Source organism: Cnephaeus nilssonii, assembly GCF_951640355.1.
Source record: "Cnephaeus nilssonii genome assembly, chromosome: 13".
In the NCBI taxonomy this organism is placed as follows: domain Eukaryota; kingdom Metazoa; phylum Chordata; class Mammalia; order Chiroptera; family Vespertilionidae; genus Cnephaeus; species Cnephaeus nilssonii.
The window spans coordinates 2988879-3126072 of NC_137084.1; the positions used below are offsets into that span (position 1 = coordinate 2988879).

General features: G+C 63.2%; 5 protein-coding genes across 10 annotated transcripts; 2 read left to right on the forward strand and 3 right to left on the reverse strand.

Annotated features, from left to right (window-relative positions):
* Positions 1–2814: 2814 nt before the first annotated feature.
* FADS2 (fatty acid desaturase 2) lies at positions 2815–32396 on the forward strand. Its single transcript, XM_079787493.1, has 12 exons — positions 2815–3110; positions 10471–10581; positions 12021–12218; positions 12334–12435; positions 17963–18088; positions 24622–24682; positions 25751–25827; positions 28998–29095; positions 29258–29354; positions 29624–29703; positions 30527–30652; positions 31143–32396. The coding sequence occupies exons 1-12, from the start codon at positions 2904–2906 to the stop codon at positions 31192–31194; spliced, it is 1335 nt and encodes a 444-aa protein (XP_079643619.1). The 5' UTR covers positions 2815–2903; the 3' UTR covers positions 31195–32396.
* A 4835-nt stretch (positions 32397–37231) lies between these two features.
* Positions 37232–53919, reverse strand: LOC307109293 (fatty acid desaturase 3-like; the record flags this gene model as incomplete). Its single annotated transcript, XM_079787986.1, is given in 15 exon segments — positions 37232–37506; positions 38672–38797; positions 38949–39028; positions 39185–39281; positions 39617–39714; positions 39984–40060; positions 40595–40655; positions 40919–41041; positions 41153–41254; positions 42000–42197; positions 42643–42753; positions 51778–51801; positions 51803–51823; positions 51825–52487; positions 53833–53919. Coding segments are annotated over 15 exon segments (1920 nt in total). The 3' UTR covers positions 37232–37454.
* A 5687-nt stretch (positions 53920–59606) lies between these two features.
* Positions 59607–79820, reverse strand: RAB3IL1 (RAB3A interacting protein like 1; the record flags this gene model as incomplete). Of its 6 annotated transcripts, XM_079787499.1 has the most annotated exons (11): positions 59607–61422; positions 62300–62366; positions 64775–64874; positions 66313–66428; positions 66510–66638; positions 67035–67181; positions 68023–68241; positions 68758–68835; positions 68910–69005; positions 69316–69556; positions 79669–79820. In XM_079787499.1, the coding sequence occupies 11 exons, from the start codon at positions 79818–79820 to the stop codon at positions 61340–61342; spliced, it is 1428 nt and encodes a 475-aa protein (XP_079643625.1). In that variant the 3' UTR covers positions 59607–61339. The 6 variants fall into 6 exon arrangements, with proteins under 6 accessions (XP_079643625.1, XP_079643621.1, XP_079643620.1 ...); XM_079787495.1 differs by lacking the exon at positions 67035–67181 and having other exon boundaries at positions 59609–61419; XM_079787494.1 differs by lacking the exon at positions 67035–67181 and having other exon boundaries at positions 60045–61422.
* Positions 79821–94878: 15058 nt separating this feature from the next.
* Positions 94879–105998, forward strand: BEST1 (bestrophin 1; the record flags this gene model as incomplete). The annotated part of the gene is made up of 10 exons (XM_079789276.1): positions 94879–95030; positions 96852–96946; positions 97349–97582; positions 98487–98641; positions 98973–99050; positions 99374–99526; positions 101828–101908; positions 102198–102349; positions 103888–104523; positions 105518–105998. The coding sequence occupies 10 exons, from the start codon at positions 94879–94881 to the stop codon at positions 105540–105542; spliced, it is 1761 nt and encodes a 586-aa protein (XP_079645402.1). The 3' UTR covers positions 105543–105998.
* Positions 105993–108451, reverse strand: FTH1 (ferritin heavy chain 1). Its single transcript, XM_079789277.1, has 4 exons — positions 108128–108451; positions 106757–106903; positions 106395–106520; positions 105993–106306 (listed from the first exon to the last, which is right to left on the reverse strand). The coding sequence occupies exons 1-4, from the start codon at positions 108242–108244 to the stop codon at positions 106145–106147; spliced, it is 552 nt and encodes a 183-aa protein (XP_079645403.1). The 5' UTR covers positions 108245–108451; the 3' UTR covers positions 105993–106144.
* Positions 108452–137194: the final 28743 nt, after the last annotated feature.

Here is a 137194-nt window from a genome sequence, read left to right on the forward strand (position 1 = left end):
GGGCGAGGCACAGGGTCTGCTGTGGGCTCCAGCCTTCAGTTCTCTCGTAGTTCAGGCCCCTCTTCCTCTCTCGCCGGAGCGAGCGCTGCAGTGGCCCCTGGACTGATGCTGGTGTCTCCGGGGTCTCTGCCCTACGTCCCCTCCCCCTCCCCCAGCCTGCCTCCCGAGATCTGCCCACACCATGGGCCTCCTCGTCCTAGCACATCCCTGCTTTATGCATCCCCCCTCCTCCAGGCTCAAGTCCTCCATCCCTACCAAAGCACGCAAGGCTTTTCCTAATTTGTACCCCGCTCCCAGCTCTCTCAGAACCCCCCTCCGAGCCATTCCTCGCTGTCTTTTCATTCATTCATTCATTCATTCATTCGTGTCTTCAGCCATGGTTTTTCAGGGCCTACTCTGGGTAGTACTGTGCTAGGCTCTGCTGGGAACCCCTCACCCTGGCCCATTCCTACTTCTTGTCCACCCCAAACACCCTGGCTGCCTCTCAGGGCCTGGGGCCTTCTCACACACCCTCTTCTCAGCCTGCGAGCCCCTCCAGGAGCTAGTCCCTGGGTCTCCCTTTCATTTTTAAAAATATATATTTTTTGCCGAAGCCGGTTTGGCTCAGTGGATAGAGCGTCAGCCTGCGGACTGAAGGGTCCCGGGTTCGATTCCGGTCAAGGGCATGTACCTTGGTTGCGGGCACAACCCCAGTGGGGGGTGTGCAGGAGGCAGCTGATCCATGTTTCTCTCTCGTTGATGTTTCTAACTCTCTATCCCTCTCTCTTCCTCTCTGTAAAAAAATCAATAAAATATATTTAAAAAATATATATATTTTTTTATTGATTTTAGAGAGGAAAGAAGAGGGAGAGATAGAAACACCAACGATGAGAGAGAATCATTGGTCAGCTGCCTCCTGCACGCCCCACACTGGGGATCCAGCCGGCAACCCAGGCATGTGGCCTGACCGGGAATCAAACTGTGACCTCCCGGTTCATAGGTCGATGCTCAGCCCCTGAGCCCCGCCGGCCGGGCCCCGCGTCTCCCTTCCAGATCGCATATTTTCCTCTGAGCTCCATGGCCTTCGACTTCTTTTCTTCATTAAAGTTATCTATGTTTTGTGCTGATCCTCCTCCCGCAAAAATGGCAGTCTTGGTTACTGTTTCAGTAAGGAGGCACGGAAGTCAGTGTCCCCCGCACTTGCTTCATCTTCTCATCTTGTGAGCGAGAGGCCTGCCTCTTCCTGCCCGGAGTTTGGGGCTGAAGGAAGGACTCTGGGGACGGAGACCAGCATGACATGACAGGGCGACAGAGGAGGCCAGCCCCTGCGGGAATGGCACGGCAGGGTCCGAGTGGCCCCCCACTGCCCTGTCCCTCACCAGTGGGCCAGAGTGCGTTTCCCTACATCACCCCTGCATCAGGGTGCAACCCAACCAAGTTTGTGCAATGGTTCCTTTCCACTGAGCGTGTTAGGAGTGTGTGTGTGTGGGGGGGGCAGTGTGAGTGATGTCTGGACCCCGCCCAGCTGGCCCTCGGGTATCTAGCCATGTCATCTCTCCTAGGCCTGCCCCTCGGTGTTTGCCTAGAACAAGACGGCCTGGTCACCTCCGAGGGCTGGAGTGAGTGTGCCACCCCCCAGGCACCTGGAAACCATCCCATTGAAATCTGAGGGCCCCTCATTAACTCCGGATTCCCAAGGCCTTACACACACACACACACACACACACCCCTCCCTCCCTTCACCCCGACTTCCCCCTCGTCCTCAGCCAGCCTTCTGCGTCCAGGGCTCCTTGCCAGCCCTTTCCTGGGGGCACTGCGCTAAGCAGCTCCATCTGGCGGGGGGCCGGGGCCCGGCGCTCCACCTTCAGCGCCCCCATCTTTATTTCCTGGCGCCCGGACCGAGCACTACCCAGTGAGCCGCGGGTGGTCCCGTAATGAGTCCGTCTCCCGAGGAGGCTGTGCGCTTCCCGAGCCCAGAGCAAGGACCCTGTCCTGTTCACGGCCGCGTCCCGCTGCCCCGAGGCTGAGCAGCGGTGCCGCGCTCCCTGACTACGGCCGCAGATGACGGGGTTCAGGGTTGTGCTCGCGCCCTCCCGGGAGGCTGGAGGCTGCGGGAAGGCGCCAGTGGGAAGCGCAGACAACGGTGGGAATCCCGATTCCAGGCGCGGGGAGGGGAGTCCCCAGCCGAGCCAGCCCCCGGTGCAGCTCGCCAGCCGGAGGCTCCGCGCTACCAGCCCGGCCGCCCCCCGCCCCTCCCAGGACGGAGCCGTCTTTGTGCAGCATCAGGTGCGAACCGTGCGAGCACGCGCCGTGCGCGCGCGCGCGCGCCCCCTCCCTCCCTCCGCCCCCCAAGCCTGGCTGCGCTCCCGCTCGCCCGCCCGTCCCCTCCGGCAACTCCTCCGGCGCCCCGGGCGAGGGCAGGGGAGGGGGGAGGGGGGACACGTAGCCCGCCTGCGGCAGGGCGGCCCCGGCGGGGCGGGCGGGGGAGCGGGACCGCCGCTGGCCTTCGAAAGATCCTCCTGGGCCAATGGCAGGCGGGGCGGCGCGCGCGGATTGGTGCAGGCGCTCTGCTGATCACTGTGGAAACCGGCGGCGGGGAACGCGGGAGGATGCGGAGCCCGGGGCGGGGGGGACCCCGGGGGCGGGCGGCGGAGGCGGCGAGGCCCTGAGCGCCGGGAGTTTTCACTGGTGGCAAAAGTCCAGCGCGGGCTGGCGGGCGGGGGCCCCGGGGCGCCAGGGATCTTCCGAGGGACACTGGGCAGCGCGCTCCCCGGCAACGTCGAGGAAGTGGGGGGAGGGGCGCGGGGGCGGAGGAGGAGGAGGAGGAGAAGACAAAAGCCGAAGGCGCGGAGGGCCGGGCCGCACTCTCGGGCAGCGGGCGCCGGGAGGCCGCTGGGCGCGGGGCATTCGGGTCTGCAGGCACCATGGGGAAGGGGGGGAACCAGGGCGAGGGGGCCCCCGAGCGCGAGGCGCCCATGCCCACCTTCCGTTGGGAGGAGATTCAGAAGCACAACCTGCGCACCGACAAGTGGCTCGTCATCGACCGCAAGGTCTACAACATCACCCAGTGGTCCAGCCGGCACCCGGGCGGGCACCGGGTCATCGGGCACTACGCGGGGGAGGACGCCACGGTAAGGGTCGGGGCGCTCCCGCCGCCGTTCTCGGCGGGAGCCGGGAGCCATGGTTCCCAGGGCGCCAAACTCCACGGCTGTTGGAGCTTGGGGCGCCCCGGCGGGGGGGGGACGGGGGGAGAAAGTGTGTCCCCGGCGCTCACCTCCTGCTCCGAATCTTTGTCCCGCGGGGCAGAGGGGCCCCCTGCGGTGGGGTCGGATGGGGGGGCCCCGGGCGGGAGGCAGCGCCGCGGGGGGACCGGAGCGGGGAGGACCGTGCAGGATCTGCCTGGCGCACGGGCACCCACGCGCCCGCTTCTTGCGCGGGGTTCGCGGGCACCAGGGGCGCCCCAAAGAGGGCGCTCCAGCGTGGAAGATGGCCGCCCGGCGCCGCGGAGAGGAGCCGGGAAGGAGCCAGGTGGCGGCCCGGGAGCCGTCCTCACTCTCCGGCCGGCCGCGGGGGAGGAGAGCCGGCCTGGCCCGCTGCTGCCTGGAGTCTGGCCCGAGGAGGCCGCCCGGAGCCCTGTGCCCACGCTCAGCCTCCCAGGGCCCGCCTCGCCCCCAGGACCCGCCTTCTTGGGGGGCCAGGGGGGGCTTGGTGAGAAGGAGAGGGACTGCAGTTTGCAGAGCTCAGGTGGAGAGGCCGAGAGCGCGTGGATTCGGCAGCTCCAGGCCGGCTTGGCAACAGGTCCGCCGGCCTCGGGGTTACTCGGGGGCGTTCAACTCAATGGCCCTCTGTTTCCCGGCCGCCAGGGGTGCCCTGCGCTCTGCGCTCGCACAGTCCCTGCCCCAGGAGCTTCCTTCCGTCTACGATCGGACTCGCAGGGCATGAGACGTGAAATGTACTAACTGGGGGTGCAGTTGAATAATGTGACGTGACCAACTGGAGAGTCATTCATTCCCCCCCTCTCCCGCCCTCCACCCCCCCCCCAACATGGGAAGAATGGGAAGGGGACTTGAAGAGGTTAGAAACTGGCTTGGGGTCCGAGGGTTTTGTTTTGAGGCTGTTGAGCAGGTGCTTTGCCCCTTGGGGCATGGACTGGCAGGGTTTGGGGAGCCCCAGGGTTTGGGGAGCGCAGTATTACGGGCCATGCGAGTTTGGGGGGGAACCGACCAGCAGAGAGAGGTCGCACCCCTGCAGCCCTGGATGCACTGTTAGGAGTCCAGCAGGACTCAGGTCCTCAGGAGGCTGAAAGTCACGGGAGTGGGGAGGGGTGTGGGCTGGGAATGGGGGGGATGAGGACAAATATGTGATACCTTAATCAATAAAGAAATTTAAAAAAAAGAAAGTCACGGGAACTTCGGGGACATTCAGGTTCTCAATGGGGCGTTTCCCTGCTTCCGAAGAAGGGACGACCTCAGGGCTCAGCACCTCCTCTTCCGCAGAAAGATGACCCAGAGCAGGGCCGGGCCGAGGGCATCGGGGCCTCCTGCAGGCGTTAGAACGCCCCGGCCCTTCAGAATAGTCAGAATAACAGCTGCTTCGCTGTTACAGCTTACACACCACATTCCTGCCCACCGCCTTCCTGGGATCAGCCCTGTACGCACCTCTGATTTAAAAACCTGCCCAAGCTCCGGTCAGGGAACCCAGCCGGGGTCGCTCCGTTGTTTAGAGCGGTGGTCGCCAAACTCATTAGTCAACAGAGCGGCAAACCGCGGCTCGGGAGCCGCATGTGGCTCGCGAGCCGCAGTTTGCCGACCACTGGGTTAGAGTGTCATCCCAATACACCAAGGTTTTGGGTTCGGTTCCCCAGCCCCTGGGCCTAAACTCGGGACCTGCCATCACTGAGTTCTCCCTCCCTCCCTCCCTCCCTCCCTCCCTCCCTCCCTCCCTCCCTCCCTCCCTTATTTCACCTCGGCTCTCTCTCGCTCTGGTCCTCTGGCACTCTCTGCTCTTCACAAATATATATATTTGATTTCAGAAAGGAAGGGAGAGGGAGAGAGAGAGAGAGAGAGAGAGAGAGAGAGAGAAACATCAATGATGAGAGAGAATCATGGATCGGCTGCCTCCTGCATGCCCCACACTGGGGATCGAGCCCACAACCCGGGCAAGTGCCCTGACCGGGAATCGAACTATATGACCTGGTTTACAGGTGGATGCTCAGCCACTGAGCCACACCCCGACTGGGCTCTGCTCTAGGCTTTGCTGTGGGCAAAAGGAACCCTCATCCGTGCCCCAACGGAGTCTGTTCTGTTCATGCGTAGTCCCACCTCTGCGGAGCTCTCTGCACTGGGGACTTTCGTCACACCTTCACTAAGTGTCTCCAAGGCTCAGAGCTGGGTCCCGGGCGAAGGGTGACTAACGGAGGAATCCACTTTCCCTCCTTCCTCTCCAGCGGGCACTGGAATGGGCATTCTCTGCCTCTCATCCCAGCTCCCTCCACCCCCCTCTTGTCCAGCAAGTTCCTGCCCTGCCCCCTCTTAGAACCCAGAGAGGGAGAGAAGGTGTCAGGACTCGTTCTGCCTCTAACCTGCTCCTATGCTGTCCTCCTGAAGAGGCCGCAGATGGAAAGCGGGCGGCTCTCGCCCTCCTTGCGACAGGGCGACCGGGCGGGAGGTCACAGGAGAGGACACCTCGGTGTGAATTCCTGGGCGGACGCCGCCCTCCCGGGTCTGTGACGCGGGACGGTCATCATCAGGCGCGAGTGGGCTGTGCGTGAGGTCATTGCTCAGACTTGTGAACGCTCAGCGGGTGTGAAGGATCGTTACTGTGTACGTGTTCCCGGCACACACGGAGGGGGGCTCAGGACATAGGAGAAGGGGTGTGAAGAAGGGGTACCCAAGTGTCCCCACTTTTGCCGAAGGAGACACATTTACCGAAATAGAAATTCTCCGGGTTGTGCCTGGAGGGCAGCTCAGCTCCCTCAACTAGGTCCGGGGAGGAGGGGAGACCCCAGGCCCAGCCCAGGGTTCCCCGTCTCTCAGGCAGATTCCCCGTCCTGGTCCCCGCTGTGCCCCATCAGCCCCAGGCTGCCGGTGGGGGGGGCGGGGGGGGTGTGTACTGCTTCCTGGGTAGCCCTGCCCTTCCCAACCCGCAGTGCGTGCCTGTGCCCAGAGCCCGCAGGGACACAGCACTGCCCCCAGCCTCCGCTGCTGGACCCGCCCCGCCTGCACCTCTCTGCTTGGGAAGGAAGTCGGCTCCCTGCCTCCAGCTGGGAACCCGGGGTCCCCCCTCGGCTTCCCTCTCACCACGTGTCCCAGGTCCCGGTTCCCAGGGCCGCTGCCCGCAGCACTGTCTGCCAGGAGGTGGCTCCTCCCGCACTTCTGAGTCCCACGCTCCCCGTGCCCGCTCGGTGCCCCGGGTGCGAAGCTGGATTAGGGACCAGCGTGCCCTACAGAGGAGGGGACCCAGCAGAGACAGCATGGCGGGGTGCCGGGGGCGGGGAGGGGCGGGGAGCTGGCCTGTCCTGCAGGAGTTGGCTGGCCTTGCAGCGGCCATGGCAGAGGCAGGAACTGCCGGCCGGGACGAGTGGCGCGCACATGCCTTCCATTTGGGAGTCGGAGCTCTGGGTCTGGCCTCCTGCAGCCTGGCCTCCTTACCCCTGACATGCCCTCCGGGGGCGGGGGCTGCTGCCCTGTCAGCCTGTGGCTGCTCCTCTCTCCGCTGGGCCCGGCTCTCCCTGGGAGGTCTGTGGCTTCTCCCTGCCGGAGCCTGGTTCCCAAACCCACTTCGGGCGTCCCCGTCTTGCCCGCCGCCGCCTGCTTTGCACCAGCCGGCCCTTCTGTGACGGAGCGGCTGTGGGGAGCCTGCAGTGTGAGCCGCACGGGCGACACTTCGAGGGGAGGCACAGGGAGGGCCCTTCCTCGGGGAGGAGGAAGCTCAGTCTGACCGAGGCCTTCGTGTGACCCGGGGAGGCCTCTCGGCACCGCGGATGGGGCCGGGCCGGGGCCGGGAGCGCGTCTCCCGTCTCTTCTCACCTCTGAAACGGGGCCTGTCCCAGCGTTCGGGAAAGATCGGTGGCTAGCCCCCCACAGCCACCCGTGAGGAAGGGGGAGGGCAGCGTTCCGGGAACACCCGCCGGGCTGTGCGGAACGGCGGGGGAGTCTGAACACGATTGCAGAGTGGGGAGGGCTCCTGGGGCTAGGGGAGCGCGGTGTGGGGTCCTGGGTCCCCATGCTTGCTTGTGGGCCCTCCGGTGAGGCTCTGTGGTAGGCCCTGGGGCTGCCGCAGTGAAGGAGGCAGGCGTGGCCCTCCTGGCGCCGCTGTATCCTGGCGGGAGACGGTAAGAAGTGAGCGCAGACGGCCCACGACGTACGATGGTTTGACGGGATTCTTCCTTCCCGATGCTGCGAACGTGATTGCCTAAGCTGCGTGAGGTGCTCGACACGTTATTATCAGAGAGGCTTTGTGGTGGTGGTTTTGCCCAAAGGTGGGCTCGTGTGTGCTCTGAGCATGAGGAGGGTGGGCCGGGCGGAGCTCCGACCGGTGGGCTCAGTGCAGTGAACGCACTTTCTGCTTTGGGACGTAAGCCTATTGGAGGTCGGGGAGCATCTCTTCAGAACAGAGCCTGTGGTTTTTTAAAAATATATATTTTTATTGATGTCAGGGAGGAAGGGAGAGGGAGGGAGGGAGAGAAACATCCATGATGAGAGAGAATCCTGGATCGGCTGCCTCCTGCACGCCCCCCACTGGGGATCGAGCCTGCAACCCGGGCCTGTGCCCTGACTGGGAATCGAACCGTGACCTCCTTGTTCCTTGGTCGATGCTCAGCCACTGAGCCAGGCCGGCCGGGCTAGAGCCTCGGACCCTGATGGCTGCCCGGGGAAGGTAAGCACGTCTCAGGGAAAGTGTGGGCTGGTGGGTGGCGACGCAGGTGGCGGCTGGGAACAGCCTCTTTGAGGTGCAGCCCAAATGGAGCCGGCCCGGGACACGTGGGCGCAGGACTCCGCAGCGGGGAACAGCCATGCCGAGGCCCTGGTGTGGGACCGAGCTTGCCGGGCTCAATGGCAGTTCCCGCCAGGGACAGCGAGACAGCCCGACCGCGCTCAGCTTACTCAGCTGGCGGGCGGCGTCCGGGGTGTGGGGAGGCACCCCGTGGCAGGGGAACTGGGTTCCATCCTGGCTCTGCCCTGGGGGGCACGGGAGGCCACTGGCCTGAGCTCCGGGGTCTTCGTTGTCAACTGCGCTCTGGCTCCTGCCTGCCACCGCCCCCCTCCCCGGGAGGTGAGGCCCCTGAGCGCATCAGGTCCCCAGGCCAGGCAAGGAGGGCCTGGAGCCACGGCCTGGCCCGGACCTGGTGGGGCGGGGGGAGCTGGGTGGTGGGGGGCACTTGCGGACAGACCCCTGTGCCGAGTCCCTCCTCTGTGGACAGCAGAGGCACCGTTAGCTGTGAGACGAGGCAGGGCCCAGGAGCCGCCTTGTGGTGAGGCCTCCCTGGTCACGTCTCGGAAGCCGTGGTCTGGCGTGCGGGGGACAGTGACGGCGGGGATGGGCCCTGACGGGGAGGCAGCTCTGCTCGCACGCCGCCGCCACCATCGCCTCCGTGGCACCACCCCCGCACCCCGCACCCCGCACCGTGGGGCCTTTCCGGGGCCGGGCACCCGCCGCTGGGAGGGCCCCCCTTTGCAGAGGAGGCTGAGGCTAGGGGGACGGCTGGCCCTGAGTGGGCACGGCTGGTCCGGACCGACCGCAGCCCCTCGCCGCCTGCCGGGGCCCCTGGACGAGCACCGGGCTCCCCTCTGAACATGGACGTCAGGGCCCTGCCGCCTCCCGTGCCGCTCGCAGGGCGAGCTCAGGCCTTTTCACAGGCTCCGCGGCTCCCTCTGCGCCGGCCGCTCTGTGAGTCTGTTCCCGACACAAATAGAACGAAGACCAGGCCGCAGGGCCCGGCAGGGGAGCGGGGGGATGGGAGGAGACTGGCCATGACCCCGGGGACACTGCTGGGGGGTCGGCGAGGGGAAACATTGTCCTGTCTGTCGGCATTTTCCCCGTTTCTCCCGTTTCCCTTGGTTGGAAAAGGTCTGAGCCTGCAGGGGAGTTGGGGGACTGAGTGAACAGGAGGTTCGCGGTGTAGCTTTCGGGAGTGGCTTTCCTTTGGCCGAATCCCAGGAGAGGGAGCTGTGTCGCGCGCCCGTCACCGTCTTTAAGAACGGACCGCCTCGAGCACACCCGCAATGCCCGGGCCAGATGTGGGGAAGCTAATAATTCTGCATGTGACCCGGTGTCCCGTCCGATTCGTGGTTTCTCATTCAGCCCGAAAGCGGCTTGTGAACTGCTGGGTCCTCCCCTCTCCCGCTTCAAATAGAGTCTCAAGTCAAACATTGCAGTTTTTTTAAATTATTATTTTTTAATTGATTTTTAGAGAGAGGGAGGGAGAAACATCAATTTGTTGTTCCACTTACTGATGCATTTGTTGGTTGCTTCTTATATGCGCCAGCCGAGCTACCCAGCCCGGGCAGGCATGCAGTTTTCTGTTATCTCGTTATCACCTCTTTTTGAGTCTCTCTTCATCGAGGCACCCACCGCCGCCGCCCACGCACCGACAGACACACCGCCTCTCGCTCTTTCCTCGCGGCGCTCATTTCCCGCGTGCTTCTCGTGGTGCCGTCGGACGTGGCGCCGGGCGGGTGGAGGTTGTTACCACTGGGACTTCGCGCTGCAGCCCATCGGGGGCCCCGGGGGCGCTCCTCCACGGCGGCTGCCATGTTGGTTGGGAGCTAACCTGTGAACTTACGTGATGTGTGTAGAAAACCCTGGAAGGAAGCATGCTAGCGTACCAGCCACAGTGGCCACCCACTGGGTGGCGTTTTCCTCTTCGTTCTGTCCTTTTTCTAAATTTGGCAAAATTGTGCACATTATTACCTTCTAAGGGGGAAAAGCATTAGAATGCGTAACCTGTGCTCGGTTGTAAAAGCTCCATGGTGGGAAGTAGTGGCAGTAAAGCTCGCCGTGATGCCGCCGCGTCCGTGAACACCCTTCTCACGAGTACGCGTGCTTCTTCAGATGGTGAGAAAGCTCTGTCGGCCGCGCTCGGACCCGAGTCCGCGCTGGTTTCCGGTTTCCCATCGTCTCCCGGCACCTCTTCTCCCGTGTCCTCGCCAGAGGCCGCGTGCGGGGTGTGGGTGGCCCACCCAGCAGAGGAGCCCAAGGCCACGTCCTTCCCGGCCCTGCCCAGCCCGGGGACCGCTCCCTGCATGTCCCGGGGGGGGGCCCTGCCCGGGGGGCGTCCTCGGCGAGCTCAGCGGCCCCTCATCCAGGCAGAGGCCCTGGCGGCCCCTCGGGGGAGCCGGGCGCTGAGGGATCGGCCCTGCCTGGGGCCTGAGGGAGCATTGGGGCCGGTTCGGGGGAGGCACACAGGTTTGCTGGTGAGTCCTGCCCTCCCAAGTAGGGGTGCAGCCTGAGGTTGGGGTCCCCACTCACCGCTCACCCCCTGCTCCCCAGGATGCCTTCCGCGCCTTCCACCGTGACCTTGATTTTGTGCGCAAGTTCATGAAGCCCCTGCTGATCGGCGAGCTGGCGCCCGAGGAGCCCAGCCAGGACCGCGGCAAGAACGTGAGTCGGACAGACCACGGGAGGAGGGGGGTTTGGGGGAGACGAGGACCCCACCCCAGGTGAAGGGTGCTGGTGTGGGGCAGGGAAGCCTTGTGCCAGCCCAGGGGGAGCCACCGCCCAGCCCTGGGGCCATGGAGGACTCGGAGCCCCTGCAGGACCCCTCCCCGCCCAGCCTTGCTGCCAGCCTGGCTGACCCCCCACGTGGAGGAATTCGTTCCCAGCCTCTACCCCCGGGCAGCGGGCCCAGGCTGGGCAGAGGGTGGTCCCCTCCCGTCCGTGTGTCCTCTGGTCAGCCCCACCTCCCTCGAGGCCGCCCTCCTCTCCGACTGACCTCCACGTCCACTGGGCTCCCACCCGGCCATTCCACAGGCCCCCTTCCCGACCCTGCTTCTCTGGCTCCTGCCCTTCCCCCTTCCACTGCTGCGGACGTGGTCGCCAGGATACTCTTCCGAGTCTTCACTTACCTCGCAGGCGCCCAGATCTGGCCTCCCCCCCGGCCCCCCTCCCGTCTGCCTGTCCCAGGCCCTGGGCGAGTCCCTGTGGATACCTCTGCACCTGCTCTCCCCTGCCTCCCTCCCCAGCCCTGGGGGGCAGGGACTTGGTCATGTGTCTCCCCCACCTCCACCTCCACCCCCTCAAGGCCCCACGGGGTACCCAGGCCAAGTGCGCCGTGTCCGGGAGCAGAGACTGCAAGCTTGTGGGGGCGGGGCCAAGCGGACAGAAGATGGAGTGCCCGTGGTCACCTTTCCCGGGGTGCAGGCCAGGGGTTCGGAGCCCACGCGCACTGTGTTCACCCCGCACCGCACCCCCCCTCCCCCAGCGTGGCCGGCACTGCTCTCCCTCTGGCCGGGCACCTCGGGAGCGGGGCCACCGGGGGCGTGTCCGTTAGTGTTGGGTTTAATCGCACTGAGCCCAGCGTCTGACGTGTGAAGATTCCCTTCTTTTTAAAAAAAGATTTTTACTGATTTCAGAGGAAGGGAGAGGGAGAGAGAGAGGAACACCAGTGATGAGAGAGGACCATCGATCGGCCGCCTCCTGCTCGCCCCCCCACCCCCCGGGCATGCATGTGCCCTGACCAGGAATTGAACGGTGACCTCCTGGTTCACAGGTCAACGCTCAACCACTGAGCCGCCCCGCTGGGCCTTCCTTTTTAAGGCGGAAGAGCATTCTGTTGGACGGATGGGCTCGGCTCGTTCAGCCATTCATCCGCCGACGTGTCTGCTCTGTCTGCGCCGTCTGCCCGTTGTGAATGCTGTGCTGGGCGGGGTGGGCACGGGGCGAGCTGTGGAGTTGACGCCTTTCTCTGCCCCTTGGCCGGCTGGGGACGAACGCACGGCCCAGGGCTGGCCCGGCCCGGCAGGTGGTGGCGAGGGTGTGCCCATGCGGCAGGGAGCGCTGACCCCTCCGGTGGCTGAGCGTCCCGTGCCCTCGCTCCGCAGTCCCAGATCACCGAGGACTTCCGAGCGCTGAGGAAGACGGCCGAGGACATGAACCTGTTCAAGAGCAACCACCTCTTCTTCCTCCTCCTCCTGGCCCACATCATCGTCATGGAGAGCCTCGCCTGGTTCACCGTCTTCTACTTCGGCAACGGCTGGATCCCCACCGTCATCACGGCCTTTGTCCTGGCCACCTCGCAGGTGAGGCGTGACCCCCCCCCCCCGCCCCCCGGCGCTGCAGGCCTGGCCCCAGCCCGCGGAGGCCCCCACGTGCCCGCACGCCCCGCTGGGAAAGCACCCGTGGCTCTCCCCGCAGGCCCAGGCCGGCTGGCTGCAGCACGATTACGGCCACCTCTCCGTCTACAAGAAGTCCACGTGGAACCACATCGTCCACAAGTTCATCATCGGTCACTTGAAGGTAAAGGCCGTGGCCCGGTGCAGCCCCGCCGTGCGCTGCCGCTCTGAGACCAGGCCCAGCTGTGAGCGTTCCCCCCCCGACCCCCCGGGACCAGGCCCAGCTGTGAGCGTTCCCCCCCCACCCCCCGGGACCAGGCCCAGCTGTGAGCCTCCCTCCTCCCCCGGGACCAGGCCCAGCTGTGAGCCTCCCCCCTCCCCCCGGGACCAGGCCCAGCTGTGAGCCTCCCCCCTCCCCCCGGGACCAGGCCCAGCTGTGAGCCTCCCCCCTCCCCCCGGGACCAGGCCCAGCTGTGAGCCTCCCCCCTCCCCCCGGGACCAGGCCCAGCTGTGAGCCTCCCCCCTCCCCCCGGGACCAGGCCCAGCTGTGAGCCTCCCCCCTCCCCCCGGGACCAGGCCCAGCTGTGAGCCTCCCCCCACCCCCCGCCCGGACCAGGCCCAGCTGTGAGGCTCCCACCCTCCCCGCTCCGCCCTCCGGAGCCCGACTCCCTATCTCCTTAGAGCCACCAGCCCCGCTGGTTCTGAAGACAGACCTGGCCTCTTGGTCTGTGACTCAGCGACTGGACTGCTCCTTATCTGAGCTGCCCCGTCGCTGTGGGGCGGGTAGAGAAACCGTTTCTCTTGATGAACTGGAGCAATGTGAGCCGTTTACCACATGGAGTTCCTTCTCCTTCTTCCTCCTCCTCTTCCTCCTCCTCCTCCTCCTTCTTTTGTGAAATGTGTCCTCCCTCCCCTGAGGCGTCCTTTGGGTCATTTACCGCCTTTTAGTCATTTTGTTATGAGGAGTCCTGGGTCATGAGCCGTCTCGACGGTCTTGGGGTCAGAAAAGGGGTCTGCAGACAAGGGGGTGTCACGCAGCACGAGGCGCAGCCGAGCCAGCGAGCAGAGCTGTTCACAGCCCAGGAGGCCAGGCGGCTCAGGGCCCTCCAGACTAGGCAGCTCTCAGAGCCCCTCCAGACCAGGCGGCTCAGGGCCCCTCCAGACCAGGCGGCTCAGGGCCCTCCAGACCAGGCGGCTCTCAGAGCCCCTCCAGACCAGGCGGCTCAGGGCCCTCCAGACCAGGCGGCTCAGGGCCCTCCAGACCAGGCGGCTCAGGGCCCCTCCAGACCAGGCGGCCGGCAGTGGCCAGCGTGTGAAACCCCAGCAGGACGTGCCAGGGCCTGTGCTGATTTGATAGCGTTATCTCCTTGGCTTCAGAAATCCGTCCTTGCCGGCTCTCCCCCTGACACACCACCCTCCCCGCCCAGCTGCTCCCTAGGCAAGGCTGTGTCCTGAAGACTCCCACCTCCCCACCCGACACCCTCCCCACCCCGAACCTCCCCACCCCCCACACCCGCACCCTCCCCACCTCCCCTCCCCGCACCCTGGCTTGGGAAGAGCCACATGTCGGGGTTAAGTCTTCCCACTGTGACCCACACGCATCGGGCCCTGCTGCAGGCTCAGGTCTGGCTGGGGGTGAACCACATGGAATTGGTCACCGGTTCTGCAGCGAGCGGCTGGCCTGGCCCTGACCCTGCAGCCGCCGGAGAGCCGTGGTTCCCCAGGGTCTCGGGCGAGGGGGGGTGTGCACAGTGGAGCGCTTTGTCTCATTTGTGCTTTCTGGTGGATACGACGCCCTGGCACGAAAGCAGCGTTTCACGCCCGGCCATGCGGTCCCCACGCGCTCAGCGACGGCGGGCTGTGTCCTGCGGGGCCCCGGGGGCCGCCTGGGTCAGGGAAGACGAGGCCAGGGCGGGCGGCCTGCACGGAGCCCGTCTCAGGAGATGGGATCCTGGATGGCGGGAGGCGGGCCGGCTCGCAGGAGAGGAAGCCAGGTTCTGGCTGCGGGAGCCCGTCCTGCGCGGCCGGGGGGGGGGGGGGGTGTTCCGTGTGGTTCCGTGTGGTGTCCACGCCCCGTGCCCTCTCCCGCAGCCCGTGCCCCCCCCCCCCCCCCCGCGGCCTCTCCCGGAGGCGCTCTGTGGAGACTGTGCCGCAGTCGCACCTGCCAGAGCCCCGGGGTGTCCGGTCGCTCAGGCTGCCGGCAGCGGCAGGCCCGGCCATCCCGCGGCCCCTGGAGCTGGCCGCCCGGCCCCCGTGGCGCAGGCCCTTCCCGGGCCACCGGGGCCAGGACTAGGGTGAGGCCAGTGAGGGAGGCTTTGCTAGGGTGCAAAGTTTAAGGGAACCCCCCAAAATACTCGTCATCGAGGTAACGTTTTAATGCAATCTTTTCTTGAAAAAGCAAAAATAACGCAGAAGAAATTCACAATGAACAAAATGCCAACTTAAAACATTTTTTTAATGTATTGAGAGAGAGAGAGGAGAGAGATGGATTAGTTGTTTCACTTATTGAAGCATTCGCTGGTTTTTGTACGTGCCCTGTCTGGGGATCGAACCTGCAACCTTGGCATATCGGGGCGACCCTCTAACCAACTGAGCGGCCCAGCCGGGCCTCAAAATATCAACATTTTAAAAAATGAAGACCAGGACTGGGCGGAGCCATTGGAACCGGAGGCTGGTCCCCTGGACACACATCCGTCTGCTCTCTCCTCGGCGGTTGATTTCCCCCCTCGGGGCATTAGAATCGTTGACAGATACTTTAGAATTGGGAAGTCTGTGTATTAAAAGCCCCTGCATTAAGTTTAACTATGTTATTTTTTAAAGATATATTTTATTGATTTTTTACAGGGAGGAAGGGAGAGTTAGAAATATCGATCAGCTGCCTCCTGCACACCTCCCACTGGGGATGTGCCCGCAACCAAGGTACATGCCCTTGACTGGAATCGAACCTGGGACCCTTGAGTCCGCAGGCCGACGCTCTATCCACTGAGCCAAACCGGTCAGGGCAACTGTGTTATTTAAACCAAAACAGAATTTACTGTTTCGTGTCGGTTCATTGAAGATCACTGAACATGGTCACGTGGTTGAAGCGTCACACGTGGCGTTTCTCCCGATGGAGACGGATGAGCGGAGGGAGTAGGTTTGGAAAACCTGCTGATGAGGTGGCGTCTGCCAACACCAGGGGCTCATGTGCCCTTTCCCTGGGCCCTGCGATGGCCCGGCCAGCACGGCTGGCTGCGGCCGGGGGGGGGGGGGGGGGCTTCCTGTGGCTTCTGGAACGGCCCACAGTCCCCTCCCCCACCCCACGGCCCCCCCCCCAGGCTCTCCCTCTGTCAGGCCTGGCCCCTCCCCCGCCCCCAGCCTGCAGACCCAGCGCGGTCCTGAGCAGCCTGAGACTTGTCCGGCCCATCGGCCCCATCGGTGTGATGCCCGACACTAGACAAGGGCGCCTCTCCTTCCCCACCTCATCCCGGGCGGCCACTTCTGAACACGGCTGGGCCGCTGTCCCGGGCAGGCAGGGCCTCCTGCGGGGAGGGGGGTGGAGGATAACGAGGGAGGATCGCAGCAAAGGCGCGGCGTGATCCGAAGGTCTCGTCATTGCACCCGAAGCGCGTGCGGGACGGCCCCACCCGGGCCGTGGGCACAGCCCATCTTGCCAGCCTCCCCCGGTGCCCATGCAGCCGGCATCGTGCTCGCTCAGGACCTGCCTGGCGTCTTCATTTCTCTGTCCCAGAGGTTTTCCTTTTCGTTCTTACTGGGAATTTGGTTCCTTTTGTCTGGAGAGACGAATGTGTCCTCGGATCCTTCATCCTCCAAGCGCTCACTCGCTGACTCTGCTCTGATCTGGGGGGCTCAGGCACCTGCGTGTAGCGGCCTGAGGTCCCGCCAAGCCCACCGCCGCTCCTGGCTGGTCCTGCCCACGGAGTCCACAGCATCTCCCTGGCGACACGTGTCCATAGTGACTAGGCCTTTGTAGGCGGCCGGCCCCTGGGCCCAAGCATCGCTGGGCATGGAGCTCACCCTCGGAGTCTGAGTGACGGCTCAGAGCCTGTGGGTCTCGGGGCCGCTGTGGAGGGACGTGCCCTCGGGATGCGTCAGGGGCTTGAGCGGGGAGACGCTCCGTGGCCGGGAAAGAAGTGCGCGTGTGATGCCTCATCTGGACGCTTCGTGTTGGAGCGGGGGCTCCTGCCTGCGCGTGTTCGCGGGAGCCAGTCCGCCCTGCAGCGCCCGGGCCCGGGCCGCCCCCCTCGGGCATAGCGTGTCGGCTGTCGGCGGTCTCCGGCCCACGGCTTCAGGTCCTTGTTTGTTTAAAACCCTTCATTATGATACAATTCACATACGGTCCCCTTCGCCCATTTTAAGTGCACAAGCCAATGGCCCAGCCGGCGTGGCTCAGTGGTTGAGCGTCGACCTCTGAACCAGAAGGTCAGGGTTCGATTTCTGGTCAGGGCACATGCCAGGCTGCGGGTTCCATCCCCGGTGTGGGGTGTGCAGAGGCAGCCGACCCATGATTCCCTCTCATTGATGTTTCTCTCTCTCCCTCCTCTCCCTTCCTCTCTGACATCAATTAAAAATACATATAAAAAGTGACTTAACCATTGACTTAACCATCATCATAGTCAATTTTGGAGGCTCTTCATCACCCCCAAAAGAAACCCCTGCCTCTGAGCCAGCACCTCCCATCTCTCATCTCGTGCACCCAACCCCAGCCCTGGGCAACCACTCTTTCTGTCTCTAGGTTTCTCTCTTCCGGGCATTTCGTAGACATGGGGTCATCCGTGTGGTCCTGTGGGACTGGCATGACGCGTTTCCAAGGGCCGTCCATGCGGTGACGCGTGTTGTTCCTTGTAAGGCCCGGCCGAGCCCATTCCATTGTATGATCGACCACGTCTTACCCACCCACTTGTCGGCTGGTGGATATCCATCCGATGGGCTGTTTCCGCTCCGGGCTCTTGTGAAGAATGCCGCGGGAGCATCCCTGGACACGGCTCTCTGTGGCCACGTGGTTTTTTTGTTTGTTTTGTTTTGTTTTGTTTTGTTTTTAAACATTTTGATTGATGAGAAACATCGCTTTGTTGTTTCATTTATGCATTCATTGGTTGATTCTTTTTTTTTTTAGTATATTTTTTTTATTGATTTCAGAGAGGAAGGGAGAGGGCGAGAGAGGGAGAGAGCTAGAAACATCAATGATGAAATCATTGATTGGCTGCCTGCTGCATGCCCCCTCCTACTGGGGATGGAGCCCACAAGGCACATGCCCTTGACTGGAATCGAACCCGGGGCCCTTCATTCCGCAGGCCGACGCTCCACCCACTGAGCCACACCAGCCAGGGCTGTGGCCATGTTTTCATTCTCGGGTTCCCACCAAGACCACTTCCTGCCCCTGAGACCCCTTCTCCTCACGCCAGGGGCACGGAGCCCCGCAGGGGGTGAGGGCGCGGAGGGCACACCTGGCGGAGGCGTGCGGAGGCCTCGCCATGAGGTGCTGCGCCGCCGTCCTCACCTCCTCGCCACCTTCCTGTTGGGGGACGGGCCTGGGGGTGGGGTGGCTGGACGCCCGCCTTCTTGACTCGGCACTGGCAGGGCGTGTGTAACGGGGAAGTGGGCCCTGAGCCCCGAGGTGCTGGTCCCAGGACCTGGTCCTGAGCAGGGCCCGTGGCCAGCGAGCCCAGCCCCTCCGGCGGACGGCACCCCTCACCCCACCTCCCCCACAGGGTGCCTCCGCCAACTGGTGGAACCATCGCCACTTCCAGCATCACGCCAAGCCCAACATCTTCCAGAAGGACCCGGACGTGAACATGCTGCACGTGTTCGTGCTGGGAGAGTGGCAGCCCATTGAGGTAGGACAGGCGGCCGTGTGGACGGGGCAGGGGGAGAGCGGGAGGCAGCGTGGACGGGTGTGTGTGTGTGTGTGTGTGTATGGGGGGGCGGACGGAGGCACAGTGTGGGTGGGGGCATGTGAACGGGGGGCAGGAAGACACATCCAGGGCTCGAGCTCGGTCCCCAGGGCCCGCTCCGGGAAGGCTGGCGTGGAGTCCCAGGCCTGGGCGCGGAGGGCCTGGGCGGGCGCTGTCCCCCTGTGCCAGCCGCGGGAGGGGCGGATCAGGTCACACGGGGAGTGGAGGTGAGGCCCAGGCCTGACAGCGCCCCCTTTCCCCCGCTCTGCCTCACGGCCTCGTTTGAACATCAGTGCAGTTTTTATTATAAACGTAGGACATGCCCACTATAAGCATTTAAGTGGCACAAAAATATACAAAACGGAAAAGCGCGTCTCCTATTGTCTCCACCGCCCTCTTCCCCAAACGCCATGCGCTGGGGTGGCCCGTGACCGCATGCCGTGTGTCCTCTGTGTGTGAGCGCGCACGCCTGCTCGTATGTCCTCAGTGTGTGAGCACGCACGCCTGCTCGTATGTCCTCTGTGTGTGAGCGCGCACGCCTGCTCGTATGTCCTCAGTGTGTGAGCGCGCACGCCTGCTTGTATGTCCTCTGTGTGTGAGCGCGCACGCCTGCTCGTATGCCCTCTGTGTGTGAGCGCACACGCCTGCTTTTCAGAAGCAAACACCGAGCCGGAGGCTTTGTCTGCAGCTCGCGCCTCGCCCAGCCGGCCTCCGGGAGTCCCAGCCCAGCGGCCCCGCCCGGGGCTGTCCCGGGCTCTGCTCCGTCCCTCTTCCATGATTACTGCCCCCCCTGCTGTTACAATTTTCTTTTAACAAAACCCCCCAATTTATTTAAGCAACGTCCTCTTTTTTTAAAAAAATATATTTTATTGATTTTTTTACAAAAGAGGAAGGGAGAGGGATAGAGAGTTAGAAACACCGATGAGAGAGAAACATCGATCAGCTGCCTCCTGCACACCTCCCACTGGGGATGTGCCTGCAACCAAGGTACATGCCCTTGACCGGAATCGAACCTGGGACCCTTGAGTCCGCAGGCCGACGCTCTATCCACTGAGCCACATCGGTCAGGGCAGCAACGTCCTCCTTTAAGGCATTTTTTAAGAAAGCAAACCCCTCTGTGACGGCCTGTGTTAGGGTTCAGTTTCCCCCCAGAAAGGAAATCGACACCCACTTCGATTGGGGGAAGCCCACCGCTCACGTCAAAGACGGGTCATCCTTGGCTCCGCGAGGTCCCGGGGCGGGTGGGCCTCGCAGCAGAGCCTGGAGCTCCGGGCTGTGCCCCGCGGCGCGGCACCCTCGCTGCCACCGGGAGGAGCGGCCTCCGTCTCCCGGCCGCCACGGCGGATGCCTGCGGCCCGGTCAGCGCAGAGGAAATGAGCCCAAACCCCGTGCTTCCAAGGGGGGTCCCCGGGCCAAAGCCCGCGCTCGAGCGTGTCTTCCAGAAGCGCCCGCTGCTCTGGAGGGTTAGATCGCGGCCTGACTGGCTGGGCCTCCGGGGACAGGGGCCGCCCTTGCTGAGGGGCCTGCCTGTTGTGGAGCCGCCGGCCGTGCTGACAGCGCTGGGCCCCCAACGAGACCCACGTCCCCAGCAGTGCTGGCAGGGAGGGCTTTCCCCCCGCCCGGCGGCCGTCAGACCTCTTCGGCGGCTCCTCCTTGCAGACACCTCTCCAGGGCCGCTGGTGGGCAGGGCGGGCGGAGGTTTGGGGGTCGGGGAGCCCAGGGCCACCGGTAGGCAGGGCGGGCGGAGGTTTGGGGTCGGGGAGCCCAGGGCCACCGGTGGGCAGGGCGGGCGGAGGTTTGGGGTCGGGGAGCCCAGTTGCCGGTAGCATTTGAACAGCCACGTGCTCCGTGCAATCCTCCCCTCTCACGTGTGGGGGACAGGGCGGCTGTGTCTGGGTTCCTGGCTGAGCTGTGCCCTGGAAAGGACTCGGGGCCTGATAGGTTGTCCTCTGCCAGACCCACCCCCACCCCAGGCCGCCCTTATCTCCAGGCCATAAACCAGCCGGCCAGCCGGCGCTCCAAAGGGCCGCCCGCAGGCAGCAGGCGCCTTCCTGCCTTCTGGTCTTTATGACTTCCAGGAGAACGTTTTTGGTTGATTTTCGCAAGACCCCCCCCCGCCCGCCCCCCCCAAGGTCCTTTCATTTCTTTGATGTGTAGACCGCTCTTCAGACATCCTGCTTCCAGGGGTTGCAGTTTCGCTTCTGGATGTTTCGCTTCTGCCCAATGGGTTTGGGCTGAGTTGATGTCCTGCCTTCACATCTCTCCCCAGCTCCCCGCAGTGGGGTGCACTGCTCGGCCCGTCCCTGCAGCACGGGGCGCTCCTGAGCCCGGCGCCGGGCTGGGCAGTCTGTCCTTGCGCGGACCCCGTCTGGGTGACTGGGCACCCAGTAACTCACTGGAGGGGGCCGCCTTCCCTCTTCTAGAAAGAATCTGTACTTTTATTTAAAAAAAAAATATATTTTATTGATTTTTTACAGAGAGGAAGGGAGAGGGAGAGTTAGAAACATCGACCAGCTGCCTCCTGCACACCCCCCACTGGGGATGTGCCCGCAACCAAGGTACATGCCCTTGACCGGAATCGAACCCGGGACCCCTGAGTCCGCAGGCCGACGCTCTATCCACTGAGCCAAACCGGTTTCGGCAGAATCTACTTTTAGCCCTTGCTGGTTTTCTCAGTGGATAGAGCGTCGGCCTACAGACTGAAGGGTCCCGGGTTCGATTCCGGTCAAGGGCACATGCCCAGGTTGCGGGCTTGATCCCCAGGGTGGGGCGTGCAGGAGGCAGCCGATCCATGATTCTCCCTCATCATTGATGTTTCTCTCTCCCTCTCCCTTCCTCTCTGAAATCAGTAAAAACATTTATTTTATTTTCTAAAGAAAGAAAAGAGTGAAAACGCAGCCCCGTCCTTTCTACTGGCTCCCGCTCTGTGTTTGCGTTGGGTTTATGAGCTCCTGAGCGCCCAGAGCAGAATGAAACAGCCGTGATCTCCGGCGGCCTGACGTTGCTCATCCTCGTTCTGGGCCACGTCCGCGGGGCCATTGTTTCCGCCTCCCTGCCCAGACCCTCCTCCACCCGCCTGGGCGCCCCCCGCCCCCCACTGACCCTCGCTTCCTGGGTCAGGCAGCCCCTGGTGCGGCCAGTCCTCCCTGGGAGTGGCCGGGGCCTCCTGTGGGGCCACAGCTGGGGTTTGGGGTCTTGCTGCTCTGCGCATGCCCAGGGGGGGGGGCTGTTGCTCATTCTCTGTGGGAGTTCGCAGGTTCCCAGAGGCGGGTGCTGGACTTTGCAACAGCTCCCCTCCCCCACTCCTGGGCAGACAAGGAAGGCCCTTGTCCTCCTCAGACATTTTGTTCCGACGCTGAAAAGTCCCCTGTACATGCCCCTGGCACCCGAGCCTGGCCTCGTGGTCCGCGGAGAGGCTGGGCGCGGGAGGGCCAGCGGCCGGGCAAAGGGCGGAGGAACTCCGGGAAGCCAGGCCACCCGCGGGCAGTGCCCCCTCCCCGTGCCCCTGGCCCGCGTCCCCGGTCAGCCTCCGCCTGGGAATGCGGCAGAGAGAGCCCTGTGCGCCACCATCTCCTTCCTGGGGTCTGGACACGGGGCGGGGGGGGGGGGCACCCGTACCTCCCTGGGTGAAAGCACCCTCTGTCCCCCTGCGTCTCCCCTCCGACGGCCCCACCCCCCGAAGCCCTCTCCCTGTGCGGTGAGGGCTGTCCTGGAGGAGAGGGGTGTGGGGGCCCAGTGGGGAGGGCGGCGTGCCCACCGAGCAAGTCCAGGGCCCGGCCCTGAGCGGAGCGCAGCGTGCAGGTCATCACTTCATCCTTGCTTAACCCTGAGGCAGGAGCGCTCCACAAACCCATTTTATAGGTGGAACAACGAAGGCTAGAGATGGAGTAACTCGCGCCAGGTCACAGCTAGAAAAAGCGCCAGCAACCAAACACATGCGTCTGCTCTACGCCAGGGCTCTGGGTCCCGCGGGGCCTTGCCCGGGGCCACCACCTAGTGGACATGAAGGGAAATGTGTTTGCTGGATCACCCCAGCTTTCGTGTGTGTGTGTGTGTGTGTGTGTGTGTGTGTGTGTGTGTGTGTGTGTTTAATGTATTATTTGATTTCAGAGAGGAAGGGAGAGGGGGAGGGAGAGAGAGAGAGAGAGATTGACGATGAGAGAGAATCCCTGATCAGCTGCCTCCTGCACGCCCCCCACTGGGGACCGAGCCTGTTCTGTGGGTCCTATGCCTCCCAGGCCCCTGGGCAGCTGCATGTCCCCCTTCCTTGAATGGCCAGGTGCGGGCCCCTCCACCCACCTCTGAGACCTCCCTGGCCTGAATGACAGTGTTGGAGCAAATGGGCACGCCTTCTGGGTGTGAGGGGGGCCCTGTGGGAGCCCAGGAGGCCACACGGAGCCGAGGGGCTGACGCGCCCCGGGCGCTGGGACACGGCCCTGGCGCCAGGAGGCGAGGCCTGGGACAGCCGGGCTCTGTTCCCGTCGGGGCCCTCCGTGCAGGAGCCCACAGACTCCCTGTGGTTTTGAGAGTCACTGTCCTCTGTCCTCACCTGGGAGCCAGGGGCGTTGGCCTGACAGCACCCGGCGTCTCTCCCCGCCCCCCCCCCGCCCCCCGGTGCTCTGATGTCCCGCAGGAAGTGGGAATGGACTCATTGGAGAGGCGGCTCGGGCCCTCGGGCCCAGGGGAGGGTTGCCCAGGAGCAGTGTCCCGGGGCCAGCACCTGGCACATCGGTGTGAGAGCGAGACATCGACGGGCTGCCCCCTGCACCGCCCCTCCCAGGGGTCCAGCCTGCAGCCAGGCATGTGTCCTGACGGGGAATTGAACCAGCGACATTTTTAATCCTCATCCGAGGATATTTTCCCATTAATTTTTAGGGAGAGTGGAAGAGAGAGGGAGAGACAGAGAAACATTGATGTGAGAGAAACACATCGACTGGTTGCCTCCTGCACGACCCCAATCAGGGCCCAGGCCGGGGAGGAGCCTGCAACCGAGGTACATGCCCTTGACCGGAATCGAACCCGGGACCCGCTGGTCCCCAGGCCGACGCTCTACCCACGGAGCCACACTGTCTAGGGCTGAATCAGCACCATTTGGTGCCTGGGACAACTCTCAACCAACTGAGCCACCCTGACCAGGGCTCATTGGCTTTTACTTTTTTAATATATTTTTATTGACTTCAGAGAGGAAGGGAGAGAGAGAGAGAGAAGCATCAATGATGAGAGAGAATCGTGGATCGGCTGCCTCCTGCACGCCCCACACTGGGGATTGAACCCGCAACCCGGGCATGTGCCCTGACCGGGAGTCAAACTGGTGCCTCCTGGTTCCTAGGTCGACCTTCAACCCCTAAGCCACACCGGCCAGGCTCATTGGTTTGTTTTTTAACCACCAGTGATATGGATGCTAAATGGGGCTCGGGCTGAGTGACCTGGGAGGGTCTCGCCCTGGCCTGGCTCCCCCCACAGACCCAGCCTGACAGGCAGAGCAGGTGCACTCTGCACGCAGCACCTGCGGTCTCGGCCTCCACGCAGCAGGGTGGCTGGTGCCCAGGGGCCGAGCTTTAGGATTAAAGGGCCGCGGGGACCCTGTGGGGCCGTGGCTCTCCCACTGGCTGGCGCTCAGAGGGGCCCGAGCAGCTTTGTGCAGCGAGGATGCCCAGCCCTCCTCCAGGGGCGGGCTCCCGTGGGGACGGCGCTGGGCCTGGGAGCAGTGCTTGGCTTTGAAATTGCGGGAGGCTTTCTCATCAATGTCTCTAACTCTCTATCCCTCTCCCTTCCTCTCTGTAAAAAATCAATAAAATATATTTTAAAAAAACGAAATTGCGGGAGGCTCCGAGGAGGCGGATGCTCCCAGCCCCACGGGGAAATCCCCAGGCCCCGCCTGGTTCCAGCAGCCGCTCACCTGGCCCCGGGGAGCTCCCAGGAGGGCTGGCGCGTTCTCCCTCCCAGCGGGTGGAGCCCGGGACGCCCTGTGGGGCTGTGCCTGTGCGCTGTGGGGTGTGCATTCACCACCCACAGCTCCTTAGTGACTGTCTCGGGGCGCCGAGTCAGCGCTCTCAGTGCGGATCCCTGCGGCCCACCCCCTGTGGCCGTGGGCAGGGACCCGACCCTGAGCCTCCGCTTGGGAAGGGCCGGCTCCCGGCTCCCAGCTCCCGGCTCCCGGCTCCCGGGCTGGCGTGGAGCGGGAGCTGAGGCTGCGCGCAGGGGACGCACTGAGCCGGCTGAGGACGTGCTGGCGCGGTTAGCCCAGGGTCAGGCGAGCAGCTGGAGGGGCAGAGTGACAGGCGAGGGACAGGGGCCCCTGAGCCGGAGGGACAGTGGTGGCTGCAGAGCGGGTGGGGAGGGGCACGGGAGGCGGGGCCCCGGGTGCGGGTGCCGGCACTCACGGCCTCTCCTCTGTCTCCCTCTCTCTCTCCTCTGTCTCTCTCCTCTCTCTCTCTGTCTCTCTCCTCTGTCTCTGTCTCCCTCTCTCTCCTCAGTACGGCAAGAAGAAGCTGAAATACCTGCCCTACAACCACCAGCACGAGTACTTCTTCCTGAGTGAGTGCGGGCGCCGTAGCCTCACCCCCTACCCCTCACCCCTCACCCCTCACCCCTCACCCTCTGTCCTTCTCCCACCGACAGCCTTTGCAGACTCAGAAAGTGACGCTGACCCCGTAGGAAAGGGCCCACAGCAGCCGCCCCTGAGAGCCCTCCTGGGCCCTCGGACAGACGGCCCCAAGGCCAGCAGGGCCCTTGCTCCTGATCCCGGGTGGGGGTGGAGGTGCTGTCTGCTCCCGGCCGCCTCAGCGTGAGCTGCAGGCCTGTGTGCTGGCCGCGCCCCTCCTGCTCTTCCAGCCGGGACAGGGGACAGGACGGGGGCAGGATGGGGACAGGGCAGGTCAGGGGACAGGACAGGACGGGGGCGGGACGGGGGGCAGGACGGGGGCAGGGCGGGACGGGGGACAGGACAGGACGGGGACAGGATAGGACGGGGGACAGGACAGGACGGGGACAGGATAGGACGGGGACAGGACGGGGGCAGGGCGGCCCTGGAGGGACAGGACGGGATGGAGGCAGGATGGGACAGGAACAGGACGGGGGCAGGGCGGGGGGCAGGACGGGACGGGGACAGGACGGGACGGGGGCAGGACGGGACGGGGGCAGGACAGGGGCAGGACGGGACGGGGACAGGATGGAGGCAGGACGGGATGGGGACCAAATGGGACGGGGGACAGGACGGGACGGGGGCAGGGCGGGACAGGGACAGGATGGAGACAGGGCGGCCCAGGAGGGACAGGACGGGGACAGGACGGGATGGGGACAGGACGGGATGGGGACCAAATGGGGCGGGGGCAGGACGGGACGGGGACAGGACGGGGGCAGGACGGGATGGGGGACAGGACGGGACAGGGGCAGGACGGGATGGGGACAGGACGGGACAGGGGCAGGACGGGATGGGGGACAGGACAGGGGCAGGACGGGATGGGGACAGGACAGGGGCAGGACGGGACGGGGACAGGATGGAGGCAGGGCGGGATGGGGACCAAATGGGGCGGGGACAGGGCGGGGGCAGGGCGGCCCAGGAGGGACAGGACGCTCTGAGCACCTCTGTGCCCCTCCCCGCAGTCGGGCCGCCGCTGCTCATCCCCATGTACTTCCAATACCAGATCATCATGACCATGATCGTCCGCAAAGACTGGGTGGTGAGTCGAAGGGCGTCGTGAGCCGGGGCGCGCGGAGGGGGTCTGGGCGGTGGACCCGGGGCCTGCCCTGTGCCCTCCTGCCTCTGTGGGCCCAGGCGGTTCCCCTCGGGCGCTGCCTCATTGCTCGCGAAAGGACCTGCTCTGGGGCTGCCCTGCACCCACCCGAAGGGCCCCACGCACAGGGGAGCCCCTGGGAGCCAGCGCCCGGCAGAGCCCTCAGCGGGGCCTGTGTCCGCGGGTCCCTGAGGCCCACGAGCGGTCACACGTTGGGCGGGGCGAGCGGGCGCTGGCTCCCGCGGAGGCGCAGGTGTGCGGGTTGCCGGGCTGCGTGGGGCAGCGCCAGGGGCTGCGTGGCAGGCCTGTTAGCAGCAGGACCGTGTTCTCACGCCCCGGGCCGTGGCCGGGGCGGTCCTGAGGCGGCGAGGAAGGGGCTGGGCGGGCCGCTCTCCGTGGCTCGTGGCCGGCGCCCCCTTCTCCGCGCGCCCCCTCACTTCGTCTGCCCCGTGCGTGGTCTGCATCTGTGCCCAATGCCCCCTCAGAAGGGCACCGCCCGTGGGGCACCCGGGCCTCCCACCAGCCCGGCTTTGTGTAGACCTGAGGGCACCGTGCCCGCGGCGGCATGACCTGGACGGAGCGGTCGGCACGGGCAGAGCGGGGCGCAGGGGGTCAGGGACGGGGCCCCGCTCTCCCAGTCCCTGGTGCAGGGACCGCCGGTCTCTCTTCACTTTTTCTCACTCGGTTTCATGAATGAAGAGGGTGAGACTCGGAGTTCGGGACTTTCCCGAAGTGACACCAAGGGGTGGGGGGCTCTAGAACCCAGGCCTGGCCAACGCCGCGTCCGAGGCCCCCCCCAACCCGCCACAGCCTCTGAGCGACAGGGCCGAGTCGGTATCGCATCTGAAGGCCGCAAAGCACTTCGCCTTACATCCTCTCCTGGAAGTACCGGTCGGCCCGTGGCTGTTGGTTCCTGTTTCTTGGTGTTTTTTTGTGTGTGATATATTTTTATTGATGTCAGAGAGAAAGGGAGAGGGAGTGAGAGAAACATCAATGGTGAGAGAGAATCATGGGTCTGCTGCCTCCTGCACGCCCCCTACTGGGGATTGAGCCCGCAACCCGGGCACGTGCCCTGACCGGGAATTGAACCATGACCTCCGGGTTCAACCACTGAGCCGCATTGGCCTGCCCGTGGCTGTTGGTTCTGCTAAGAGAGCCGGACTAGACGGACTGGACTCCGGAGACGGGTGGTGGCTGGGGAGGAGGTGACTCTGCACGCGTCCGCCAGGCCCGCGCTGGTAGAACCTGCCCCGCTCACCTCCAAGACGCGCTCTTTTCCCCAAAGCGAGCGTTTCGTCAGGACTGACGCTGTTCCAGAACAGTCCGGCTCTGACCCCTACGTTGTGTTGTTTAACCCGGTCTGCCAGCGAGGCCGGAGGGGCAGGAGGAATGGAATTTCTGGATCAGTAAGCGATGGGAACTTGACCCCGGCCTGAGCCTACGTGACCGCTGTCTGCCCCGGGCTCCCTGGGCCCGTGGCCGCGGCCGAGAAGCAACGTGAGCCGCGGCGCTGGGCCGGCCATGCTGCCGGGTATTCTAATCTGCTTCACGCAGGTGATAGGAATACTTCATCTTTTTTTTTTTTTTTACTGTTTGTTCCCTAAGGAACAAAGCCATTAAATAGGGGCGGCAGGAAAGCCGATCCGACGGAGCACCTGAACGGGCTCAGAGGGCAGGGCCCGGAACCCGATCGGCCTCGGCCTCTGCAGGGCCTGCCCTCGCTCTGCCGGGAAATAGGGTGCCGCCGGGCGGGAGGGCTGGGCCTCCTACCGCTCCCAGACTCGGTGCTGAGACTCACGGGGACCGTGCTCAGGCCCCCCTCCTGTGGAGGCTCCTAAATGCCAGGGAGGCCCCGGGACCCGGGTCTCGATCCCCCGGGACCACCAGCCCCCTTCCATGGGGTATTGAAGGTTCCTCTCTGAGCCTGTCCTTGGAGGCCCGGGCTCCGAATGACCTTTGCCCCCAGCACCCCACTTAGCCTCGGACACGGAGAAGCCCTCGCTGGATGTTGTGGAGCTGAGCGAACAGAGCTCCTTGCAGGGCGAGCTGCTGGGCAGATAGGGAGGCAGCCGCCGCCGGTGGACGCGGCCTGGACACGGCACGTCCTGCCAGGCCCTCGCACGTGGGCCGGGAGATGGGCTGCAGGGCAGGCAGGGCCGGGGCCAGGCGTGGGAAGGGCTCGTGGGTCCTGCCCGGAGGCTGGACCTGACCCGTGGGCCCCGGCAGGGAACGAGGCCGCGGTGGCTCGGAGCGTGGCGGTGCGTGACCGGGTGCGCGGGAGGGAGACCTCTGGGCGGCCACGTGGTGCGGGGGCGGGCCGAGTGGGCAGAGCTCAGATGCGGCTACGCCCCCTTCAGCAGTCACGCCCTGCGGAGCCCCCGGGAGGTTCTCCCCGTCCTTTGGGGGGGGGGGTGAGGCACAGCTGAGGGCGCCCCCACAGCCACAGGAAGCGGGCGGTGGCGCTGGAATCAGCTCCTCTGGGGAGGAGAGTGAGGGGGACCCGGCTCCGCACCCCCATTCCAGGCAGAGGCCCTGAGGTGGCTGAGGAGCGGGGCACCTGCTCCCCCGTGACACTGGGCTCCTCTGGGCGGGGGAGGGTGCAGGGAGAGACGGGGTGCTTGGTGTTGGGAGGGCCACCGCGCCACCTGCACGAGGGAGAGCCGGAGCCCCCCGAGGCTCCGCTGTGGACACGGGAGGCCGAGTGCCTGCCTGCGAGGCCCCGAGGCGGGCGGGCCGTGACTCTGTCCTCTGCGCCCTCCCCCCCCCCCCGGGTGCTGGGTGAGCGCGGAGGAAGGGGTTCCCAGGTGCCCATGAGTCCGGACAGGACCCCAGGGCTGTTCCTGAGCCTGCCGGGTGGGGGTGCACGGTCAGACGCCCCGGCCCACGAGAGGGCTGCTGACCTCTGGCCCCTCCCTGTGGGTGCCCCGCGCTTGTCCCCGGTCCCCATCCCTGTTTCTGTCCCTGAGAGCAGACCGCGCAGCTCCCCTCCTGCGGCCGAGACTCAGCGTTTCCCTGGAAACGAGACCCCCCTTCCGAGCCGCCCGTGGGGCTCTCGGGACGCCTTTGCCGGCGGCGGGGTGCGCGCCCCCCGCGTCTCATCGCGCTTCTCTCGGCAGGACCTGGCCTGGGCCATCAGCTACTACGCCCGCTTCTTCGTCACCTACATCCCCTTCTACGGCGTCCTGGGCGCCATCCTCTTCCTCAACTTCATCAGGTGCCGGCTCCCCGCTCCCTGGGCCTCACGTCCTGGCACCCCAACTTACCCCCTTCGCCCGCCTGGGCCGCCTGGGGTGCGGGGAGGAGCTGTTCCCCCCGTGGCCGGGCCGGGAGAGCAGGCAGGGCTCCGGCGCTGAGCACCCCCCCCCCCCCCCCCCAGGTTCCTGGAGAGCCACTGGTTCGTGTGGGTCACCCAGATGAACCACATCGTCATGGAGATCGACCGGGAGCCGTACCGGGACTGGTTCAGCAGCCAGGTGGGTCCCCGGACCTTGGCCCACGGCCGGGCCGCCTGTCCCGCTGCTGGCCTGGGGCGGCGCCGGAAAGGGTGGCGGCTGGTTGGGAGGGGCCCACGGGGACTCGGCGCGATGAGGGCTCCGGGCAGAACAGTATGACACGGGGGGGGGCGGGGGGGCGGGGGGGCGGCCCTGGGTCCTGGGCGAGGCTGGGCCTTGAGCGAAGGAGACGAGGCCCCTCATTCCTCACCCCTGGCCTCCCCCCTCCCCTCCCCTCCCCTCCCCTCCAGCTGGCGGCCACCTGCAACGTGGAGCAGTCCTTCTTCAACGACTGGTTCAGCGGGCACCTCAACTTCCAGATCGAGCACCAGTGAGTGAGGCGCGGGGGGCGGGCCACATGCAGTGGGAGGGCGTGGCCACCAGCCCCACCTGGGCAGAGGGCAGTATTGGGGGCCTCCCTCTCTCCCCCACTTGGGGAGATCCCCACCTCCCAGCCCTCGAGCATGCTCCTCCGCCAGCCCCCCTGAGGCCGGGAGGGGCGCCCTGTGCTCCCGTCGGGGGGACAGCCGCCCGTGTGGCTGGAGCGTCCACCTGGGCCTCCCCTGGTCTGTGCGCCTGGCGGGCGGGCAGGGCGTCTGTCCCCTTCATTGACAGGGAAACTGAGGCCCAGCTTGCCCGGAGCTGAGATGCCAAGGGGCTTCCCCCCGAGGCCCCATCCCTGCTGCCCCTCATCCTCGTCTCCCGCCACCTCCTTTTCCTCTCACCCCTCCAGTTCACTCGTTTCCTTTTTATTTTTTTACTTTTAAAATATATTTTTATTGATTTCAATTTTTTAAAAATAGATTTTTGTTGATTTCAGAGAGGAAGGGAAGGAGAGAGAGACATCAATGACGAAGAAGAATCATTGACCTGCTGCCTCCCGCATGCCCCCTACTGGGGACTGAGCCCACCCCCTGGGCGCGTGCCCTGATGGGAATGGAACCTTGACCCCCTCGTCCATAGGTCGGTGCTCAGCCCCTGAGCCGCACCGGCCGGGCGCTGGTTCCCTTTTTAGAAAAGCTCGGTGTTGTCTCCAGCACCACATACACAGCCGTCCACGAACAGCCCGCCACGTGCCCGCCGCCGGGGGGCGCACAGGGCGAGCGCAGGGGTCTCCCTGGGCCGCAGCCTCACCCTCCGCCCCCCCCCCCCAGCCTCTTCCCCACCATGCCGCGGCACAACTTCCACAAGGTGGCCCCGCTGGTGCGGTCCCTCTGCGCCAAGCACGGCATCCGGTACCAGGAGAAGCCGCTGCTGCGGGCCCTGCAGGACATCGTCCGGTGAGGGGGCCCCGGGGGACCGGGCTCCCGCAGAGGAGGGAGGGACCTTCCCATTGTCTTCCTCGGGGCCCCGGAGAGCCCTGCGCTGCAGCCCCTGGCTGAGAGCTGAGGAAGCACCTGCACCCCAGCGAGGCCGCCCCAGCCCGCCCTCTCCCGGGGCTCCCCGTCCTCTCCCGGGGCTCCCCGCCCTCTCCCTCAGCCTCCCTGTCCTCTCCCGGGGCTCCCTGTCCTCTCCTGGGGCTCCCCGCCCTCTCCCGGGGCTCCCCGTCCTCTCCCGGGGCTCCCCGCCCTCTCCCTCAGCCTCCCTGTCCTCTCCCGGGGCTCCCTGTCCTCTCCTGGGGCTCCCCGCCCTCTCCCGGGGCTCCCCGTCCTCTCCCAGGCCTCCCCGCCCTCTCCCTCAGCCTCCCCGTCCTCTCCCGGGGCTCCCCGTCCTCTCCCGGGGCTCCCCGCCCTCTCCTGACCCCTGACCGCCCCACCCCCTTCTTCCCAGGTCCCTGAAGAAGTCTGGGGAGCTGTGGCTGGACGCCTACCTCCACAAATGACACCACAGCCGGCGGGGCCGTGGGAGGGGGAGCGGGTGGGGTGGCGGCCGCAGGGGTGGGGTTTTGTTCTGAGGGGGGTCCCTGAGCCCCGATGTTTGGTCCTGCTCCTGGCTTCCTCTCCCGGTTCCCTTCCCTGCGCCCTCAGCACCCTCCCCGGGGGCCGCCCTCCGTCTGTCCCGGAGCAGAGAGGTGGCCCAGGCCTGCCTCCTCCCTCCGCCCCGCACGTCTGCTGACCAGAGGCCCCTGCCCGGCCCCTGCAGCCCGGCACCCCCCCTCCCTCCTCTGCCCCTCAGCACACCCCCCCCCCCTGCTGCTTTCTGTCCCGGGAGCTCCCCGACCCTGCGGCTGGGCTCCCTCTGCGGCCCACGGTCTGCCTTTGTGTAGGGGAGGCTGGCTCTGACCAGGCTGAGCACTTCCGTCTGACCCCCCCTTCCAGCCTCCTCCCTCCTCCAGAGCCTGTGACCTGGGCCCAGGGGGCAGCCCCACCCCCACCCTGCCAGACGTTTGTCCTAGTTGGGCCGCCTTAGATTCTGGAGCATTCGAACCGTCTCCTCGGGCTCTGTCTTCCCCTAGCTCGCACCTTCTGCTGTTTAACCTTTGCTGCCCGGGGCCCTGGGGCTGGTGTGGTGACAATCTGCCCCTGGCCACCTGCCCCTCGGCCAGTGGGCTGAGCGGGCTCACTCCCCGAGGCACTGTCGGGGCCACCACTGTGTGTGTGTGTGTAGGGGGGGGAGGGGGCAGAGGAGGAGGGAGCCCAGGAGGTGATAGGAGGTGGCACAGAGGAGCTGGGGGTTGGGAGGGCCTGATGAGGGCCAGGTGGAGGTACGAGTGGGAGGAGTTTGGGGCTGGAGGCCAGGAGCTGAGGGACAGGAGTGAGGGGTGGGAGGGGGAGGGGAGCCCACCCCTCCCACCCCCTGGGGGGACCCAGAGCCGCTGCATCTGGAAACCTAACCCACTAACCGATGTTTAGCTGCGGGGCAGGGTCAGCGCAGCGGGGGAGTGCCCAGCCCCCGCCCGGAGGGACCAGTATGTGGTGCGACAGGCCTCCCGTTGCCGCCCTCGGCCCTGCTGCTGAGAACAGGCCGGAGGAGCTGCTGTCGCTCCGCGGCCAATGGATCCATGGGGAACTGGTCTTCATTTTTATCCTGTTGCTCCCCGCCCTACACTTTTTGGAAATAAAGAGGTAATTTTATTCTCACTTCCCTGAGGCGCTCAATCAATGCCCGCCGTGCTGGGGGTGGGGGAGGGCGGCAGCCGGAGCCGGGCCTCGGGCAGCCCTTCTGTCCCCTGGGCCCCTGCGGCCCCGACCGCCCCTCCGCCTCCCCGACCTGAGCTTCGGGCCAAGGACCCAAAGAAAGGGGCGCCTCCCTCCTGGGCCCTCGGCAAACCCCGCTCCCACCCCGGAGCCCCGGGGCCCCGGAAGGTGTTCGGAGGCAGCGAGGAGGGCTGGTGCGGGCTGCCGCCCTGATGCCATCCCCATCCCCTCACCCCGGACCCGCTGTGCGCCCACAGCTCCCCGCCCCCCCCCCTCCCCGCCCGCCTCCTGTCCACACAGTCCCGGGGCAGAGAGCATCTCCGGGCTGAGGAAACAAGTCCCCGGAGACCCTGTGTCAGCTCCTGGGGGCCCCACACCCTGGGAGGTCCCAGCCTCGCCTGGCTCCCCAGCTCGGGCAGCGTCATGGAGACGGGTCCAGGGGGCAGTCCCGCAGGTGGACTCCAGCCCGAGCCTGGGAGGAGCCCAAGGGAATGCGCTGACCCCCCGCTGACCCCCCACTGGCCCCCACGCTGCTCCGTGACCACCTGCCTCTGGGCTGGCTCAGGGGCAAGTCCAGCTGGACAAGCCAGGGGAGGGCCAGAGGGTCAGGGCAGTCCACCTAGGGGCGCCCCCCGGCCTTGCCTGCCCCCCAATCTCCACAGTAGACCCTCATCCCCGGCTTGTGTGGCCTGTGACCTCAGTACAGCCGGCAGGGTCGGCCGGGTGACGGGGAGGGTGTGTGTGGTCCCCCGTGGGCGCAGGCTCAGGCCGGACCGAGGAGCAGAAGCAGCCTGCCTGCGCTGGGGGCAGAGACCGCCCTGGCTCAGTGGGTGGCTTTGGGCCAGTCCTTTGCCCTCCTTGACCCTCTGGGCTCCAGGCTCCAGGATGTCTCAGCCACGGGTCCCGGGGAACTGAGGCCAGGTGGACGCCCGGCCGTGAGGGCCCCGGGGATCGGTGACTCTCCCCCCGGCCTGGCCCTGAGGTCTCACCTTTGGGTCACGAAGCTGGGACGCCCATACCTGCTGTCCCCAGACTTCCCGGAGGCTCTTGGTGAGCACAGGATCGTGGGTTTCTGACCCCCAAGCCCTGTCAAAGCTGTGCCACCTTAACACGCCAGGCCCCGAGGGAGCCCAAGACCCGAAGCTCCATCCTCCGGAGGCCGAGACCCAGCGTTTGGCTCCCCCCCCCCCTCCTTCACTTCCCACAAGGGAAGCGCTGTTTCCCGCCCATCCCCCCCCCCACCCCGTCAAACGTCAGCTCTCCCAGGAGGCCCAGGGGCTGGGCCAGACGGCGTGGAGCCTGGAGGAGACCAGCGCTCACCCACAGGGAACTGAGGGTGCTGCCCCCATAAAAGGGCGTCACTTGGCGGGGGGGGGGCATGGGCAGGGTGCCAGGCGCAGAGGAGGGGCTGGCAGGGCAGCCTGGGCGGGTGGCGTGTGACCTGGCGTCCCCGAGGCGGCCAGTGGCCCGGCGGTTCCTCGGCGTCAGCGGAACTCGGAGGAGGCCTGCGAGAAGGGGCAGGATGGAAGGGCTGCCCTAGGAGTGACCGCCACGCTCCGGTGACAGCCTCGCGCCAGTCCAGACCCCTCAGCTGTCCCAGGTGCACCGCCCCGTCCAGGCCCGCCCCTCCGGACAGGAAGCTGTGGGTCCCGGAGGGGGCGGGGGAGACGGCGGCCGTCAGGAGCTCGGAGCTCTTGTGCCTGGACTTGGTCTCTCTTTGTTGTCGTTGATGTTTCGGGAATTGGTCTTGTTTCTAACCAATCTGGCCGCCCCTAAGCAGAACGAGTGGCCCCAGCATGCTTGTCCTCCGCCATCGTGAACATTTATTTTTTAAATTATTTTTAATTAGTTAATTTTTTAAATTGATTTCAGATAGAGGAAGGGAGAGGGAGAGGGAGATAGAAACAGCCATGATGAGAGAGAATCATCCATCGGCTGCTTCCTGCACGCCCCGGACCAGGGATCCGGGATCCAGCCCACAACCCAGGCATGTGCCCTGACCAAGCATCGAACCCTGACCTTCTGGTTCACGGGTTGACGCTCAACCACGGAGCCACACTGGCAGGGCGTGAATGTGGCCGTTTTGAAGGCATTTAGGAGCAAGTGTCCTGGAGGGTTGGTGACAGGCCCACGGGGACCTGGGCAGCCCAGTGCCCCAGGACATGTTCGGGCGAGGGTTGTGGGAAGACCAAGGAGAGCCAGGACCTGTCCCCACAGAGCTTGCCACCCCTCCCAGCCCCTCGGGACACGACCCACAGGGACCGGTTCTGTTCTGTGACTCCTGCCACCACCGGCCGGGCAGCCCACAGCGGGCTCTTACAGTCACAGCTTCCCTCCGTCGTGTTGCGTTTCTTCGGGGCCCAAGGCTCTGTGCGCACCACTAAGCAGGGACACGGGGTTCCTTAGAGGCCCCCCCCCCCTTTCACAAGCCCCGCACAGGCTCCCAAATGCTCGCTCCGCAGCTGCCTAAGAGAAGGGAGCGCTCCGCTCACAGAAGGCGGTGCCCTGTCCCCAGGGGCTCCCGCAGGGGGAACAGTGGGAGGAGGGAGATGACCGATGACCTGCCCCCGGAGGATCCCAGACCATAAGGGGGGGGCGGGGTTCCCCAGGGGCCTGTAAGCGAGTTCCCAGGCAACCACCCATCTGCTGCTGAGGGCGCGCTCCCCATGGCTACCACCAGGGGCCGCAGGGAGCGTGGCCTGCCGACGATGGTGCAGTTACTCCGGGCGCCGCTGGGTGGCGCTGCAGGCTCAGCGTCCGCGCTGGGTGAGGCCATGCCCTGTTGTTTTTAAGTACCACTGCTTTTTTTTTTTTTTTAAATTAAGATTTTTAAAAATTGGTTTTTAGGGAGAGAGAGAGAACATCGATGTGATAGGGAAACATCAGTGGGCTAGCCTCCTGCACACTCCTCACTGGGGATCGAACCCACAACCCAGGCATGTGCCCTGACCGGGCATCAAGCCGGCAACCTTCCGGTGCACAGGACGCCCAACCAACTGAGCCACGCCAGCCAGGCCAGGGTGTTTGTTAGTATCTCCCCATAAAGGCATCAGAGCCACCGCAGGAAACGCCCAGGCCCGGCTGCCCAGGCAGGAGACGGGGGGGGGGGGGGGGGTGCCATCCATGGGCACCCTTGGCACCAGGAGCCAGCAGGGCTTCCACGGGGAAGCCCCGCAGGAAGGGGACTCCGGGCAGAGGAAATGGCCTATGCAGGGGCCCTGAGTGTGGGCCTGGCCCTAGACAGAAGGAATTTGCCTTGGAGGCAGAATACCTTTCAAGGAGTAAACAGGCTCAGAGATAACCGGGGCCAGGTCCCAGTCAGAGTAGGCGGTGGCCCTAAGGCGTTGAATCACAGGCACAAAACTTGTAAATAAACTTCTCAGCTCAGTTGCTGGGCCCTATGCCAAGAGCCTCCCACAACATCTTTTGTCTTCCATCAGCCCAGGAAGTCCTGTACCCTCAGAGAGGTTGAATAACTTCCCCAAGGTCACACAGCCTTCAGTCCTGCCAGAAGCAAGACTTGCCCGGGTCAGCCAGACTCCAGATCAGAGGGGACCCTGTGGAATGGACCAGGGAGGGGCTGAGTGACCCCAGGGAGCACCGAGCAAGAACTGAAGTATTGTCCCCCTTCCGCTCCCTGGGGGAACCCAGTCCAGGGCAGTGGGGGCCCTCATAAAGTGGGGGACAGGCCTGCAGCTGGTGGGGAGACTCCAGCCCCCACCCCAGAAAGGCCCTCCGATAGTCTAGCTCAGCATTTTAATATTTTTAAAAAATTGCTGCCATTCTTCAGATGGAAACTTCAGCCCTAGCCAGTTTGGCTCCGTGGATAGAGTGTCGACCTGCTGACGGAGGGGTCCCAGGTTGGATTCTGTCCGGTCAAGGGCACATGCGGGCGGGCTCGATCCCCAGTGGGGGGCATGCAGGAGGCAACCAATGATGACTCTCTGTCATTATTAATGTTTCTATCTCTCCCTTCCTCTCTGAAAAAATAAATAAAAATATATTTTTAAAAAACAACAAACAAAACACGCAAATGGAACCTTCACCTCAGCTTGGGGCTGCTGCAGTGCGTGGGGATGGGCTTGCAGGGGCCAGCGGCCCAGCTCTCCCTCCCTCCCACCTTCAGGAAGCCCCGAGGGGGCCAACCGCACCCATTTCTCAGATGAGGAGCCTGAGGCTCAGGGAAGGGCAGCGGCTGCCTAGGGATGCGGCCAGCGGGGTGGGCCCACACGCTGCTCTCAGACCCCAGGGATGGGAACGGCCTGTCTCAGGGGCCCAGCCTTCCCCGCAGCAGCGGCAGCAAAGCACCGGCTCCCGGCAGGCCCGGGAGAGCCGCATCGCCTGTGTGGGGGCTGAGCCCAGTCAGGCTGCGCGGCTCCAGTGCGATGACGGGTGGCACCGAGATGGGCAGGTGGCCCCCGCGCATGCTCTCTGAGGCCCCTCATCAGAGGCTCCGGGAGGAGGCAGTGCGGGTCCAGGATGTACTGGCTCCTCCATCCCGCGTGGGGCCACCCGCACAGTGGCCCTCAGCCCTGGGCCCTTGTCCGCTGGACCAGCCCCTGCCCACTGTGCCCGGGAGTAAAGTGAGGTGAGCCCATGTGACCCCCCAAGGTTGCTGGGGAGTGGGTGAAGCACAGGAAGGAGCCAGGCCCTTAGGCCGTGTAAGCCCTGACCGAGCAGAGGGAAACTCCGACAGCACCGTCCCCCCATCCTCCCGCCCCCAGCACCCCATGGCCCTCAACTCCTCTTGGGGATCTCGGCGGAATCCAGCTCCAAAATTCATGCAAGTTCAATACTTTATTCCATCACAGATCTGGGATTGTCTTTATATAAAAATAACAGGTTGCCGAAACTTCTGCTCCAGGAAAACGGGTCATGCTCACCTTGTGGCTTCATGTCCCATCCCCCTCGCCCCCGTCCTGTAGGGCCCAGGGCTGTGGCCTGAGGGTTGCAAGAGGGCGGAGGGAAGGTGGCAGGGCCAGGAGGAGGCGGGGCGGAGCCACCTTCACTGCTGGAGGTAGGCTTTCAGCCAGAGGTTGCCAGACTTCTTCAGGGACCTGGGAGGCAGGGGTGGGGTGGGTGTTGGGGACCCAACTGCATACCAACCCCTCCCCCCAGGAGGATGAGGATGCTCAGAGGTGCCCCCATCCCTCCCCTTCCCCTCCCGCCTGGGGCAGGCCGCTGGGTGGGGGTGAAGGGGTGGACTGAGAAGTGAGGCCACCCTCTCAGGAACTGGAGTGGGATCTAGACCTGGCGTGGGAGCAGGGGGAGGGGAGGAGCCAAGGCCGAGTCCCGGCAGGAGCCAGGGTGGGCCTGTCCCTCCTCCCCTGCTCTGCCTGTTGCCTCCTGCTGGGCCCTGCAGCCCAGGGATTGGTGAGGCCCGGCCCTGACCCCCAGCAGCCCAGGTCAGGCAGAGGAGCCGGAAATGTCAACGTCTCGTAGGAAACGCTGTGCCACGTCCTAACGGGCCAGGCTGCGTGGCGGGGCTAGAGGATGAGGCCGGGAGGGCCGTGAGGAGAAGCAGGAGTCCCAACACCGGATGGAGGGAGGGCGGCCGAGCACAGGGGACCGCGCGGGTCAGCACACAGGCCGGAGGGCTCTGGCTGGGGAGTCCGGCCCCCGCTCCCCACTGCCCGGCCCACCGGCCCTCGCCTGCGGGAGCCCGCCCGCTCTGCCTGCTTCCGCTCTCGCCCCTTCCGCGCATTCTCGCAGCCAGAGCATCTTCCCAGAATCCAATTCCTGCGTGTCCCCCCCACCCCAATCCCCGCTCAGCGGCGCCCACACACCAGCACCTGCTCGGGCTTTTGCACTGCTCTCCCCGCCCAGAATGTTCTTCCCCACATGTCTCCGTGGCCAGCCCTCTCCCTCCTGCCTGTCTGCTCCCTCGTCACCTCAGTGCCAGCCCCCTGCCCGGCGCTCCCCGCCCCCTCCTGCCTCCATCCACTCCCTTTCGTGTCTTCTGTCATTTCCTTATTTTAGGCGCTCGCTTTCTGCGTCCCCTGCGGGGATGCCAGGCCTAGAAGGCAGGGGTCTGGAGCCTGGTAGCACCTCGGACGGGGCCTGGGCCCAGGGCCGGGGGCCTGCCCGTGAAGGCTGGGAAGGGGGGCCGCAGGCTGGGGGCAGAAAGGCTGCTGGGCAAGGCCTCCCCGGCCAGCTCCAGGGGGGCTGGGGGCTCAGGTGAGCTGGGGGGACCAGGCGGGCAGGAGCCACCAGGAGCCCTACCTGACGATGTCCACGAGGGCGGTGAGGAAGGGCTTCACCTCGTACGTGAGGCCGTGCTTGGCGCACAGCGCCCTGACCAGCGGCGCGATCCTGTGGTAGTTGTGCCTGGGCATCGTGGGGAAGAGGCTGGGGGGGGAGGACATGTGCTGGCACCGGAGGAGGGGGTGCCAGAGGGACCATCCCCCCCCGGCCCTGCTCACCACCCTCCCAGGCCCCAGGGAGCCGGACCTGCCGTGGGAAGCCGCACGCCCACCCTGCGGGGCCCGGCTGCACTCACTGGTGCTCGATCTGGAAGTTGAGGTGCCCGCTGAACCAGTCGATGAAGCGTGAGGACTCCACATTGCAGGTGGCCGCCAGCTGCCGGGGCGGGTGGGGGCTCAGGAGAGGGGGGCCGGCATGCAGCCCTGAGCCCACGGCGGGCCCTGAACCCGGCACCCCCTCAGGGCCCCTTCCCTCTCAGCTGTGACCCCGCCCCCACCCCGGAGGCACCCCTCCCGGCCCCCCGCTGCCCACCTGCGAGCTGGCCCAGTCCCGGTGCTTCTCGTGGCCGATCTCCTTGGGGATGTGGTTCATCTGCGTGACCCACACGAACCAGTGGCTCTCCAGGACCCTGCGGGAAGGCTCAGGCGCTGCCCCATGTCCGGCTCACCCCGCACCGCAGGCCCGGCCTCAGCTTCCTCATGGAATGGGGCTGCGCACCCCCTCCCCCGCCGGTGTGTGAAGCAGCTGCGAGGAGCAGGCTCCATGTGTGAGCCCAGAGGTGGACATCCACGGGGCCGCTCCCCCCAGACCCACGGTCCCGGGGAGCCCGCCACTCCCGTGTCACTCGAGTCTTCCACACCCAGGGAGGCCGTCCTGCTGACCCATCCTGCAGATGGGCACGTGGAGGCTCTGAGGGCGGAGGGCTGTGGCCAGGGCCCCGCTGCCGGTGTGTGAGCCGCGTACCTGACAGCCACGAAGAGGAGCAGCGCCCCGGAGACGCTGTAGAAGGGAGTGTAGGACCAGAAGAAGCGGCAGTAGAAGCTGGCGGCCCAGAGCAGGTCCTGAGAGAGCGGACACAGAGGTGGCGAAGCAGCCGGCGGGGCGCCGAGCTCACCCCGCTTCCTGCTTGAGGTGCCTCGGAGCCCTGGACAGGACACCGCCCCTCACAGCAGGGGGAGGGAGGGGCCCTTGCCCGGCCCAGTGAGCACGGAAGTGAGGGTGCCCGGCAGGGGCTGAGGTGGGGAACCCCTGCCTGGGAGTCCTCCTGGCGGAGCCCCACCCCCAGGGAGGACACCCGCCCCCAGCGCCACGCCCCGCCCGCCGCGCTCACCTGCCACTGCAGGCACACCAGCATGTAGGCCAGGTTCTCCACCTCGAAGTTCACCAGCGTGAGCAGCGGCGGGCCGACTGCAAGAACACAGGCTCAGACGGCGGCGCCCGCGGGCCTCGTGGGGCCGCGACGCCGGGACGCCCGGGGACTGGGTGCTGGGCCCAGCCAGGGACGGCCCCTCCCCCCCAAGGCCTGGTCCCCATTCTCCCCGCCGCGGCCGAGCTTCCCCAGGCTGCCCCTCGCCTCACGGCCCCCGTGTCCCTCCTGCAGGTCAGGGCCAGCCTTTCGTGGCCACACCCGTGAATCCTCACCCTGGGCACCCCAACAATTGCTCTGACCCTCTAGGGCTCTGGACCCCCCTGACATGAGGGCTGGAAGGAATCCCGGAAGCTGTGGGCAGAGGGCACCCCAGGAGGGGCCAGCAGGGCACAGGCTTGGCGATGGGGCGGTGGTGGCAGAGCAGGGGCCGGGGGGCGCCGTGAGGAGGGGGGTTGACAGGTGCCCCTTCCCCGAGGGGTGGCCGGCAGCTGCCCAGCAGGCACAAGCGGACGGTGCAGGCTCAGGCGTGACCCCCCGCCGTGCCCCAGCCGTGGGGGCACAAAGGGACTCACTCAGGAAGAAGTACAGGTGCTGGTGGTTGTAGGGCAGGTATCGGCGCTTCTTCCTGCCGTACTGTGGAGACAGGCGGCGGCTGGGGGGGCGGCTCTCCGGGGCCCCCTCCTCCCAGGCAGGGGCAGGGGGCTGGCTGGGGCCACCGGGCAACGACAACTCTAGATTCTAGCAACGGCGCCCCTCGTCACAGCAGGCTGGGCGGTGGGGAGGGGGCACCTCTGGGGTAGGGGCCCCGCCTGGAACTAGAGTGGGGGCTGGGTCAGGGGCCAGGCCCCCTCCGCAGCAAGGCCCGGCCAGCGCGTGTCCTCGCCCTCCCCACGAACCTCAACAGACGACTCCCCCAAGAGGAAGATGGGCGCCAAGGTCACGTCGGGGTCTTTGTGGGAGACGTTGGGCTTGGCGTGGTGCTGGAAGTGGCGGAAGTTCCACCAGTGGGCGGAGAAGCCCTGCAGGGGACAGGGGGCTCAGGGGAGGGCCAGGCCGTGCCCACCACTCGTGCCCGCACGCTTGGCACCCCGGCTCAGCCCCTGCTTGCCCGCCACATGCCCCGCCCTCACCTTCAGCTGCCCCATCACAAACTGCTGGGCCACGTGGTTCCACCGGGGCCTCCGGAAAACAGACGTGTGGCCCAGGTCGTGCTGCAAATACCAGCTCTGGGCCTGGGGAGAAGGGCAGGCTCAGGGGACCTGGCCCCCAACTCCGGCCGTGGGGGAGGGTGCTGGCTGCCGGGGGGGTGGGGGGGGCCCAGCCCTGGAGTCCCAGTGAGCCCCCAGCCCACGGGCACACCCGCAGCCACCAGTCCCTTTTAGGACCCGGCCTGCCAGCTTCCTCTTTTTACAGAACACTGAGTTCCGGGCGGTCTGGGGCCTGCACGTCATGCAGCCGGGGTAGCGCCCTCTGGCTCCCTGCCCTGTGCTCGCTCAGGGTTACGGAAGGAGCTTCCTCAGCTCATTTCAAATGCAGCTTGCGGCCTGGCCGGTGGCTCCGTGGTTAGAGCGTCGGCCCAAGGGTCGCCGGTTTGATTCCCGGGTCAAGGTCACGTACCTCATGCCTCGGTGGCAGGTTCCCCAGCCCCAGGGGGGAGCGTGCGGGAGGCGACCAATCGATGTGTCCCTCTCAGGTAGACACTTCTCTCTCCCCCCTCTTCCCGCCTTCCCTCCCCCGCTTCCACTCTAGAAATCCAGGGGGCAAGATCCTCAGGTGAGGCTTAAAATAATTAATTAATCAGTTAAATAAAATGCAGCTTGACCCTCAGATACACGCCTTATGGAGTCTCTGCTCGGTCGTTCATGCATTCACTCGTCCGTGCATTCATTCATTCATTCACGCATTCATTCAGCCAATGAGTCCGGAATGTCCACGTGTGTCTGTTGGGCAGGTTAGGGGCTGCAAGACAGCGGTCACCTGGGAGACGGTCAGGATGAGGGCAGTGAGGGTGCTGGGCAGCCAGCCGGGGCCCAGGAGGTAGACGACGAGCCAGGCGAGCAGCTCCATGGCCAGGATGTGGCCCAGCAGGAGCGCGAAGAAGGCGGGCCGGGCCTCAAACAGCTGCATGTCCTCGGCTGCCTGGCGCAGGGCTCGGAAGTCCTCGACCAGCTGGGCCTGCCCGGTGAGTTGCCAGTCAGGGGAGGAAGCCAAGTCCCAGTTGTCCCCAGAAATGGCCCACAGCCACTCCTCCCGTGCCAGGCCCAAGGGGTGTGGCCACAGGGGTCAGAGAGACAGGAGCACCTGGCTTGGGGTGACCTGGATTGCTATCTGGAGGCAAAGGCTCCCCTGCGAAAAGTGGGGGTCGGTGAGAAGCAGAAACAGCCCGAGTGGGTGAGCCCTTCGAGCTCAGCGCATCCAAATGCTCGTTGTAGACGGGGATGCCGGCCCAGAGCAGGGGAGGGCTCCTGGAGGCGTCCCTGCAGCTCACCCTCCACTGCCTGCCGAGGAGGGGCCGGCGGACAGCCGTGGCCTGGGTCCCATTGGGGTACTGCCGGTGGAGCCGCTATGGCCGTGCCCCCCACGCCCCCCGATGGCCCAGCCTCCACCAGGCCCTGCTCACGTTCTGGGCTCCGTCCTGGCTGGGCTCCTCGGGGGCCAGCTCTCCGATCAGCAGGGGCTGCAGGAACTTGCGCACAAAGCTGAGGTCCTGGTGGAAGGCACGGAAGGCATCCTGAGGGAGAGCAGACAGTCAGGTGGGCAGACAGACAGACAGACCGGCCGCGGAGCAGCGCCCGGAGGCTGCCGGCGAGCTGGAGGACGGCTGACGGGAGGGCACAGCAGACAAGACAGACGGGCGGATTCAGCTGGCCGCTCAGTGGCCGCGGGACTAGCCGCACGGGTCAGCCTCGCCCAGGAGCTGCCTGGTCCTCCCGGCCCTGGGGCCCTGCCAGCCAGGCCCAGCTGCTTCGCCGCACGCGGGCCTTCTCCCCACCTGCTGGGTGCATACGTCTCCGGGTTTGCTAGGAGGTCTCCTTGAAAGCCTCGTGATTCCTTTTATGATAGTTTACAACCTTAAAAAAAAAATCTCTGGAAAGCTTTCTGGAAATCACATGCTCTTCTGCGGCATCGAAAATAAGGTCTGGGTCACAGGCGTCCCATTTGGCCGCGGGGGGGAGGGGGCGCTCCGTGGAGGGCCACGCAGGCTGAGTTCGCGGGGGTTTGCAGGGAGGACACTCAACAGTCAAACCCGTTTGACTTTAAAAGCAGGAGCAGAAAATAATGTCTTTCAAAAAGTAAATGAAATAAGTCTGACCTTCTCTGTGAATAGCAGGGTGGTGGGAGCAGTGCAGGCTTGGGGATCGGAGGGAGAGACGAGGAGGGAGAGACGAGGAGGGAGAGACGAGGAGGGAGAGACGAGGAGGCAGATAACGGGCCAGACACTGGCCGGGGAGGGGCCTGGGCATTGCTGAGTGCGGTGACCTTGACCGGCACCCCGGGGCCCCTCAGCCTTCCCGATCTGGCCTTGTTGCCTCGGGGCTCTCAGGGGCGGGAGGAGCCGGCCACAGCCCCCAGCAGCCGAGCCGAGGAGGCAGGGACCCGGTGGTGCTGTCCCACGAGCCCGGTAGGTGACTGGGTTGCTGACGGAGGCACCGCTGAAGGGGACTGGACAGGGCGGCCGCCTGGCCTCTCACTAGTGAGCCTCCAGCTGCTGGGGCGTGTTAAACCGACGTGGCAGCCGGGCCTGTTGTCCTGCGGTCCTGGGGAGGGAGCAGCCTGGGAACCCTGCCCCCGCCCCCCCCCCCCCCCCGGCTCCTCAGGGGCCACACCTGCAGGAGGCCTGCTCTCTTACTGGCCCGGCAGCCTGGGAGGGGGGGCGGGGGTGGAGGAGGGAGCTGGGAAGGTGAAGTTTCTAGAATAACCTAGGCCAGCGGGAAGGGAAGAGGCGGCTGTGGAAACAGGGGTGCAGACCCTCTCCTGGAAGAACCCTGATGGAGGGGCACACGGCTGGGGGGAGGGGCTAGAGGGAGGCTGCCCCCCAGAAGCTGCCAGGACCCTGCCCAGCTGGAGGGGGCAGGGAGGGGCTCGGCGGACCCTCATTGTGACCTCGAGCGAGTCCATTCTGCCTGGAACTAGGCAAATCCAGGGGCAAGACTCCCGGGCCATTCTGGCTCTGGACTGCTAAGGTTGTTCTCCTTAATTACGAACATACATATGTTCTTATTGAATTTAGAGAGAGGAGGGGAGAGGGAGAGAGAGAGAAACACTGATCAGCTGCCTCCCGCACGCACCGTGACTGTGGATCCAGCCCGCACCCTCTGGTGTACGGGACGATGCTCAGCCCCCTGAGCCACGGGGCCAGGGCTTTAACGTGTTCATCACAGCGGAGCTACATACAATGCACGCAGTAACCATTTCCCAAGGTGCAGTCAGGCATGACGTGTATTCACTTTGCTGGGCAACCATCACCGCCACCACCTCCAGGGCTTCCTCATTTCCCGAACTCAACGCTGCCCACTGAACGCGAACCCCCTCCCCAGCCCGCGGCCCCGCAGTTCTGCGCTCCGTCCCCATGAATGTGATGGTCTAGGGACCTCAGAGGAGAAATGATACAATGTCTGTCCCTTTGTGACTGTCACTCAGCATCCTGTCTGCAAGGCTCGTCTCTGTTGTAACCTGTGTCAGAACTTCCTTCCTTTAAGGCCAAGTGAGCATTGACTCTGATTTCCTCTGAACCTCCCCTGGCAGCGCACAGGGCACACGCACAGGGGCACACGCACAGGGGCACACGCACAGGGGCACACGCACAGGGGCGCACGCACAGACGGGTGCATGCACAGGGGCACACGCACAGGGGCACACGGGCACAGGGGCACACGCACAGGCACACGCACAGGGGCACACGCACAGGGGAACACGCACAGGGGCACACACACAGGGGAACACGCACAGGGGCACACACATGCACAGGGGCACACGCACAGGGGCACACGCACAGGGGCATACGCACAGGGGCACACGCACAGGGGCACACGGGCACAGGGGCACACGCACAGGGGCACACGGGCACAGGGGCACACGCACAGGCACACGCACAGGGGCACACGCACAGACGGGCGCGCAGCAGGTCCTTAGAGAGCTGGGCGGCGCGGGTGGGGCGCCCCCTGCCCTGTGCTCCCAGCGAGGTGGGTCCCTGGCCGCAGACCACATCCTGATGCGCCGGCGAACAGTTTTCCGGGAGCCTGGCTCCGCCTGTGAGCCCGTCCCCGGGCCGCGGCCTAAGGACCGGCCACAGAGGCCGCAGCGAGGCTGAGCCGCTGTCCAGCTCCCTGCAATGGGGGCCTCAGAACCCGGTCTGACTGGACAGCGGTGCTCGTGGCCACTCGGCAGTAGCCCTACTAGGTGTGTGTGGGGATCCTCACCATGAGGCTGGTCACCATCCCACCAGCCGAGGACCCGCTGCCCTGGGACTGGGCTGGGGGGGCAGGAGGGGGTGCTGGCGTTTCTTGGCCACACTGGCCGCGTTTCAGGAAGCAGCGGGGGCACCCCTGTCGTCCACTCTGGGGCGCTCAGAGGTGTCCTTCCAGGGACGTGTGTGCAAACCCAGGACCCCCTCCCACCTGACGAGTCGAAGGTGGCCCTCCAGGTCTCTCACCGGGTCTCGGGGCAAAGCTGGGGGTAACACTGTGCCCCTCATACGCTGCCGGTGGCAGGCCCGGCTCTGCTCACAGCGCTGTCCCGGGCGGGGCTGGGAGTAGGTGTGGGACGTGGACAAGAGCCGCCCCTGCACCGCCCCGAGGCGGGTGAGGAACGGAGGCCGGGTGCTGGGAGCCGAGGGCAGCGTGCAGGGCAGAGCTGGGGGCGAAACCCAGGTCCTCTGCGATGCCCACGCCCTCCCAGCACAGCTCCCCCAGCCCCGCCTCGGCCCCTGGGCCCCTGGGAGTGGCTCCGCCCGCCCAGCCCTGAGCTCCCGTGCCGCTGGCTGAGGGGCCGGGCCGGCCTGCCGGGCATGGAATGTGAGCCGCCACTTCTGAGCGGGCATGGAGTCCCAAACATCACCCCTCCACTCTGTTTCTCATCGGGAACCACGAACGCCCCTCCCGTGGCCCCGGGAGGACTCAGCCAGCGCAGGTGGAGCAGCGCAGGTGGAGCACGCAGAAGGGGCCTGGCGCCCGGCGAGCGCTTCCCAGCCGAGCTCGGACCGGAGCCGCTGCTGCCTGACCCGAGTCCGGTCCGATCTGCAGACCTGGAAGGCTGGGTCGCAGGGGTGGCACGCCAGGACGTGCTGTGGGTCCTGCATGGTCAGGCCCCGGGCAGCTTGAGGGGGGCACCCCTCCACCCCAGAGATACAGTGGGGGCAAGGGACCATTTCTGGCCACTCTCCAAAGATTCTGGAATATTCCAGGTCAGACAGAGGGTGGAGCCCTGGCCGGTTTGGCTCAGTGGATAGAGCATTAGCCCATGAACGAAAGGGTCCCGGGTTCAATTCCGGTCAAGGGCACAAACCTCGGTTACAGGCTCGATCCCCAGCCCTGGTGGGGCACGTGCGGGGGGCAACCAATCAATGGGTCTCTCTCACATGGATGTTTCTCTCTGTCTCTACCTCTCCCTTCCACTCTCTCTAAAATTCAATGGGAAAATATCCTCGGGTGGGGAGTAACAAAAAATAAAAGAAAGGGGATGGAGCAGGCAGGCGGGGTGATCTGGGCCTGCGCCTTAAGCCTTTGCTGAGGAGGCAGTGGCTGTGGAGATGGAGTGAGGGGAGATGAGACCTGCCCTCCCTCCCTCCCTCCCTCCCTCTCTCCCTCCCTCCCTCCCTCCCTCCCTCTCCCGGGCGAAGACAGCACAGGAACGCATGCCCAGCGCTCAGACACCCCTTCCGGCCTCTCCCTGGCACGCCTCACAGGCAGCCAAAGGCAGTATAGTGATACTGATACTAATGCCATCAGTATCCCCATTTTGCAGATGTGAAAACCGAGGCACAAGAGGCCGCAGGGCACCCAGCTCGGAACATGGCACATCCAACTCCCACCCACACGGCAGAGCCCAGCTCAAGGACAGAGCCCCCGGCGGCCGCCCAGGCTCCCAGCTCTGCTGGTGGCCCTGTGACGGCCGGCCCGCCCCTCAGGGACTCGCAAGTGTCACTGGCCCAGCGGTGACCCCCCCGCGGCAGGCACTCTGGCTGCTGGTCCTCTCCGCCACTTGGCTCTGGCCCTCCTCGGCTGCTCCGTGAGACGCCCAGGGCAGCGTGGGGCCCTTGGGGAGACACGAGGAGGGCACCCCGCTCTGCACGCTGCGCTCCTGGGAAGGGGCTGGGGGGTGGGGATGCAGAAAGCGCCCACGGAGCCCAGAGAGGTCACATGTCACCAGGCAGCAGGGTGTGAGCTCCGGAGACAGGCCCTCCGCGGTCATGGCGGGTCCCCTCTGCACCCACCCTCACTGGAGCCTCAGGATGGGCCCTGCCTCTCCCCAACGCCCACCAGACACAGCCCCACCCTCCAAGCCCAAGGAGGAAGGCCCTGCTGTTCAAGGGCCCCGAGAAGGTCCCTTTCCATCACCCACAGTCAGCCTCAGTCTCCCCATCTGCAAAATGGGCCGACAGTGGTACCTGCCTCAGCAGGTTGCTGTCTGAGAGCCACACGGAGCTATTTCCCCACGGCTCCCCTGGCACGCCTGCACCCAGCACCTCCTGCCTCTGCCCTGGCCACACCCGCCCTTTCCCGGGCGGCTCTGCCTCCCCCTCCCCATGAGGGGTCATTTCAGATCTGTATCAGACCCCCCGACTCCCCTGCCGTGCCCTGCGGGGGCCCCGCTTCCAAGGACGCAGAAGCCCAGCAGGAGCAGCGCCCGCCTGCCCCTCCCCCCTGCTCGCCGCCAGCCCCGCAGACTGCCTTGCTGGTCCTTGAACGCAGAGCAGGTCCCCTGGGAGCCTGTGCTCCAGCCGGTCCGCCTGCCAGGGGCTCCCTCCCGCAGTTTCCACAGCCGTCTCCTCAGTGAGGACAGGCACGCGGGATCTGCTCCCTGGCTATCTGCGGACGGGCACAGCAACTCAACACGAAAACGAGCGAGCGAGCGAACGAACGGAATAAACAGCTAAGTCCAGTGTAGCATGTGGCAAAGAGCATGGGCTGTGGGTTCAAATCCCAGACCTGACTTTTTAAAAAATCAAATTAAAAAAAAAATATATATATATATACACACACATTGAGTGGCCAGATTATTATGATCTCTGAACACATAATAATCTGGCCACTCAGTGTATATCCTATATAATAAAAGGCTAATATGCAAATTGTCCCCTCTACCAGGAGTTCGACCAGCAGGCAGGCCCATGTCCCCTACCCCTGGCCAGGCTGGCCGGACCCCACCCAGGCACGAATTCATGCACTGGGCCTCTAATACACACACACACACACACACACACTGAGTGGCCAGATTATTATGCGTTCAGAGATCATAATAATCTGGTCACTCAGTGTGTGTGTGTATGTGTATAATTTCAGAGAGGAAGGGAGAGGGAGAGAGAAATAGAAACATCAATGATGAGAGAGAATCATGGATCGGCTGCCTCCTGCACACCCCACACTGGGGATCGGGCCCACAACCCGGGCATGTGCACTGACTGGGAATCAAACCGTGACCTCCTGGTTCATAGGTCAATGCTCAACCCCTGAGCCCCGCCACAGATCTAACTTTTAATTTCAAGTCACTTTGCCTGGCTGAGCCCCTGTTTCCTCGTCTGTAAAGTGGGAATGATCACAACAGGACCTGGGGGTGAAAAGAGAGAGCATCTATAAATCTGGCTTCAGAGCCACGGTGGGTGCTCGGCCCCGGCCCGGCACACCCTGTCCGTGGAGTCCCGGGAGCTCTTGGGATAGGACGCAGCCTCTTTTGCAACAGCCAGGACTTGCCTCTCCCCGCTGGTTCCACTCCCTCCAGGCCGCCTATGACTCTTAGACAAACCTGGCCCCGGGCCCAGAGCCTTCTCCCCAGGGTGCCGCTCTGTATCCCAGGATGGCCACGGGCTGACTTAATGGCCCAGGAACTCTGGGAATTTCCTGGCAGGAAGGCTCCTGCTGCCTGGACATGAGAACAGCTGATGGGCGGCCCTGGCAAGACAGCTGCCCACCCCCACCTGGTCTCCAGGGCCTGGGATCGGAAGCCTGGGGTCTGGGCTAGACCCCGCAGGGCAGGCACTGGGCTGGTCCACTCCCTGGTCTGTCTGGTGGGCCCATTATGGACAAAGATGGGGTCCCCCAACCTCAGCCACCTCATAACCCTTTTGGCCTGAACAGACCAGGTGTTCCTGGCCACTCCCGCCCCGTGTTTGGGGCCTTGAGGAAGCTGAGAGGTGGCTTAACGCAACTCCTTCCTGTGGCAGACGTGGCAGGACCAGCCATGGTCACCCACCAGGGGTGGCTCTGCCATGGCTGTCCCCACGCACCACGCAGTCTGCAGGGCACACCCACGCTCACCAGGCAGAACCATATACTGACCAGGAACAATGACGTGGCAGCCCACTGGCCACGGACTTGCGAAGGCCCAGTCCTGCCCTCAGCTGCTTGTTGTCTGGCCCCGCTCTCCCCATTTTACAGATAAGGAAACTGAGGCTCAGAGGAATGACATGCCTGGTTCAAGGCCACTCGGGGCCTCCAATGGCTGAACCGTGACCCAGCCCCAGGGTACATATATATATATTTTTTTCTGAAACAAGAGACAGACTTCATTGGTGATGAATCAATAAGAAAACCATCAGATGGAGGTCTCAGGGTCAAGGGGCTAACGGTGTGATGGGGTCCCCACACCACATGGGTGAGGGTCCCCAGCACAGGTCTGGGCAGCAAGGAGGAAAACGCAGTGACTGAAGGCTCTCCGTCGACTTCTCACCTGCTCCCGTCCTGCCCTACAGACCAGAGGTTGGAAAAGGCCAGCACAAGGATCCGTGAGGGGCGCCAGAGCCCCGCCAGGCTGAGAGGTACCCCACCCCCCCACTTGACAGGAGTGCACACACGGACAGCGTTCTCACACATGCAGGTCTGACACGGTCACACACTTACTGGCCATGGTCAGCCTCACCTCCGTGGCCACCACCGGGCCTCTCGGCCAAGGACAAGGCTTTCTGCCTGTTTCTGGAGGTTTGGGGGGCTTCGGACCCTCACCCCTCAGCCTCCTGGGGTGGAAGTGGGGGAAGGAGGACCTCTTTCCTCAGAAACAGCCTTGTTTCAAACGGTGTGGCACGGCAGGTACACCGGCGCGCTGAAGAATGCTTAAACCATGCGATATCTGCCCCAGCCGGGGTGGCTCAGTGGATAAAGCGCCGGCCTGCAGACTGAATGAAGGTCCCGGGTTCGATTCCCGTCATGGTTGCAGGCTCCTCCCCGGCCCGGGCCCTGGTTGGGGCACGTGCAGGAGGCAACCAATCAATGTGTTTCTCTCACCTCCATGTTTCTCTCTGTCTTTCCCTCTCTTTTACACTCTCTCTAAAAACCAATGAGAAAATATCCTTGGGTGAGGATTAAATAATAATAATAATAATAATAATAATAATAATAAAACATGCAATACCTGACTCTTTAGTCAGGGCACTGACCTCTTTGCCTTCGATTGTCAAATTTAAAAAAAATGACAAGCTAGCACAACAGTTGTCCGGTGTGAATGAATCAAAATTATACGTGTGTGTGTGTGTGTGTGTGTGTGTGTGTGTGGTCAGAGGGGAAACACTGTAATTTTTGGTGTATCACAGAATTGTAATAGCTCGTGTGCTGGGCGATGAGAGAGGCTGGGAATCGCTGCTCTAGAGTCCCGTGGAAGTAAAGATTGGGCAACCCGCGAGGGAGGCGGCAGGCAGAGAGCAGGGGCCTGACGACAGAGAGCCTGTCCCTCCTGGGACGGGACACACTCCCTTTTGCCGCCTCAAGTTTTGACAGTTAGGAACTCATCCCCTGGAATCTGGTACTTTCGAAGGCCAAGGACAGAAGAGCAGGGCCCCGCTCCTGTGCCCCTGGGGGGACTTCGGGAACGGCCGTGAGGAGTCCTAGTTGGCTGCTCTGCCATGGGCTCCAGCCAGATGGTCCCCCTGGACCAGGCCACACCCCTCACGGCCCGGCAAGTCTAGACATGGGCTGGGAAGGGGAAGTCGGGGTCCCCAGGAGCCAGCCTGTTCCAGGGGTGACTGTGCTGCCCAAGGAGGCCCACCCAGCCTGGCTGGCAGAGGGCTCCCACGGCAGCTGCCAGCCCTGGAGAGGTGAGTCACTGACCCTCTGACATTCACCGCAGCTCTTGGGCAAGCCACATACCTTTGGGCCCAGCCCAGCCTCTGCTGCCCAGCCCCCAGCCTCCGATGGTACATCCTCGCCCAGCCCCCAGGGTCTTGGCCCTGCCCTTGGCACTCGGCATGAGGGACCTGGTTGGGGGGACCCAGAACTGAGAGGAGGAATCTCAGAGGTGGGGGGGGGAGGGCTCTTCTATGGGGCTCTTTCGGTCATGACACACCCACCTCTGAGAGCCCCTTTCTCCAGCCCAGCCCCGGCCCATGGCCCGAGGTGCGGTCCTCCAAGCAGGGACGTGGCCCCCCTGCCTCCACGTGAGGCCCTCGCCAGCCATCCCAAGTCAGGGTCCCGGGCCAGGAGGTCAAAGGTCAGCTAGGGGAGGGCGCTAAGACCCCCGCCGGCGAAGCGGGGCACCGTGCCCAGGATCCGGCCCAGGATCCGGCCCGAGGCGCGCCGGCGCTCCATCCCGCGCCGCGGGCTCCTCTTACCGTGGCGTCCTCCGCGCCGTGGTGGGCCGATGAGGCGGCTGCCCCCCCGGGTGCCGCTGCGCCCAGCGGCTGATGTCGTAGACGCGGCGCTCGATGACCAGCCACTTGTCGCCCGGCAGGTCGTGCGGGCGGATCTGGTCCCAGCGGAAGGTGGGCAGCGGCCCCCCACGCTGCGCGGGCCCGTCGCGGCCCCCCGGCCCCCCGCCCTGCCCATGGCCGCGCGCACAAGTCCCGGGACACCGGGGTCCTCCCGAAGTCCCCGCGAGACACCCCGGCGAGCGAGGGGGCCTTCCCCGGGCTCCTGCCCTCGCCACCGGCTCCCCCGCGGCCGCGCCCGGCGATGCCAACACCGTAGGAGCGCGCGCCGGCTCTGCCCTCCGAGCGGAACTTTCCTGCCTTTTACCCGCGCCGCCCGCCCCGCCCCGCCCGGCCCGGCCCGAGCCGCCGCCCGCCCCGCGCGCCAATCCCGGCGCCGCGCTCCGGCCCCCGCGGGCCCCATTGGCTGCGGGCGCTCCGGCCGGGGAGGCCGAGTCCCGGCGGGCCCGCCCCGCCCCCGGGCCCGCGGCCCCCACGGCCCGCCCGTCCTGGGCTCTGTCCGCTCGCGGGCTCCCCGCTCGGCAGGGCGGGGCGGGGCGGGAGGGGGAGGGGACGGGCACGAACACCCGCAGCCGGTCCGCCGCGCCCTCGGGGCCGCGTCTGCGCCCTGCCAGCTGGAACAGCCGTCTGTCCGGTCTGTCCGTAACGGGCTTCCTGCCGCGCGTCCCGGGACGCGGCACCCAGAGCGCAGAGGTGGGGACGCTACCTCGGGGTGACCGCAAACAGCATTCAAACAACAGACCCCCAACGTCTGCGCGAAGAGGCCGCCCCGTGGGGCAGAGGGACTGGCCCTGTCCCGCGGGGTGTCGGGGTGGGGTGGGGTGGGGGGGGGGGGGCAGTGGTCTTCCCGCTGCTGTGGCTGTAGGGTTGAGTGAGGGGTGCCCACTGGGGCGAAAGGGATGGAGGGGCACCGGAGTCAATAGGGGGGCGCTGCCATTCACTGGGGGCTCGGCTGGGTGGCTTGCTTGTTACGACCCCCATCCCATTTTTTACTTAAATAAACTCAAGTTCTTTTGAGAGTGTAGGTTTTCTTCACACAGAGTTGGTAGGTCTTTGAATCAAGATCTCTGCCCTTACCCAAGCGTTCACAGCCAAGGCAGATGGAGCCAGGCGAGCCGTGCTGGGGCAGTGGTCAAACTTGTCTGCGGCCAGGTTCCCAGGGGCTGGTTAAGGCGCCTGCAGGGCCACCTGGACGGGGATTCGGGGATTGCGCAAGTCCCCAGTCGAAGCTGATGGTCCGGTTCAGGAATTCACTTCGAGAACCCCAAGTCCAGTGGACCCTTGAACAACAGGGCTTGGAACTTCGTGGGTGGATTTTTTCCAGTAAACATACCGTGGGCCTCCATATTTCTGGGTTTCTCACCCACGGATTCAACCCACTGCAGATGGAAAGCAGTATTTTCCATGCCAGGGTGGGAATCCCTGGACGCGGAGGGCCGACTGGATGCTTCGTTCTACACCACTTCACATAAGGGACTTGAGCATCCACAGATCTTGGTATCTGTGGGGGTCCTGGGGCTGATACCTCCTAGTGTGTCGGTGGATGACTACAGTTTTGGGGGACTCAACAGTGATACATAGATTTAAGACAATTTTTTTCTTACGCATTGATTTGAGAGAGAGAGGAAGGAAGAGAAAGAGAAACGTGGGTTTGTTGCCCACTCATTCACGCATCCGTTGTTTGATTCTTGTATGTGCCCTGACCTGGGGTCACCGGCAACCCTGGCCTCTCAGGATGACATTTGAACCGGGTGAGCTCCCCGGCCAGGGGTACATGGTGATTTCCGGCTGCAGGGCATTGACACCCCTGTGTTGTTCAAGGGTCAGCTGTATAGTTCTCCGATGTGCTAATACTTTGTCTTGGTCTAACAATGTGTGGGCTACCATTGCGGCTATGTGGGGCAGGCAGACCAGGGCCCAGAAGAAGGGCTGAGGAGGCCTCTGGGTTCTCCCTGGTACCAGGAGCACCTGCTTTGGTTGCCAGGACAACCGGTAAGGCTGTGAAGTCATCACCAGTGGGGCTGCCTCCTCCATCCTCGTGACCATGGTGGGAGCAGGGGGATCTGCAGTGACCTCCAGCCTCAGCTGCCAGCCACACTCCCCTCTCCCTCCCCCCCCCCCCAACAGGCTGTGGAGCGGGTTTGAGGAAGCAGCCTCTTAAAGGAAATATAGAGCTACTAGAGGACTGGTGCACGAAATTTGTGCATGGGGAGGGGTCCCTCAGCCCGGCCTGCACTCTCTCACAATCCGGGACCCCTCGGGGGATGTCTGACCCCTGTGGGATCGGGCCTAAAACCGGCAGTCGGGCATCCCTCTCGCAATTCGGGTCTGCTGGCTCCTAACCGCTCGCCTGCCTGATCGCCCCTAACCACTCTGCCTGCCTGCCTGATCACCCCTAACCACTCGCCTGCCTGCCTGGTTGCCCCTAACCACTTGCGTCCCTGCCTGATCACCTCTAGCCACTCTACCTGCCTGATCACCCCTAACTGCTTGCCTGCCTGCCTGATTGCCCCTAACAACTTGCCTGCCTGCCTGATTACCCCTAACCCCTCTGCCTGCCTGCCTGCCTGATCACCTCTAACTGCTCGCCTGCCTGCCTGATCGCTCCTAACCACCCCTGCCTCTGTCCCCGCTGTGGCGGCTTCGTCCGGAAGGACATGCGGAATGACATCTGGAAGGCCATTTGGCTGTCCAGTCTAATTAGCATATTATGCTGTTATAATTATAGATAAGCTGATGGTTGCCAAAGGGGGAGGGATGAGTGAAAAAAATAACAACAAAAAGCCTCTGGGGCTGCCCTAGCCAGTGTGGCTCAGTGGATAGAGCATCGACCTTCGGACTGAAGGGGTCCCAGGTTCGTTGTGGTCAAGGACACATGCCCCGGTTGTGAGCTCGATCCCCAGTAGGGAGTGTGAAGGAGGCAGCCAGTCGATGATTCTCTCTCATCATGGATGTTTCTATCTCTCTCTCCCTCTTCCTTCCTCTCTGAAATCAATAATATATATATATTTTTTTTAAAAAAGAAAAACCCTCTGGGGTGGTGGAGTCCGTGCTGGCTGCCTGCTCCTTCTAGCAGAGGTGGGTCAGCAAGTAGCAGGAGGAGGAGTCGGGCCACCCCCTGTCCCTGCAAATGCCTCTCAGTGATGCAACTGCATAGTGTGTGTTGCATGAGTTCATTCACAAGTATACCTTTGCCCTGGTAAAATATATACACTTAGGCCAAAAAAAAGGGGGGTGGGAATTAAAGTCCTAAACATAGGACATGAAACCAAAAAACTCCTTAAAGGAAACGTGGGGGGAAAGCCCCTTGACATTGGTCTTGGCAACAATTTTGTGGACATAACACCAAAAGCACAAGCAAAACTAAGGAGTGGGACTGCACCAAACCAAAAAGCTTCTGCACAGCGAAAGAATCAGCCAAATGGAAAGGTCACCTCTAGAATGAGAGAAAGTACCTGCCAGTGCTACCCCTGGTGAGAGGTTAATATCCAAAAGATGTAAAGAGCTCGACAGCAAAAAAGCAAACGGTCTGATTTTAAAACGAGCAAAGGAACTGAACAGAGATTTGCCAAATCAAAGGTGCCCGGCCTCAGGGGAACGCCAGTCAAAACCGCACTGAGGTATCGCCTCCCACCTGTTGGAAGACTTCGTAAAAAAGACGAGAGCTAACAAGTGTTGGTGAGGATGTGAAGGAAAGGGAGCCTCGTGCGCTGCTGGTGGGGGTGGAAACTGGTGCAGCCACGGTGGAAACAGCATGGAGGCCCCTCACACATTGAAAACTGGACTCCCGCTCCCTCCCTAGCCTTCCCCGAGCGGACGCGGCAGCGCCTCGGTCGCACTTTTTCTTATTTTCCTCCTTTTTTTCCCCTTCCTCCCTTTCACCATTTCCCCTAAAAAAAAAAAAAGAAAAGAAAAGAAAAAAAAGAAAGAAAGAAACTGGACTCCCATGTGGCCTGGCCACCCCACTTCCGGGTATATATCCAGAGGAAATGAAAACACGATCTTAAAGAGATATGTGCAGGGGAGGGGGAGGGGAAGGTAAGAGATCAACCGAAGGACGTGTATGCATGCATATAAGCATAACCAATGGACGCAAGACACTGTGGGGGGGGGAGGGCATGTGTGGGGGGGTAGGGAAGGCTGGGAGAAGGTCAATGGGGGGAAAAAAGGAGACTTATGTACTACTATTTGTAATACTTTAAACAATAAAAAAAAATAAAAAAAGAGATATGTGCACTCCCATGTTCACTGCAGGATTGTTCACAGTAGCTGAGCTATGCTATGGAAACATCTCGTGTGTCCACAGATGAATGGATAAAGAAGATGTGAGATAATCTATATATAAAAGCCTAAGTGACCGTTACAATGGAACGACCGAATGACCAGAATGACTGGTCACTATAACGTGCACTGACCACCAGGGGGCAGACGCTTAACGCAGCAGCTGCCCCCACCCCGCAGGCCCTGATGGCTGATGGGGCCTGCCGGCCAACCTCCCAGTCCCTCCCCTGGGCTGGCAGGTCCCGATTGCCCAGTCAGGGATGGGGAACCGGGGGGGGGGGGGGGGGTGGCAGTGGATGTGGGCAGCGAGGGAAGGCAGAGGATGAGCGATGGGGAGGGGAGGAGGCAGGGAGGTGGGGAACCTGACCGGCCCTGATCCCCCGCCAGGCTTAGGGACCCCACCATGCACAAATTTCGCACACCGGGCCTCTAGTGTGGATATTATTCAGCCATGAGAAAGCAGGCACTCCTGCATGGTGCCAACATGGAGGGCATTTTGCTAAGAGAAGTAAGTCAGACAGCGAAAGACAAATACCGTATAATCTCCCTTGTAGGTGGAATCTACAAAAGCCAGCTCATAGAGGCAGAGAGTGACATGGCGGTTGGCAGCCGGAGGGGGTCCGGGAAGCGGGGAGATGTCGGCTACAGGGTGAAGGCTTTCAGTGATGAGATGACCAAGTTCTGGGGGCCTGAGGGGCAGCGTGGTGACGGTAGTGACTGCTGTATTCTACACCCGAAAACTGCCTCCACAGGGGCAGGCCCTCACACCGGCCTCGGTGGTCAGACCGACCCCTGACGCCCTCTCTGGAGCCTGGCCTGCTCTCAGCGCAGGCGTGAGGCAGCTGGGGGGGGGGGGGGGGTTGGGGTGAGTTAGATCCTCCACCACCCCCAGCTGCACCCGGAGAGGGAGGTGAGGCCAGCACAGAGCCCCTCCGGAGGCGAGGCAGGGGCAGGGCCCAGTGCCATCATCACCCCTCCGGGCACCGCACCCGGCAAGAACCAAGTGCTCCAGCCCTCCCGCCGCCCATAAAGCCGGAACTGTCTCCTCCCCACCGCGCCCCACGTGACTGCTCTGCAGGACTCGGGGCTTCAATAGGTCCCTTCACCTCCCTGGGCTGCAACCCAGTGGCTCCTCGAGTCTCCTAGAGTGGGGGGGTGGGGGGAGGAGGGGGGACTTGGGACTCCATGGTCCCCACACCCCGCAGAGCAAGCGGCCCTCTCTGACCACTTGGAAAGGGAGAGGCCCCGCTTGACATTCCTGAGCGGCCGCTGGGCCGCGGCCAGTGCTGGGTTCAGGGAGGAGGAGGGGGTGCTGGCCCAAAGGCGAGGGAGGGTCCGGGCACCGAAGCGCCGTGGGAGGGGGCACTCCAATGCGGCCCTTGTCCAGCCCCTGCTGGGCTGCCCCGGCCCCGAGCTGCCACACAGGCCTCTTGTCACACAGGCCTCTTGTCGGACGCCGAATCTCCACCCTGCGGAGCTGCCAGCCGGCGGGCTGGGCAAGCGGCAGGGGCGCACGGTGCGTTCCGGGCCCCCCGGAGGGCAGCCACAGAGCCCGGACACACACAGCGGACTCCGCCTGAGCCTTAGGATCCGCCTGGCAGCGCAAGCTCACCACCCGCCGGCCTGGCCCTGCACATCCTCTTCTGTGAGGGGGGCTGGGAGGCCGGGCCCCCGGGTGACTCCAGACCCGCGGCCCGCCCTCCCTGCCACGCAGACTCGTGGCCGCGATGGCGCACAGAGCTCCTTAGAACGCATGCCCCTTAGCGAAGAGGCCGCACAGATGCCGGCGAGCACATGGGGAGATGCTCAGCAGCATTAAGCATCAGAGAAATGCAAGTCAGAACCGCAAGGAGACGCCCCACAGCCATTAGCAGGCCATTACCCAGACAGCCAGGGAGGAGGTGCCGGCGGGGATAGGAACTTTGCGCACCGCGGAGGGTTGTGAAGCGCAAGGAAGATGGTGTGGAGGTTCCTGACAAACCTAAAAACGCACCTGCCACCCCATCCACCTCTCAGCGAACATCCAAAGGAATGGAAAGCGGGGGGGGGGGGGGGGGAGGGGAGCGGGGGAAGAGAGAGAGAGAGAGAGAGAGAGAGAGAGAGAGAGAGAGAGAGAGAGAGCTGCGCGCCACGCCACAGCGGCATTAGCCAAGTGTCCATTGATGGGCGGACAAGGAACATGGGCCCAGGGTCCCCACGCACCATGGAGTGCTTCCCGTCCTGAGGGCGGGCGGGCACCGGCCCCGTGCTGCAGCACGTGTGGACATGCCGTGGAACAAGCCAGTCGCTGAAGGACAAACACCGCACGACCCACTGACCGTGTCTGACGCCGTCACCGTCCCAGGAGCGCGTGGCCTGCGGCGCCAGCGGCGGGGGAGGGGCGTCTAAGGGGAGAGCTGCCCATTGGCAGGATGAGAAGGCGCTGGCCACGGTTCACAGTGTGGACACACCTCACCCAACCGGCCTGTGCGCCTCAAAATGGTTTAGACGGTGCCCGGCCCGCGTGGCCCAGTGGTTGAGCGTCGACCTATGAACCAGGAGGTCACGGTTCCATTCCCGGTCGGGGCACATGCCCAGGTTTCGGGCTCGATCCCCAGTTGGGGGCGTGCAGGAGGCAGCCGGTCAATGAGCCTCTCTCATCATTGATGTTTCTCTCTCTCTCTCCCTCTCCCTTCCTCTGGAATCAATAAAAATACGATATATTTTTTAAAATGGTTAAGACGGTAAACTTTAGGTGTTTTTTACCACAATAAAATGAGAAAAGAGGGAGGGGATGGTAAAGGGGACGTCAGCCAATCTTCCCAGTTCACAGATGAGAAAACTGAGGCCCAGAGAGGAGCGCCGGGCCCAGGTACAGAGCCCCGGCAGGATCAGGTCAGGACAGGCGTGGCAGGCTGTGAAATGTGGCAGAGTGGTGCTCAGGCCACTGGGTGGCTGGGCTCGGCTCAATGGCCCTGGTCGGTGCGAGCTTTCAAGAGGTGGCCTCATGTGCCAGGGCCAAGTGCGTTATCTAGAAAATCCACTGAAGAGGAATAACACCCGTGTGGCTGATGTCAGCTAACTGTCCCCTCCCTGAGCTCCTTCAGGGAGCCCCCGCCGTACCCCAAGCCAGAAGAACAAGGGCAGGGCAGGTGTCACGGGGTAAAAATGTGGGAAACAAACCTAGACTCAAATCTGCCCCTGCCACGGCCGGCACCTCAGCTTCTCCACCTCCGAGAACCGGGGAAGGGCCTGGTTCCTCACCAGGAACATGGCAGGGGTTTGAAGATTTTTATTTTTAGAGAGGAGGGGAGAGGGAGAGAAACATCGAGAGCGAGATCAATGGGCTGCCTCCTGCACACCCTCTCCCGGGGACCAAGCCTACAACCCAGACACGTGCCCTGACCGGGAACCGAACCAGCAACTTTTTCATGGAGATGTTTAGCAAAAGGAGTCTAGGATGCTGGTTGACACTCTGGAGCCGGGCTCAGGCTGTGGGGACACCGTTTCCTCTGTGTGACCTCCCAGTGCCTCAGTCGATTCATCTGCAAAACGGGGATAATAGTACCTCTTGGGGCTGCTGTGAGGGTTACGTGAATTTGTTCATTCAAAGGGCTTGACACCAGGTTTGGGACGGGACAGGTGCTCAGAAATGAGGTATTGTTGGGAGATAATGAGAGTTCCCATCCCTCACACCCCCCCGGGTATCTCAGCTACTGCTCGCTCCTATGGCCCCACGTGGGCCTGACGGCAGAAGTGCCCTCGGTCGGAGGGGCAGGCAGAGCAGGCCTGGAGGGTGGGGCCCTCGGCCAGGCCTCTGCAATGTTGCCCGGTGTTTCCCTGGCCCCGGGTGTGACTGAGTCAGGGCAACGGGCGCGGGGGGCAGGGATGGGCAGTCCCAGGCCCCAGCCCTTCATCCTCCCATGTCCCTGATGGCTGCCACGGTCCCTGCCTGACTGTCCCCTGAGCGCCAGACAGCTCGACTCTGGGCCCCAGGCTTCCTTTGGCCTGGGGCAGCGAGACTGGAGGGGGACCCGCCCAGGCCCTCAGGAGGCACCGGCCTAGCCAGCCATTCTCCCCACAGCAGCCACTCCCCAGGGGAGAGGACGCGGGCTCCTCCCCCAACAGCCCACAGCCCCACGGAACTCCTCGGGTCCTCCCTACAGCCACCCTGCAGGCCCTGGGCTTAATCCCGAGCACGAGGGCGGGTGGGCGCGGAGAGGATTTGGTTTCATTCCTGTAGATGCCCGAGCCTTGGCCCGAGCCCCGGGGCACAGGAGTGAGGCACGTGGCTGCCCCGCCTCTACCAACAAAGGCTTCCTTTATTCAACGGGGATGCGCTGCATTCCATTCAGAGGCGGACACTGGACGTGGGGAGCGACGTGTCCGGTGGTACCCCGGTCCTGAATGGGCTGTGAGGGGTGAGGAGGGCCTGGGGCCTGCCTGTCCCACCCCCGTCCTGCGGGCAGGGCCTGGTGGCCTCGGTCCGCGCTGTCTGAAGGGCCACCCACGGCTGAAGGCAGGCATGGCGCCCTGAGGCCCCGTCTGTGCTCTGCTTTGGGGAAAAGTGTCCAGTCCTTCCAGCGGCGTGGGGGCGGGGGCCGTGCCTCCCGGAGCACCGGGCTCAGAGGGGCGGGGGCAGGTCAAATGGGAGGGCCCTTGTCCATCGGAGGAACTTGGAGCAGTTCTCAAGCAGGTTCCAGCTGGCATGGAAGTCCCTGGCGGCCCCTCCTAGCACCACTGCCCCCTGGGCACTCAGGATGGCAGGCCCACTGGGTCGGGGAGAGGGATGGCCACAAGGGGGTGCTGGTGCGCAGGGCTTGGGAACTGGGGTGGGCAATACCAGGACACCAGGCTGCCCAGCAGCCACAGCACCTGCAGGCAGCAGCTCCCGGACCCGGGGCCGAGGGTGCTGGCCGCCCCAGGTGTCCCCTCCCGAAGGCTGAGCCCCGAGTGCGGGTCCGGGTCCTTGGTCTTTGGTGCCTTCTAGAGTCTCGTGGTGGCTGTGCCACTGGGAAGGGAGAAGGTCATCCCGTGAGGTCCTGTCTTCCTGGGGTGGGCGCGTGGTGCCGGCTCAGTACGCCTCCTCGGCCCGGCCATTTGTCCGGCTGTTCAGCTTCTGGCTCAGGGCTGGCTCCCGCGCCGTCTTCCTGTCCGCCTGCCGGGCCGGGGGCAGCTGTTGCTCCGACTCCGAGCCCCTGCCAGGCTAGGCCTCCTGGGGGAAGAAGCCCAGCTTGGCCAGCGACATCTCCTTCCGCAGCCTCGTGACCTCCCAGAACATGGGCTCTGCTGCAGGCGGAGAGAGGGGGGGGGAGCTTGGCGACAGCTCAGGGTCACCTTGGGCAGACGGCCTGGCCCGCCCCTGGCTCTGGGCAGGGCAGCGGGCGGGCACCCTGGGGCTCCCCCATCCCCCGGGACAGATGGCCTCGGCGAGTGGCTGAACTCTGAGGCCCCCGTCTGAGGCTCTGCGGACTGCTGAGCGAACACGGGAAGGAGCTGCGCTGTCCCGGGAGCAGGGGCGGTGGCTCCCACAGCCGGACACAGATGAGCAGGTCACACGGCCACACACTCGCAATGCCTTCCCTCCTCTCCTCCCTAGGCCTCACCGGGACCCTGAGCAGGGCGCAGGGCACAGGGCCAGTCCATGTAGCTGGAAGGAGGTGGCCTCTCCGGGCTCACCCCTGGCCTGGCTGTGGCCTTCCCGAGGGACCTGGCCCCCACAGGCTGGGGGAGAGGCGTACACCCCAAACGGGTTCAGGAGACTCTTGGGGAACCAAGTGTGGAGGAGCGGGAAGCTAGGCTATGCAGCGTGGGAGGAGGGGGCCAGGGGACATCCGAAGGCCACACCTGGAGGAGAGGGGTGCCCAGGGGAGGCCCCTCATGCAGGTCCTCAAACGTCAGGCCCGGGACAGGGAGCAGTCCCTGCAGGGCCGTGGGCCAGGGAGACAGCGGTCAGACCCAGGTAGGGGGGGGGCACCAGGCTAGCGTTCCGGTAAAGCGGGGTTCAGAGGTTCCTTTTGCAGCTCACATCAGCGCCAGGCTTACCAGCCCCTTCCTCACCCACAATCTCCTTCCCCCGGAGTCCTGGCCTCTGATTGACCCCACCACTGCCGACCGGCCCCATCCCCCAGGGCGCCACCCCCGGCGGCCACCAGGGGGCGCTCACCGTCCTGCCGCACCAGGCCTTGCTGGATGTAGCGGATGTAGGTGAAGAAGTTGCACACAGCAGTGATCTGTGGGAAGAAGAGGGGAGGATGTGACCAGCCAGTCCTCAGACGTGGGGTCCCTCAAAAGCCAGGGCAGGTCAGAGACCAGAGCGGGAAGCCCCATGTCCTGTCCCGTCAGAGCCTGAATTGAACGGGGCTGGGCTGTTTTAACAATAGCAGTACTATTACCACTTCTACTAAAACAATAGCAGCACTAGCATTTCATCAGGGGCACACCTCCAGGGAGGCCGCCATGCTTCTCATGCCCTGTTACGCGGGGGAAACGGAGGCTCCAGAAACGAAGCCAGCTGACAACAACTGTGGATGGAGGTCACGGAGCCAATCTGGCAGAGCCGACCGTGACACCAGGCAGCCTGCCCAGCCTCCACGCCCACCCCCGCGGCGGCTTGCTCTGGAGGCCGAGGCCCGGGCCAGCCAGGCCTCAGCCAGGTGCTCCTGGTAACGCCAGGAAAGACAAGGGGACCGGGAGCTGCTCACCTGGCGGCCCTGGGTCCCCATGCCCGAGGCCCCAGCCCGGCTGAGGCCTGCTCTGCCCCGTCCTGTGCTCAGACCCGGGCCCTGCCACGAACACTCTCCGACGGCGGAGAGGGTATTGCTGGTGCCCCATCTCCCGAGGCTGAGAGCGTTGGCCGCTCGTGGCTCATAGGTGCCCCTCTGCCAATGGCTAACTGGCATGGGGGGTATAAAAGGCCAGTCCCCCTGCCTCAGACTGGAACCCACTCAGCGGCAGCCAGACCCCAGCCACGGCCACACCCCGCTTCGCTCCACCACGTCCCCTCGCCTGCACCCCATCCTGCTGTCCTCTCCAGCGCCTGAGCCGTGCCCAGCGTTTCTGAGGCTCGGTCTTTAGGGAACCCGCCCTGAGGCAGGACGGCAGGCAGCTGGCAGCACCCACAGCAGCCCCCACTGAACGCCCGGCACTCTGGGGAAGGGGTGTCCAGTGTGTGGGGGCCCCAGACGGGGCATGGAGAAAGTCACAGGAGGAGACCTGCTCTGGCTGGGCCCTCAAACACACAGGAACCCTTGCCAGGGACAAAGGGGGTGCAGGGGGGCTGGTGGCCCAGGCAAAGGCAGGGAGGTGTGAAGAGAGTGGCCAAGTCAGGAACCAGCCCAGTGAGGCCGGAACGCGGTGGGCGGGGTGGGGCGGGATGTATGGAGGTCGGGCAGGAAGAGGCCACGTGTGGCCGTGGCCAGTGGCTCCCACGGGAGGCTCGTGAGCCGGGACTGGCCGGGAGCAGGGGGTTCTGGCCCCAGGGCTGTGCTTGGGGGACAGAACTCTTCTCCCTGCGGACCCCACACGCCTTGGCCTCTTCAGGATGGGGACCAGTCCTAGGGGACCACAACCTAAAACGTCACCCCTTCTCATCGCCCAGACCAGAGCGGCACACAGCCCTGAGGGAACAGAGTTCTAAACGTGACTGCCGGGCACGGGGATGCCGGCACGCATCCTTCCGTGACTCAGAGCGGGCGACCCGGGGCGACCAGGAGGCTGAGTGGCCCCAGGCACACCCCTTCCTTTCTAAGGCTCAGACTCCCTTTGGGTAAATGAGAGTCCAGCTCACTCCCGGGGGGCGGGGGAGGGGGTCCCCAGGACGACATGCTTGGGTGCCCTGGGAAGCTGTCGGCACCAGACACGCCGCCCGCACTGACCAGCCTGCTGCAGGGGTGCGGCCTTTAGTCCCTTCGGTCCCCAGAGGCGCCCCAGGAGGTCAAGGGGAGGAGTTTCCTCCTTTGCACCGAGCTCATTCTCCTTCGTCCCTCACAACCCTCCTCGCCGTCCATGAGGGGACAGAAGTGTGGGGACCACCCCACCCTTACCCCCAGCTTGCTGAGGCCCCCGACCCAGCCCGGTCACCCGGCAACAGAGGGCAGGGCTGGGAGTCCGAGAGGGCCCCGCACCCCGGCTGGCTGCGGGCTTTGTGACGAACACCCTCCGAAGCCAGGGCTGGAGCCGAGGCGGGCGCAGGCGCGGGAGCTGTCCTCTGAACGCCAGGCCACTGCCTTCACCGGCTACATTAAACCGCACGTGGCAGGTGCCACCCATGAGTACGTCTTGGCTGCAAGAAAACAGGCACCGCCGTCCTTCAGCCACCGCGGAACCGGGTCTGCCAACGTGCGCTCGGGAGAGGACCCCCATCTCCAGAAAGGATGCAGCCGGCGGAGACCTCGGCTGCTGCCCAGGAGACCTGAGCTGGGCACCCCGCTAAGCTGGGCCCAGACCCCTGACCAGGGAGGTGAGAATAAATGGGTGTTGTGAGCCATGGCGTTTATGGCCGTTTGTTCTGGCGTGGCTGTGTGGCCCGATCCGTCTCCGCACCTCTCTGAGCCTGCTCTGTAGATCAAGGTCAGGGGCCCAGAGTCCCAGCCCAGGGGGCCCCTCAGGAGCCAAGCGGTGCTCTAAAGGGGTGACTCACCCTGGCCCGGGACGATGGCGAGATGTAGTAGTGACTCTCGGAGTCCCCGAGCCGGATTCGGTGGCGACAGGCGCGGGCCAAGCCGCTCAGGGCACACGTGCTGGGGGAAGCAGAGGGGGCCGAGGGGACCGGCTGGGCTCACCCACCCGCTCACGCAGGGGGACGCGCAGCCGGGAGGAGGCACGGGGGGAGGGGCGGCAGACAGACATGGGGGCGGACCCGGCGTCCTCTCCCCAGGCCCAGCCTCCCAAGGAGCCCAGGGCCCAGCCAAGGACGGGGCAGGCCAAGAACTCCCGGGGCTGGACCGTTAAACTAAGCGAGACCTCCCCCCCCCCCAGAGCCCCCGCCCTCACCCCTGGCGGGCGGAACGTGGGGCACCTCATGCCGGGTGTACCGCGAAGCCCCTGCGATGCCTCTCCTACTTTCCTGGGGTCTCAGACCATCAGCCCTTCCCGGACTAAGCAGGGGTCCACTCTGTCCTCCACTCGGTCACCCAGGCCCCAAGCGAGGCCATGCCAGCAGGGCCTTTGCCAGCTCCCCTCCGCTCCTAGCAGCCCTGCGCCGCCTTCTTCACGTGGCCGTGGGTGCCAAGGAGCCGGGCGCCTCTAACGCTCCACACCCAGCCCCTCGTCTTCCCTGCTGCTCCCCACTGCCCAGGAAGTAGCCATGGAGAATCCCGAGCAAAGAAAGGTCGCACAGGCTGCTTGGCTGCGGGACTTATCAGAGCCTTTGCTGCCTCCAGGGTCACCGAGGCCTCCGATTGGACCCGGGAACCCCTTTTCAGGGACAGCTGTGGGTGGGTTTGTGAAAGGCTGGCCGCGCAGGTTGAAGCCCGGGTCTCACTGGAGAACCTTTCCATTCTGGCTCCAGCCTCAGCCCCCCTCCCTGCCCGCCCACTGCTCCGCCCGCCCGCCCACTCGGAGGTGTTTCCGTTGACACCCCAGCTTCTCCTGCCGGTACTCACCCAGCTCCCTCTGCCTGGAAGGCCCTGCCCTCCTTGGCAAACCGCTATTCACCCTTCAAAGCTGCCTCACATGCCCCTTCGATAAGGCGGCTCCCACCACTGGCTGCCGAGGGGGACTGCTCCCCACGCTCCGCCCTTGCTCCCCCCCCCCCAACCCCCGGCCACTTGGTTCTGCTCTAGCCCTGCGCAGCGCGGCCTGAGCCGAGGAAGGACAAGGGGCCAGGGCCACTGGGCCCTTAGGCGCAGAAGGCAGAGCTGGCCACTGACACCACTCACGTCAATCGGGGCCGGAACCCGCTGTGGGGGAGAGGGGGTGGGAGAGGGTGCGCCAGGCCAGCCAGGAAGAGGGACACCCCAGCCCCCGGACCCCCTGGAGAGTCTGCGGCCGTGACTAGGGGCAGGATGGTCAGTGGGCAGAGCCACCGTCCCTCTTCTGTCCGGTGCCCCTGTACCCGGCCCCCCTGCCCACCCCGGAGCCACTGCAGCGCTCGCTCGGCAGGCAGAGCTCATCCTCCCTGGCCAGGCCCTCGGTGGGGGCTTGCCCCCGGTCAGCAGGGGGAGGGAGCGGGCTTACTTGGTGCTGCCGTATCCAGCGGCGGCGGCGGCCTTCCCCGTGGGCGGCGTGTGCGAAGCCACGGGCTCGATGGTGAGCGTGTTGTCCTCCACGGCCGCCCGCACCAGCGCCGAGAGCTGCGCGGACCAGGGCGCGGTTGGGCGGTGAGGGCGGCCGGGCGGAGGGGCTGGGCCCGCCGGCTGCCCTCGCCCACTCACCTCCTGCGCCGTGAAGTCCAGGCAGGGCCCCACGTCCTCGCGGTACACCCTTCCCAGGAACGGGCTGTCCTTGTCCAACGTGGGCGACTCCCTCCAGGCCTGGAACTCCGCAAACAGGGTGGTGTCCGCCTGCGGGGGAGGGAGCGAGGTGGGGCGGTCAGGGCGCGGGCAGAGCCAGGGACGGGCAGAGCCGAGGAGGTGGGAGCAGGGAGGACGCAGGGCAGGCCGCAGCATGCCGGGGCGTCCCAGGGCCCCCCGGGCCTCCAGCTCGTCCGAGGAGGAGGAGCTCCCGCTTCCCTCTGCACAGCCACTGGCCGGCTCGGCTCCCTGCGCTGTCTCCGCGCCCCGGGCTGTCCAGGCCGCATCGGGAAGACCCCGCCTCCTCCAGGAGGAAGAGCTGGAGTGCCCCCGCAGGCCCACCAGGCCCCGCACACCAAGCACGCACAGGAGGGAGCACGGGGCGCGGGGGGTGCATGCGGAGTGAGTGAGGCAGGGGGACACAGGGGGGCCCTCGGGAGCCGTTACCTGGCGGGAACAGGAGAGAGAGGTAGCGGAGGCGGGGGCTGCGGGCCGCTCCCCAGGCGGGAGCTGCCAGGCCGGCTCGTAGGTGAGGTGAACCGCCTTACTGGGGACCACACAGAGGAGCAGGGACAGGAGGGGGGGCAGCCCGGGCTGGGCAGGTGGGGCCAGCAGGGCAGACAGACAACAGGTGCAGGAGACAGAGGGAGGGAGCAGAGGTTAGTGTTCGGTCAGACGCTCGGAACGCAGAAGGGGGACACGAGGCCCGGCCTGCCTCCTCCCCGGACGCTCTGAGCCACGGACAGGATGGGGCTGGGGACCACCTGGGCATCAGAGACCCCAGGAAGCCGGATCCCACTGGAGCCCTCGTGGGCGCTTGCTGGGTACAGCCTCGCGCTGAGCTCCCGACACCCACGCTCTTCAATTCTTCTCCGCCCAGAGCCCCCACGTCCCACGTGAGGAGACTGAGGCGCCAACAGGAGCCCCCACTTGCTCGAGGACAAGGGTATCCCGGGCCATGGTCCAACCTGACCCACGTGCTCCATGTACCCGGCCGAGGAGGGAGACAGCGCCTCAGAGGCCATGCTTGTCCCGGCACCACAGCCAGAGGGTCCCCAGGACCCTCAAGTGCAGGGGTGACACAGGTAGTGCTGGCCTCAGGGCTGCGGCCACACGGCCCGTCGCCTCCGCGGAGGCCCAGCAGCGCCGCCGGAGGGCAGGCGCTCAGGCCCGAGGCAGCTCGGTGCAGGGCGCCACCTGGGCGTGGAGGAATGGGGAGGGTGCCAGGCCCCCAGACCGCACCGGGAGCTGAGGGCCATAGGTGTCCTTTACTAGGAGCCTGCCCGGAGGACACAGACGCCCAGAGAGGGCAGGGCAGGCTCCAGGCCACACAGCAGAGGCGGGGGGCGGGAGGGACATCAGGCCTGGTCCCACTGCCTGGCTGACAGTGGGACAGTGCCCACGGCCCGCCCACGGCCCGCCCTCCGCCCCTCACCTCTTTGCCGTCCTTGTCCGGGGTGAGGATGTGGCCTGCAGCGGGGCACGCGATGGGGCAGAGGGCACTGCTGGTGCTCTTATGGCGCAAGTGGCCCTTGCGGGCCCCGGCCTTGGTGGGGCTCAGCAGCTGGGGGTGCAGCTCGCGGTTGGGAGAGGCGGGTGTGGACGTGATGACCAGCGTCTTCAAGGCTGTCACCTCCGCCTGCAGCATGTCGATCTGGCCAGGACGAGATGGCTGCCAACCGCCGCCCAGAGTGACGCCGCCCACCGCCTGCCCGGCAGCCAGGACGGCAGCACGGAGCACCCACCCCCACCCGGTACCCACACTGTAAGCCGGACCCTGAGGTGCCCCTGTCGGGGAGCTGGCCCCCCACGGAGGGGCACCCAGGAGCCAGGACAGCCCGGCCTCCCGTTTTACAGACGCACAAATGGGCCCGAGACAGGAAGCTACTTGCCCAGGCTCACACAGCCAGACGGAGGTCCCTGCTTTGTCGAGGGTGTGTGTGTGTGTGTGTGTTGGGGGGAAGGGGTGCAGGGGGGGTGACAATGACCGTGGGATCCTCCCAGCCCCTGGAAGGCCCCAGGTCTCTGTGGCACCGTGAATTCCAGTGATGGAATCGCAGCCCCACCCTCGGGGCCTTGGTGTGCCCATCCCTGGCGCCCCGCCGGGCCGTGCGGGGTCTGACTGAATCAGGGGGTGCGCAGGCGGGCCTGGACAGGTGTTGGGGCTCACCTTGCCCCGAGCCTCTTTCAGCTGCTTTTCTGACGCCGCCTGCTTCGTGTTGGCTTCTCGCACCATCTTGTGGGCTTCCTGGAAGAAGGCAGTGGTGAGGAGCCGATGGACGCCCAGCAGCCCGGCCCCAGCGGCCCCGCCGGCCAGCGTACCTCAAACAGGCTGGCCGTCAGCTCCTCCAGCTCCCGCTCCAGCTGCTCCCGGACCCTGGACAGCCGCTCACACTCCTCATCCTTCAGCTTTAGCTCCTGGGGCACCAGGTGGGCGGCTGTCAGCCCCTCAGGGGCCCTCGGGCCTGATACTGGGGCGACCAGGCCCCATGCCCGGGTCATCTTGGGGGAGGGGGCCCTGAGCTTGCCTCTGCTGCTCTAGTCTATGAGGCGTTTTCCATTCAGGTGCTGGCAGGAGAGGAAACCCCGGGGATCACACTTCTACACATCACCCTAGAGCTGCTCTGTCCTTTGTCTGCCTCCCCCGTGCCCGTGCAGACCTGGACAGGTGCCTGAGACCTCTGGGCATTCGGGGGCACCCTGCTCTCCCAGGCCCCCCGGCCCCCACCTTCTGGGCTTTGTGCAGCTCCTCCTTCAGGAACTCCGAGCCCTTCTCGCGGATCTCCATGGACGAGCTGCGCAGGCGAGACACGTCCAGCTGGGCGGCGGCGGGGCCCTCCTCGCCGTGGGCCCCCTCCCCTGCAGAGGTCCCCACCAGGGCTCCCGGGGGCTCCCTGCGGCTCTGGCTCTTCCAGGAGACCGGGACAGCTTCGAGGGGCGGTGGGCGGCCCTCGTCCGGGTGGGGCTGGCTGCGAGGCAAACAGCAAACATAGGATGCAGTTCCCAGACCTAGAGAGCTGAGCCCAGGGACCCGTCCTGGGCAACGCCTCTGCCTGCCACTCCGGGCCTCAGTTTCCCCATCTATAAAATGGGGATGCCAGCACCAGGGTTGTCACGAGGGCAGAATGGCCAAACACGAAATATCTTGGGGGCAAGACTCCTTCATCTTTGTCCACCACACCCACTCCAGCCCAGGGCCTAGGGCTCTGTGTGGCACACAGTAGGTGGCCAGCACCCAGTAGGTGCTCGGCTCTGGGTGTCCAACAGGTGACTGTCGATTCATCAGGGCTGAGAATCTGAGTCTCCACCTCTGTAGCGTGTGGACAATCCCCAGGGTCCTGCCTCAAGGGCCACTGAATGCAGAGAGATGTGCATAAAACTTTGGCACGCGGGAGGCACCTAAGTGGGAACTGCTTTTGTTGTTACTGTCAATGCAAATTTTATGCAAATTAAGGACGGATCAAAGAAGAAGGACCAGCCATGGCCGGCAGGGCTGAGGCCCAAAGGTTCTTCAACCACCAGGCACAGCAGACCCACTTCCTGCCCCCCAGACCCAGCTCTCCCTGGCCTGCCTAGTGGCCTCCCCCACCCCATTCTGGGCCTCAGGACCCTCCTCCCCTCTGTGTGCACCTCTTTGGCCAATCCACACTCCCCCCTCCAAGAGGACCCTGGGGAGGGGGCAGGGCAGGGAGGGAGGGAGGGGGCGGCCTTAGCCAGCAGCGCTTTGTGCCAAGACAGCACCTCTGGACTCGCTCACTCAGCAAAAGCTGGCGGCTCCTGAGCCAGCAGCTTCAGAGCGGCTGTGACTGGGCGGAGGGTGGGGGCGGGGCCAGGCCACGGGTAACATGCGGAAGTGGAGGGGAGGGGGCTCCGAGGCGCCCACACAGGAGGGAGGAGAGACAAGGCCAGAGAGTCGTGGGGTTCGGGATTGCTGCAGGGAACTGTGCAAGGCAAGGCCGGGGACTGGCCTCCTCCTCGTCCTCTGGACCCTGGGACCGTCACCCAGCAGCCCCTCAGCCTCAGTTTCCCCCAGGGTAACACGGAGGGACTGGGCACCCGGGGAGCCCAGCAACGAGCCCTTTCCTAACCCTTCACACGGCCCCGGCCAGCCCGCCAGCCCAGCCCGGCCCTGCTCTGGAGCCGGCCCAGAGTGTGGCCTGGAGGTCTCGGGGCTGGTCCTGCTGGCGAGTGGATGGAGCACACCTCCTCCGCTCCATCAGCAGAGGGTGTGCCAGACAGATCTTCCCACTTCCCTCGTGGGAAAGGGTCTCGTTGGCAGGGGGTCCCTGGGCCTGCAGCCGGCGTCCCGGGACTTACACTCCCTAGAACCGCCCCGGGTGCCCTGCCCACGCATCTCGTTCCAAACTCAACAGCAGCGAGGCCCTGGCCCCGTCCCACAGACGAGGGCGGCGTCTCAGCGAGCGACCACACCTGGCCAGGTCACAGAGCCAGCTGGTCGGTGGCAGTGCTGGGGCAGGGGGCCAGGTCTTCAGCCCAGGCCCAGCGCCCCCGGTGGGCGGGGTGTGAGTGGTGGGACAGGCGCTTTGCCCCGGAGCCAGGACCGCTGGGCCCAGGGGACCCCGGAGGCTCCTCCGTCGCTGTAGCAGGGAAATCTGACCACATTCCTGCCCCGACCGACCGCCTTCCCAGCCGCCGCTCAGGCCCGGAAGCCCCACTCCCACCCCCCCGCCCCGCGTGGTGCAGCGGAGGGAGCGCAGGGGCCAGCGGTGGGCAAGCCCAAGGCCACGCCAGACTCCGAGCTGCAGCCCGGGGTGCACGTGAGCCCCCGGGAATGTCCCGGAAACCCCTGCCCCTGCTTCCCGCCTGTGGCTGGGGTTAAAGCCTGCAGGAGGTGCGCTGACGGTTAAAGGGCAAGTCCCGGACACAGCACCAGGGAAACGGTGTGCAGCCACAGCCACGTTTGGCCGACACCCACCCCACCCCACCCCACGCCTGCCAGGCTCTGGGTCCCGCAGCTGAACCCTCTGGCCCGGAGAGCTGCGCCCACTGGCCGTGCGGAGGTCAGGGGCTCGGCCCTCCATCAGGGGGGCAGCAGGCCCGTCTCGGGGTGACCCACGGGGACAGCACAGGACACAGACAGGATCCCAGGCCTCAGGCGCCCAGACTCCGTGCCTGTCCCTCTGCAAGGCCCACCGCCCTGTCCCACGGGCCTGCCCAGGAGGAGAGGGCGCCAGCCCCGCCCAGGAGCGCCGAACGCTGCCCACCAGGGTGGCCTGGGCCTCTCCCGCTGGTCCCAAGGGCAGGGTGGGGGTGTGGCCAGACAGGCCCCCCATCATTTTGCCAACCGGCCCTCACTGCAGCCCGCTGCCAGGGGGATGGGACCCTGTCCTGCCATCGGAGGAGACAGGAGCCCGAGACAGTCTCTGTGTCACCCCCCTCCCCCCCGAAAAGCCCAGCGCACAGCCTAGCGGCAGAGCGTGGGGACAGCGGGACCACACTGTGGTCACCAGCTGTCCAGCTGTCCAGTGCCGGGGCCAGGGCGCAGGCGCAGGCAAGACCCACCCTGTCCCGGGAGGGAAGCTCCGATCTGAGGACCCTCTTCCTCCCACTTCCGGCCCGCGAGCCAGCTCGGTGACTCAGAAACTTCAGGCTAAGCAGGGACCCAGGCCCCTCCCTCCTTGGGTCCAGCCCAGGCCGGAATCCCATCCTGCACACTCAGCCGCCGCACAGGCCGGCGGTGCCCCGGGCGTGAGCCCCTGCGTGGGGAGGACACGCCCTCTCAGGGGAGCAGGGGCTCCCACGGAAGTGCTTCCCCGCCTCCCCCGCAGCCCAGGTCCACGCCCTCTGCCAGACCTTCCCAGTCCCCGTGCCCCGCAGACACAGAGCCCAGCGTCCAGGATCCGGGCGCCTGGGAAGGTCGGCTCAGGGGCAGGAGACGGGAAGAGTCAAGGTCACAGGTGGGGGTGTCTCCGCGAGCCCCGGCAGTTCAGACAGGAAACGTCCCGCGGGGTCACTTCCCCTGGAAGCACGCTGGGGTCGGGGGGATGCAGCCACCGCGCCCTCACACCCCTTCCAGGCCGCCCAGGAGGGCAGCGGGCTTCTGTCCCCAATCACAAAAATGGGCCAAAAAGGGAGGACCCTGGATCCTATGGCCCCGTCACCCAGCATCCCCACTGGACCAGAGGCCATTCCTGAGGCCAGGAGGGCCCCACGGGGGTCCCCTGTGCCCCCCAGCCCCAGCCAGCCCAGCCAGCCACGCGGTCCCTCTGCCCCAACCTCTGCCTCCGCAGCCACCGGTGCCCAGGTCGCCTCTGTGAGCCAAAGGCCCCTGAGCTCACGGGCACAACAGGTTCGAGAAACAGGCAGCGGAGTGGCCAGCGAGGAACGCTCCGGACCTGCGGGGAGAAGAGGGCTGGAGGGGCGCCGGGACCTTCCCCTCTGCCTGGGGCCACCAGGTCCAGGGGCCAGGGGGCTGCGGCCGGTCCGGTCAGCAGGAACCCCGGCCGGGCCCAGCTCGGGCACGGGGCCAGTGGAGACTCCCCACTCGCACTCAGCGGCGCCCAGGCAGCCCCGAGGGCACGAGGCCGGCAGTCAGGTGACACTCATCGGAGACCAGACGCCGAGACCCCAGGACAGGTTCCGCGTTGGCTCCCTGACCGGCCTCCCAGCCCAGCGGGCTCACCTCACCAGGAGGGGCCCGGTCGTCAGCTCCAAACCCCCAGCCGGTGGGAACCCTGAGCCTCGGCCACGCAGGTCCGCGCCGGCCCGCCAGCCCCGGGACGGAGAGGAGGGTTACGGGGCCACAGGTGTCACCGTGGGGAGGAACCTCCTTCGGCCGCTGCTGAGATGCTTCCCCATCCCGGTTTGGACACGCGATTCAGAGGAGGATGGCGACTTGGCCAGAAGGGAACTGAACCCAGAGTGCTGGCACTCGTGAGTCATGTGACCTGTCACCCAGAGAAGCCCCGGGGTGGGGGGGGGGGGGATGGCGCTTTCGGAGAAGTGAGGCAGGATGCAGACGGGCTTTGAGGAAGTTTGAGTCGGTGCCCCGGCGGCGGGGGCGGTGGGCTCCCCCCACGGCTGCTGAGAAGCCAGGCGGGCTCTGAGCTAGGAGGGGACACGCAGACACCAAGGACTCGGAGAGGGGGCTCGTGGGAAAGCCAGGGGCTGGCCGGGGGGACAGAACAAATGGACATTGCAGCCATTACTTAACGTGATCGGAAACCCCGGGGATGAGGCGAACCGTGGTACCCGCGGCAGCACCGAGGAGCTGGGAGGGGGTCTTTCTGGGAAGGAAAGGGGGCGGCTGGAGGGAGGCACCCGGCCAGAGGGAGCAGCCGCAGCCTGAGCCGGGATGAGGGATGGGGGACAGAGGGGGGGAGGCCTGAGCCTGGATGAGGGGTGGGGGACAGAGGCGGGGAGGCCAGAGAGCCAGCCTGGGGACCTGGAGGAGCCTGCCAGGCGGTGGAGAGGTGGGGGGTCCAGAAGAGGGGGACAACGCTGTCAACATGGGACAGAGGAGCAGGACTCCAGAGGGGGGCGGGGCCGGGCCCACTGCTGGAAGGGGAAGCAGGGAGGGAGGAGCAGGAGCAGGAGCAGGAGCAGGAGCAGGGGCGGGGCAGCCTGGGGATGCTGAGGAGGGAGGTCAGGACGCCTGCAGCAGGTGGGTCAGGCCACGCCTCTCCCGGCCCCAGCCCAGGCCTGCCGGCCCAGCGCGGCCCCAAAAGGCAATCCAGCCGTGCCTCGGGTCCACCTGTCCGGTTCGAAGAGAACCTGACACCCACGACCTCAGACATCCAACACATACACCGTGAGTCCCCAGTCCAGATGTGCGGGCTGCGGCCCAGCAGGAGAGATACCTGCTGCGGGGAAGGGGAAGTAGGAATTCCTGAGGGCTGCCCGGAGGCGGCCACGGAGGGTAGCACAGCCCCCTCCCCCGGCTCCCCCCCGTCCCGGGAGCCCCAGGCCATACTTCAGGGAGGCATTTGAGATCTTGCCTCCTGGCAATGTGGTGAGTTTTTCTCAAGTAAAATCTTATAAAAGTTTTTTTTAAAAAAAAGAACTGGCTTAGAGCTGGAGTCCCCATGACTTAGGCCAGTGATGGGCAACCTTTTGAGCTTGGTGTGTCAAACTTCGCCAAAAAACTGAGCATAATTCAGGTAGTGTGTCACTTTGAGGAAAAAACATTATTTCGCAAAGGTTTCATCCTCAGGAGCAGCAAATGTTTCATCCTCGGCATGCGGCCGCCTCAGCAGCCGCGTGTCATCAGAAATGGCTACACGTGTCAGTGCTGACACGCATGTCATAGGTTCGCCATCACTGACTTAGGCCTTCAGGCAAGAGCCCACGAGGGAGCCGCCCAGAGCAGTTAAGTGACTTGCTCAGAACCCACGGTGCTCTGGGGCCCTGGAGCCCCCGCCCCGCCTGCTGCAGACACAACCCTCCCTGGAGTCCGGGCGTCCCATCCCCTTGGTGCAGCCCTCAGAGCCGAGAGGTTTGCTTAGACCGAGGGCCTACACCCACGTCCTGTGGCCACTCGGTGGCAAAAACTGGCCCGGATTCCAGACTCTGGCCTCTGCGGACCAAGTCCCAAGTGCCTAGCACAGCGTTAGCGGGGAAGTACCCAAGATGCTGTGCGTGCCCCAGCCCCTCGGAGCAGGCGTGGTGCCCAAAACTATAGACTTGGGGCCCTGTGGGGGGTGAGAGGGGTGCGGCCAGCTTGGGGGGCTGCCTCTGGGTCCAGAGCTATGGCCCACGCTCAGAGTCCCAAAAGAGAGGGTGCACCTGAGCCCCTGCAGAGTCCTGACCCAGCACCTGCGCTGGCCATGAGCAGCAGGCACCCCAAGAGCGATGCCTCAGTTCATCCTGCAGACGAGGACGCCGGGATTCTCCCAGCTCGGAGGCAGGACCCCAAGTGCACGGCTGCCCAGAGTTCCCATGAGCGATGGGGGGCCACACGCATAAGCAGCTCGCCAGAGTTACGAGGGCAAGAGTGACCCCCACACCGGGTCCCCCCAGCTGCTGCTGGGGTCTGGGTGAGCTCTTAGGTCCCGGGCCCCAGTGGGTGCTGGCAGCTGGGCCCCTGATCTGTCCACCCCTGCCTCCAATATCCAGGTGAGGGGTCCATAAAAAGGCAGTGGTCAAGGTAACCCCAAAACTCTGCCTCTCACACCCCAGGCACCCAGCTCCCCATCCTGCCCCCTCCTGCTCTCCATCTGCATTTAGGAAGCACCTACTTGGTGCTCGGCCCCCGGCTGGACCTGGGGGGTTCCATGTTCACACAAGAAGCGAGACTACGGAGGGTCACGTGGGGGTGGGCTCGGCGGCGGGCTTATCCGGGGAGTTCCTGGGAATACAGCAGGGAGGCTGGGCGGCGAGCTTCTCCAGCACCTTGAGTCGTCTCTTCCACTCTGTCCTTAAAGACAGGGGCCGTCTCCCAGTGGGCCCGTCCGTCGGTCTGTCTGTCCGTCGGCCGGGCTTGCCTTGGATGCCTCCAGGGCCTGGATCACTCCCCACCCAACCTGCTCATGTCACCCAGAGGCGCAGAGAAGGGAGCCCACACTCTCAAGGTCACACAGCAACTAAGCGCGGTGGTTTGCCTAGGGCACACCCGCCAGAGAGGTCCCCCGCCTCCTCCCGGCCAGGCTGCCCCTCAGGCACAGTTAACCCCAGGCAGGCCTGCCCTCCCCTCCCCAGGTACCACCAACCCCCTCCTCCTCCTCCCTAAACGCAGTCTCCTTCCCTCCAGGTGCAGCTCCAAAGACACGCCTCCCTCTAACAGCCTCCAGCCTCTCACCCCAAGGGGCTCAGGGTTGAGGGTCCACTTAAGAACCAGGAGGTCAGGGCTCCGTTCCCGGTCAGGGGCACATGCCGGGGTTGCGGGCTCGATCCCCAGTAGGGGGCGTGCAGGAGGCAGAGGACCAATGATTCTCCCTCATCATTGCTGTTTCTCTCTCTCTCTCCCTTCCTCCCTGAAATCACAAAAATATATCTTTTTAAAAAAGAGTCTCCAGCCTCTCTACACCTCCCCCTCCCCTCCCACTCTCTCAGCCCCCCCCCCCCCCCATGAAGTACCAGTACCCGAGTACTCTGGCCTGCTGGGAACTCTCCAGCCCTGTCCCTGGACTGTCCATCTGGCCCGGTTCTTTACAGGAATGCAACCCACCCTCACTCTGGCCACATCCCGACCAGGACCTGGTCTTTCCATGGGAAAGAGGAAGTGTCTGCCGGGCTCCAGGAGAAGGCCACAGCCTTTCCAGCCGCCGGGGCCGGGCTGACCCTGAGAGCCAGCCAGCAGAGGTGGGTGCCAAGGGGCTCCCACCCGCAACTCTGAGCCCTGCCCGCCCGCCCAGGAGCCCAGACGGAGGCTCAGCAACTTGCAAGCGACTTTGGCAGAGACCAGCCTCTCTCCCAAGTGCACTGCTTACAAGGGTGTTTCCAGCCTGGGGGGCCTCGTCTGGGTGCGCACCCCAGATTCTCTCTGACTTACCCCCCCTCCCGCCCCCCCGCCCTGCAGATGGGCTGGAGGAGTTGGCGCTGTCAGCAGCCTGGGACCGTCTGCCGCCACCCTCCCCCCGCGGCCCCCACACCCTCCCGGCCCCCGCGGCGTGTCCCCATCTCCGGCTGAGAGGCGGCTCCGTCCTTGTGCGGGGACAGAGCCCCTCCCAGTCGGGGGTGCGGACCCGGCAGGGATCCCCGACCTTCCCAGCCAGGAGGCAGCCGCGCCCGACCCCGCGCAGAGCCGCGAGCGCGCCGGGACCTACCCGCTCCACATCCCGGAGCCTCCGGGCGCCGGGGCGTCCGTCCCCGCCGCCGCCGCCGAGACCTCCCGGCACCGCGTCCTCGCCGCGTCCCCGCCGCCGCCGGCTCCGCCCCGCGCCGGCCGCCGGCCCCGCCGCCCGTCCGTCCCGCCCGCAGCCTGTCCGTCGGTCCGGCCGCTGCTCGCGCCCCGGCCCCAGTTCAGCCCCAAACCCTGCCCTCGGGGGTCACGTGGCGCAGGGGCGGCCGGGGGACACGTGCCCGGCCCCGCCCTCCGCCGCCGCAGGGCCCGCGGGACTGGCCGGCCGGAGCGCGGGGAGGAGCCGGATCCATCGCCCGCGGCTCCTGGGCTCCAGGCTCCTGGGCTCCACTCGGGCCGCTCCGCTCAGGGACCCCACAGGGTCCCCGCTTTCTGCTTCCTGATTCCGACCGGATTGCGCTCTAGGTCAGCACACGCCCTCCACCGGCCACCGGCCCAGCTCCCGGCCCGTGACAGCACCGCCTGCCTGTGGGCAGGGGACAGACCCCAAAGCCTTTGGCCCAAGTCGCCAACCCCCATCCTGGCCCAAGTCTTCTCTCTGGAGCAATGCTCCCCCCAACCCCCTCCACACACACACACACACCTGCCTGGTCCCACAGCCTCTGCGAAACTCCCTGACCCCAGACCATAGGCCCTCGCGCACCTCAACCTCCCTGACCCTCGCTGCCCGTCCTGAGCTGTGACCTGGACCCAGGGACACCACAGCCCCTCCTCTCCTGCGGGGACCACGGCTCCCGCCCCCCATTCCCGGGGAGGCCTGCGAGGGCTGGAAGGAGATACTTCCCACAGGGCCCAGGCTTGGCTTGGTCAGGTCTTCATCTGGGGGCACCTCTGTATTTCATTCATTCATTCATTCATTCATTCAAAGTACAAACTGGGAGCCTTACAAGAGCTGGGGACCCAAAGGAAACGGCTCTGGGACGGTGGGGAGATGGGAGGACCGGGCCATACTCCCAAGCCCTCCACTTCCAGGGCCACCGCTTGCCCAGGGTGCACCTGCTGCTGAGCGAGGGGTCTGTCTGTCCAAAATGGAAAGCAGGGCTCCTTCCCTCTGTGCGCAGCCCACACCCAGGCTCAGGGCTCCGTGAGGGGAGCAGCCAGCTTCCTGCCTTGCTCCCTCGTTCCCCTGGCCAGCTCCTGGGACAGGGGACCCCTGGGGGCCTCCTCTGGGTGAGTCCTTCCCTGAACCATTCCGCCCGGGCCCCCAGGCCCTTCACTCTGCAGGGCAATGGTTCCCCAAGGACAGGGACCAGCTCCTTCCTGGTGTTGGGTTTCTCCACCCCACCCCACCCCACCCCAGCCCACCCCAGCCTAGCCCACCCCAGCCCAGCCCAGCCCAGCCCAGCCCCCAGGGTCTGGCTGAGAGCAGATGTCATCGTGTTTGTTGATTTGTCACCAAATCTGCTGCCTGCCTGGCCCTAGCTCTGTTTACTGTTTAGGGGAAGAGGCAGGAGATGACACAGAGGAGCTCAGGGTAGGACCCTTCCCCTCCATCCTCAGGAGCCCGGACAGGAGACAACCAGACGCGGGAGGGCCGGGTGGAGGGGTACAGCGCAGGGCCACGGCTCCAGAGGAAGAATCCTCGTGTGGGAGGGCTGGTGGGCTGTGGAGGTGCTTGAGCAAGGCCTCAACAGACGAGTGTGGGGTCACGATTCTGGGAGCAGTGACACCCCGATTACTAACCAAAAATACCCCACCACCTATGGATCCAGTTATCTGGGACTCACAGGCTCACCAGCTTCTCCCACCGCCCAGTAAGCTCTCCTGCCCCACTGGAAAGGATGGGCTCAGAGAGGGTAAGGCACCTGCCTGAGGTCACACAGCCAGAGGCGACGGGGCTGAGACCCCTTGTACCAGTTTCCTGAAAAGACAGCCCAGAAACCACTGGAAGCTACCGCTGCTCACAGTCAGGCCACAAGGGGCGCCTACTAGGTGCGTGGGAGAGATAGAAAAAGGCGTGTCCTCTGCCCAAGCCACTGCCTCCCCAACCCCCCTCCCCCGCAACGTCCTGGCCGTCCTGCCCCCCCATCCCAGCTCCGACCCTTGGCAGGAGGGAGGTGTGGAGCGGAACTGCCCGCCTGCACGACCCGGCTCCTGACTGTCCTCGGCCCACTGCGTGGCTGGGTGACTGACTGCTCCTCTCTGAGCCTCAGACTCTACGTCTGCATAACCACCAAGCTGGACAGGACAATCAGGGCCACCCCCTCGGCTGACCTCGTAAGAGGCTCATGACATTCCTCCTACTTGGATCTCACCCCTCCCCTAGCCCCCTGGAGAGTGGGCAGATCCCCCCCCCTCCTTCGCGTCCCAGGTCCAGCTTACCTGTCTGTGTCCCGGGGCTCCTCTCCCAAGTTCCCCTCAAGTGCAGGGCCCAGACCTGATGGGGCATAGCGAACAGTCCCTGAGCTCACCGCCAGGTACACGGGGCATTTCCCGCGGGCGGGGCACCTGGTGCCTTCCTCAGGGGGGTTCATGGCTGGCGGGCGGACCGAGGGTCCCTCTGGAGCCGCCAGGCGGGCAGGTGCCGAGCCTTCTCCCCGCCCCCGGCTCACGCTAACCTTTGCTATCTCTGCGAAGCAGCTGCCTGGGCGGGCGGGGCCTCCAGACTGGCCTCTATCTCCTCGGCCCGTAATTATTAACTCCTGTGGCTCTGCAGGCCCCGAAAATGCGGGGGCCCTCCTTCCCGGGCTCTGGGCCTGGGAGGGGGGGCCCTCAAAGGCTGCGGGAGCCACCTCCCCAGGCCCCAGGCCCCAGGCTTCAGCTAGGCCACAGCGTGGCGGCCGGCCCTGCTCGCCCGCCTGGGCCGTGGGCAGCCTGGCCGGCCCTGGCTCTCTCCCTCGCGGGCGGTGTGGCCTTGGGTAAGGCCCCTGCCCCCCAACCCTAACCCCTGGCCTCCCTGTCCCCTCCAAACCTGTAACCACAGCAGAAAGGGACAGCTCAGCGAAGCGGCCAGGGGTCACACAGGCTGGTCTCAGCCCCACTCCCAGACTTCGAACCTCTGGACCCATTGGGTGCCTCAGTTTCCCCAACTGTACAATGGCATCTCAACCCCTAGATGTTCCTGCCCAGATATGGCCTACAACCTCCCTCTCCTCACATTAACCCCTCTTCCTCGAGTTTGCACCCCGTCCCACCCCGCTGGCAAATTTCTCTTCTGCTCATGCCCCCTCCTCCAGGGAGCCTTCCTCTGTGGATTGCTTTCTTCCTCTGAGGCGTCGGGCTCCAGCCCTCAGACACACGGTGAGCGCCCCTTGGTGCTGGCGGACACCCCAGGGCGAGCGAGGCTGGCTGACACACAGCGCAAGCCCTCGGGGCCCCTCCCCCGGCTCCTGGCCGGCCTCAGTCCACCGGGAGGGGCTGCTGGCTTCGCCCCGTCTCATTCGGCCGGAATTTGAATCCTAGCTCTGCCACGCCCTGGCTGTGTGGCCTTGGGCAAGTCACTTAACCTCTCTGGGACTCAGTTCCCTCATCTGTAAAATGGGAACGATTCTGCCCTGTGACATTTGTGAAGATGTGGGAGCTTAAGGTTCTCAAAGTGCTGTCCTGGGCTGGCCCCTCCTGGAGCCCAGCCCGTCCCTGGGCCTGACCTCTCCAGGGTGGCCCTGTTCCCCGACACTGCCGCGGTGGAGACCGGCCTTTCCGTCCCTTCGCCCCTGCTTCCCTCTCTCTCCAGTCAGCCTCTGAGTTCACGCTGGGAGGGGCTGCGGGTCTCGGTCTCGGCTAGCAGTCACGCCCTGCCCGCCCGCCCGCCCGCCCGCCAGCGGATAACAGTATCTCCCACTCGGCCTCCGGCTCCAAGCTCTCAGCCTAATGCAAACCAGATGTGGCCTCCCTTTCCTGGCGGAGAACTTTCCGTGGCCTGCTCCCACCCCCTTCCTGTTTTCGCTCCTCACTGATCCCCTGGAAATTCTTCTGTGCCCCCACCTTCCTCTGCAGGGCGACCTCCGGGCCCACCTGGAAACAATTAATGGAAAACAGGATGTGTGAAAAGGGGGGGGGGGGCGTCACCCCAACATGGCAGGAGGGGAAGGGGCTATGTGAGAGACAGTCCCTCCCTGCCACGCCCCAGCCATGGGGGGTTGGGGGAAACTGAGTCAGAGTTGCTTTGGGAAGTGTGTAGAAAGTGTGACTGTTCTCTGGACATGTGGCACCGCTGGGGCAGGTGGGGCGCTGTGCGGGGCTTGGGGGGGGGGGGGCTGGGACTTCTTAGGCAAATCCCAGCCTGAGAGACACCCCCCTTCCCCCCCCCCCCCCCTTCCCGTGGCAGGAGAAGAAGCCGAGGCTCCGAGACTTGTCCGGTCACAGGTGAGCCGGAGGCTAGAGGCGGCTGAGACTGCCTGCCAATCAAAGCTGCAGCCCCAAGTCACCTCGGGGATGCTATCCCAGCGCCCTCCCCCCCCCCCCCCCAGCCTGGTCACGAGGGGAGGCTCCCGGCTGCTCAGCCTCCTCCCACCGCCCAGCAGCCCTGATCTCCCCCTCCCCCCGGGGGCCGGGCCTCGGGCGAGCCAGTGAGCGCCAGGGCACCCCTCAGGGTGGCCAGGGCTGCCCCGCCCCGGGAGGCCTCCACCACTCCGTCAGCCCCGGGCTGGGAGCCTGCCGCCCCCCCTCCGCCAGCTGTGCAGTGTTTGGACAACTGGATGGAATGTTCTGCGAGGAGAGGCCTCCTGGGTCCCCGAGCTCAGATTTCAGGGCGGGAGGAGGGGACGTGGCTCCAGGGAGAGGGGAAGAGGCTCCAGAAGTCAAACGTGGGCCCGGAGGCTCCCCTCCCAGGCCTGTCCACCACACGGCCCTCCGGCTGGGCTCAGCGAGGCGGGAGCTGGAGTCAGGGCCCCCCGCCCCCCGGGAAGGACAGGACGGAGCGGGGGCAGCCGAAAGGCGTCCGATAGTCCATAGGGCCACCCTGGTGAGGTCATGAGGTCAGGGCCCAGGGACGGGCTGGGCTCCAGGAGGGGCCAGCCCAGGACAGCACTTTGAGAACCTTAGGCTCCCACCATAAGGATTGTTCTATGCCCCCCGCCTTTTTTTTACAGATTGGGCAACTGGGGTCCAGAGGGGACAGGCATCCTCCCCAGGTGGGGGCAGAGCTGGGCTGGGCTGCAGGCTCCTGGTCATAAGCTTGCTCTTCTGGCCGCCCAGGCTGTCCCCACTCTGACCCCCCCCCCCCCCCCCGATCCAGTGAACTGTCGTCATCCCTGCTCTTCCCCAAATGACCGCTGCTCAAGTGCGGTGCTGGGGCCACAGAGAGAACACACAGGCCCTGGCTCCCCGCCAGCTCTGACGCCTCGGACAGGGCGGAGGCCCCGAGAGCCAGGATGCGGGGCAGAGCGCCCCACGTCTCCGCCCGCCCCCGCTGCCAGGCCCCCCCGAGCCCCTGGAGTACGGCGGGGGGTGTAAGGCGGGGGGTCTAAAGCTGGGAGGCTCGCCCTTGCTCTACTTGACGCGTCGTATTCGTGGGCGCTGATCGTCAGGGGCAGGGGGTGCCGGTGGGCCCCTTTGGAGACTGAATGTTTCCCAGTGACAAAACCTTTCGCGCTCCAAGCAGAACGGAGGGAGGAGAGGCCTGGGGGCCCAAGGGGGGTGGGAGTCCCACCAAGGTGCCTGCGGCCTGGGCTGGATCCCTAGGCTGGAACCTGTGGTCTCACCCCCAGCTCCCAAGCAGAAAGCAGTCACCTATGCCATCGGTGGTCGGCAAACCGCGGCTCGCGAGCCACATGCGGCTCTTTGGCCCCTTGAGTGTGGCTCTTCCACAAAATGCCACGGCCTGGGCGAGTCTGTTTTGAAGAAGTGGCGTGAGAAGAAGTTTAAGTTTAAACAATTTGGCTCTCCAGAGAAATTTCAATCGTTGTGCTGTTGGTATTTGGCTCTGTTGACTCATGAGTTTGCCGACCACTGGCCTATGGAATTCCAGAACCGGCCAAACCTCCGGGGCAGAGGTGGCTGGAGGGGGGGGGGGGGAGGACGTGCCCCACCACAGACCCCTGGGGACTGCCTTCCGAACGGCCGAGTGGGGAGTGCGGTGGGGACCACGCTGGGTTATTGGCATTTGATACCAGACAGTTCACCCTCGCAACCCCCCACCGTGGTCCTTCTGTGCCTTCCGTTCCCATGTTAAAGATGAGGGGACGCTGAGCCCAGCCGGCGTGGCTCAGGGGCTGAGCGTCAACCTGTGAACCAGGAGGTCACAGTTCGATCCCCGGTCAGGGCACAGGCCCAGGTTGTGGGCTCGATCCCCAGTGGGGGGCGTGCAGGAGGCAGCGGATCCATGATTCTCTCTCATCATTGATGTTTCTCTCTCCCTTCCTCTCTGAAATCAATAAAACTATATTAAAAAAAAAAAAAAGATGAGGGAACTGAGACTTGGAAGGGTTAAATAATATGGCAACAGAAACCAAGCGGCAGGTTCAGGATTCTAACCCAGGCTTGTCTGACTCCAACGCTCATGCTCCCACCCCTCCAGCATCTGCTCTCTCGGGAGGAGGGGTGGGGTGGGGCTCTTTTGAAGAAAGAACACGACTTAAATACATAGAAATGGAGAAAGAGAAAAAGCAATGGAGGCTGGGCATCCTACGCAGAGACCCTCAGCGCGAAGGCGTGGGGGTGGGCGGGCAGGGCCCACAGAGAGAGAACTGGACCCGTCGCCTGGGGCGCTCGAGCTAATGTGGGGACAGCGAGGAAGAGGCTGGAGGGGCCGCTCGGGACGAATCGTGGAAAGCCTTGGGGGGTCAAGGGGACGAGTCTGGACTTTGTTCTAAAGGCTCCAAGGAGGCGCCGAGCACGAGAGCCCTGAGTTGGGGAGATGAACTTGACAGCGAGCGGCGCGCAGAGCACACGTGGACACTCATCAAGTATCCAGAGAGGGACGGACTTTCTAAACTTAGAAGCAATCGAAGCGTTCTCGAGAGAAAAATCAATAGATCTGCTTACATTCGGATGTAAAGCTGCTCTGTGTCCCTCCCATCTCCAAAAATCAGCCAACATTAAAGGGCAGGTAGCCTGGGGACAGTATTGCCAGCCAATGGCAGTGTTAGGATCTTTACTGTATAAACAATTCACACACAAAAAAAACAATAAGAAAAAGGCACTGGGAGCTCAGTGCACACGCTCATTCATTCATCCAGCAGCTCTGTGACGCGCACCTGCGCCCGGTGCCGAGGAGATGGCGGTGGGCGAGTCGGGGTTCCTGCCCTCCTGAAGCGTACAGTTTGGGGGGCGGTGAACGTGGAGGCATGCAGACATCCAATTCCAACACCGTGTGACAGGCACAGGGGTGGGAAGGGCCTCAAGGAATCCTCACCTAGACTTGGGACAGACCCCAAGAGAATATGAAAGAGGGACTATTGAAGGGATGAGTCTGGCAAGAGCACAGAGCCTAGGTCCCAGGGGCCTGGTGTGCTAGGTAAGTTGCTCAAACTTCATACTGGAAGACGAGGGGGCGTCGCTGAAGGGCTTACACAGGAGCGTAATGTGATCCGATTTACTCGTCAACAAATGGCGCTCCCGTGGCCCCTGTAGATGCGTGTGGAGCAGACGGGACGGGACGGGAGAATTTCTGCTGCCAGTGACGTGGTGGGCGTGGAGCAGCGGGGACCTTTCCGACCACAGAAGAACAGTAACCCGGAAAGAGAGGCCACGATTGCTCGCGGCTCTGTTGTCTACCAAGATCTCCAAACACTTCCTCACCCACAAAAGAAAGCGGGAGTGACGCTGAGAGGCCAGCCTGGAGGAGGGCCAGGTGCGTCTTGAGCAGCTGCCCTGCGCCCGGACGCTCAAGGAGGGCTGACGTGCCCCCGGCCGGTGGTGCCCCAGCTCCTGGCAGAAGCGGAGGCAAATGCCCTTGGAGGAAAGTGTCCAGCTTCACGTCGGAAGGATTCCCGTTGGTTAACATGGATCAACGAGCTCACAACCAGAAATCACCGGCACCAAAGGAGGCTAGCCTTCTTACTCTGGGTAAGAACCAGCAGAAACAAAACACAACAGGTTAACATGCTGTGGGACTTCAGATATCCGGGCCCTAGTACACAATATGGGAAGGTTATGTGTGTATTTAAGATGAGTAAGCAATAAGAGATAATCAAGGAGAACCAAGAAGGTATTTCAATTGATTTATAGAGAGAGAGGAGGGGAGAGGGAGAGAGAGAGAAACATCGACGTGAGAGCGGGACATTGGTTGGTTGCCTCCTGCACACTCCCCACCAGGGATTGAGCCCCAAACATGGGCATACACCCAGCTCAGGAATCAAACTGGCAACCTTCTCAAACCAACTGAACCACACTAGCCAGGGTCCAAGAAGATTTTTAAATGACCAAATTATATATATATCCTATATAATAAAAGGCTAATATGCAAATTGACCAAACAGCAGAACGATCCGGTCGCTATGACACACACTGACCATTAGGGGGCAAACGCTCAGTGCAGGAGCTGCCCCCTGGTGGTCAGTGAGCTCCCACAGGGGGAGCACCGCTCAGCCAGAAGCTGGGCTCATGGCTGGCGAGCACAGCAACAGTGGTGGCAACAGTCAGGACATCCCCCGAGGGCTCCTGGACTACGAGATGGTGCAGGCCCGGCTGAGGGACCCCCCCCCCCCCCCGCCCCGAGTGCACGATTTTTGTGCACCAATCCTCTAGTATATATATACTAATAAAAGGGTAATATGCTAATTAGACCGGGAGACCAGACATCTTCCTACTGTCCGACTTCCTTCCGGACAAAGCCACGGTGTTGGGGGCCAAGGCAGAGGCAGTTAGGGGTGATCAGGCCAGCAGGGGAGGGCAGTTGGGGGTGATCAGGCCAGCCAGGGAGGGCAGTTGGGGGCCATCAGGCCAGAAAGGTGAGCGGTTAGGCTGCGATCAAGTTGGTAGGCAGGCAAGTGGTTAGGAGCCAGTGGTCCCAGATTGCGAGAAGAATGTCCGACTGCCAGTTTAGGCCCCATCCCACAGGGATGGGGCCTAAACTGGCAGTCAGAAATCCCCTGAGGGGTCCCAGATTGGAGAGAGTGCACTAGAGGCCCGGTGCACGAAATTCATGCATGGGTAGGGTCCCTAGGCCTGGCCGGCAATCAGGGCAAATCAGTGGGGCGACTGGCGGGGTGATCGGGGCCCCTGCTCACACCCACCTTAGCCTGGCACTGCCTGCTTGCCGCGCCCCCTCCCCCCCCCCCCCCCCCCCCCGCCGCCGCCACCAGGCTAGGGGCAACTCCTGCATTGAGCGTCTGCCCCCTGGTGGTCAGTGCGTGTCATAGCAACCGGTCGTTCCGCTGTTCAGTCTATTTGCATATTAGGGTTCTATATAGATAGATGACCAAATTATATATATATATATATATATATATATATATATATATATATATATATATATATACACACACACAACAATGGATTAAATAGACTAGACATGCCCTAGCTGGTTTGGCTCAGTGGATAGAGCATTAGCCTGTGGACTGAAGGGTCCCAGGTTCAGTTCAGTCAAGGGCACAAACCTCAGTTGCAGGCTCAATCCCCGGCCCTGGTTGGGTGCGAGTGGGAGGCAACCAATTGATGTGTCTCTCGTACATCGATGTTTCCCTCTCTGTGTCTCTCCCCCTCCCTTCCACTCTCTCTAAAATTCAATGGAGAAATATCCTCCGGTGAGGATTAACACCACCAACAAAATAGACTAGACACAGCTAAAGAGAGAATTAGAGTCCTGGAAGATACATCTAAGGAATTCATCAGAAAGCAGCACAGAGTCACACACAAGGAAAATATGAAAAAGAAGTTTAAAAGGGATACAGCGCATAGACTGATAAGGTCTGTAAAATCCAAGCATAGAGGGGGAAAGCATGGAGGGGAGGTGACATTTGTTTAATAGATACAGATAGAAACCCTCCTCTCCCAAGGAGGAAGACAATAAAAAAATACTTAAATAAAATAAATTTTTAAAAAAGGAGGAGGAGGAAGACAATAGATAAAATGAATAATAAAAGGTGGTCCGTATACTCCTGCTACTTAGAGACAATGAATATGGGTGAACCCCAGGAGGCACAGCCTGAAGGGGCTGGGGGGGAGGGGAGTGGCTGAGCGGGAAACTGCTGTGTTTCATTATAAACCCTTTTGTGACCGTCGACTTTTGAAATTATATACACATGTTATTACTTTGATCAAATAAAAAATTTAAAAAAGAAAAAGGAACTCAACAAGGAGGATGTATGAGTATGGAAAAGTATAAGCCAATATCCCTAATTCTAGATGCAGAAGTTCTAAATGCCACATTAGCAAACTGAATTGAGCAATACGTACATAAAGATAGACATACACTGAGTGGCCAGATGATTATGACCACCTGATGTTTATAGGCAAATTAGCCGTACACTGTATCGTATGGGATATGGAAGCCTGTTCGAACACCTTTGCTGTCTGCAGTTACCAAGATAAAACGTCTCCAATTCACACAGGAACACAAGGATTGGACAGTCGAGCATTGGAAAAAAGTCACATGAATCACGTTTCCAGTTGCATCATGCAGATGGCAGAGTGAGAATTTCACGGAAACAGCATGAAAGCATGCACCCCACATGCATGAGTACAAGCCTTCAGACTGGTGGGGGCAGTGTTATGGTTTGGGGCATGTTTTCCTGCCATGATTTGGGCCCTTTAATTCGTATGGAACAACATCTGAATAGCACAACATACCTAAGTATCGTTGCTGATCAAGTTCATTCCATCCCAATGGAGATGGCTTCTTCCAACAAGACAATGCGCCATGCCACGGTGCTCGTATCGTGCAGGAGTGGTTTCAAGAACATGAGGGAGACTTTACCTTGCTTAGGTGGCCCCCACAATCACCAAATCTCAATCCAATTGAGCATTCGTGGGACGAAGTTCAAAGAGCCATCAGGCAGCTGGTTCCACAACCATCAAATCTCACAGAACTGGACAGTGCTATGCATCAGGCATGGTGTCAGACTCCTCGCATCACCTTTCAACATCTCGTGGAGTCAATGCCAAGAAGAATCGCCACAGTATTGAAGGCAAAAGGTGGCCCCACGAAGTACTGATGGGGTGGTCATAATGATCCGGCCACTCAGTGTATGGGTCAATGGAACAGAACTGAGCGTCCAGAAATACTAGTAAACCCACACATCGATTGCCCATCGATTTCCACCAGGAGTGCTAACACCGTTCAATGCATGAAGAACTGTCCTTTCAACAAATGGGACCAGGACAGCTGGATACCTGTAGATGGAAGAATGAAGTTGGACCTGCACCTCACACCACATAGAAATTTAACTCAAAATAGGTCCAAGACCTAAAAGGAAGAGCGAAAGCTATAAAGGTTTTAAGAAGAAAACACGAGCTTGGATTTGGGAAATGTTTCTTAGATATGACACCAAAACACAGACAACAGAAGAAAAAATTCGATAGACGGGACTTCGTCAAAACTAAAAACTTTTGCCTGGCTGGTGTGGCTCCGTGGTTGAGCGTCGACCCAGGAACCAAGAGGTCACGGTCCGATTCCCAGTCCGGGCACATGCCTGGGTTTGGAGCTTGATCCCCGGGAGACGGGGGGGGGGGGGGGGGGGGGAAGAGGGGGGCAGGCGGCGTGCAGGAGGCAGAACAGGGGAGAAAGGCCCACCACAGCGCTAAGCACAGTGCATTTAGCGTGTGCTTGTGGAGCTAAAACCACAGGAACATTCTGGAACAGTAAAGAGACACCCTGCTCCGACTCAGCCAGCGACTTCCTTCCCCTCCCAGCTCCGAGCGGAGTCTTGGGGACTCGAGGCGAGCCGGCTTCTCTCTCTAGGCCCGGGTGTCTGTCTGCAAAGGGAGCAGCTGGGGGAGAAGCCATTCACGTCCTCCCAGAGCCGTCAAACCCTCAACGTGCCCATTCGACAGGGGAGGCAAGCTGAGGCCACCGGCTTGTAGTGAATGCGAGACAGCTTCCAGGTCTCCTCACACCCAGGAGAGCCTGACCCAGGATGCTCCTCCTCCTCCTCCTCCTCCTCCTCCTCCTCCTCCTCCTCCTCACCTGCCCACTGGCCCCAGGTCCCGCTGGTGGGTGGAGGGGTGGGGACGTGGCGGGGCCGTGCCTCACCTGGCTGGCCTCAGCGGGGCAGAGACCATGGGGACAAGGTGGCTCGGAGCCCAGCGTCCTCCGAAGGCGGCGGTGAATGCCCTGCCCGGAGCCTGGCGCTGGCTAGTCCATGCTGTTCCGCCGGCAGGGGCAGGCCTGGGCTTGGCGCAGCTGGGCCCGGCAGGCGTCCCCGCTCTCCCTGCCTCTTCGGCCCCTGGTCCTTCCGCAGGAGCCACGGCTTACGTGTCCATCTCTTGGGCTGTTGAGCCTATCGCACCCTCGGGGCTGAGGGCAGAGGAGTCTGTCTTGCTTCCGGGCCTCAGGCTGGCGTACCCCTCCCCTCCCCTCCCCGAGCGCTGTGCCCTGCTTGTCTGTCTGGCGTCTGCCCGTTTGTTCTGTGTTTGGCCCAAGAGCGGGATGTGGGCTGGCAGGTGCCCTGTGTCGAGCCTGGAGGCAGCATCCAGGCCTGCCCCACGGCCCCTGCCCACTGCCCCCAGCCAAGCGGGGTCCCCCTTCCTCCTGCCCGGCTGAGGCAGGCCCTGGGGGGGCACCGTGGCAGACCCTCTGTGATGCTCCTGTTGCCACGGTGATCCTAGAGGAGAGGGCCACAGCATTCTGCCGTGGGAACCCCCACCCACCGGCCCGCTCCCCTCTGCCTGCCCGCGGGGACGGCGCTGTGCCAGGGGACGCGAGAGCACGGGCCCTGCTGGAGGCAGAGCCTCTCCCGGGCACCCTCAGCCCCCCTCACCCCGCAGGGACCGCCGCCCTCCACGCGGGGCTCCGAATCCAGCCCCCGCTGCGAGGCGATGGCGGGTCATGGAAAGGGCCCGGGGTTCAGAAGAGAAAACCCATGTTCCAGTCCCGACCTGGCCCTCCGGGCTGTGTGACCTTGGGCAGGGCAGGCCGTGAACTTCAGCATCCTCTCCTGGAAGGCGGGCCATGCCCACTGACCCGCTTCTCCGTAATTCCTCGGTGACTGGCCACGGGCCGTCCCCGATGCCCGATGCCCTTCCACCCGCTCGGGGTGCCCCGCCCGGCTGGGGACGCTCGTGGCCAAGGCGCAGTGGGATGCCAAGCCCCGTGCCCGGGGTGGTGCCCGGAGCACGCAGCGCCCGCGGTGTGTGGGGATATCCCGGGGCATCTGGGGGGGAGGGAGGGGCGGAAGCCGGGCCCCTCTGCCAGCTGGTCCCGGCGGGACTTTGGGGATACCGTGAGGGAACCGCAGTTCGGGGGGAAGGGAGGGAGGACTCCATTGTCTCCCTGCTCCCCTCACGGCCCACAGCTGCCGGTCGGGGCCAGGGAGCTGAGGGACCCATGCCCGCTCCAGGTCCACACAGATCCCAGGTCCGGCCAGAGCCCGCTGGTCACGGGCGCCCTCCAGCGGCCACGGGGGAGGCGGAACCCTGTTCCTGTCGCCATAGAGGCCCGGGTTTCCTGTGCTCCTTCCACCAACACGGAGTGAGCGTGTCTGTGCCGGGCGTGGTACACACCTTGGTCCGTCACCTGCTGGATGGAAGGCGCTCTCGGGTGCTGTGTGGTGGGGAGGGGTGCAGGGCCGGGCGGTGTTCCTTACAGGGGGGCTCTCCGCCCCGACGGGCACTGGACTCGCGGGGGAACCTGAGAAAGAACACCAGCGCCAGGACCCCGTGCGGACGAATGGCGCTGGGGGGTGGGGGTGGGGGTGGGGCAGAGGCACCCGGAGTGCGGGACGTGAGAGTCTCTGGTTTGGAGAGCCGACTAAAACGTTTCTGGCCCCGCATTCTCACCCGGCTGCCGAGCGAGGTGCCACGGTCCCATTTCCCAGATGAGGAGACTGAGGTCCACGTGAACCTGCCCCTTTCCCAGGTGGGAAAGTGTCTCCCCAGCCCGGGGGCAGGGCCCACAGCACCCCCCCAGGGCGCCCCGGATCTGAGGAGACTCCATCGTATTGTTTGCCGGGAACAGAAAACGCCACCACCAAGGTCACTGGGAAATGCTTGTCATTTTTAAGGCATCGAGTTCTAGAGGCCCAACGGCAGGCACCCAGTCCCCTGCGTCTCAGCGTGTACCACTGGGGGGGGGGGGGGTCAGAGAGGGAGGGGCGGGTTCATGTTAGGCTCCGGGTCAGACCGCGAGTCGGGGCTCCTGGAAGCGGGGTCCGAAGGCCACCGCTGTTAGACGTGCAGCGGCCCCCTGCTCCCCGCGGCCCCCTGCTCCCCGCGGCCCCTGGAGAAAGACCCGAGAGGCCGTCCTTGGGCCCCTGAAGACCAAGCGCCGCCGCCGCTGTGACCGTCCCTGCGTTCACGGGGACACGCCCTCGCTCCATCCTCCGCCCAGGAGAGCCCAGAGCCGGGGGTGCGGGGCGACGGGAGGGGCAGCCGCTGAGCCGCTAACCGCTGCCCTCACCTGGGCCCCGCACCCCCGCGGGGAGGCCGGAGCGCACTGCCCACCGAGCCGCCGCGCCATCCGCCCCGCGGGGCCCACACACGCTCCCGGCCCTTTCTCCTTCCTCACTCACAGCCAGCCTGCTAACTCCTCACAGCCCTGTCACAGCCCTGTCACAGCCATGTCACAGCCATGTCACAGCCCTCACAGCCATGTCACAGCCCTGTCACAGCCCTCACAGCCATGTCACAGCCATGTCACAGCCCTCAGAGCCATGTCACAGCCCTCACAGCCATGTCACAGCCATGTCACAGCCCTCACAGCCATGTCACAGCCATGTCACAGCCATGTCACAGCCATGTCACAGCCCTCACAGCCATGTCACAGCCATGTCACAGCCCTCACAGCCATGTCACAGCCATGTCACAGCCCTCACAGCATGTCACAGCCATGTCACAGCCATGTCACAGCCCTCACAGCATGTCACAGCCCTGTCACAGCCATGTCACAGCCCTTAGAGCCCTCACAGCCCTCACAGCCATGTCACAGCCCTCACAGCCATGTCACAGCCATGTCACAGCCATGTCACAGCCATGTCACAGCCATGTCACAGCCCTCACAGCCATGTCACAGCCATGTCACAGCCCTCACAGCCATGTCACAGCCCTCACAGCCATGTCACAGCCATGTCACAGCCATGTCACCAGCAGCCACTCGGACTCCCCGTGGGATGCGTGAACTCTGGCTCTGACTGCAGGGCCGGGCTCTGAAGAAACGCCATCCTTTGCAGAGAGCGGCACGGAGGCCGGAGAGGAGCGGAGGCCAGAGCCCCGCACACCGGGGCACGGCCAGGACCGCTGAGGGGGGCACGGCCAGGACCGCTGAGGGGGGCACGGCCAGGACCGCTGAGGGGGGCACGGCCAGGACCGCTGAGGGGGGCACGGCCAGGACCGCTGAGGGGGCCCCGGGGCACAGCAGGACCGCTGAGGGGGCCCGGGCACAGCCAGGACCGCTGAGGGGGGCACGGCCAGGACCGCTGAGGGGGCCCCGGGGCACAGCAGGACCGCTGAGGGGGCCCGGGCACAGCCAGGACCGCTGAGGGGGGCACGGCCAGGACCGCTGAGGGGGCCCGGGGCACGGCTGGACCGCTGAGGGGGCCCGGGGCACGGCCAGGACCGCTGAGGGGGCCCGGGGCACGGCTGGACCGCTGAGGGGGCCCGGGGGCACAGCTAGGACCGCTGAGGGGGCCCGGGGGCACGGCCAGGACCGCTGAGGGGCCCCGGGGCACGGCCAGGACCGCTGAGGGGGGCACAGCTAGGACCGCTGAGGGGGCCCGGGGGCACGGCCAGGACCGCTGAGGGGGCCCGGGCACGGCCAGGACCGCTGAGGGGGCCCCTCCCCCCGTGCTGCCAGCGCCCCCGGGGCCGGGAGGGGCGCCCTCTGTGGCAGCTCCCGCCCCCTCCCCACAGCACGGCCTGCCAGAAGCTTCCGGGTCTTAGGGCCCCAAGAAGACGCCTGATTGGCAGGCCGCGGTGGAGGGGGTTACCGGAAATCTCAGCCCTGCTCTCGCCCCACGCCCCCGCCCCCCCCCCCCCCCCCCCCAGGAAGGAATCAGAGGGCCCGGGCCTGTGCTCTGGGCGGCTCAGGGCAGGAGGGAACACAGGGCCCCTTTGTGGAGGTGCTGCCGTAGGGAGTCAGGTGACGGCTTAGCACCCGCACGGGCAGTGCCAGGCCTCAGTGCAGGCGGGGGCCCTGCTCACAGGACCCCAGGGAGTCCCGCCGTCCAGTGGCCAGACCTCTGGGGGGATCGCCCCGCCAGTCTGGAGCCCCTCCTGTGAGTAGGGGTCGCCCCGGCGGGCTGGCGGGGGCTGTGGGGGCCTTTGGGGCCGATGACTGTCCCGGCATGTGTGTGTGTGATGTATACACACAGGCAACACGTGTGCAGGGCTGTGGGCGCCGGCGTCTGTGCAAAGGCCCTGAGGCGGGAATGGGCTGGGTGTGTGCGAGGCAGAGGCAGCCGTGTGGCTGCTCAGAGCGGGGGGAGGGTGGGCGTCAGTAATGGCCTCAACACAGTTTCACTGAGAAACAATAGGGGCCTCCAGTCTAGGGCCGTGGTCGGCAAACCGCGGCTCGCGAGCCACATGCGGCTCTTTGGCCCCTTGAGTGTGGCTCTTCCACAAAATACCACGGCCTGGGCAAGTCTATGTTGAAGAAGTGGCGTTAGAAGAAGTTTAAGGTTAAAAAATTTGGCTCTCAAAAGAGATTTCAGTCGTCGTCTTGTTGATATTTGGCTCTGTGGACTAATGAGTTTGCCGACCACTGCTCTAGGGGAAACAGGCAGCAAACAAGCAGATAGTTGCCAATATGATTGTAAGATAACTGAGTGCCAGGTAGGACAGCTGGGCACGGTGAGCGACCGGAAGTGTGGGTGGCTGCTGCCAGGTAGGGGCCGGGGACACCTTTCCTGAAGAGTTGAGCTGAAGTGGAAGCGAGCAATAGATCAGAAAGAGCGTCCCCCAGGCAGGGAGACCGCAGGGGCCAGGCCGGGGCCACCACGCGGGGAGCATTATTTGAACATTGCCGTTCAAATAATGTTAATATTTGAACAGTCATGAATGCTTTTCCTATTTAAAATGCTATCATATATTCGGAGATTCTATCTGTCCTATAATGCTGTTCTGGGCTCTGGGGACAGGACAGTGGACGAGACTGCCCAGGCCTCTTACCCACCTTTCTCCAGGGGGCGCTGGGGGAGCTGGGGGAGCTGACCACCGGGATGGGCTCAGTACAGAAGGCTGGCCCAGTGTGTGCACTGTCACTGTCCTTGTCATGCCAGTTAAGGACACAGACCTCTCTCTGTCCTCCCTGCCGAGGCTGTGGGCGGCCTCTGGGCCCACGCCTCCCTCCCACAGGCAGCCGGAGCCGGGCGGGCCGGAGGGACCACCCCATCCGCCCACCGGTCTCCAGAGGAAGAGCTGCGGTCCAGAGCAGGGACGGGTCCCGGCTCCGGTCACACAGGAGCCCCATTCAGGCTCTGACCAAGGCCCCTGCTCCCTCTGGCCCCATCAGTGTCCTCTCTGCCCACCAGCCCACCTGCTGCAGCTCCGGGCCTGACCATGACGGTCACCTACTCACACCGAGTGGCCAATGCCCGCCTGGGCTCCTTCTCCCGCCTGCTGCTGTGCTGGCGAGGCAGCATCTACAAGCTGCTCTACGGCGAGTTCCTCATCTTCCTGCTCAGCTACTACACCATCCGCTTCATCTACAGGTGCAGGGGGGCCGCGGGGGGCCTCGGGGGGCAGCTGAGGCCTCGAGTGCCTAGGAGACCGCCAAGCCATCCAGGGGCCATGTACCGAGGCCTATAAGGCTCCGCTGAGCTTGTGGCCCAGCCCTGGGGGGGTGGGGGCGGGGTGGCTGGGGGTGGCGGGGGTTGGGGGGGCGGGGAAAGGAGGCAGACTGACAGGGAGCATCTCAGACACCATCCCTCCAGCCCAGGGCGGCCCTGAGCCCAGGCCTTCCCTGGTCCCATTCAGCCAGCCCGTCTTCCCGAATCCCACACGGGCTCACAGGTCCAGACTGTACCTTTGTTATTCCTCAACAACATGTTTATTTAAACAATAAAATATAGGACAGATAGAATCTCTGAATATATGATAGCATTTTAAATGGGAAAAGCATTCATGACTGAATGGGTTGGAAATACCTAATACTTAAAGTTCTCTAGTTCATAGTGGTAATACTAATCACAAAGCCCATTGGTTTTCTTGGGTTCTTACCAGGGCACCAATATACTCCTCTTTTATTATTAGAACTAGAGGCCTGGTGCACAAAATTCATGCACGGGGCGTGGGGGGGGGGGGCGCGTGGAGGGGAGGTCCCTCAGCCTGGCCTGCACCCTCTCCAATCTGGGACCCTTTGGAGGATGTCTGACTGCCGGTTTTGGACATCTGGCAGTTGGACATCCCTCTTGCAATCCAGGACCGCTGGCTCCTAACTGCTCACCTGCCTGCCGGCCTGATCCCCCTAACTGCTCTCCCCTGCCTGCCTGATCCCCCTAACTGCTCTTTCCTGCCGGCCTGATCATCCCTAACTGCCTCTGCCTTGGCCCTGCCACCGTGACTTTGCCTGGAAGGACATCCGGAGGGTCGCCCGGAAGATGTCCGGTCTAATTAGCATATTACCCCTTTATTAGTATAGATTTCTTTTTTAAAAATACATATTTTTATTGATTTCAGAGAGGAAGGGAGATGAAGAGAGAGATAGAAACATCAATGATGAGAGAGTATCATTGATCGGCTACCTCCTGCACGCCCCCTATTGGGGATCAAGCCCATTACCCGGGCATGTGCCCTTGACTGGAATCGAACCTGGGACCCTTCAGTCCACAGGCTGACGCCCTATCCACTGAGCCAAACCAGCTAGGGCTAGATTTCTTTTTTAGAGCAGTCTTTCATCACAGAATTGGGCAGAAGGTACAGGGAGTCCCCATTTAACCCTCCCCCCCCCCACACACACACACAGCCTCCCCCACTATCAACACCCCCAGCAGATGGTACACTTGTTTTCACAGATGAACCCACACGGACACCATTACTCCCCAGAGTCCCGCTCACAGTGTACGTTAGGGTGCACCTTGGGGGTGCGCATTCTGTGGGTAACGGATGGCCTGCACCCACCATCGCCGTGTTGTAAAGAAGTCCCACTGCCCTCAAACCCTGTGCTCTGCCTCGCCACCCCTCCCCTCCATTACATTTTTTAAAAGACCAACACCCTTTGTTTTAATCCACTTAAAAAAACAACTGTCCTTTGGATCCTTTAAAAGGGCCCCAGAAAACGGCAGGATTGGCAGGCCCGTGTGGGGGGGCGGGTGCCTAAAAGTGGAGTCCTTCAGCGGGACCTTCCTTCCGACCCTCACAGAAGCCTCCCGGGGCCTCCTGCAGTCACGGAGCCCCCAGAGGAGGAGTGGGACCCGGCTCAGGCCACCTGGGCGGCAGCCAAGGGGACAGGGAGGCTGGGCGGGGGCGGCCACACTGCTCCCCCAGGCCTGGCTGGACCGGGCCAGCCTCGCCACCCCCCCCCCCTCCCCCAGGATGGCCCTCACGGAGGAGCAGCAGCTGCTGTTTGAGAAGCTGACCCTCTACTGCGACAGCTACATCCAGCTCATCCCCATCTCCTTCGTGCTGGGTGAGCCCCTCCCGGGTGTCGGTCCCGCGGCTGCTGGGGGGCCCTGCACCGGGGAGCTGGGGGAGACGGCAGGGGGAGGCCAGGGTCATGTCAGTCCTCTCGGAAGTTCAGGGAAACGGGGAGACTGCAGACAGGGACTGAGTTAGACAGACACGGGGAAGGCCTCCTGCTGGGAGCGCCCCAGACCTGTTTCCCGGGGAGCGCTGACGTCACGGCCCGGAGCCTGCGCGGGCGGGAAGGGTCCGGGATCTCTCGGGGGGCGGGGAGGGGTGCGGGAGAGGTCATTCGAGGCCCGCCCTCCACCTCCACGCGGGGCTCCGACGGCCGGCTCCCGAGCACCTTCCAGGGGGGCCGGGGCTGGAGACACCGAGGCGTCGCCCTCGCCCCCGCCCCTCCGCCCAGGCTTCTACGTGACGCTGGTCGTGACCCGCTGGTGGAGCCAGTACGAGAACCTGCCGTGGCCCGACCGCCTCATGAACCTGGTGTCGGGCCTCGTGGAGGGCGAGGACGAGCACGGCCGGCGGCTGCGGCGGACGCTCATGCGCTACGCCAACCTGGGCGGCGTGCTCACCCTGCGCGGCGTCAGCGCCGCCGTCTACAAGCGCTTCCCCACCGCCCAGCACCTGGTGGCGGCAGGTGGGCGGGGCCTCGGGAGGCGGGGCCTCGGGAGGCGGGGCCTCGGGAGGCGGGGCCTCGGGAGGCGGGGCCTCGGGAGGCGGGGCCTCGGGAGGCGGGGCCTCGGGAGGCGGGGCCTCGGGAGGCGGGGCCTCGGGAGGCGGGGCCTCGGGAGGCGGGGCCTCGGGAGGCGGGGCCTCGGGAGGCGGGGCCTCGGGAGGCGGGGCCTCGGGAGGCGGGGCCTCGGGAGGCGGGGCCTCGGGAGGCGGGGCCTCGGGAGGCGGGGCCTCGGGAGGCGGGGCCTCGGGAGGCGGGGCCTCGGGAGGCCCCTGGCTGACGATTGGGCGGGGCCGGGGGCGGAGACTAGACGTCGGCGAATTGGCGGGGTGGAGTCAGGGGCCTGAAGGTGGGCCCAGGCCAGGGAGCTACCCTTGGAGGGGAGGGGAGGGGGCTAGAGGTAAGGGCTGAGGACCCTGAGGGCTAAGGGAAGGGCAGGTAGAGGCTGGGAGTGGGGAGCGGGACGGGACGGGGGCGTCTTGGGAAGAGGTGAGGAACCAGGGTCTGCTCCCTCCGCCATCCCCATCCCGTTCTCCTGTTCTCGGTGTCCAAGCCTGTGCATCTGGGACCTCGGTCTCTGACCAGGTCCCAGCTCACAAGACAGACCCCTCTCACGTGCTCAGCCCAGAACAGCACAAAGTAGGGACTCTGTAATTATTCTTTGAAAGAAAGAAAGAGGATGGATGGCAAAGAGGCTTCGAGGTCCCTACGGGCTCAGCAGGGACTTGGGCCTAAATCCTGGGACCCCACAGGGCCTGGCCACCTGGCCAGCCACCCCTTCCTGTAGGTACCTCCCCCCCGCTAACACACACACACACACACACACACACACACACACACACACTGCTTCTTCACTCTACCCCCGCAGGCTTCATGACCCCCGCGGAACACAGGCACTTGGAAAAACGGAGCTTGCCGCACAACACGTTCTGGGTGCCCTGGCTGTGGTTTGCCAACCTGTCGATGAAAGCTTGGATCGGAGGTCGAATCCGGGACCCTGTCCTGCTCCAGAGCCTGCTGACCGTGAGCCCGCCACGCTGATGGGGCTGCTGCAGAGCAGGGAGGGTTGTGCCCCCAATGGAACAAGGCTCCCAACAGAAGGCTCTCTTCCAATAGGATTCCCAGCCCAATGTGCCCCTCCCAAGCCCCCTCCCCTCCCTGCCGTAAAGTGAGCCTCTGAGAGTCTGGTTCCTTTTTGATAGATTTGGCGGCTGAGGCACAGAGAGGTTGGGTGGGCTGCCCATGACCACACAGCTAGGGCTGGACCTTGAGCACCAGACCCTGGTACCTGGGGAGGAGCCTGGGAGAGAGCAGGTGGTGGTCAGAACCTCAGCCCTCCCTCCTGCCCCCCCAGGAGATGAACACCTTGCGTACGCAGTGTGGACAACTGTATGCCTACGACTGGATCAGTGTCCCGCTGGTGTACACGCAGGTGAGCACAAAGCTGGTGAAGCTGCCCGTTTGGGAGACTGAGGCCAGGCGGACCCAGGAAGGACCCACTTAAAGGCCGAGAGAGAGGCTCACCTGGGAGTTGGGTCTAGACTTTGCAGGTGACAGTTGGACAAGTCCAGGCTTCGGCCTGGTGCAGCCTGGGGAGGCAGTGGGATTATCCCCATTTTAAAGAGGGGATCGCAGAGACCCCAAGTCCCATGAGTGTGTAAGTCAGAGCAAGGCTTTGTCCTCCCAGCCTGGGGGCTGCCTGACCCCAGGTCTGACCCCACCGCCCAGCCCGTTGCCCGCCCCTTCCTTGCCCAGGTGGTGACCGTGGCGGTGTACAGCTTCTTCCTGGCGTGCCTGATTGGGCGGCAGTTCCTGAACCCAGCCAAGGCCTACCCTGGCCACGAGCTGGACCTCGTTGTCCCCGTCTTCACATGCCTGCAGTTCTTCTTCTACGCGGGCTGGCTGAAGGTGAGCCGCCGGGGCGAGGCGAGGCCGGAGGGGTCAGGGCCAGCAGGAGAGGGGTCTCCACAGCGGGAGGAGGACACTGGGTCCTGACCCCGGCCCTCTCGTCGCTCCGCCTCTTTGCACACAAAGAAGCTGAGACCCCAAGGGGAGCAGATGCGTGAGCCTGTGTCTGAGGGGACACAGGGCTGGGGCTCCGCAGGCAGAGAGGCGCAGGACGCTCGGTTGTCACACCTTCGATGCCTCCTCAAGGGAATGGTCTTCTCATGTTTGTCCAGGACAAGGGGCGAGCGCGGAATGAGTGGCAGCGGCAGGCCGCGCTGGCGAGGCACCTTCTCCCTGTCCCCCATGATTAGGCCCCCCATATGTTTCCTCTGCTTAGTAAGCAAGAGCCCTGAGGTTGACGGCCCTGCCCCCCTCTTCAGAAGGCAGAGAAGCACCGTCTCTCTTTACTCAGGTTGTCCGCGTGGCGACTGGGGGTCCTTGTCCCCACTCCACGTGGCTCATCCAAGCCTTCCTTCCCATCACGCCCGGCTCTTTCTAACAGGAACCCTGAATGACAGTGGCCTGTCCACTCTTTCTGTCCAGTTCCCGCCCACTCTCCCGCTCGTCCTTTGTTTTTTGGTAACAGTGATGGTGGTAGTGCCTCCCTCTCTTACCTCTGTCCATGTTCACACACACACACACACACACACACACACACACACACACACAGCTACCCCCGCCCCCCAGTTATCTACAGATTAAACCAGATCACGCCATTTTTAAAAACATTTTATAAAATATATATCTTTACCTAACCGGTTTGGCTCAGTGGATAGAGCGTCAGCCTGCGAACTCAAGGGTCCCAGGTTCGATTCCGGTCAAGGGCATGTACCTTGGTTGCGGGCACATTCCCAGTAGGAGGTGTGCAGGAGGCAGCTGATCGATGTTTCTCTCTCATTGATGTTTCTAACTCTCTATCCCTCTCCCTTCCTCTCTGTAAAAAAGCAGTAAAATATATATTTAAAATATATATATATATCTTTATTGATTTCAGAGAGGAGAGAGAAACATCAATGATTGATGGGCTGCCTCCTGCACGCCCCCTACTGGGGACCAAGCCCCAAACCCAGGCATGTGCCTTGACTGGGAAGCGAATGGTGACCTCCTGTTTCATGGGTCGATGCTCAACCACTGAGCCACACGGGCCAGGCCCCACCACACCATTTTGCTGCTTGCAGTTCTCCGTGGTGCCCCGTGGCTTGCAGGATATCCCTTGATGCCCTAGTGCAAGCACGTCAAACTCAAAGGCTAACACGGGCCAAATAAACAAGGTGTAAGTGTGTGTGGGCCGCAGAAAACAAAAGCTTCATTTTCATAGAAACGGTTTATTTCGATAGAGACATGCTGAAGACAAAGGGCTGAAATGAATGAGTCATCGCTAGCATAATAGAACATTTTAATAAAAATTAATGTTTTTCTTGAACATTCACTTACCAGACACTGAATAACTGCACAAATTAATAAGCGTAATGCAAATAAACCTATTTTTCTTGTTCTCCGAAAGCGAATTATTTCCTGTTGCGCACACCAAACAAGTCAGTCCAAGACTAATGACGTGGCCATCGGCTGCTAAAATATTCGCTGCTGGTGTTAGTGGAGAGAAATGGTGCGCCTGCGCATAAGGCGCATAAGGGAAATGAATGCAACACGATTATAGTCATCAGTCATTAGCAAACGTTGTAGTTCGTTATTAATAATTATGTGTAACAGGACATTGTAAAAGTTAAGTTACGAAATTTTTATTAAAACGTTTCTTATATACCGTTACATTGGCTGGGCCGCCAAAGTGTTCGTTGTGGGCCGCGAGTTTGACATGCTTGCCTTAGCGCATTGCACTCACCACCACTACAGGGCCTTGGAGGCGGCACAGGTCCGTGCCGGGAGTCTGCCCGCCTGGCCGACCCTTTCATTTAGCACAGCCACAGCATGGATGTCTGTCGCATCCAAAGGTCATGAATAAAAATACATGTCTGAAAACATGAATGAGTAATTGAACAAATGAAAAGATTATACCACTGCCTGGCTCGGGGGGGTCAGAAAGGGCCGGTGTGCCAGAGGGAAAGGCAATGTGGGTGAGGGTCCCCCTGTGTCGGGGGCTGGAGCCTTGACACAGTGGCTTTGGAGACAGTGGTCAGGCGGGGGGGGGGGGGGGGTGTCCTGGGAGAGGGGCAGGGGTGGAAATGCCAGGAGCCGAGGTTTAAGCGAGGGGAGCAAGGCTGCCGGGCTGCGAGAAGGATTCCCAGAGCCTCCCCTGCCCCCAAGGTGGCAGAGCAGCTCATCAACCCGTTCGGAGAAGATGACGATGACTTTGAGACCAACTGGATTGTGGACAGGAGCTTGCAGGTATGGGGGGAGGGAGGGAGCCCGCCCTCTGAGCTTTCCCCACACTGGACCCAGGGACGGGGACCCTGAAATTCTGTAGAGAGGCCTCACACGGGATGGCCTCCTCTCCCCTCCCAGGATTCTCACCCCAGGTGTTGAGGCTTCGGGTAGGTGTCAGTCTCTCCATTTCGCAAGTAGGGAAACTGAGGCCCAGAGACGCGGAAGGGGCCTCTCCCAGTCACCTGGCAAGTTCGCGGTCTTGCTTGGCTGACCTTTCTGTCGGACTTGTGCTTCTGTCCCCGGCGGCCAGGTGTCCCTGCTGGCCGTGGACGACATGCGCCAGGACCTGCCCCCCGTGGAGCGGGACATGTACTGGAACGACCCGGAACCACAGCCCCCCTACACGGCCGCGTCTGCCCAGTCTCGCCGACCTTCCTTTTTTGGCTCCACCTTCAACATCAGGTGGGCGGTGCCAGGGAACCCCTGCGGTGGGGAGAAAACCCCCGTGCGTGGGCCTGCCTGCGAACAGAAGGTCGGCAAACCGCGGCTCAAAAGCCACATGCGGCTCTTTGGCCCCTTGAGTGAGGCTCTTCCACAAAATACCACGGCCTGGGCGAGTCTATTTTGAAGAAGTGGCGTTAGAAGAAGTTTAAGTTTAAAAAATGTGGCTCTCCAAAGAAATTTCCATCGTTGTCCTGTTGATGTTTGGCTCTGCGGACTCATGAGTTTGCCGACCACTGGCCTAGTTAGCGCACTCGGGGGGGCCCACTGAGTGCCAGGCGCTGTGCTGAGCCCTTCTTCCCAGGAACCTTGGTTGGTCAGCTCGTTTTCAGATGGGGAAGCCCAGGCTCAGCGAGGTTAAGGCAGTCGCCTGCCCACCGTCACATCGCTAGCAGGCAGCACGGTGGGCCAGTCTGTCTGGTTCACCGCCACGCCTTGCACTCTGTCCTTGTCCTGCTTCCGGCCCTCCAGTCTAAGCCCCTGTGCCCACAGAGGGACCCTGAGGCCAGAGAGGGAAGGACTTACTCGAGGGCAGCCAGTGACCAGTGACCAGTGGGGGTGTTAGGGCCTGGTTCCTGATGCGGTTCCAGAACTGTTCTCTGATAAGCCGGAGCATTTGGAGCGGTGGTGGTGGGATGGGGTGTCCCTGAAATGGGGGCGGGGTGGCAGGCACGCCCCAGCAGGAGGCTGGGTCCTCACAGGTACCGTCTGGGTAGACTTTGTGCTGCAGAGTGGAGCCCTCGGCCGCCCACGTGGTGAGAGTGGAGAGGACTCTGGTGCATGACTATCAAGGTTTCCCCAGTGTTGGGCTCTGCTCTCTCCTTGCTCTTTTAAGGACACAACATCCTATTAGCTGGAACCAGAATTAGCTGGGTTCCCTAGCGGCGTGAGCAAGGCTTGGAAAGGTGACCAATTGGGACATTTCTGGAGGTTGCCTTCGATCTGCCCGATCTGCACTCCAGCCACTGAAGGTTGTGGAGATGGAGGGGGAGGAACAGGAAGTAATGCACAGGCCTGGCCTCCAGGGAACACACTTCAGCGAAACTGGATACACAGCGTGGAGGCCTGCGAAGGGACAGGACAGAGGAGAGGTCACTGCGACCTCCTGGAGGGAGGGCCTGCAGCCTGGGGGTTTGGACAGGGCGAGGGCAGGCCGCTCTGCCGTCGGTCGGGGGGCTTTCTCTTGCAGAGGAGAGGCCTAGGGCTCCGGAAGCCAGACTTCTCTCCTTGGGGATGCTGCTCCCCGGGCGGAACCACAAACGCCAGGCTAGGGAGGCTGAATGTTAACACGGGCAAAAGGGAGCCACGGAGCAGTTGGGCGAGCTGGGCCGGGAGGGATGCCTGAGGGGGTACAGGATGGGTCAGGAGAGGCGGGTCAGGGCACTGTGAGGAAGACTGTGTCCCTGACCTGGGGCCCGAGGAAGGGGGGGGGGTGAAATAAGGTCAGGTTTGGTCCTTTTGTCGCCCCCACTCAGCCTCAGCGTCATGCTTCTTTCCAGTCTGCACAAGGAAGAGATGGAGTTCCAGCCCGGCCCGGGGGAGGCAGGGGAGGAGGGCACGCACGCCGGCATCCTCGGCCGCCTCCTGGGGCTGCAGTCCCCCCACGCCCCCACCAGGACGAGCTCCAAGACCAAGCTACTGCTGCCCAGGAAGGAAGGCCTCCTCCCTGAGGGCCAGCCCGAGCCGCTCCGGGGTGCCAGGAAGCGCTCCGGGGACCCGGAAGACAGCGAGGCCTGCAAGCTGAGCGGGGAGGATGCCTTTAAGCCCCCTGCACTGTACGGGAGGTCCGGCTACCACAGTGCCCCGCCGACGCCGCTCAGCCCCACCCCCATGGTGTTCCCACCAGGACCCTGGGCGCCCTCCAGTCTCCTCAGAGGCTCCGGCGTCCTGGCAGACCAGAGCCCGCAGCCTGGGGCGCGAGGGACCGGGAGGAGCTTGGCGCTGCTCCCTGAGTGTGCGGGGGCCTCGATGGAGCCCCTGGAATTGTGTCACATCAAGAGGAAAACTGTGGAGTTTAACCTGACCGACACATCAGCGGCCCCCGAGAGTCATCTCCGAGAGCCACATACCCGATCGACAAGCAGCATCCACACGGCACTCACAGACCACGGTCCCTACTGGGCCTTGGAAAGCAGGTCTGTGCTCCCCGCCAACCAGGCTCACCGCACCCCCTCCTTGGGCGCCCTCCAGCCCCACCCCAGCTCCCCTTCCTCCCTGGTTTCCTCGTGGTCCCATCACTGCCGAGCAGGCTGGACCTGTGCCGGCACCGGCTTGGGGCACACACTTGGCCACCTTGGCAGGGGCCCTGGGAAAGCGTTGGGGGCTTTTGTTCATTTCACCCGAGAGCCTGGCGTCACCAGGAGGAAGTCCCTGCAACCTCGGGGGGGGGGGGGGGGGCAGGCAGCGGCTGTACTAACAGGAACGCTGGGAAGGGCTACCCGCCCAGGCTTCGATGGGAGATGTTATCCCTGCGTCCAGCTCGCTTGGAAAGCGTGGGAGACACAGAATGCCATGGGGCAGAGCTGGGGGCTCTAGTAGTAGCCCAAGAACTCAACTCCCTGCCCAGGGTTAGCTGAGAGGTTGTGTGTGAGCAGTGGGTCCCCCAAGACCGCTCACGGGCCTGAAGCTTGGCAAAGGGCCCCACCTTTGGATGGTTGAGGGCATGCAGGCCCCTTGGGGGCATCATTGCTTTGGGCACCTCAGCAAGACTTCTCAACTTAAATGCGCTCTCCCTGCTTCCTGGGGTCAATCCCAGCTGTCACACCCACCAGTACCCCCTGATCCCATCTTTAGCAGACTCACCCTGTTAGACATCCGTCCCGCCCCACCCCCATCACGTGGGAGGGAAGTTTAAACTTCCTATTTCTAGATTCTCAAGAAGTTACTTGTGGTCAGAATACACAGCTTCGAGATCTTAAAAGGGCCACCATCTGTCTAGCTCCCAGGCTAGATGGAAACCTAAACATCACTGTGGCTGACTGGGGTGGGTGTGAACAGCTCTGCAGTACCCTGGCACTAGTCATTTTTAATATTTAAGATGCCTCAACCTTAGCTCTCCTGCTGCAGCTGATGTCGTATTGGAATGAAGGTACTTTCCACATTCACGTGAACTTTCTCAAATTTCCACAGGGATGAAAACGAAGCACCCTCCTAGCCGTCTCCCCAGGGGCAGCATCTCCGGCCTGGTCCCACCCGTGTGTACCCCAGAGGGACACTGACCCAGTCACAGACAGACAGCCGTCCACACTGACGTTCCCGACAGCCTGAATTAAATGGTTAGCTCAATGGAGAACGAGAATCCTTCATTTCAGGGCTACCTAAGCCTTTAAATGCCTCTTGCACATAAAAATAATGAAAGCTAGAATGAGCCACTAGAAACATGTAATTCAGAACCAGGAGTCCCAGAGTCCTGTCCGAATTCCTTGGCATCTTTCACAAACTCAGGAGTTTCATGTAACTAAGGATTAATAAACTAAGGATTTTCACGAACACAAGTCCTGTTGGGCGTTTCATTTGTAACTAGTGTGAAGCCGGGCGCTTCCGGAATTAGCAAAGGTGGCCTGGATATACTGCAAGCGGATCCCGAGAATTCAAAGACAACAGCTGGGTACCAAATTCCTTTATTTGAAGGAAGGGTACAAATGAGACATGAGGGGTGATTTGGTACAAGTTATAGAAAAGGTCAAGGTAACTCCAACATGCAGACGGCTTGGGTGACCAGGAAGGCACCCCGAGGCTCCAGGAAGCAGCCAGGGCTCAGCTCTCGTCACAGCTGCCCAGGGTGTGCTTGTCGAAGAGATACTCGGCCATGCCAGTTTCAGGGGCCCCCAACCTGCGCAAGTTGGTTACGTGGTCACCCAGTTCTTTGATGGATTTCACCTGCTCGTTCAGGTAGTGCGTCTCAAGGAAGTCACACAACTGCAAACACAGAACGGGGACAAGAACGGTCAACTCCCAGCAACTAAGGAGACTGTTCCTTCCCTTCCCTCAGGCTGCCAATACTCACATGAGGGTCGTTCTTGTCAGTGGCCAGTTTGTGCAGGTCCAGCAGTGACTGATTCACACTTTTTTCCAAGTGCAGAGCACACTCCATTGCATTCAGCCCATTTTCCCAGTCGTCACGGTCTGGTTTCTGAAGGAGAGGAAGTTAGGGCAAGGCACCCCGAGTCTTAACCAAGCACACATGACAATTTGGCAGGCAAACCTTTTGGTGAAAGGAACACCTAAGTTTCCAACCCTCTCCCTTCCCCTCTAAGATCAATAAAAACATTTAAAATAAAAAATAAAAATAAAAGGGCAACTGCTAGCGTCTGAGCGGTTTCCGACCCCCGAGGCCGCCAGGTCATTTAGGAAGCTTGTGCCGCTCACCTTGATATCCTGAAGGAAGATTCGGCCTCCTCGCTGGTTCTGCAGCTTCATCAGCTTCTCGGCATGTTCCCTCTCCTCATGAGATTGGTGAAGAAAATATTTGGCAAAGTTCTTCAGAGCCACGTCATCGCGGTCAAAGTAGTAAGACTGAAGGTGGAACATGAGCGTGTTAGCTTAGGGGCAGGCTGTGTTCCCGGACGGAACACAACAATCATTAGTTTCTACTCTAAAATGGAAGAAGGAAGCCCGGGCTTTGAAACGGAAAGTCTGCTGTGGGAACTTTAGAGGAATTGCCTCCGTGTGAAACGTGCTGCTGCGGAGTTCTCCCAGCCGGTGTCCGGTGTCCGGTTCCCCCGGAGAGGGTGCTGGAGAGTTTCCCTGCTTCGCCCCCTCCTCCCTGGCGACGTGTTAAAACATGAGCGCGGCTTGCAGGCAGGCAGGGATTTCTAAAATTAACCCACGAGGCGAGGTCGCCACTGTGGCAACGCTCACGCCTGTGGACGGTGTTGGATTCGGTTTTTAGACGCTCGCTGTGCTAGGACTTCAGAAATCCAGGTCTGCTCGCCAGCCACCCGGGACGCGGCTAGGCTCGGGTCCTGGCTCAATCAGGCAACTCCAACCAAACTCCCGCCCACCAATCCCCCTTAAACCAGGATTTTGGGAAACTGACCCCCCCCACCCGTTACAGAGAAAAATGTCTTGCCCAGTAACTGTTGGTGGATTTTATCCAAGAACTGAGCGTCCGATTAGAGGGCTACAGTTCTTAGACCCCCCAAAAATAAAAAAATTAAGGACGCAGGCACCAGGCTGGGTGACCAAGACAACCTGGTGTCCCCCAAACGGGAGATGGCTCCGGGGTTCGCTCCCACTCCAGTGGGGCTGCGAGATAAGCAGGGCCGCGGGGTGGAGACAGCGGCTCGGGAGTGGGCGCCCACGGAAGATAAGCCTCTCGCATCAGCCCCCAAGTTGCTATTCGACACCATTACCCAGAAGGCTCCGGCGCAGCCTGGGCGGGGGGGGGGGGGGGGGGGGGAGCCGGACCTCCAGGCCCGTTAGCCCGGCGAGCCGAGGGCATCGGGGCACGTGATGGACGCAGGGGAAGGGATGAAAAGGCAAAACCCCCTCCCGACTGCAGAGCTGTGTCCGCGGCCCGAGTGCCCGGCAGCCAGGCTCCCCGCAGACACAGGCGGGGCGCGGAGGCGGCCCTCCGGGGGGGCGGTCGGGAAGGGCCCGGCGCCCGGGATTTCTGCGCAAGGAGCGTCCCGGGAGGCCTCGCGCGGCCTCCATTTTCCCGAGGGGCGCGGGGGGAGCGGGAGCCCCAGCCCGGCGGCCGCCCTCCGCCCCCCGCCCCGCCGGGGAGGCCGCCCTCACCATGGACAGGTAGACGTAGGAGGCGTACAGCTCCAGGTTGATCTGGCGGTTGATGGCGGCCTCCGAGTCCTGGTGGTAGTTCTGGCGCACCTGCGAGACGGGCGCGGTGGACGTCATGGCGGGCGGCGGCGGAGCGGCGCTGGAGCGGCGGCGGGGGCCGGGGGTGGTCCGGGGTCCGAGGCGCTGCGAGGAGGGCGCTGCGAGGAGGCGGGAGGCGGGCCTGGCGGCGGCGGCGGCGGCGGCGCGGAGGAGCCGGGTTCCGTCCAAGCACTGTTGAAGCAGGAAACCTCGGCCGCTCTCCGCGGAGACTGTGGCGCAGGCGGCCGCCCGCGGGCTTTTATAGCGGCCGCCGCGGCCGCCCGCGCTGGCCAATCCCGCCGCCCGCCCGCCGCTAAGCCCCGCCCCTTCCCCTGCGCGCGCGGCGGAGGGGTGGAGGGGGCGCGTGGGGGGGCCAGGGGGTGCGTAGGGGCCACGGAGTGGGGGGTGAGGCTGGGGCGGGGGCGGAGGAGGGGAGGGGGCGCTCTGCGCGTGTGGAACGCTTGGTGGGGTTGGAGGGACGACCTGGGCGGGGGTGGGGGGCCCAGCTCGGGCCCGGACCCCAGTGGCGTCCTGGGTCCTGCACCCGACGGGAGGCCGCCCCTGGCCCAGGGGCGTCGGGGCGTCCGGAGGTCCCTAACGGCACCCCGAGGCTCCGGGTCGGGAGCCTGGTCTCAGTGGCGGTTACCGCGCCCCGAGATCGTGGGGACGTGGGAGGCCAGGGAGTCGGGCCGGGCTGGGCCGGGCCGGGCCGGGCCGGGCGCACTTTCCCTTCCCCGGGCTGGGACGCAGCCGGGCGGCGGCTCCGCCTCGGACGGGCCCGCCCGCCTTTCCTTGTGCAGGAAGCGAACATGGCTCCCGGGCAGTTTGTGCAACAAAGGCGGGGGCGGGGGGGGGGCGGGCACACAGGCTGTCTCCCCGAGGGAGCCGGGGCGGGGAGCCGCCCGGGTTTCTGAGAAAATCGCAGGTGGTGCTTCAAACTCGAGCGATGGGAGTTCAGGGAAAGAAGGAGACGCGACTGGGAGCTGGAGAGGCCGGCGGCCATGTTGAAGGGGCCCCTTTCCTCGGCGGGACGGGCGCCCGGGGCGAGGGCAGGCCCGCTGCGTGCGGCCCGTGGGGGGCGGACCGGAGCCAGGCCGCGCCCCGGCCCCCCGCCCGCCGGCTTCAGGTTCACTGTGGGCACGGGGGTGGGGACAGGCCCAGGACCCGCTCAGGACGCTCACAAACGGGAAGCTGGAAGCTGGAAGCTGGACTTAACCTTAAAGAAAGGCGGGGGAAGGGGCATTCTATTAAAATGTCCCAAAAGGTGGCACTTTCTTGGGTCTTGGTTCATTTCAGAACGAGCGCGTGTCACTTTGGGGGGAAGGTGAGAGGGGGCAGCGCCCACTGAAGGAAGCGGACAGGCGCTGGGAGGGCAGGGGCCCCGCCGGGGACAGGAGGTCCGGGGACAGGAGGTCCGGGGAGGCTTCCCTCAGAGTGAGGCTCGGCCGAGTTGGAAGAACCGGTTCAGGGACAGGTGAAGGGGAAGGCGGGGTTCCAGGCAGAGAAGGCCACTGCACGGCTGTCAAGGTGCGAACGTGCACACGGGTGTCAAGGTGCGAGCGTGCACATGGGTGTCAAGGTGCGAGCGTGCACACGGGTGTCAAGGTGCGAGCGTGCACGCGGGTGTCAAGGTGCGAGCGTGCACGCGGGTGTCAAGGTGCGAGCGTGCACCGCGTCCAAGGTGCCTTGGGGCAGCGCACTGGCTTAGAGGGCAGAGTCCTGTTGGAGAAGGATGGTGTGTGTGTGTGTGTGTGTGTGTGTGTGTGTGTGTGTGTGCAGGGCCAGGCCAGGAAGGGCCGCGTGCCCTAGAAAGGGGTTAAATGTTGTCCGGGGGACATGAGACACTTAGGGATTTCTAGCCAGGGAGATGCCAGGCTGGTTTTGTTTTCCAAAACCTTACACGGAATCAGCAGAACGAATTAGGGTAAGAGTACAGCACAGTGACCCGTTGCAAAGTTTGCCTGCATAACAGTCACCACCAGTTAGAAAATGTAAAGAAAAATCATTTTACATTGGCAACAAAGGCTTCGAGTCCCGAGGAGAAAAGTCAGCAGGAAGCGTGGGGAGAAGACTAGACATGTTTACTGCGGGGCAGGCAAGAAAACTGGCATCAACGAAGAGACCATGTTTCCAGAGAGCCAACCTCCGCTGTGTAAAGATGTCAATTCTCCTAAAATGAACCTATACATCCAATGCAATTTCTAGAAAACGCAGTGGTTTGGGGGAAATTGACAATCTCTGACGTTCATTGGGAAGAGTACGTGGATAGAATAAACGATAAGCATGGCGGGGGGGGGGGGGGGCACGAGGGTAGAGTCGCCCTCTTGGCACAAAGTTTAAAAATCACTGTGAAGTCCTGCGAGCGGTTGGTACTGGCACCGGAAGAGATGAGCCCATGGGCAACAAAAGAGCCCTGCCCGCCGGAAAGGGAACGGCAGGTGCTGAAGCAGCATTTCTAACGAGGGAACAAGAGCGGGTGCACAGATCACGCTGGAACAATGGCGAGTCATGCGAAGACAATGACTCACTGTGTTTCAAAACACGCTCCAGATGGACGGAGGAGGCGAGCCTACAAGGAAGAAGCCAACGAAGTTACTCGAATGTACAGATGTTCTTAGAATTTGGGGGCAGGGTGTATGCTTCTGAGCCTGTCAAGGGCCGTAAGAGGACAGTTGGCAGATCTGAGGCTGAAAAATGACAAGCTGTAAGATGAAAGATGCCATAGACAAAGTTCAAGTTCAAATGGCCAGCAGTAGTGAAGATGAATAGCCATAACGTATGTCCATCTGTGTAAGTCACCCCTTCGAATGCCTTTTTCATCTCCTTGCCCGCTACGGTGAGCTGCTGGGAGCAGGCACCACTTCCGTCTTCCTCCTGGGCTCCAAGCATTTGGCAAGGGGCTTGTTGCTCGGTGCTCAGTGTTTGTGGGATGAACAGATGGCCGCGTGGATTGAATGTGGAGGATGGACCGGGTCAGGCCAGAGGCTGGGTGCTGGCCGGGAGGCAGCAGCCCCAGTTCTCATTGAGCCGAGGAACAGAGGCGGGTCTGGGAGACCTGGAGAAGCCCGGACGGATGAGGTGGCTGACTGGGTATGGTGGGGGGTAGAGGTGAGGAGTGGGAGGCGGGCAAGAGAGCCCCCCACCATCTTGCCTGGGCTGCCGCTGCCATTCACGGAGACAGGGAGCGCGGGAGGACATGCAGTTTGGGGGAAGGCCGGTGAGGTTTCGGACTGGAGGTGCTGAGTCCCGGGCCCCCAGGACTCCCAGGTGGACAGAGCCAGGTGGAGCTGGGCCCACAGGAATGGGCAGGGGCTGCAGGAAGGCGGTTCTGTCATGGGTGGGCTGGGCCCTGGGCCGCACAGCAGCTGCGGAGGGCTTCGGGCAAAGCCGAGGGCCGGGCTGTGGTGGTCGCTGGGAGGAGTGAGGAACATCTTGTGCTGGGGTGTGTGTGTGTGGGGGTGTGTGTGTGTTCTTAGGGCATTTCCACTTTCTGGGAACCCAGGTGTCAGAACTGCCAACTCGGAGCTTCTAGAGTCTTCCGAAGCCAGGGCCTGGTCTTTGGACCTTTGTTGACCAGGATTCAGCCTCCCTCCCCTGGGCCCAGCTCCTCGTGACTCTGACTCTGAGGCGGGGAGTTGGCTGGCCTCCAGGGCAGCAGCCTCGGTGGGCGGAGCCACAGGCGAGAAGAGCCACGATGGTTTCTGGAGGACTCCGGTGTGGGTGGGGGTGGAAGCTGCTGTCCCACCGTGACTCAGCACTCTGCTGGTCCTCAGGGGCTGGGCCCAGGCTCCAAAAGTGCTTGGTCATGGAGGGAGGGGGAAGACTTGGAGGGCTGTGGCTTTACTACCGGGGGAGGGCGGGCGAGCACCCCCACTTCCTCCTGTGGCTGGCTGCCCAGGCTGCAGGACAAGGGGTCTAGGTCAGTGCCCCGCTCAGGGCCTTCCTGCCTCATAGGGAGTTCTCCAGCGATGCTGGGACTCTCCCCCCACCCCAGGACTATTGCTGTGGGATACCATTTAGCATTCCACCGCTGGAAAAGCCATAGAATGCCAAGGCTTAGGAAGGCTTTAGAATTTTACAGATAAAGAGGTGGAGCCCTGGCGGGTGGCTCGGTTGGTTGAGGGTCTTCCCGTGCGTGGGAAAGTCACTGGTTTGATTCCCGGTCAGGACACATACCTGGGTTGTGGGTTCAATCCCTGGTCCAGGGTGCATACGGGAGGCAAACAATAGATGTTTCTCTCTCTCCCTTCCCCTTTCTATAAAAATCAATAAAAACATATATTTGAAAGGAAGGAAAGAAGGAAGGAGAGAGAGCGAGAGCAAGAAGGAAGGAAGGAAGGAAGAGGTGGGAGTCCCATAGAAGGCCAGGGCTTGTCCCAGGCCATAGTCACTGCAGAAACAAGCTACACTGCAGGACAGGGCACGTACTGGAACATGGCATGGTTCTTGAAAACAGTGCATTTATCCCTGGGATGTGTATGTGAAATGATGCTAATGGAAAAGCAGAGCCCCAAACCATGCCAAGCTGGTGACCATGAAGAAACACCACAGGCCGGGAGCAGGGAGGCCTGGGAGGGAACGGGTTGAATAAGGTTTAACGGGAGAGCTGGTGCTTTAAATGTCTGGGATTCCCCCCGAAGTTAAGTGGAGGGAAGTGTGTACGAACGCAGAGTTCAGGAATTTCGAAATTGGAGAAAACAAGACTGAGTAAGGCTCGGGTACATTCCTGGATGGTGCAACCGTCACTCGGCTTGTCCTTAGCCGTTTCTTGGAAACCCGTGGAGCAATGTCGGCTCCAAGTCTAGGTACTCAGGGCCCCCTTTTCCAGGAGGTCGAGGTCGAGCGTCTTGACCGGGGATGCTGGACAGTAACAGCAGGCCTCGCTGCCTCAGGAAGTTCCCGAGGGGAGGCCCCGCGCACACACCTCTGCCAGGCCTTCCGCCAGGGCCTGGCTTGGCTCTGCTTGTCTGCCTCCCCCCCAGACTCTGAGCTCCATTTCGTGCTGTGCCCCAGCCCCGAGCCCAGCCCGGGCCCTCCGTGCCCCCCACCCAGCTCCTCAGCCTGCGCCACAGCCGTGTCCTGGCAGCACCGGGTCGTCGGCTCCCGCGGCGGACTATCTGGTGTTTACCCTCGGGCTGTGGGCCCGGAGGTCAAGGCCTCGCCTTTGATTCTCCTCCGTGTCCTTCCAAGTGACCTCCGGGGTGTCTGCCCACATGCTGGACACTTCAGAGCAGTCACCGGCCCTTCTGAACTTGGGTTCCTTTATTTACTTACAGTATCCGGGGCCAGCCCTCCCCCATGTTACCATGGGTGCCCCCCCACCCCACCCCCACTTTGGGTGCCCTCGTCACCACAATTCATGTTGCCCTCCACGACCTAGTCCCCAGACACACGGCCTGACCACGCCACACAACCAGGCTCAGCCACGCCGCCCTGGCCGCCGCCGGAGAGGCCGTAGGAGAGGCCTGCCGGCCCGAGGCAGGGGGGGGGGGGGGCACGCAGGCCTGGGGAGAGGGCGGCGCTCTGGCGTGGGCAGCGGCGCCAGGGGCTGGGAGCTTCCCCGTGGAAGCAGATGCGGGTGGGCCTCGGCCTTCCCTGGTGTGGACCCTGCTACCCCCAGGCGGCTGCCCCCTGTCCGCCCGTGACAGGAGTTCAGGGAGGAGCTGGAGCATCAGGCTGCACAGAGTTTGGGGGTGGGGACCCCAGATTCCTAGTTGGGGGTGAGGAGGTGGGGGCAAGACAGAGCAGCTCGCTAGGAATCCAGGTCAGCAGCCTGGAGGTCGAGGGAGGGGCGGACAGGGCAGCGGGAGGAGGCGGCGGGGCGGAGGGCTGCCGGTGGCTTTTCTGCACGGAGGGTGCAGTCTGGGCAAGTTCGCTTTTCTGGCTGAGCCAGCACTTGGGGCCCAGGAGTCAGCGGGGGGAGCCCCGAGTGTCCCAGGAGAGGGTCAGGACCGCAAAGGCCGCACCGGTGTCTGGGGAGAGGCCCCTGAGAGAGGCCCGGTCCCCTGGCTGCTGCGGGCACGCCACCCCCATGTCCTGCCTGCCTCCCCCACCTCGCTCCGCCTCACACCCTCCAAGGCCCTGCCCGCCGGGGGTGAATTCAGCTCCCGTGTGGCCAAGGCCGCCCCTGCCCGCATGCCCCTCCGGGACACCCCTCAGCCAGGCCCTGCGGCCCAGCCGCTCCCCACACACCTTGGGCCTCGGCGGGCCTGGTCCCTCTGCTGACTGCCCTCCCTGACTTTTCTGCCTGAAGAACGACCCACCTTCCCACACCCAGCTCACATCCCCGCAGAGCGCCTCCTCCCTCTGCAGCCGGAGCCTCCATCCTGTGCTCCAGCGCTGCAAGCTGCCCGCAGGGACCGCCTCCCACCCGAGGGGCTCCCCCTCCCACACTCGAGGGGCTCCCCCCACACTCGAGGGGCTCCTGCCCTACTCCCCTGGCAGTGCCTCTCCCTGCCCCACTCAGTACCCCGCCCTCATGTCAGATTCCACTCAAGGCCCCGTTGGTCCTCACCGGTCCTGTTATTGGGGATCCCCCCCTCCCCGCCCCTTGCCTCCCAGGTTGCCTTTCCGTCCTTACTGAAGGGAGACTGGCCCTGCCTACCGCCCACTGGACGGTGCAGAGCCGGGGAGTCTTCCTGGGGCCGGGGGACTCTTCCCGGCAGAGACCCGAGAACACGGTGACCAGCCGGGCCCCGGGATGGCAGCGCCGTGGCCACGGGCTCCCTGCTCGGAACCCGGTCCCTTTCCCGCTTCTGTGGCAAAGGGAGTGGTGGGCGGTCACCAGGGGCGGGAGGGAGCGAGAAGGATGGACTCTCTGCCAGAAAACCTGCCCCTGGACACGGGCCTGGAGCCTTCCTGGGGCCGCCATCACCCCATCAACAACGCGCCTGAGAGCTCCCATGAAGCAAGTGAACGCCTTACGGGGCGGGAGCCCCCCACACCTCGGAGGAGGGGGAGGCAGGTGCCTGGTCGCCTTGTGGGCTCTTCCGAGGAGGACACAGCGGCCAGAGAGGTCCGGGACTGCGTCCTGAGGCTGCACAGCCAGGAGGAGACAGGGCCGTGCCTGGAACCCGGAGCCGTCGGGTTTCCTAGATCTGGGACCCGGATGCACCCACCGTGGTTCTGAGAATCAGCACAGCCGCCATCGGTGGGCCGGGAGGAAGGAGGTCCTTGAGGTTCCAGCTGCCTGGAGACGGACATGACCTTGCAGCTGGACGAGTTCCCGCCGCCCAAACCCAGGCGAAGGCCAGCCCGACCTTAAAGACACAGTTAGGTGTGGCAGGACCCTGGGGAGCCCAGTGCCCTGGGTGGGGTCTGTCGGGGCCCAGCACCAGGCTTGGGCAGGGTGTTGGCCACCTGCATATCTCCTTTAGAGAAACGTCTATTCCATTTTTAAATCGGGTTATTTGGGGTGTTGTTCTTTTATACTCTGGATGTTCACCCTTCCCTTGGTGTAGCTTGCAGATGTTTTCCCGCCCGTTTGCCTGTCCATTCTGTTGATTATTTCCTTTGCTGTGCAGAGCGTTTAAGTTTGATGTCCTTCCGTCCGTCTATCTTTGCTTGTGTTAACTGTGCGTTTGGTGTCAAATCCAAGAAGTCATTGCTCGCGAAGTCCAGTGTCATGAAGTGTCCCCCCGTGTTTTCTCCTACAAGCTTTACAGCGTCAGGTCCCGTGGTCAGCGCTGTAATCCACTGTGGGCTAACTTCTGTATGTGGCTGCTTTATGCCAGGACCTTACTGTTCTGAGGACGGTAGCTTTGTTATATATTTTGACATCAGGACGTGTGATACCTTCTGCTTTGTTCTTCTTTCTGAGGATCGTTTTGGCTATCAGGGGGTCCTGTGAAACTCCATATGAATTTCTGGATTTATTCCCCCCCCCCCCCCCCCCATTTCTGCAAAAATGGAGAAAATGCTGTTGGGATTTTTATAGGGATTGCATTGAACCTTTAGATTACTTGGGGCGGTATGAACATCTAACCACACGAAGTCTTCCAACTCATGAACCCAAATGTCTTTCCATTTATTTGTGCCTTCTTTAATTTTTTCGGCAATGCGTTGTAGTTTGCAGCGTGCAGGTCTTTTGCCTCCTTGGTTAAGGAGTCACTGAAGTTTCTAAATCCGTTTTATTATTGAGCATTTGCAGGGCTCACCAAAATGGAGAGGCGAGGCCAGGTAACTTCCGTGTGCCCTCCCCGGCCCCCGCAGCTCCCAGCTCAGGGCCACCCTTGCTTCACCCGTACCCCCACTCGTCTCCCGGGTCCCACCCCTGGGCGATCTGGAAGCAGATTGCAGACATCATATCACTGCATCTCTTCATGGCTTAGTATGTATTTCTAGAAGGGAATGGTTCCCCGTTTGAGGCACAACCACAGAAGATGATCATTTCCCAATAACATCGACTCTTTAATCCATATCCACATTTCCTTCCTGCCCCACCAATGCCTTAAAAAACCCCATGTGTTTGTTTGAATCAGGATCCAGACAAATTATGCAACTGGTTAGCATGTCTCTGTTTTACCGGCTTTCCCCTCTGTCTCCCCGCCCCGCCCCTCGCCGCCCTCCGCAGCGTGGATCTTGCTGACTCGATCTGTGTGCGGTTAGGTAACACGCGCCTCCGTCCCCTACATCTCCTGCCCATTGGAGGTTAAGCCCAGAGGCTGGATCATGCTGTGGAAGGCGTATCTCTGGTGAAATGCCCGGTGGTAGTATTTCCCACCCACTGAGCCGAGCCGGCCAGGGCCCTGGTTCTTTTTCTGGGAAATGGTATTCGAGGCCCCCATTTGGGCCCTAAAGGCGCTCCCGGCTTCTGCGTTGTTCGGGAACACTGGGCCTTGTTCAGAACACAGAGCGAGGGATGTTTTAAATTGATCTCAGAGAGGCAGGGAGAGGGAGGGAGAGAGAAACATCCGTGATGAGAGAGAATCATGGATCGGCTGCCTCCTGCACGCCCCCCACTGGGGATCGAGCCCGCAACCCGGACCTGTGCCCTGACCGGGAATCGAACCCTGACCTCCTGGTTCCTAGGTCAACACTCAATCACTGAACCACACCAGCTGGGCTGGCATCTACTCTTTTTCTCTACCCCATTCCTTCTTTTTGTTCAAACCACCAGCGTTTGCATTTTATTTTGTTTTTTTAAATATATTTTATTGATTTTTTTACAGAGAGGAAAGGAGAGGGATAGAGAGCTAGAAATATCGATGAGAGAGAAACATCGACCAGCTGCCTCCTGCACACCCCCTACTGGGGATGTGCCCGAAACCAACGTACATGCCCTTGACCGGAATCGAACCTGGGACCTTTCAGTCCGCAGACTGATGCTCTATCCACTGAGCCAAACCGGTTTCGGCCAGCGTTTGCATTTTAATGATAAGAGATCTATTTACGTTTTGTTTTTCTTTCTTAGGTAAACAGGACATTGCACACGCTTCACTCCTTGTGTCTTGGACACTGTGTGCTGAGCACCACACGGAGTGGTACGCGGAGACCTTCCGCTTTCCTCTTTTTTTTAAAATTGTGGTTAAATACATGTAACAGGAAACTCGCATCCTAACCATGTTGAAGGTACAGTTCAGGGATGTGACGTACACGCAGTGTTGTGCCGCCATCACCCCCGCCCGGCTGTCCATCTCCAGGACGCGTTCGGTTTTGTAAAACTGAAGCTCCATCCCCGGGGAACACTCATCTCCAGCCTCCGTCCCCGCCCGGGGAGCCCCCTGCTCTGCTTCCTGTCTCCGCGAAGGTGACCAGGCGAGGGGGCCTCGTGGGAGAGGAGCCACGTGGTGCCTGCCTGCTGTGACGGCTTACTTCGCGGAGCACAGCGTCCTCCCGGCTTGTCCACGTGGCAGCACCCCGTGGGCCTCCTTCCCTGGGGGCGGAGTCCTGGCCCATCGCACAGACGGGACGCGTCGCGGGCCCGTCCGCCCAGCAGTGGACGCTCGGGCGGCTCCCATGCGTCGGCCGTGGGAGTAACGCTGCTATGGACGTGGGCCTACGCGCACCTCTCCAGGACCCTGCCTGCACGTCTTCTCAGCGTGTACCCAGAGTGGGGTTGCTGGGCGGGTTGGTAACCCTGCTTTTAGTTTCTTGAGGCGCTCCCCTCGTTCTGTTCACGCTGCGGAGTACCCCCGGAGCCCGGGGGCGGGCACGGGGCTGTGTCCCGGCTTCGGCTGCTGCCCGCAGAGCCGCGGTGAATAGTCGTGCCCCCGTGTCTCCTGAGCTGTTTGCGGTGTGTCTTTACGATGGATTCCTGGAAGTGGGATTGCAGGTTCTGAGAGCAAACACACAGGCAGGTGCTGCCAAACGCCCCTCCCCGGGGCGGGGCCAGGGCCCCTTCCCACCAGCGGAGGGTGAGGCCGCCGTTTCCTGTTTTGTTAAACGCTGACATTTCGGCCAATCTGGTCGGCAAGACATGGGGCAGGCCTGTGCCCCGACGGGAATCGAACTGTGACCGCCTGGTTCAGAGGTCGATGCTCAACCCCTGGGCTGCGCCGGCTGGCCGGGCTGTTCTTTCTCAGAGTGAAGTTACCTCTTCCATGTGTCCACCTCGGGGCGTCCCAGCCATGCCGTCGCAGCGGCCTCTCGGGACGCCTCCACTCTGCGGCTGGGCGCTCACTCGCTGCCTTGCCTTAGCCCCAGCGCCCGGCTTCCCAGCATTCTCTGTCCTGGCCCCTCACCGGCCTCACCCTCAGCCTGCTGGGCGGTGCCCGGTGCTGAGAACAGAGGGGCAGGCACCTCCCCGACGGGTGGTCTGGCCCCCCCTTCGTGATGGAAAACCTCCACGAAATGATGAAACATCCCCCGGGGCCTGGCGCGGTTTGAGCCCTCTCTCTCCAGGTGCTTGTGATTAATTCCACAGAGAAGCCAGGCCCCGGGCGGGATCTCACAGCCCCGGCTGCTTGACTCTGGGGCTCCGAGTTCCTAAGCTCATCTGTCCTCCCAGGAGGCGCTGGCAACCCCAATAAAGTAAAATTCACTGCGTGAGCCAAGCCAGCGAGCAGGCCGAGCAGGAGCCCCGGGAGGAGGGCCGGGGGAGGAGGGGGTGGCTCTGGGCCCATGAGCCTTAGGGAAGGGGCAGGGGAGGCCTGGCGGGCAGCGGCGGCGGGCGGCGGGCGGCGGGCGGGTTAATCAGTACCTGGGCTGGCTCCACAGCTCCTGGGAGAGGAGGTCAACGCCCTTGGCCCTCAGCCCACAGGGGTGTTTGGGGCCCACGGTGCCAAAGGACTGTTTGGGTTTGTAAGTTTTCAACGTGTTTGTGTCCAAAGGGAAGCAAGGCGAAGCGCCCGCACCTGGCCCGGCCCCGCGGGAGTCAGCAGCCGCCCGCCGTGACCAGGACGGCCGGCGCCACGAGGCCCAGAGGGAACGGAGGCTCCGCTGTGAGTGCCCAGAGCACAGACAGCAGCGTCCAGGGGACCCCGCTCCGCCGGCCACAGCCCATGACGGCTCTCGGATCCCCTGCTGCCCGGCAGACCTGGGCCCACGTGTCCTCCCTCCCCCCGGCCTCGGTGTCCGTGTCCCGGGGACTGTGACCTCCGCTCTCCCGCTCGGAAAGCATGTGTCACTCACTGCCGTCGACCCGCTGCCAGACACGCGGGACCCCCAGCCCAGGGAAGCTGGCACACGCAGGGCAGGAGCTCCGAGGCCCCGTGCGGGGATGTCCAGAGGAAGTGAGAGCTGACGTCAGCGCCAGCAGGACCCCCGACCGGCTGGCCGTAGCCCAGCCCCACAGCTCGCTCTGCCTGACACCCCAACAGGCTGGTTTCCCCTGAGCCGGAGCTCAAAGCCCCCGCGGACAACGGCCGGGCCTCTTACCAACCGGCTACGCTGTGTCCCCGGAGGGCCTGGGAGGTTAGAAAGACTCAGGCCTGGCCATGGACTTTGCACTTAGAAAGCAGAGAGGATCTCCCCCCCCCTCCCCCCTCTCTCAGGAGCAGTTGGCCAAGGACCCAGCCAAAAGGCAGGAATGGACAGGACAGCCAAAAGGCAGGAAAGACGCTCCCGGCCTCGGAGGAGCGCCGTGTCTGCTCTCGCAGCTGAGGACGGGCCCTCGATGCACACTGTGAACAGAGTCAGGGCTGAGCCCCCAAACCAACCTGGAGGAGGAAACAGTGCGAGAAGGATGGCGCGCAGGGCGGGGCGGCCTCTTCCTCGCTCATCACCCCCTCGCTCTCTGAGATGCTTCTTCCCACCCACGGCACCAGCCTGTCTGTCCTGTGATTGGTGTGTGTGTGTGGGGGTGGGGGGGACAGGGACGGGGGGATGGGAGGGGGGCTGTCCGCTCTGCCCGGCCAGCTGGCTGCACCCTGCAGGTCAAGGAGCACAGGACCCGGGCTCGGCACCATCTGTGGGTCCTTCCCTTTGCCAGCACCCAGGGGACCGACGGCTTTTCTCTCCCTCGAACCATACAGTTGTTTGGGGGGTTGATAGGAAGAGCGCCTGATGAAATAGGGGCCACCGGCTTCCCAGGGAGGTGACTCCAGGCTGAGACCTGGTCGAGTCTGTGTGTTTCTCCGCCCGGGACAGCTGGCTGGATGAAACGCGCGAGCGGCCTTCAGCGGGGGGTGCACCCGGCGGTGACAGCGCAGGGACCCCAGCTCACACGGCCGCTGGGAGGGATGGCCAAGGCGTTCTGCCGGGCGAGAAGCCGGTCCCCAAAGGCGACAACTGAGCCTCCACTGACAGGGCCTTCCCGAGGACAGAACCACGGGAGGGGACAGGCTGTGGTTGCTAGGGGTGACGAGTGGAAAGGGATCGGGACAGCCAGAGGGAGTTTCCGGGGAGACCAAGGGACTGTTGTGTATCCTGATTACGGTGACAGTTACAGGAATCCATACGTGTGCTCATTCAAAACCCTATACACCCAAAGGGCCAATGTTACGGTAGTGATAATTTTTCAAATAAAACGCTAAAAAGTTCCCTGGCTGGCGTGGCTCAGTCGGTGAGCATTGACCTATGAACCAGGCGGTCACGATTCGAATCCTGGTCAGGGCACATGCTCAGGTTGAGGGCTCGATCCCCAGTAGGGGGCGTGCAGGAGGCAGCTGATCAATGTTTCTCTGCCGTCATTGAAATTTCTAGTTCTCTCTCCCTCTCCCTTCCTCTCTGAAATCGATAAAAATATATTAAAAAAAACCCAAACTAAAAAGTTAGTGATGATGCTAATGGCGGACACGTGCTCCCTGTGGGCCCAGCTCTGCGCTGACGGCAACACACCCGTTACCTCACTTACTCCTCCCCAACGCCCACGGGCATCCAGGTTGTGCAACTCGCTCAGGTCACGTCGCTGGTGGCAGAGCTGACACTTGACCCCACGTCCGTCTGACTCACGCGCCTGTGACCTGACCACAGGGCAGTGGGCCTCATGCGGGGCAGGGCGGGGAGGGCGTCACAGGGTGTCAGCCCCCGGCTCGGAGGGACAGCAGTGATGGGGGGCACTGCCGGGGGGGGGGGCCTAGTCCTGGTTGCAGGTGGGCCCCCAGGCTGATGGGCATCCATCGGCTGGACGTGACTCTGGAGGCCCAGCCCCGCCTCCGGTCCTCCCCCAGCGCCGGGGCGGGAGCTGAGGGGCCACCGCGCACTGGCAGCCACTCGCCAAGGAAAACCGCGCTGGGCCGGGTTACAGGCAGAGGAGTGCGTCCCGGGGCCCAGAGCCAGACACGGGCCACGGAGACCTGAGCGGTTTGGTTACGATGGCGCCACCGGGAGAACCGGAAGCTACTGCTGAAAAGCCCGCACTCCCCGACGGCCGGGAGGTGACAGGTTATAAAGGCAAAACCCCCAGGCCGGAGGGTTAGGGACGCGGGCCTGCGGGGAGCTGTCAGAGGTGAGGAAAGGACCGAGCACAGTCCTAGGGCTGCTCGGCGTCCTCTGCCGGGTTCACGGGCAAGTAGCAGGGGGTGGCTCCAGCGCAGGCCCAGGGCCTGAAACACACCTCAGTCTCGATGTTCTCCTCCGCCTGCGGGGCCCTGACCGTGGCCACCAGCAGGCCAGGCTGCTGTCCTCTGCAGCCTCGAGGGTTGTTGACTATCGGGGGAAAGGCTGGGTCTCTTAGGGATCTATCTATCTATCATGTATCATCTGTCATCTATCATCTACCATCTACCATCTACCATCTACCATCTATCATCTACCATCTACCATCTACCATCTACCATCTATCATCTATCATCTATCATCTATCATCTACCATCTACCATCTATCATCTACCATCTACCATCTATCATCTATCATCTATCATCTATCATCTATCTATCTATCATCTATCATCTATCATCTATCATCTATCATCTATCATCTATCATCTATCATCTATCATCTATCTATCTATATCTATCTGGAGAGAGAATGTGAGAGAGAGAGAAAGAGCACAAGCGAGGAAGGGTGAGAGAGAAAGCAGGAGAGAGAGAGAGGGAGAGAGAGAGAGAGAGAGAGAGAGAGAGAGAGAGACAGAGAAGAAGAGAGAGAGAGGTGTGATGTTTAGAGCTAGGACTTAAAACTAAATTTAGCCCGGCCGGCATGGCTCAGTGGTTGAGCATCGACCTATGAACCAGGAGGTCACGGTTTGATTCCTGGTCAGAGCACATGCCCGGGTTGCGGGCTCGATCCCCAGTGTGGGGCGTGCAGGAGGCAGCCGGTCCATGATTCTCTCTCATCATTGATGCTTCTCTCTCTCCCCCTTCCTCTCTGACATCAGTACCCACACATGCTACAAACACCCCCCACACTGCGTGAAGGTCGTGAGGCCCCTTGGTGTCACTGGCTGGAGCCTTCTGTCCCGGGGCCAGGGGTGGAGAAATGGGGATTTTTAGACAAAGGGACATATTTCATTTTTTTCTTATTTGCATGTCCCATAAACCCACTCCAACCCCTCCCCTTATTTTGTTAAAGAATGTTTGGTCCCCGCCCAGGGTGCAGGGACACTCCGTGCCCGGGAACCGGCTGTCCCACAGACGCAGTCCTGGGGGGGAGGCCGCGCCCTGTCAGAAGGGCACGTGCTGGGCGCTGCCCAGGCCCTGCAGGGTGCAGAGGGTGGGAGGGAGCGGGAAAGGGCTGGCTGCGGGCGGGGCCAGGCTGCACATGATGGGGGTGGGGATCCCTTCCCCCGTCTGGAAGAGCCGAGTTTGGGTTACTTGGGAACCCCCTGGAGGGAGGCCCAGCTGCTGGAAGGACAACCCCCGACAGGAGCAGGGGCGGCCGGCGGCTGCCTTTGGCATCCGGGCAATGTTTACCTCCTGACCTCACCCAGTTCTCCCCACGATCTCAGGAGTTTTACAGCCCAAACAGGAGCCCTGGGGCTGAGTGACCTCCAGGGGTCACGCCAGCCGGGCAGTGACAGGCCGTTCCCCTCGGCCCGTTGACCTCTGCCCTACTTCGGGCTGGCGTGCAGCCACTGGAGGGTGGAATCCAGGCTGTGCCCAGCACACAGGCTGCTGTCACGGGAGGCGTCACCCCGGAGAGGCGGCGGCGGGCGCAGGGAGGAGAGAGGGCCTGTGGGCAGACGCTTTCCTGCCAGGCTCCGCGGAGGTGCCAGGAACGCCAGGAGGCGTGGGGAGTGGTGGGCACTGCCCAGCAGTCGGGAGTCCACGCTCACGCAGCACACAGGTCCAGGGGTCTGGTCCCCACGAATTCTCACCGCCCTCTAGAGCCGTGGCCCCCAACCTTATTTTGGCCCCGCCCCACCCAAGCACCTCTAAAAACCTGATTGCCGCCCCCGCCCCGTGACATATAGTTCTTACTATTCAAAAAGCGAACCCTTATTCACGTGGAGGAAGCCTAAAGGGCCATGAACTTGGTCTAAACAAGCTTCCAAAGAACAGGGCATCCATGAAAGAGAAAAATAAAAGAACGAAAGAACAGTGGAAGTCCTGAGGAAGAAATCACTAAGAAATTGCTAAAAAAAAAAAAAAAAAAAAAAAAAAAAGTAATAATAGGAAGTGATAGGAAAAAATAGAAAATAGTTTCAAAACATAATAGAGACCTGAACTGCACAAATGTGTCACAATATGTATTTATATGCTGTATGTGAGGCCCCAGGACCAGAAGGAATGCAAAAAATTCACTGTGAGTAACTCATTCTCGAATTCCCCCTTAAAAGTCACATTTCCCCCTGTGGGGTGTGTGCCCCACGTTGGGAACCACTGCCCTAGTGTTTCAGCCACACCGTGCCCCCCGTGCCCCCACCTTCTTCTCAGCTAATTCCCATGAGGGCCGCGGGGCGCAGTTCCCTCCCGTGGGCCTGCCTCTCGGGGTGCAGTGGAAACCTGGCGTGGGAGGGCGCTGTAGGCTCTGTCCTTCCCTGGAAGCCGGAATGGCTCATCACTAAAATGGACGCCACTAGGTCCCCCTGGGGCGCCGTGCTGAGGGAAGAAGGCCCCGAAGGCTCAGGTCCTTCCTGATCCCAGGACCTTCCTGCGAGCTGTCACCCCCGTGGCAAAGGGCCACCCAGAGGTGACTGGGGACCTGGGAGGGAGGGTCCGGGCGGGAGAGGCAGGAGCCTGGGAGTCCGGGGACAGGAAGGTGAAGGGGACGCTGGAGCGATGTGGCCACGAGCCAAGGCTGTGGGCGCCCGGAGGCCCCGGGGGGAGGGGGGGGAGCGTGGTCCTGCCTGCACGCCCTCCCCCTGCAGGGGGCACGGCAGACTCCCGGCCTCAGGGCTGCGGTTAAGCCGCTGAGTTTGTGGCAGTTTGGACGTAGGCAGCAGCCGTGGGAAATGGACGTAGGCTGGTCAGCAACCACCCCCTGGTGTGATATGGGGGGGAGCCGGCCTCCCCGATCCTGAACCCCCAGTCCCGGGCCTCCGCTGGAGCCCGACAGCTCTCTGACGTCAGCGGGAAGGCAAGGGTGCGAGCGGCGGGTGGAACCAGGAGCCCTGCCCCCGGGGTCAACGCCACCACCATCCAGGCCTCCGCCCCCAGCTCCTCCTCGCTGGTGTTTCTCTCTCTCCCCCTCCCTTCCTTTCTGACATCAATAAAAATATATTAAAGAAAGAAGAAGACTTGGAGGGACCTGAAGTGAACACTATAAACCGAAGAAGCCGACCTGAAAAGGCCCCGCGGTGCGTGGTCTGCTTCTAACCACATGACATTCTGGAAAAGGCAGAGCTGTGGAGACCAGAAAGTAGCAGTGGGTGCCCGGGGGAGGGGGAGGGGAGGCGAGTAGGCTGAGTACAGAGGGGTTGGGGCGCCGAAATGGCTGTGTGAAGCTGTCATGGTAAACACATGTCATTACACACGCGTCCGAACCTGCGCTTAGCATGCGCGGCCGGCAGTGAGCGCGGTGAGCGGTGAGCTCTGGGTGCCTGACGTGCCCGCGTAGGCTCACCCCGGGCAAACTGCCTCCTGGCGAGCGAGGTTGAGAACGGGGGTGGGGTGGGGGGAGGGCTGTGCATGTGTGTGTGTTGGGGGGGGAGCAGGGGGCGTTCGGGAACTCTCTACTCCCTCTCTATTTTGTTGTAACCCTAAAACTGCTCTAAACAAACAAAACCTTACAACAGTGAAGAGGCCGGCCCGCCCCGTCTCGCCTCTGGGCCGGCTGTGGTTTGGGAGCTGGGACCGGTGTCTGGTGAGGAAGGTGTCACGATGACCCAACCAAGGCCGCCTGGGTCCGAGGCGCCCAGCAGTCGCTCACCTACGCGAGTGCCAGGAACATGCTGGTCCCTCCTCCAGGGGCCGAGCTGGCTCCGCTACCTCTGCTCCCCACCAAAGATCTCAGAGCCCCCAAGGCCGCCCAGCTGCCCCCACGACATGCCCCTCTCCCACCGCCCACCGTGGGGGAGTCGAAGTGAGAACTCAGCGCTCTGTTAAAATCAGAGCAACAACTCTCCTGTGAAATCTGGAAGTTTCCACCGGTCCCCGGACGCCGGGAGGGGCGGCCCCCGCAGGGTTTGTTGATGCGGGAAGCAGGGCACGCCGTGAGCGCGGGGAAGTGAGTCAGCGCCTGGCCACAAGCGGGTTTCAAAACAGGAGGGACAGGCAGACCTCACAGGCGAGAGGTCAGCAGACGCGGCAGGATGTGGGGGGGTTGTTGTGACCACACCCCTGGGAGCCACTCCAGAGAAGCCCCCCCCCCGCCCCCCGCACACCGTGACTGGCAGAAAAGTGACCCTTTGGGGGAAATATTCTCTGAGCCTCCAATCAAGATGTGTAGTTTGATTATTTTAATATTTCTTGGTAAAAAAAATAAATGAAGTCAAGCTGAGAGGTATAATTTAAAAGGATCCCCAAATACTAGTGATTCTGGGTGATCTTGAGGATTTAAAAAGGGGTTTCCCTGCCTGGCCAGTGTGGCTCAGTGGCTGAGCATCGACCTGTGAACCAGGAGGTCACGGTTCGATTCCCAGTCAGGGCACGTGTCTAGGTTACGGGCTTGATCCCCAGTGGGGCCGTGTAGGAGGCAGCCAATCCATGATTCTCTCTCATCATTGATGTTTCTATCTCTCTCTCCCTCTCCCTTCCTCTCTGAAATCAATCTATACTAATAAAAGAGAGATATGCAAATTGACTGTACCTCCGTGATGCTCACCAGCCAATCAGGAGTGAGCATGCAAATCAACCCAACAAAGATGGTGGGTTAATTTGCATACACAGGCAGGGAACAAAGACTGAAGGCTCTGGCCTGAGCGAAGACTGAAGACTGAAGACAACTGAAGATTGAAAACTGAAGAGGCTTGGCTTCTCCGCTGCGGCTGGAGCGAAGGCCTGGTTTCCGGGTGCCGGCAGCCAGGGGAAGGAAGGCCCATTGCACGAATCTTCATGCAACGGGCCTCTAGTTAAAATATATTTTGCAAAAGGGGGGTCTCCCAGAGAGAGCACCCTAACGGAGCGCTGTTTTTCTGGAGAAGGTAGGCCTAGCCCTTGAGCCGGAGGGGAAGCCTTCATCCTGAGATTTACTGCCGTGGCCGAGGGGGCCTTGGAGAGCGATGCCTCCGGGCAAATGTGTCCCCGAGGAAGACGGGCACATGTCTGCCCCTTCACGGCCTGGGACTCAGCTTCCACCACCTGCTCACAGCCCGGCCCTGGGCCCTGACTAGTCTGATCATCATCTGCCGCCTTTGCACACAGGAGACTGGGGAGGAAAGGGGGTGGGGAGGAGAGGGGGTGGGGAGGAGAGGGGGTGGGGAGGAGAGGGGGTGGGGAGGAGAGGGGATGGTGAGCAGTTTGCAAAGAGCCTCCACTTCCATTGCAATAGCGCCCCGGCCCCGCCCCCTTTGGCTGCTGAAGCGAACCCACGGGCACCTGGCTACCAGGCAGCGTCTCCACGGTGAGCTGGGTCATGCCACCCTCCTCCTCAAACGCCTGCCAGGGCTCCCCATTGCCAGCAGGGTGTCAGCACGGGCACCCCTGGCCTGACTCGTCCCCCATTCCAGAGCTCCCCATTTCCTTTCCAGCCTCGCCCCACCTCCTCCCGGCTCTGAGTAAGACATCCCCCCCCCCACCGCCGCCCCGCGCTGCCCCGCCCCGAGGCAATGCCTTTGCTCCTGGCTCCCCTCCAGCGAAGTCCGCTCCCCAGTGCCTCCTCCTGTGGACACCTGCCCGCCTGCGCCCGTGGCCACACTCAGCCGCCCGATCGATGCCGTCACCCCAGCGGCAGCTGAGTGGCTCGCCCTCCTGGCGCCCGGCCCGGACTCCAGGGCGTCCTTCCCCTGCAGACACCAGCTCCCCCTGAGCGTCGACCGTGAGGTCACCTTCGTGGGGGGCAGCAACCCAAACCCCCCCACTTACAGGCAACGCGATACCCGCTCTGGGCGCAGCATCTTTCCTAACCTTAGAAAACAGCGCTTCTCAAAAGAGCCGGCGGCCGGGGGCTGAGCCAAACGTCGCCCCGCGCTGAGCACGCTGCTGCCGGCGGGGAGGGACTCCTGGGGGCAGAACCGGGGCCACAACAGGGGCCACAGCCACACGGGACCGAGCGGCCCTGTTTGGTCTCCTGGTGGCCCGCCCACTGCAGGCGGATGTGGCCCCTAAGAGACGCCTGCGTGCCTTCTCCAGGGCGACCCCCCCACCAAAGGCCCGCACTCGGCCGGCACGCGACACGGTCGGGAGCGTCGGCCGTCTTGGGTTGAAACTCCCCCTGCCTTGCCCTCCCTCCCCCCGCTGGCCCCTCTAAATCCCTGAACTTGCTTGTCTTTCTGAGCCCAACTCAGCTCACGCTGTTCCTGCCCCATCTGGGGACACTGTCCACAGACAGCGCGTTCGGGGCACCCGCTGCTGCCCAAACGCAGGGGCCACGCCCGGGTCTACCTCCGAGGCCTCTCTGAGCTCCAGGCCAGAAGGTCCGACTCCTCGCTGACGCCTCTGCGGTGGGGAGAACCCCCCCCCCCCCGCCCTCCCCACACGCCTCCCTCCGCTGCCCGCCAGCCGGCCGCCCCGGGCAGGGCGGAGACGGGGTCGCACCCCAAAGAGGTGGAAGCTCTTCCCTTTCCAAGTCTCGTCACGGATGCGGGTCTCAGGGCCGGCACTCGGGGCGCAGTTCAGAGCGCCCTGCGTGGTACTGGGGCCTCGGCCCCGACGCCTCAGCCTCCCCTCTTTGTACTTTGGGCAGGAGGCTGCCGACACCCCGAATCCAACGGAGCCCCTGGGAAGGAACCCAACGTGGCCAGCTCCGCACGCCTGCCTCCGCAGGGGAGGGGCAGAGGCGAGACCCCAGGAGCTCTGCACCCCGGCCCGTACCCCGGCCCGCAGGAGGACAGCCCCGAGCGCCCGGCAGCGCCTGCTCCGCCTTCACAGGAGGGGGACCCGCCCTGCACAGGGAGCTCCTGGGAGGCTGGGCTGGGGGGTGGGGGGGGGGGTGTAATCGAGTGGCTTGTTCTGCTTTGTGGCTAGAAAGCGGAGGAGAGAACGCAGCCGTGGAGGCCGGCTGGTAATGACTGCACGGTGACTCAGGCCTCTCTCCGAGCTGTTTACACCCCAAAGGGCTATAAACCCGAGGCCAGGAGCGCGAGGTGTTGCCCATAATTGCGGTAAATGGCGATAAGGAGTCCCGAGGATCAGCCAGCCAGGTGATAGCGCTGTGGCCGAGGCCCAGCCCATGACAGCTCGCAGAGGAGAGCAGGGACCCTGCTCGTCCAAGGACTGTCGTCCGGACACGGGGAGACGCAGTTCCCTGCTGGCCTGTGGGGGGGCCCGCGCCCCTACCCCCGCAGCTCGGCCTGCCCGGCCCCCGCACCTGCCGCTCCCGTGGGCCCCGCAGAGAAAGGGTGTGGGCGGCTGAGGCTGAGCTGGCTCCTGTGCCCCCAGCAGAGGCCCCGAGCAGGGCCTGGGCAGCGGCCCGCAAGGTGGCCCCGAGCCTGTGGCATCCCCCGGTTCCTTTCTGGAACACGCTCTGGCCTCCCTCTGTTCAGATGCTCAGACTCTCGTTATGGGGAAAAGGCTGGGTGGTTAGTTTTCATTTTCAGGAGCCCTCCTGGGCAAGACCCGCACGTTACCAGGTGCCCCAGCGGCTCCCTCTGGCTCCGCCTCCGCCTGGCCGCCCCCCAGGAGGTCAGGGAGCCCGTGGTGGGCCCGCCGCCCCGTGTCCTTTCTCATCCACGTGGGAGGTGCCAGCGTGGCATCAGCACAGCCCGACGCCCAGGGACCGGGCGCACCTGCTCCTCGTCTCCCTCCTGGGTGGCCTGGCTGCCTACGTTCTCTCCCCTGGCCCGGCCGGAGGCTCAGTCATTCTGGCATCTTCCTTCTCGTTTGCTCTCCTCCCCTCATCACCACCCTGCTCCCGGGATCTGATCAATCACCACGTTCCCTCCGCCTCAGCCTCCGCAGCCTCCGGTGTGAAATGCCGGCGCCTGGGGCTATGGGCGCCCGCTAGGTGGAGGGTCCTTGCACCGTCCTCTCTGCTTGGGTGTGAGTCGGGATGCTTCTGAAACAGCCAGTGAAACTGAACAAAAGAGAAATAAAACTCCTCAGGATGGCCCCTCTGCCCTGCCACTTCCAATCCCAGACGCCCAGCTCCTCTTTTTTTAAAAATATATTTTATTGATTTTTTACAGAGAGGAAGGGAGAGGGATAGATAGTCAGAAACATCGATGAGAGAGAAACATCGATCAGCTGCCTCCTGCATACCTCCTACTGGGGATGTGCCCGCAACCAAGGTACATGCCCTTGACCGGAATTGAACCTGGGACCCTTGAGTCCGCAGGCCGAGGCTCTATCCACTGAGCCAAACCGGTCAGGGCCGCCCAGCACCTCTTGCCGGGATGACTTCTCTGCGGCCTCCTCGCCTCCTGGCCTCGCCCCTCGGAGCTCCGGGACTCCGCTGCTCCCGCCCACCCCGCAGCCTCACAGCCGGTCCCCCGCGGGGCTGGATGCAGACGGCACAAGGCTTCCTCCCGCTCAGCAGCGTGTCTGCTCAGCAGCGTGTCCGTTGCTTTCCACGGAAGGAGTTCCAGGACGTGAGGCCCAGGGGCGCCCTCTGCCAGGGATGCCTGAGCCAGGGCGGGGGGCACCTGGCTCTCGTCCCAGCGCAGCTACACTCCGAGCCAGCCGGGCGGGAGGGCAGGCCCGTGCGAAGGAAATACACGGAACGGCGCCCGCCCCGGGCCCGCGCTTGCCCTTCCAGAGAGATCGGAAGACCAGGGCCCTCTCGCTCGAGTCTCCAAACAGACCGGGGCCCAGGCAGGGCGGGTTTGACGGTCATTTCACCCAGTGCCCGGGCAGCAGTGGGATGAGCACCTGCCCCGGCCCCCTCCCCGGGGAAGGCTGACACACGTGCCAATGCCAAAGCCACGGAGCTGTGCGGGGAGGAAGGCCGTGGTGGTGCCGCCGCCGCAGGAGGACGTGTGTGTAGGGGCGCGTCTTTGGAGCCGTGCGACGGGAAAGGACGGGCTCCCTGGAACAGGAGCCTGAAGTTGGCTGAGGCGAGCTGCTCGGGCCCGAAGGGAGCCTGAGCAGGAAGAGGAAACCACGGTAACCTGGCAACGCCGCAGAAAACACTGTTCTCTATCAGGGGCAGCAGAGAGCCTTTCTCCCGGCACCCTTCCCACCGCCTTTGACGGACAGGCTGCCCTCTTCCTGGGCCCGTGGCGCCTCCTCCACCTTCAGGGCCGGCAATGGTGGGCGGAGCCCTACCCCTCAACCTCCTCGCTGTCCCCTCCTCCAGGTTGAAGGACCCCCGCCCTCACCTTGGGCCCCTGGTGCTGGTAATCAGACAGTCCACCTTTTTCTTACCAACACACTTGGACTCTTTTTATTCTAGACACTAACGCTGGTTACACGGCGCGCGAAATACAGACTTCCCGCCTGCGGCTTATCTCTTCTGCTTCGTTGATGACGTCTTTGAAAACACAGGATTTTTACATTCCGAAGCCATCTCTATCCACCTTTTATCTGATGCATTTTGAATCGGACGAACCCCGCCGCCAGGTGGTTCCCACAGGCAGCCGGGGCGAGGAGCGCTCTGTGGAGGAGGGAGGGGCCGGCAGGCGCCCCGTCGATGGTTAGCTGGGCCGGGCACCGCGGGCGCTCTGTAAGGGACTGGGACGGTGGGCCCTCCTTCCAGGAAGAGTTCCCGTCTCGGGAAACACAGGGGCCTTGTCATCCCAGCGCAGTGACAGGAACCCCGTGCTCAGGCGTCGGGGGGCCAGGGGGCGCGCCTCACACTCGCGCCCCCCCCCCCCCCCCCGTCTCTGACCTCCTGCCTCCCCGCTTCCATGTCTCACTCCTGTCGCATGTGCTTCCCCCACCGGCATCACGGGGCGAGGGCGCTGGCGACGTTGACGGGTCTGTATCCCCATCTCGCTCCTGTTGGGACTCTACACTCAACCTCGGCCTAAAGAGAGAGAGTCACCGTTCCGCGGACTTCCCCTAGGTTCTGGGGTCAGCCGCCCCCATGAGCCAGGACTTTCAAATCACACAGAGACAGGATGAACACGGACCCACGCGTTCGTCCTCCAGTGCCCGTGGACCACCGGGCCTTTGCCAGGTTTACAAAGCCGTGGGCCTCCCTCCCCAGGTGCCGAGGCGCAGGGAAGAGGCTCTGAGAGTTTCAGACGTGACCGTAGAAGGCGGGGTTTCTGCTCTCCGGACGCACTGAGGCTCCAGCGTAAGGGAGGCCCGGCTCACACCACTCAGCCTTCACGTGGTGCCAGGTGAGAGCAGGGCTGGGTTTGAGCCGGCCCTCCAACGAGAGGGGCCCATTTCAGCCGTCGCTGATAAGGTCCTAACTCTATGCTTGGGATCTTGGCGGGCGTGACTCCTTTTTTTAAGGCGCCCTCCACGCATAGCCTTGTAGGGAGCGGCTCCCTCGTCTCACCGACCACAGAAGGAATCAGACAAAACGCCAACCCGTTCCGTGCACAGGCGGAGGAGCTGAGTGTCCCATACAAGCGCCGAACCAAGTTACAACCACACGGGGAGCGAACAGCCACGGGGTCCTAGGCTTTCATTTGAAACCAGCATTTCACCTACTTGCAATGACACTAGCAGACGCCCGGTGCATGGCAATTCCTGCACTGGAGGGGGGTCCCTCAGCCCGGCCTGCCCCCTCTCACAGTCCGGGAGCCCTCGGGGGATGTCCTGCGGATGGCTTAGAGCCGCAGTCTGGCCTCCCTCTGCGGGAGGCGACCGCCCTATCAGGGGAAGGCGCCACCCCCATCACCCACCACTGCTGCCGCGGCCTGCCGTCGCAGCTGCCGGCCGCCACGGCTGCCTGCCCTCGGCCCTCACAGCTGCCGCGGCTTTGTCTGGAAGGACATCTGTTCTAATCACCATATTATGCTTTTATTATTATAGATTTCATTTTTCTTCTTTTAAAAAATATTTTTATTGATTTCAGAGAGGAAGGGAGAGGGAGAGAGAAACATCGATGATGAGAGAGAATCACTGATCAGCTGCCTCCTGCATGCTCCCCAATGGGATTGAGCCCGCAACCCGGGCATGTGCCCTTGACCGGGAATCAAACTGTGACCTCCTGGTTCATAGGTCGACAGTCAACCACTGAGCCACGCCGGCTGGGGTATAATTCTATTTCAAACAGTAAGGCCAGGCTTCTGGTCAAAGGGCAGTGGATCCAACGCAGACCGTTACTGCCTCCTAGTGGCCAGAGCAGGGGGCTCGTCTCTAAATCGAGACTCGATTTCCCAGGTGCTGCTGGAGGGGCCTTAAGAAGCCACCTGTTTCATCTCCTCCACTCTGCAGGCGGGATGTAGACGCTCAAAGTCACAGGTGGGGCCCAGGGCTCCGCGTCCCCAGTCCCGGCCCATCCCGCCCCCGGGCGCTGCCGGCAGCTTCGTGAGGCCGCGCGGACTTCCTGGGTGCTGGGCGCGGCTGATGCCTGTGCCCGGCAGAGAAGGGTGCCACCCCGGCCTGGACCTGTGGCTGCGGAGGGCGCCTCGGGGACAGCCATGCGGCCACAGACGGCAAACGCCCAGGGAGGACGCCGCGGGTCGGGAAGGAAGAAAGAGCGGGTTTGCCAGCGCCGCCCGCGAGCCCCCGGGAGCCGGGAGGGCGGCCTGGACCGGTCTCCCTCGCAGCTCTCGGAAGGGCCCACCTCCGCCCAAGTCCTTGGTCTCGGACGTCTGGTACCAGAGTGTGAGGACAATACGTTTCCGTCCGTAAGCCACTCTGTTTGTGGTGCTTTTGCTGCAGCCGCCCCAGCAAACCTATTGAGATTCTGTAGAGCGTCCCCTGTCCAACCCCTTCCAGCTGTCAATCACGCTTCCTGCGTGGAAGGCAAAGCTGGAAGAAGAAATGACGAAGCGCAGGACTCCCTGGGATAGCGGCCCCAACACACTCAGCTGGCAGACTTCGCATTTCATGTGGATTCTCTGCTGCTCTTGAGGGCGTGTGGGTCGCACACGAGCTGTAGGGTCATCGGCAGAAGTGGGAGTTGGTGGGCTTCTTCACGGGGTGGGGATGTCTCATCGGTTTGGCATTTGCTCCTGGATTATTGATCCAACTATTTACGATCCCCTTAGTTTCACTTACTTCCTCTGTGGCTCTCATTTCCCGGATGTCGGCCCTTTTACAGGGATCGTGGGGTAAGGAAGGGCAGTCAGGTCCCCAAGGGGACTGGCACACAGCGGGCAAGAGCCTGAGGTTTCCTTAGACCAGTGGTCGGCAAACTGTGGTTCGCGAGCCACATGTGGCTCTTTGGCCCCTTGAGTTTTTAGCAGAGGCCAGCTTAGGAGTACCCTAATTAACTTAATAACAATGTACCTACCTATATAGTTTAAATTTTAAAAATTTGGCTCTCAAAAGAAATTTCAATCATTGTACTGTTGATATTTGGCTCTATTGACTAATGAGTTTGCCTACCACTGCCTTAGACGGAGCGCAACTGTGAGCCCTGCCCACCAGGGGGCGCCATTCCATCAGAACCAGGGCTCTCCCTGGACACGTGCAGTCTACCGCCCGCCACTAGGCGGCGCCTTAGGCTTCCTTTCTGCAGACAATGGCCAGAGCGACTCCAAATGAGTTTCACTTGGATTTGGACTCATTCTAAACGACGGGCCAGCTCTTCTCTCCATTATTATTTTTTTTATATATATATTTTATTGATTTTTTTACAGAGAGGAAGAGAGAGGGATAGAGAGTTAGAAACATCGATGAGAGAGAAACACCGATCAGCTGCCTCCTGCACACCCCCTACTCAGGATGTGCCGCAACCAAGGTACATGCCCTTGACCGGAACCGAACCTGGGACCCTTGAGTCCGCAGGCCGACGCTCTATCCACTGAGCCAAACCGGTTTCAGCATTCTCTCCATTATTTTTAATCCTCACCCGAGGATGTTTTCCCATTGATTTTTAGAGAGTGGAAGAGAGAGGGAAAGACAGAGAGAAACAACGAAGTGAGAGAGACACATCTATTGGTTGCCTCCTGCACACTTCCCCAACCAGGGCCTGGGCTGGGGAGGAGCCTGCAACCCAGGTATCTGCCCTTGACCAGCATCGAATCCTGGGCCCTTCAGTCTGCACTCCATCCACTAAGCCAACCTGGCCGGGACCAGCTCTTCTCTCCTGGACAAAGAGGCCTTTCCATGACCCCCTCCCCCCAGCGTGCTTAACGGCGCCTCTTCCGATGTCACACCCACAGAGCAGCAGGCGAGAAACAGGCCGCCAGGGGCCGCGGAAGCTTGAGACACAGATGCCGCTGAGCCCGGGGGAGGCGCGAGCGTGGAGGGCACGGGCCTGGAGGGCAGCAGGTGACCACCCTGGTGGTGTGGAAGGCCAGGAGGGGACGTGGGGGAGGAGCCTGGGGGAGGGAGGTGACTCAGAAGTGCCTCTTTGAGAGGAATGTCAGGGGCTGCAGGGACGGCATCATCGGACCAAGACGTGGTGCTGAGTCTCGTACGGATGCAATCGGTGAATTCCTGTTATTTTATTGTAAAGACAGAATAGCCTCCCGGTGCTGACACTCAGACACGTTAAAGGCCTCTCTCCAGCTGACAGTCCACAGGAGCGCCCGTGGGAAAGTGGGACCCGCACCCCAAATCCTGATGTTGCTGAGCGTTCCCCGCCCCTTCCCTGCTGCCCCGGGAAGGCATCAGGGCCCCAGAGTGGTGGCTGCAGAGACAGGGTCCACACTGGACCCGGGAGCCGGGCTCACTGTCCCCCTTCAGCGTCTCAGAAACCACCTCCCTGACCCCACGGCCTCTCCTCTCCGTCACTGTCATCCCATCACCACGGCCTCTCCTCTCAGTCACTGTCATCCCATAACCACGGCCTCTCCTCTGTCACTGTCACCCCATCACCACGGCCTCTCCTCTCTGCCACTGTCACCCCATAACCAAAGCCTCTCCTCTCTGTCACTGTCACCCCATCACCACGGCCTCTCCTCTGTCACTGTCATCCCATCACCAAGGCCTCTCCTCTCTCACTGTCACCCCATCACCACGGCCTCTCCTCTGTCACTGTCACCCCATCACCACGGCCTCTCCTCTCTGTCACTGTCACCCCATCACCACGGCCTCTCCTCTGTCACTGTCACCCCATCACCATGGCCTCTCCTCTGTCACTGTCACCCCATCACCACAGCCTCTCCTCTCTGTCACTGTCACCCCATCACCACGGCCTCTCCTCTGTCACTGTCACCCCATAACCACGGCCTCTCCTCTGTCACTGTCATCCCATCACCATGGCCTCTCCTCTGTCACTGTCACCCCATCACCACAGCCTCTCCTCTGTCACTGTCACCCCATCACCACGGCCTCTCCTCTCTGTCACTGTCACCCCATCACCACGGCCTCTCCTCTGTCACTGTCATCCCATCACCACGGCCTCTCCTCTGTCACTGTCATCCAGCGTCGGAGACCAAGCTGTCAGACAGAAACAATGTCCAAAGGGGAGCGAGAGGGAGTTACGTTTCCTTAAAAAACCCATAAACGCACTCCACTGACCCCAATGGGAATCCACGTCACTTGGGGCTGAGTCCACAGCACACGGAACCTGAGGTCCAGGTCTGCCCATCCTCCTTGGAAATCCCCCAAAATATTAAATACAAAATCACAACGTGGTCTTAACCACAGAGGGATACTGAAGAAAAAGCAGTCAAGTCCCCAGTGCGGGGTGCGGGGGGGGGGGGGGGGGCGGGTGGAGAAAGTGGCCACATCTGGTGAGAAGAGTCTCCACGCGGATAGAGCGCAGGGCGGGCACCTGCTGAGAGGTAACCGCAGCGGGAGTGCGGGCCGAGCAGGGGCTGGAGAAACTCCCTAGAGCGAGCAGCTTTCTGTGCAGAGGAGGAATGGGGTGGGGGTGGGGATTGAGCCCGCAACACAGGAACCATGACCTCCCGGTTCATAGGTGGAGGCTCAACCCCTGAGCCAGGCCGGCCGGGCGCCTCCCTTTCATTGCTGACCTGCGGGAAAGACAGAGGACACTGAGCCCCCACAGGACGACTGAGTTCTGGCGAGAGTCGAGGAGCAGAGGAAGGAGACCATCTCTGATGCCCCCCCCCCCCCGACCCCTCACGTCGTGGGCTCCCTCTGCAGCTCAGAGCACGGAGCAGGAAGTCAGAGCATCGCTGGGTGCAGGGGCTGCGGCAGGCGCTCTGTGGG

Excerpts from the sequence above, each read along its gene's own strand:
- FTH1 (XM_079789277.1), bottom strand. The coding sequence starts at position 108,244 with ATGACGTCCACCGCGCCCGTCTCGCAGGTGCGCCAGAACTACCACCAG. Across the intron at positions 106,521-106,756 it reads TCTTCCTTCAGGATATCAAG|AAACCAGACCGTGACGACTG; the intron begins GTGAGCGGCACA and ends CCTCTCCTTCAG. Across the intron at positions 106,307-106,394 it reads CTGACAAGAACGACCCTCAT|TTGTGTGACTTCCTTGAGAC; the intron begins GTGAGTATTGGC and ends CTGTGTTTGCAG.
- FADS2 (XM_079787493.1), top strand. The coding sequence starts at position 2,904 with ATGGGGAAGGGGGGGAACCAGGGCGAGGGGGCCCCCGAGCGCGAGGCG. Across the intron at positions 24,683-25,750 it reads GCACGAGTACTTCTTCCTGA|TCGGGCCGCCGCTGCTCATC; the intron begins GTGAGTGCGGGC and ends CCCTCCCCGCAG. Across the intron at positions 29,355-29,623 it reads GGGACTGGTTCAGCAGCCAG|CTGGCGGCCACCTGCAACGT; the intron begins GTGGGTCCCCGG and ends CCTCCCCTCCAG.